The sequence below is a fragment of the Delphinus delphis genome, chromosome 4, assembly GCF_949987515.2.
Source record: "Delphinus delphis chromosome 4, mDelDel1.2, whole genome shotgun sequence".
Classification (NCBI taxonomy): Eukaryota; Metazoa; Chordata; class Mammalia; order Artiodactyla; family Delphinidae; genus Delphinus; species Delphinus delphis.
Window position 1 is genome coordinate 3,760,195 of NC_082686.1, and position 111,918 is coordinate 3,872,112.

Consider the following 111,918-nt stretch of genomic DNA (forward strand, 5'->3'; position numbering starts at 1 on the left):
TCTCTGTTTCCCCCAGTCCTGTCGAAGTCCTGCAATCAATTCCCACTAGGCTTCAAAGTCTGATTCTCTAGGAATTCCTCCTCCCGTTGCTGGCCCCCCCAGGTTCACAAGCCTGATGTGGGGCTCAGAATCTTCACTCCAGTGAGTGGACTTCTGTGGTATAAGTGTTCACCAGTCTGTGAGTCACCCACCCAGCAGTTATGGGTTTTGATTTTACTGTGATTGTGCCCCTCCTACTGTCTCATTGTGGCTTCTCCTTTGTCTTTGGATGTGGGGTATCTTTTTCGGTGAGTTCCAGTGTCCTCCTGTCGATGATTGTCCAGCAGCTAGTTGTGATTCTGGTGTTCTCACAAGAGGGAGTGAGAGCACGTCCTTCTACTCCACCATCTTGGTTCCTCTTCTCTTTGTTACCAATTTTATGCAATCTGATTATGACACACCATGGTGTACTTTTATCGTGTGTGTGTGTGTGTGTGTGTGTGTGTGTGTGTGTGTGTGTGTGTATGCCCATGCACACTTGGGCTCGTTTAATTTCTTAGGTGTTTGAGTTTATAGTTCTTATCAGATTTGGAAAATTTTCAGCCGTTAGTTCTTTAAATATTTTTTCCTTTCCTGCCCTCTCTCCTCTCTCCTTCCACAGCTCCAATTACACATTTATTAGACCACCTGAAATTGTTCCAGAGTTCACTGTTGCTTTATTAAAATTTTCCTTTTTGTTCTTTCTGTTTCATTTTGGATGGTTTCTATTGCTGTGCTTCTAGTTTACTAATCTTTTTTTTCTGCAATGTCTAATCTGCCATTAACCATCTGGTGTAGTTTTCATCTCTAGAAATTTGATTTGGATCTTACATTTATCTTGTACGTCTCTACTTAACATGTTCAATCTTTCCTCCAGCTTCTTGAACATATGGAATACAGTTATAACAACTTTTTAATGTCCTTGTGTACTAATTCTATCATCTGTTCCATTTCTGGTTTGGTTTCAATTTACTTCTTTTTCTTCTCATTCTGGTAACAGTTTTCTGCCTCTTGGCATATCTGTTAATTTTTTGTTGGATGGAAGACATTGTGAATTTTACCTTGTTGGGTGCTGGGTATTTTTGTATTCCTATAAATATGCTAGAACTTTGTTTGGGGGACATAATTAGCTTACTTGGAAACAGCTCTATCCATTTAGGTTTTGTTTTTAAACCATGTTAGGTGGGATCCAAGTGGCATTTAATCTAGGGCTAATTTTGCTCCACTGCTGAGGCAGATACACCCCTTCTACCCAATGTCCCATGAATTATTTAAAGCAGCATGAGTTCTGGGATTGTCCCCTCTAATATGTTTGGGTGGCTCTTTTCTGGCGCCAGAAGTTTCCTCACGTGTGTTGATCTGTATGCACTGAAGAGTCAAGTGGCCTCTCTGGGCAGCCTTCTCCTCTCTGGTCGTCTCCCCTTGAGCCCCAGCCACCATGTCTTCCCTGGACTCGTGGCCCCAGCTCCTCAGTCAGAGAGACGCTGCTTTGCCTCATGTTTTTCTCATCCCTCAGTGGTCACTGTTCTTCGTTGCCTGATGATCAATGTTTGGAAAATCGTTCTTTCATATGTTTTGTCTGGAATTCAGTTGTTTCAAACAGGATGGTAAATGCAGTCCTGTTACTCCATCTTGCTCAGAAGGGGAACTGAGACTAGTTATTTTATTATTAATAGCTTAGCTAACATGTCCTAAAGTGTCTAGCACTGTGTGTCTGAGAAATTCTTCCAAATTCTAAGCAGCTCATAAATGAAATTTTCTCCAACTTGACCGAAAAATCACATATACATCTCACTAAATCCAAACTAAACTTGTCCCCTCCTCAGCTGACCTTTCAGTCAGGTCTCAAAAAGCCTATGTTCACCTCAACACCAACTATCGCAAAAGAAATGATGGCGGAGGGGTTGTCAGGATGGAAACAGACAGACCTCTCTCTTGTGATCAGTATGTGCCTGGTCGCACTTTTATACAATTTGCCACAGTAAGATAGTTTACGAGGTGGCCTGCACAAGTGAGGGGCCCTGGAGCCAAGCTTCATTAGCCGCACAGTAAATCTGCCTCTGTTTTGTTCATTTATAGTGAAAAACCTAGGTCACAACCCATTATGTGAATTTCCTAACCTGGTAATGGGTCACAACCCACAGTTAGACGCTTTGTCCTGCCCAGGTCAGCAGATAACTGGGTGGCAAGGTGTCCTCTATAGGAGGAGGCCAGGGGACCTGGAACTTGCTGGCTGAGGGAAGAGCCGTCCCTTTTAATCCTCAGTGTTTTTGGTGGCAGAGGTGATAAGTAATTAAAATGGCAAGCACGCCAGACCTATTCTTCTCCCTCATGTGATAAACACATCCGGATGACACCTTAATTTGTTCCCCTCGAAACAGAAATTTGGCGTGTAAGGAAGCAGAGATTTGGTTCTAATGGTCTCAGTGATGAAAAGTAGGTGTTCACAGGCATTCAAGTTGGGTCTCCAAGTTCAGTTCAAAGAGCTTATCAAGAAACCATTTCTGGGACCTCCCTTCCGGTCCAGTGGTTAAATCACACGCTTCCACTGCAGGGGGCGCAGGTTCGATCCCTGGTTGGGGAATGGAGAACTAAGATCCCACATGCCACGTGGTGTGCCCACCCCCCTCAAAAAAAGAACCTGTTTCTGTTCACAAAATCAAAGACCAAAGATGGATTACTGAATAGTTTGTAACATTTGATGTTATTTTTGTCTGTTTTTTAGCAACGTAAAAGAACTTAAAGTACAAAATAGCCTTGAATAGCCCTCTCATTTAAAATAAAATCATTTTCATCAAGCGCTGTTGGGTCTCTAAGAAGAGTTGGGCTCTGTTTCTAGCCACCTACACACCCATAGAATGTTAGAAACACCCAGGGAACTTTTCCTGATTTGTTGCACTGAATAGTTGGAAATGGCTGTAGCTAGCCACTAAGGAAAGGTTTGCACAATTCACGAGCCGAAGCTCTTTCCCTGCAAACTTACTTTGATTGGTCCAAAGAGTTACAGTTGAAAGAGTTACCAGAGCTCTGGAACAGTCTTACAATGTATACAACTTGGAAATTTTTTTTTGAAATAACCATATTTCCAGTGTCAATACTAGGAATATAGTCTGTTCCCAATAAGTGATTTTTTTAATACATTGAAGACAGGGACACATTATAACTTTTGTTGACCCTAGACACTTCAGGAGAACCTTTCTTCCATAGAAACATATAGATTAAAAATTATATTTTATATTTGAAATATAATATCATTTTCATTAAAAAAGAAAAATATAACTGGCTGAAGTGAGTTAAAACATTTTCTTCAGCGCTAAAACCTCATTTTTTTCCTTCTGCTCTTCAAAGAAATTAAAAAATTTTTGTGGTCCCCATAAAAACACTTTTGTGGTTCCCTAAAAGTACCATGGACTCTAAACCCTGTGCCTAGTGGATAAATCAACCCTGATTACAGGAAGAGCAAGGCCAGCAACCATGCAGGCTGCCGAGAGGCCGGATTCCCCAGATGGAGACGGAACTTGGGCTTCCAGACTTTCTGTTAGAGAAGTTATGACGCAGTGGGTGATCACCTCCCAACTTTATGTTTACTTTTTAGACTGATACCTGAGATCAGGAATTCTTACTGGGTTTTTTTTTTTTAATTCTTTTAAAAAATAATTCTGAAACACTTTTATTTCTGATGCGTGATGAATTGGATGCTCTGAGATTTCCTGCCGGGAAGCACTTGGATTCTTGATAGTACGCACTTTCTGATGAATTACCAGACCCGTAAGAAATAGGGGGATTTTCCAAGCCCCCTCTCCAGCTCACCCCCAAGAAGGAAAAAATCTCGTGAGCTGGAGAGAGCTGGCTTGCCTGAGGGTGGGCGCCCCTGGCATCACTCTCGGGGATGCTGAGCCTTGGGCAGTGACAAGGTGGGGGAGCTGGGACTGTGGGGCGGGGCAGCCGGGCTGTGCAGAAAAGTGTGACCGCAGCCAGCCTGCCCTCCTTAGGAAGTGTGCAAGGGCCAGAGCGTCTCCCTGTGCCTCAGCTGTTTATACAAACAATACGGTTTATGCTGAATACCTGGTGTCCTTCGGAGAGTCTGGAATTTTGGTATGCCAGGAGGAAGGTGCCACATGACCAGCTCCCAGTAGAACAACTGGCACCAAGCCACTAATGAGCACCCCTGGTAGGTGTGACGTGTGCTGTGCTGTCACGCTCAGGGCTGAAGGAACATGGCTCCACCAGGAAGCTTGCTCCTGCTTCCGCTGGGTCTCACCTCATGCACGTTTCCCCTCTGCTGCATTTGCTGTGTATCCTTTCACTGCAGTGTACCATGTCCATGCATCCTGTGAGTCCTAGCAAACCACCCAACCTGGGGGTGGTCTTGGGGACCCCAATACGCAGTTTCAAATCCATGTCACCCAAGGCTCACAATTGAATCAGACAATAGTCCCCTCTGTTTGAAAGCACCCCAAATATAGTTGCTCATGATTCCAGCAGATCAAGCCAAGGGCTCACAGTGAAGACGTGAGGAGGCAGGCTCCCTGGCTGAGATTTGGCAGTGACAACCAGCAACAGAATTAGATCACCGGAAGCTGCCAGTGTTACACTGTCATAGGGCAGGTACGCAATAGATACTTATGAAACATTTTAAAGTAATAAAGTGAAATAATAAAGATGACAAATAACTGGACAGTATAGGGACTGATCAGGTATATTTGAGAAAGAAACAAATGGCACGTCTAGAGAAAAAATAATAATTTGAAATTAAAAAAAAAAAAACACCTCAATGAATGGTGCTGTGGACTGAATATTTGTGTCCCCGATGCCTTACATAAGAATGTGTAATGATGTTTGGAGGTGGCGCCCCTAGAAGGTGACTAGGTCACGAGGGTGGAGCCCTCATGAATGGGATTAGTGCCCTTATAAAAGAGGCCCCAGAGAGCTCTCTCAGCCCTTCTGCCGGGTGAGGACACAGTGAGAAGACGCCATCTGTGGACCAGGAAAAGAGCCCTCACCAGGCACCGAGTCTGCTGGTGCCTTGATCTTGGACTTGCAGCCTAAATAAATTTCTGTTGTTTATCAGCCACCCAGTCTGTGGTTTTCTGTTATAGCAGATCAAATGGACTAAGGCAACTGGGTCAAAGAACAGATTTCATATGGCCAAAGAGAATTAATGAACTAGCAGATACATCAGAAGAAAATTACACAGAATCTACAGAATGGCCGTCATCAAAATGTCTACAAATTATAAGTGCTGGAGAGAGTGTGGAGAAAAGGAAACCCTCCTACACTGTTGGTGGGAATGTAAATTGGTGCAGCCACTTTGGAAAACAGTATGGAAGTTCCTTAAAAACCTAAAAATAGAATTACCATATGACCCAGGAATCCCACTCCTGGGCATATATCTGGAAAAAATGAAAACTCTAATTCAAAAAATACATACATCCCAGTGTTCAGAGCAGCACTATTTACAATAGCCAAGATGTGGAAGCACCTAAATGTCCATCGACAGATGAAAGAAGATGTCATATATGTATATGTGTATATATATAATGGAATATTACTCACCCATAAAAAAGAATGAAATAACGCCATTTGCTGCAACATGGATGGACCTAGAGATTATCATACTAAGTGAAGTAAGTCAGACAGACAAAGGCAAATATCATATGATATCACTTATGTGTGGAATCTAAAATATGACACAAATGAACTTATCTACAAAACAGAAATAGACTCACAGACATAGAGAACAAACTTATGGTTACCAAAGGGGAAAAGGGTGGGGGGATAAATTAGGAGTTTGGGAGTAACAGATACACACTACTATATATTTATAAAATAGATAACCAGCGAGGACCTACTGTGTAGCACAGGGAACTATATTTGATATCTTATAATAACCTAAAGTGGAAATAATCTGAAAAAAAATATATATGTATGTATATATATGTGTGTATGTGTTTGTATAACTGAATCACTTTGCTCTACAACTGAAAAGTTGTAAATCAACTATACTTCAATTAAAAAAAAAAAAACTAACAAAAGTTACACAGAATCAGCACAAAGAGACAAAAAGTTTGAAAATATGGAGGAAAACTTCAAAGTTATAGAGGATTTCCACTCTGGTCAAGATGGAATAATAGGGACTGGATTTGCCTCCCCACCTAAAACAACTAAAACACTGGATAAAATATAGCTACAGCCCTCAAGGCATTGGATTCCCAGCAACAGACAACTCTTAAATATTTTAATGGTACTAAAACGTTATATATTTAATGCTATTTAACATTAATACTTTATAATAATGATATTTAATGTTAATGAGAGCATTGCCATGCATAGTAATTTCTCTTGATCAAGTGACAATTTTAGATAATTTTTATATTATTAAAGTATTTGATGTTTAATGTTATTTAATACCTAAAATAATATTTAATATTAATTTTAAATTATTTTAGATCATCACTTGGTCTAGATAGATTGTCAGACATAGCATTTACTGAATTAAAAATGAGATAAGTAAAGAAGTAGATTTTGAAAATACTATTGATGAGGTTTTTTTCCATTAAAACCAGGAAAGGAAACGTATAAATTCTGTTTATGGTGTTAGTAAAATACTTAAAATAATGTCATGCATTTCAGTATACGTACTTTCCATTCTTCAATATTTTTCAATTATCTTAATTTTCTGGAAAAAAACCAAGCCATTAAAAAAAAGTAAGACCTTTGATTTGCATTTCTCTAATGATTAGTGATGTTTCATGTGTTTGTTGGCAATCTGTATATCTTTGGAGAAATGTCTGTTTAGGTCTTCTGCCCATTTGTGGATTGGGTTGTTTGTTTTCTTGATATTGAGCTGCATGAGCTGCTTGTAAATCTTGGAGATTAATCCTTTGTCAGTTGCTTCGTTTGCAAATATTTTCTCCCATTCTGAGGGTTGTCTTTTGGTCTTGTTTATGGTTTCCTTTGCTGTGCAAAAGATTTGTTTCCTTAGGTCCCATTTGTTTATTTTTGTTTTTATTTCCATTTCTCTAGGAGGTGGGTCAAAAAGGATCTTGCTGAAAATCTACAAACAGTAAATGCTGGAGAGGGTGTGGAGAAAAGGGAACCCTCTTGCACTGTTGGTGGGAATGTAAATTGATACAGCCACTATGGAGAACAGTATGGAGGTCCTTAAAAAACTAAAAATAGAGCTACCATATGACCCAGCAATCCCACTACTGGGCATATACCCTGAGAAAACCATAATTCAAAAAGACACATGCACCCCAATGTTCATTGCAGCTCTATTTACAATAGCCAGGACATGGAAGCAACCTAAGTGTCCATCGACAGATGAATGGATAAAGAAGATGTGGCACATATATACAATGGAATATTACTCAGCCATAAAAAGAAACGAAATTGAGTTATTTGTAGTGAGGTGGATGGACCTAGAGTCTGTCATACAGAGTGAAGTAAGTCAGAAAGGGAAAGACAAATACTGTATGCTAACACATATATATGGAATCTAAAAAAAAAAATGGTTCTGAAGAACTTAGGGTCAGGACAGGAATAAAGACACAGAAGTAGAGAATGGACTTGAGGACACCGGGAGGGGGAAGGGTAACCTGGGACGAAGTGAGAGAGAGGCATGGACATATATACACTACCAAATATAAAATACATAGCTAGTGGGAAGCAGCTGCATGGCACAGGGAGATCAGCTCGGTGCTTTGTGACCACCTAGAGGGTTGGGAGAGGGAGGGTGGGAGGGAGACGCAAGAGGGAGGAGATATGGGGATATATGTTTACGTATAGCTGATTCACTCTGTTATACAGCAAAAACTAACAAACCATTGTAAAGCAATTATACTCCAATGAAGATGTTAAAAAAAAAGAAAAAGTAAGACCATGTATGGTGCACATTTTTTTCTTTTGCCTGTGGTCCAATATGGCTCAGGTCAGCGATGGCCTTTGTTTAAATTGTCGATATTCTGTTCATCATGGACTTTTTGCATGAATTTTGATTTTTTTCTAAATATTGTATTAAAACTGTGTTTATACTTGATTACTAAGTGTTTGGCATCCTCTTAAATTTTGCACCCAGACAAGTGCCTTCCTCACCTTACCCTCGCCCTGGCGCTGGGACCCAACCTCCATCCTGAGCCGTCCACCAGCCAGGAGCAGGGAAAGTGGGCAGAGATGGCGCTGCAGCCTTTTGCCCCGGCCAGACGCTTGAAACCTTTTGGTTGAGGGTACAAGCTCACATCGTTCTTCGTCAGAGCTCTTGACTTAAAGAAAATGAGGTTGGACTTGAAAATGTATCACAGCTCCTGCTGTCCTGCAGGAACACAGAGGCTTCTGGAAATGGTCGTTTGTTATCCTTGGGCAGCTGGATGCAAGACTAGAAGAAAGGGCTGCTGCCAGCGCCGCTCAGTGGGCTCCGAAGGTGGAGCGGATGGGAATGGGGTGGGGACGGCGTGCCAGGAGGGGACGAAGCGTCGGGCAGGCCAGCGGCTCTGACCTAGCTCTACGTTAAAATCAGCACGGGAACTGTTAAGAAATAGGTGCACACTCACAATAGTACAAACGGGAAGCGACCTGTCGTCCCCCGAGGGTAGCCTGATGTGTCCGTATCATGGACTTGTACACTGCGGTGTGGAAGGGGCAGCTCAGCCCCACTGTGTGGAAGGGGAAGCGCAGCAGCTTCTAGAAGAACCCAAGCCGCCGACCCTGGACGGTCAGCCGTCATCACCTGGTTATCTCTGGAGGAGGCGATGGGGTGTGACTGAGAGGGAGTCCATCTCTGGGCCCCAGGTGCTGGTCCTGTTTAGATTCCTGATCTGGGTTGCGTGGGGGCCGCCCACTGGTGACAGCTCGTGGAGCTGAACACAAGATGCGTACACCTTTTCGGGTACATTATACTGCAGCAAACGTTCACAACGTAACTATACAGTACACAGTGCTGGCCCACAGCAGGCCAGTCAGAGTTTGGGGGCCGAGCCCCAGGTCTGAGGCAGCTGTGCCAGCTCTCCGGGCGCCCCGATAGGTTCTGACGTGGGAACCGAGCTCAGTGCCTCTCAGACGTCAGAGTGGATCAACTCGCCTGGCATCTCATTAACTGCAGCCCCTGTCTCCCAGGCCCAGGCGGGCCCAGGACTCTGCATTCCTGATTGCGTTTGAACGAGCCCAGTGGCACCGATGCTGCTGACACAGCACCACGTGGGGGCAGCCAGGCAGTGACCGTTCACTGTCTGTGCCCGGGGCGCCTGGGGACCTGCATTTTCAACAAGCACGTGGTTCTTAGGCAGGTTTGAAAGACACCGATCAAGTTCCCGACTGCTTCATCAGGTGGTGGAATTTCCTTAGAATTCACTTTTTCTTCAAATGAGAAAGTTGGCTAAAGGGGTTTTAGAAGCTACCTTTAAATTTTTATTTATTTATTATTTTTGGCGTGTTGGGTCTTCGTTTCTGTGCGAGGGCTTTCTCTAGTTGCGGCGAGCGGGGGCCACTCTTCATCGCGGTGTGTGGGCCTCTCACTGTCACGGCCTCTCTTGTTGCGGAGCACAGGCTCCAGACGCGCAGGCTCAGTAGTTGTGGCTCACGGGCCCAGCCACTCCACGGCATGTGTGATCTTCCCAGACCAGGGCTCGAACCCATGTCCCCTGCATTGGCAGGCAGATTCTCAACCACTGCACCACCAGGGAAGCCCAGAAGCTACTTTTTTTTTTTTGCGGTACGCGGGCCTCTCACTGTTGTGGCGTCTCTCGTTGTGGAGCACAGGCTCTGGACGCGCAGTCTCAGCGGCCATGACTCACAGGCCCAGCTGCTCCGCGGCATGTGGGATCTTCCCGGACCGGGGCATGAACCCGTGTCCCCTGCATCGGCAGGTGGACTCTCAACCACTGCGCCGCCAGGGAAGCCCCAGAAGCTACTTTTAAAAATGATTTTTAAAGGAGGAGAAACCAGCCAAGGGCAGGAGGCACATTCCAAGCGGGGAGGCAGCTTGCAGTGGGCTGTCGGCACTGCGCAGGTGGGGACGGAAAACAGGGACCGTAGGGACACCCCTTCATCTCAAGGGAGGTTCCACAGAGCTCCCACGATGACGGCACCCTGGCCGGCCAGCTAGAAGCAGAGCTGGGCCCTCCTGGGCGTCCCTGAGCGAGGCTGGCAGCCTGGGAGAGCGCCCGCCCCTCCACTCTAGGGACCCCGTTCTGTTCTGATCTGCTTCTCATCCCTCACCATCGACAGCGGTCCCCAGACTAAACGCATTCAGCCAGACTGGGTTGCAGCCGGAGCAGGAGACGATTCGGGTCAGGTCCTCAGGCCCAGGCGGGCCAACACAAAGATGCCGCCGAGCTGGCAGATGTGACAACAGGATCCCCGTCCTTGGAGCTGGGCGAGCAGAGACAGGTGTGTAGGGGGAGATCTCCCAACCCCAGGTGTCCTTCCTGTGAGCCCCGGCCTGCTGCGGCCCTTGGGCCCGCTGCCCCAGAGGAAGCAGGTCTGTCCCAGCCCCGCCTGTGCTCGGCCGCCTGGACCTACCTGATCTGGGGGCTCGGCTAAGAGACCCCGGGCCAAGTGGTCCACTTGGCTCACCGGCACTAACGATGCCAGTCTGCCCCCTTGTTTACTGGTTACTTCACTCCCAGCTTATTCAGAACCGCAGTGAAGAAGGGGGGTGCTAATGTAGGGAGGGGGCCCCACTCAGAGATTCTAATATAAGGTGCAATGAAAGGGGAAGCGGAAACGTCCTGATTGTCCGCAAGGTGGCTACCAGAAAGTTCGATCTGGCACTGACCGCTGACAGCACGTCAGACGGATCGTTACGCAGATGGTTTGCAAGGATTTAGAAAACAGCAGAGACTCAAAGCAGCCCGGGTCACCACCATCCACTCCCACTGCATGTGTCTGGTTTCCAAGTTCTCGAGCCATCACTACAGACATCTAAGATGTAGCGTCCGCCACATGGGGCCCACCATCCTCCAACATGCTCTCAGCCCTGCGGCTCGATGAAGGATCTCACCCCCCGCCGCGGAGGAGGCCCGGCGGTCGCCTTGTCCCCGCCTCCGCCCCCGCCTACCCAGATTCCTCACCAAGTGCCCCTGACCTCTCGCCCACCTCCTCATCTCTGCCCGCAGAGCCCCACAGGACGCGGTGCCCACCCGGCCAGGAGTGTCTGCTTCAAAGTGTCCTGCGACGGGACTTCTCAAATTTTAATGTGCATTGAAATTCTCCGGGCTCTTCTTAAAGTGCAGGCTTGGCTTCCACAGGGCCTGAGAGTCTGCATTTCCTACAGGCTCCGAGGTGATGCTGCAGCTGCTGGTCCCAGGCCGCTCTCTGCCTAGCGAGGCTCTGGGTGACATACTGTACAAACTCTTCCTTGCTCAGCCCTTGGCCAGTTCCCCGTCCCTTTAGGGCTAAGAGCCGACTCTCAGCAGGGCCACTGCCGGCCAGGCCCTGCCTGCATCTCCAGACCCCTCTCTGTCGGGTCCCACCACGCCTGTTAAACGTGGGCTGCAGGAGCAAGAAGCCCAGCGCCTGCTCTCAATTCCTGGCCTTTGAACTCCCCGCTGTGCCCACCCCTCTCTGTGCCCGCCCCTCTCTGTGCCCGCCCCTCTCTGTGCCCGGCCTTCCCGCCCCACTTCCTCTTCAGGCCTGTTGACTTCTGCTGACACTCAAGACCCTGTTCAGACTTTCCCGGACGCACAGCCACCCCTAACAGTCGGGCTGTCCTTCCTCTGTGGCCCCCATGCACGCTGTTCCGTAACTAATGGTTCGGGGGTAACTTTGTCCATCCCTCTGGACCGGGAGCCCTTGTGCAGCTTCTTCAGGTCTCCCCAAGGGACAGGAGCCTGCCCCCTGGCGTTTCACTTTTGGAAGCTATTCTAGGGAACAGGTGGAGGCTGGGAAGAAGGCCCCCCCCCTGCCCCGCCGCCCAGAAGGTACGGTATCAAGCCAGTTACGCTGTAGGCCCAGGGGCCCCTCCTGCTGGGACGCCTCTGAGGACAGGCGGACGGGGCCTCTGCAAAGGAAGACACGAAGAGGGGAGTGCTTACCCTGCATCTCCTGTCACCACCGGTCAGGGCTGGCCCGGAGCATATCGATGTTCTGTCGTCTCAAGATTTACATGCGTTCAGAATAGTTGTGCCATCCGCAGGAGGTAACAGAGGGTGACTGTGCCCACCGGGAACAGTGGGCGCCGGGCAGGGCTGAGGCGAGAGGGAGGAGGGTGGGTGGGTGAGGCCCAAAGCACCCGACACTGGGCGGGATTGCAGCTCCCCTCGGGCGCAGCTCAGTGCGCGGACCGCTGCACCAGGCTCGGGACCAGCTGCCGGCTGTGAGCGCAAGGATGCTGGATGGATTGGACGGATGATGGATGGACAGATGGATGAGAACAAATGGCTTCGTCTTCTTTGTGGATCCGGTTGTCAGGTTGACAACCAGGAACTAATCAAGACCGCTCCTGACGGGCTTGCAGGGAGGATGGAGGAGTGGATCCGAGGGTAGAGCCCACACCCACCGCCATCCAGAGAACCAGCCTCAAGGCAGAGGCTGGGAACCAACCCGTTCCTGGGGATTCTCCATCTTTCTCGGGCCTCAGCCAGTGCTGGCCCCCATTTCTCTGTCCAAAGACATTGAAGTCAGACTGACGTTGATCAAATTCGCAGATAAAATAAAAGCTGGAAGAATACCAAGTAGATCACGGGCAAGGCCAAAATGAAAAAGAAAAACAAACAACTTCGTGGGAGCAGGAAAAAAACAAGGGCTCTGCAGAGCCACTTCATGCGCTGGAAGAATAAAAGCTGAAGGTCCGTCATTCACGTTAACTCAGGGAGATTCTTCTCATGGGGGGCTGAAACGAGGTACTTTTTTTTCTCACCATTTAACTTAAAACAAGACGGAGCTTCAGAATCCCAGAGGAAAGGCTGCTCGAGGTATAGGTAAGCGCCTGATTCTCTGTGAGTCGTCTTTCCAATCCTGGATGTCGAGATGAGCCCCAGCGCCCTGCAGGTCTCGCTGCATCCCTGGTGACTTTCATGGACCAGGGCCTGATGGACCAAGTTCTGTGTGACATTTGCTACCAATATTTTGCTGTGACAGTTCAAGGCCCTGACTTGTGTTGTCACACAGACAAAAGCCCATCTGTCCTCAAAGAGGGGGCCCGCGGGGGCGCTCTCAAGTGCATCTCTAATCTGGTCCACAATTATTTACAGCAAGTCCCCTACATACAAATCGTCAAGTTGCGAACTTTCAAAGATGTGAACGTGCGTTCGCGTGTCCCATCACCTAAGTTCGTTCACGTGTCCGGCGTACATTGTCACATGCGTGCATCCTCGAGTGGCTGTGCTTTCGTGTACTATACTGCACGGCACTCTTGCTGTGCAGCACAAGGAGCTCACTAATGAAGACCTGATGGAGTTGGAGGCCCAGAGAAAGGACGAAGACAGACAAGAGGAAGAAGAAGTAACGGAAGAACCGAAGAGATTCACAACGCAGGACATGGCAGGGGTTTTTCTTTATGTGAGGAGGCGCTGTTAGTTTCTGAGGCAAAGGACCCAAACCTATAACAGTACATGAAGGTTGCAGCAGCCGTTCAGAATGCAATCCAGTGCTACCGTGTCACTTATGATGAGAAAAAAAGAGCTACTACCCAGACATCACTGGATTGTTCTTTCAAGAGGGTAGATAGAATTGAATCCAGCAAGGAACCAGAACCTGTGCCGTCAGCGTCAGGTGTGAGTGAAATTGCAGCTTGCCGTCCATCTTCTATTGCTGACGATCCTTCAGCTCTGCCATCTCCCACCTCCTCTCCCTCCTCCAGTCAGTAACTCTTCTTGCCTGTTCCCTCGATGCCAGCCCCTGTGTGCCAGCTGCTGTACGGTACTACTGTACTTTTCAAGGGACTGTACTGTAAGATTGAAAATGTTTTCTTTATTTTCTTGTGTTTGTTTTTACATATTATTTGTGTGAAAAGTATCATAAACCTATTACATTAAAGTACTATATAGCTGATTGTGTTAATTGAGTACCTAGGCTAACTTTGTTGGACTTAATGAACAAATTGGACTTACGAACACACTCTTGGAACTGAACTCATTCGTATGTAGGGGACTGGCTGTATAGGCCTGTAATGGGGGCCCAGGCCCCCGTGATGGGTGATTGACAGCTCAGACACAAATGCTGCCTGGTGTGGCTCTCCCGCCACAGGAAAGACACCCGCACAAATTACAAGCGCGGAAAGGATTTCGAAGGGGACGGGCAGGGGACCGTGGAGTGAGCCCGACCAAAGGGCCAAAGGATCTCCCCAGGGGACCCAGCTAGGCCGGCGTGCCAGAAGGAGGCCTCTTGAGGGACCGATTTAGAAACCGTAATGTTGCCGGGAGAAGAGGGTGGGGAAGAGCATCTCAGGCCTGAGGATACCAACCCTGCGCGCACAGCAGGAAGAGAAAGCGGGAGGGGGTGCGGAGAGCATGGCGGGCTGCTGGCAGCACCACCCGGAGGAAACGGCCTGCTTTTCCAAAACAAATACACGAACCCTCATCTGCAAGGAGGAGCCGTGTTCCCAGGGGTCGTGGGTGAGCCGTGGGCCACGAGGGGGAGGCCGTGTGAGGCATGGGACCAGGTCTCCAGGCCTCCACAAAGGCACCTGTTGACACCCAGTGCACCTGACGTCCACGAGTGCCTAGAAGCTGAGGCGCCCAGCAGTGTCCCCGGGAGAAAGCCAGCAAGCCGTCCAGCCCCACCCTGTTTGTCTCGCAGCTTCACCTGTGGAACCCACCCAGCTCTCTCCCCTCGTACCCAGCGTGAAACAGTGCATAGCTTTTCTTTCCTTAAGATGAGAACACTCTCCCTGCCCCGAGGCTGCTAACAGACTGTGCAGCCTTAGTTTCTGAGAGTCTCTACCACCCAGGCCAGCGTGGCTGCCTTTGTGAGGCCCTGAGCCCCGTGCAGCCCAGGGAGACAGGGAGCGGGGGCTGCTGCCGGCCCACATGGACATTCTGTGTGTGTTAGAAAAAGATGCCCCTTCCTCCAGGCAGGCTGCCCGGCAGCCCCAGGCGCCTCTCCACCCGATGTCCTTGTGCAGTGAGCAGCCTGAGCAACTGAATAGGAAGTCAGGGGTAGTCATAGAAATCCACTAAGGGGTCTCAGCCTCCACGGCTGCTGCCAGGGTATCCTCTGTGCAGTGCAAAAAGGCACGAAGGGGGTGTCCAGTGGAGTGGACCTTGTGGCCCCTGGGGTACCCAGAACCCCCGGGAGTGAGAAAAAGGGCAGTTCCTACGAAGTGTGTGTCAGTCTGCGACAAATACCCAGACACAGCGGAGAAGCCACAGGCTGGCGCCTTCACTTAAAGTTTCCAGGCTTTATGGATGTAAAATAAATTTAGTGTGGAGATCTTTGATTTTTAAATGTTTATGGTCCGTGCTACATCAAGATGAATAACCTCAAACTTCCCCTGTTGAGGAGCCAGGATGACGGCACGACCCTCGATTTTGAGGCCAAAATCACACGTATCTTAAGCAGAAGCTTTCGAATCAGGGAAAGCATTGAAACACCCCAACTCAGGACTTGGGGCTGTAAACAGCTCAGTAAGGCTGCCGTGCACTTGAGTCCCTGTTCAGGAAGCCCCAAGAACGCTCGTAAGGAGAGGACAGGGACACGGAGTCACCTGTAGTGACCGGAAGCAACAAGTGACAACACTCGACCTGTCACCATCCACCTCTGGGGAGCAAATCCTGGGTGCCCGTGGGCACTGGTGGGTATTCAGACTCTGGGATTTGGGCTTTGGTTCCGTTGGAACGTTCCGGCACCTGCTCTTCACCCGAGGCCCTGCAGGAGACAGAGGACTCTCCTCCACCCACCCCTGCGGTGCCCTGCGCCCAGCGCGCCCTCCCCGAAGGAGACACAGGCGCCGTCCCTGTCCTGCACCAACAGGGTAACTTTATATTCTGGGCCAACGACCCCAATTTCCCTTGAAAGCTTGCTTGTTGATTTTTATCGCTTGCATTCATTCATTCACTCATTCATTCATTCATTTGTGAATGAAAACTATTGCCATATCAGTAAATAAAGATGTTGCAGCCACCGAGCCATCACATTACAGCCGCCCAGATGGGGAGCCCTGAGGGAACTCGGGATGGAGACAGGATGCCCGCCACCAAATTATCAGACGCTGCAGCCACTGCCCCCATCCCGGATGGTGCCCCCTGAGGAAACTCAGGATGAGAAAGCACAGAGTACTGGCCCCAGGGAGCTGAGGTGCACATCAAAGGAATGATTTCAGTGAGCCCAGACTCTTGCATCTTCCCATACAGAGAAAAGCACTAAATTCCTTAACTTGAGATGTCTGGTTTTCTTTCATTAACAGTAAACTTTTGATGTTCCGACTACCTGGTCTTTGCTGCAAAAACTCCTCTATATCGTGGCTCCCCCCTTGCCTCTTCAGAGTGGTCCCTCAGCGCCATGTGAGATGCTGTGTCCCGGGCTTAAGTCCTCTGTTTTCCCCACCGAATAAAACATAACTCTCAACTTGCAGGTCATGCATTTTTTTCAGTCGACACATTCAGTCATACAGCAAGCATCCCTTGAGCCTGCGCCCTCTGACCTGTGTCGTATTCCGTGCTGGGCTACGACGCTGCAGAGGACAGGAATTCTGTGTCCTTCCCAAGGGAAGGAGACACAGAAAATGAGATGTGCCCTTCTGCACATCACAAGAGAGGTGCTGAGAGGGCTGGACGGAGCCAGCAGTGAGGCTCTGGGAGCTGGGCTGCTGCCAGCACTGTGGTTTATATGCCTGTGTTAGCTTGTCCAGTCCTCTTGGAGATAAGAATAATAACCCCTTTGTACAGATGAGGAAACTGAGGCACGGAGAGATGAAATTACTTGCCTAAAATCACAGGGGCCCAAATTTGAACCCAGTTGGTCTGACCTGGAACGTGAGGTCTTAACCGCCATGTGACAGTTCCTGTTACGGGGCGACTTTGACCTGATCGTGGAAGAAGGAGAGATGATTGCAGGCGGAGAGGGGACGGGGGGAGCTGCAGGCAGAGAACGGCCTTGGTTATGCAGACCATCGGACGGGTCTAGGGTCTGTGGAGGCCTCGCAGGAGGCTGGACATGGCTGGGGAGGGCCCAGAGTGATCATGAGAAAGGGACAATTTGGCATTGCTTCCAGGCTGAGGGGAAGCGGCTCTGCCTGCCCGTCAGCATCACAGAAAGACAACCCTGGCCGCCGTGGGAAGGACCAAGCCCAAGAACGGGAGCAGAGCCTCTGGTCCCTGAAAGCGACCCAGCCCAGCCCTGGAGAACTCGGCTGGAGCAGGACCTGTGCACACCTGGGTTCAGGTGTAGACGGCAGCCCTAAATCCAACTTAACTTTGGGGCTCGAGCTACAAACCTCTAATCCAAATCAAGAGATGTTTCCAGAATACCTGCAGATTCCTGCAGAGAGAATTCAGAGGACCCTGGTCTCAGTCCTAAAAGAACTCGAAGTCTAGTAGGGCCACACGTGCACACACATGCGTGCGCACACACACACAGATACTTCTGTGAAGATCCCCATGACAGTCCAGCACGGTAGAGGAGGTGTGACAGTGGAGGGCATGCAGGCTCGGGTCCCAGGCAGGACACACCACGTGGGAGGGACGCCGTGCGGGGAGCACAGGCCGAGGGCTATAACCTGGAGGAGGACCGGTCGGGGGAATCGGCAGTGGAGGGGGACTGAGCATGTGCCTGGAGGGAACACGGTGCCCTCAGTGCAGAAGTAATCCTGGGGGCACTGGGAAGTCATGGACAATGGCTGACTCTCTGTACAGCACTGTACAGGAGCTCTACCCCTGCTGGGGTCTCCAGGCCCCCCAGCGGCCCGGTGAGCCAGGCATCCACGTGTCCGCTTTGCGAGGGAAGGTGAGCTCAAGGAAGGTCAGGAAAAGTGTCAAGTCACCCAGCCTGGAAGGCGCATGAGGTGGGGAGCAGGTAGCTACAGCAGGCGGTCAGATGGTAGGAGCAGGGTGGCATGGAGGAGAAAGCGACACAGCCGCGGGCGGACCGGCTAGAGAGCCCTGAAGACGGGTTCCAGGAGGAGGGAAGCAAGAAGCTGCATTTAGACCGAAAACGATGGGATTTTGGTTCTGACCCACCGGATGGGATGGGATCAGGGTTGGAGAAGCAAGGCTGGTAAGGATGATTCTGGTGTATTTGTGAGAGAAAATGATGCCACTGGAGCACAGATAGAGAAGTCGGAGGGTGGGAATATTTCTGTCGTTGCATAAACATTTTTTTTTTTTTTTTTTTTTGTGATACGCTGGCCTCTCACTGCTGTGGCCTCTCCCGTTGCGGAGCACAGGCTCCGGACGCGCAGGCTCAGCGGCCATGGCTCACGGGCCCAGCCGCTCCGCGGTATGTGGGATCTTCCCGGACCGGGGCACGAACCCGCGTCCACTGCATCGGCAGGCGGACTCTCAACCACTGCGCCACCAGGGAAGCCCTGCATAAACATTTTAAATCGTGTTTGTATGTTACCTCCCCAACAAAGTAAGTGCTCGGTAAGCATGAGTTGCCTGAATGAATGAGCGACTCTTCCCTTTGCGCTTTCTTCGATCGTGTTTAACAAAGAGAACCATCACTGACCGTGGGTAGGTTACTATGTTCTCCTTTTAATTCATTCACTATGATTTTTCTTTACTAAAGGTAAAGTTCCCATAACATCAAAGTCACCAGTTTACAGTGGACAATTTGGTGGCGTTTAACACCTTCACAATGTTATGCGACCATCACCCTAATTTCAGGACGTCTTCACCATTCCAGGAGGGAACCCATAACCATTAGGAGTCAGCCTGCGTTCCTCCCCACGCCCAGCCCCTGGCATCCACTGAAATCTGTTTTCCGTCTCTATGCATTTGCCTGTTCTGGACATTTCATATCAAGGCAGTCACACTCTATGTGGCCTTTCGTGTCTGGCTTCCTCCACTTCGCATCACGAGTTAAGGTTCATCCACGTGGTAGCATGTGTCACTACTTCAGTCCTTTTCGTGGCTGAATGCTATTCCGTGGTATGGGTAGACCCCTTTGTTGATCCGTTCATCTATCAATGGACATTTGAGTCTCCCCTGTCGTTTCAGCTGATTGGAGTCCTTGCCTTCTTGTGGCTGGTCCCAGAGCTACAGGAAGGAGAGGTTCCCTCCAGGCTCACCTGGCATCATCTCTCCCACCTGCTCCCTCTTTCCTTGGCCTTCTCGGGACAGAGCTCATTAAAAACGATGGGTGGACCAGCTCTGCCACTTGGCCTCATGCACGAGGACAATTCCGTTAATGGCCTCCTTGGTTGTCCCCCTGGTCCAGGACTCTCACTTACCACATTCAGAGATGACCGGTCTAGCTCTCCCCAGCAAAAAAGGATGTTCTTTTTGTCACCACCTCTAACCAGAATCTTTCAATCTCATAAACCCAGCGTCAGGAAGCATCTCCCACGGTGTACTACTCCCTACCTCGTCCCGGGAGGGAGGGGAAACTTCGGTGAGGAGACAGCATCTGGGTCACTCTCATCCATCATTTCTGGACCTCAGAGCAGGACACAGAGCAGGACAGTTCCCCATCGGTCTGCCCCTCAGAGGGGCACATTTCCACACTAGACCTGCCACTGGCAGCGACAGAACTTCACATAGACCACATCTCTTTTCTGTTCTTTCAAGTTTGCATAACTTCTTAGATCAACTTTACAAATAAAAAGGCAAAATACTCCCCGGGCGAGGTGGATACTGCATTTGAACAGCGATGCATAAACAACTCCGCCATCTGGAGCCCGCCCGGTGAAGCCTGTGCACTTTTGCACTTGAGAGCAGCTTTGATGATATTTTTTGAATGAATATGCGGGCCTTTATCATTGGAGCAAATAACGTCAACCAGCCCTTTACAACAGCTCGGACTAAAGACCGAGGGGTCCCGAGGGTGCACATCCGGGGGAGGCCGGTGTGTAGGGGTCCCAAGGGTGCATCCGGGGGGGCCGATGTGTGAGGTTCGCTGCTCCTGGTCACGTCTCTTCCCCAAGGCTGTTCTCAGTGAGCAGGGGGCAGTGTGGGAGCAGCAGGGCCCTGGACACACCCACGACTGCTCAGCTGTGTCCGTAGTAAAGGCAGGGCCCTCTGGACTGGAGGCCCCTACCCCAAAATGCGGGTACTCGTGTGTACCTCATAGCATTGTGAGGGCTAAAATCAAAACGCGTCTTCTTCCTTCTTCATGGTCTCGATTCCCTTTAAGGAGCCTCCAGTCATTTTTACCCTGGATTAGTCTATGCTCCATCGTATTGGCTAAGATTCTGGGTGGTTTCAGCTGACAACTTTCTCAGAGATTCTGTTCACTATGAATCTATGTTCCGTGAAGCAGTGTAGCCGAGGGTCTTCGGGATAATGATGAATGACGTCACCGTGTGAGAGGTCTCTGCAACTGCCCTGGGCGTCACAGGTGACAACCCTCTTATAGAAATGTCTGCATGGATTTGTGAGATCACGCACTTAATATAAATGTAGACTAGCTTCCTTGTCATCATCCTTTCCCCCCAGAACATTCTTTTTCTGCTTCTCCTTCAAAGGGGGGAGGGGCCTCATTTCTACCTACTCTTATTCACCTGCTCCCCTGTGGCCTTAAACCCCCAGCTCCTTGGTGACAAAGACCTCAGAGCCTGCGCTGCCCTGTCCCGGTGCCTGCACGGGAAGTCACCCTGGGCTTCTTCCTATTCCTCTGGGGAAGCCTCGGACTCTGGCTGTTTTCCGGTCAAGCTGGGCCGTGCGTTTGAAAGGCAGCAGGTGTCACTCCCCGCGGCATTCTTCCACGTGTGGAGGCAGGACGGTTCTCCGTGTATTTTTCCCCCCATCGTACTGGACACAGAAGCATGGCGTTAAAACGATATATGTATGAAGATGGCCGACAGGCACATGAAAAGATGCTCAACATTGCTCATTATTAGAGAAATGCAAATCAAAACTATAATAAGGTATCACCTCACGCCGGTCAGAATGGCCATCATCAAAAGTCTACAAACAATAAATGCTGGAGAGGGTGTGGAGAAAAGGGAACCCTCCTGCACTGTTGGTGGGAATGTAAATTGAGACAGACAGTATGGAGAACAGTATGGAAGTTCCTTAAAAAACTAAAAATAGAGTCACCCTATGATCCAACCATCCCACTCCTGGCCATATATCTGGAAATGATAACTCTAATTTGAAAAGAGATGGGCACCCCAATGTTCATAGCAACACTACTTACAATAGCCAAGACGTGGAAGCAACCTATATGCCCATTGACAGAGGACTGGATAAAGATGTGATATATATAGATATAGATATAGATATATGTAAAATGGAATATTAGCCATAAAAAAAGAATGAAATAATGCCATTTGCAGCAACATGGATGGACCTAGAGATGATCATACTAAGCGAAATAAGTCAGGGAAAGACAAATATCATATATCACTTATATGTGGAATCTAAAAAAAAGATACAAATGAACTCATTTGCAAAACAGATACAGACTCACAGACATAGAAAACAAACTTATGGTCACCAAAGGGGAAAGGGGGGAGGCGTACAGTAGGAGTTTGGGATTAACAGATACACACTACAGTACTATATATAAAACAGATAAACAACAAGGATCTACTGTATGGCACAGGGAACTATATTCAATATCTTGTAATAATCCGTAATGAAAAAGAATCCGAAAGAAAATATATATATATATATATATACACATATATATAACTGAATCACTTGCTGTACACCTGAAACACTGTAAGTCAACAATACTTCAATAAAGAAGAAATATTAAAAAACAGTATATGTATGAATAATCAGGAGTTGCAGTGCCGCCAACACCCTCGAGGCAGATTATTGTGTGTTTGCACAAACAGAAAGGGTGGGGCTGAGGCGGGACTGTTTCTCCTGCTGGGACCCATCAGCTGCCTTCTTCCCGTCACCTGGGGAAGAGCCTGAAGGGTAAGGGTTCAGTTGCTTCCCTCCATAGAGTTCCTGCTTCATCCTTGTGACCCCCGCCCCCCCCCACCTTAACTCAAGGAGAGTCAAGCCGATTGGAGTGGACGTGGAGGGAAGCTGGAATCGCAGGGTTGTCTCCCTCCCCACCCCAGCTCTGCTGGCTGCCCGGTCCCTGGGCTCAGTGGGGCCCCCGGAGAGGCAGCTGGCAGAGCTTCTGGAAGGTGACTCTGCAGGAAATGATGCAACAGGAGATGCATGTGACGATCTCAGGTGTTCACAGGTACAGTTAGTTACACCTTCCACCCCGAGTGGCAAGGGAAGATGACGACTCCATCAGAATCGGTGAAAAATGAGACATTGCAATAAATCTGTGTGAAGAATCGCTCTTTAATTGCACAGGGATGGCCCACAGCTGTAGCGGGAAGGACCACACAGAGAACACCTGGATTCCAGGTCTAGCTTTGCTCAAGCCAAGCGGTCCTTGCTGAGTTACTTGCTATAGGAATCATCGCAGAGAGCTAGGCAAACAGAAGGCATTTGTGTTTTCCTCTTTTACTCCCTAGATCAATTGTTTCCAGACTCCAGTATTTTCCAGACCAGCAAAATTGTTCACTTTGTCTTATTGGACTGCTCGGTGAGCCGCTGGAATAGATAATAATCATTTGTAATTAGAACATCAATTCTTTGTAGGTAAGTAGGTGTCTTTGGGTTGTTTTAAAAAGCCGTTTAATAGTGGTTTCCTTTAACTCCTAAAGAGACTAAATATTCCTCCTGTTATTTTCTTGCCTGTATCCTTGTGCCAGTAAGGCTTTTTCAAAAAAATACATAGCACAAAGGAAAATTTGGGGCCAGAATGAAGGCAAAATATTAATTATAGGCACGTGCCTTGATGGGGGATGGGAGAAGCTTTCCGAGGTCTCGCATGGGCTGGCTGAGCCCCGGCCCTCCCTCCAGCTTGCTGGGCTTGGGAGCAGCCATGAGAGCGCCCTCGCGCGGCTGCACCATCCCGTACATCAAGTCCGCGTTTTTCTGAAGTCAGCGCCCGGAATGCCAGGTCAGGGGGACTTAGAAGCAGATCCCAAGGGTTCTGAGAAGGACGGAGCAGTGCCCCCTTGGTGCCCAGGAGCCTGTACCCAGCAAGAAGACCGCACGGTGGCCGCCTCCAGTTGGAGTCTCAGATGCATCCACGGCAAAGTCCCAGCGAGGTTGGGGGAGGGGGCGATGCCTGTCTTCAGGGAGTTCGTCTCTCTCTTCCTTGGCACGCCCTCCCGCCAGGCCGCCCCCCCCAACCCCCCAAGAGCTTGACCTCTACACTGCGGATACATCTGACTCTCCGACAGCGTGACTTCAGACTTCAGTGGACAGGTGCAGGGCAGCATTCTTTCGAGTCATGGAAAACATACCCTGTAGGTGACTGCCTCCTCCGAAGGACTTTTTCAGTGTATAAAAAAATACGAGGTCAAATATTTTCATTCACAATGTAGGTCCCCGCCTCGGGTGCAAGCAAACTTGCCAGATCCCCTTGCCGTTGGGTAGTTACACAGGAGGCTTAACTGAGCCACCTGGCTGCCATGGAGCTGCCATCTGCATCACATTCCTCCATCCACCCGGTGTGGACACAGAGTCACCCGGACTGCGTCATCAGGGTGGCCCAGGGCAGGCTCTAGGCTGCCAGGCCCTGCCTCTGCCCCCGCCCCCCAGGCCGCCCCGCCTGAATCACCGATGACTCAGGCTCCTCAGTGGCCATCACCAGGGGGAGTGAGGGCACATCCTGTGACTGCTCGCCTCTGGGTGGGAGGTGGACAGCCTGGCAGGCCCTGCGGGGGCTGGGGGCAGGGGCTCGGGCCCTCCTTGATGGGCAGCGCAGGATGGCTGGCTGACTTCCCTGCCATCTTCCCCAGAAAGGGCTTGGGACACAGCAGAAGCGCCACAAGTCCCTCTTGTATGAATGACCCCTGAATGAACTTCCTTCCCCTCTGGGTTTGAAAGAATCCGTGTCTCCCGGACTTCAAAACACAAAAGGCAATTCATCTTCTTTAGACAGATCTTCGCCGGAGCACATGAGAAATGGGACGCCTTCATGTCCAGCTTTTAACATGTTTCTGTTTTTAGCAGAATTTGTTTGCTTTATAATAGTTGATGGAAAGAACACGGGCTTTGGGGTCAACAGCACCTGGGGGCCGCCTCTGGCGCTGCCATTTTCTCGCTGTGTGGCCCTGAGCAAGTGACTCAGCCTCTCTGAACTCAGCTTCCTCACCTTTAACACGGGATGATGCCATCCTTCACATGGCCATGAAAATTAAGCGAGCCCCTCAAGTGGAGCGGCTCCCCAGTGTGCCTGCTGTGAGTGCCTGCAGCCACCCAGCCACACCAGCTGCATGTGGGGAGACCCACTCCCAGGCGCAGTTATGACCTCGCAGAGGGGGCATGCAGGACAGACCATATCTCCATCTCACGCAGCCGGGGCGACTTGCGTGTGGTCTGAACTTCAGACTCAGAAAACTTTCTCACAGCCGTCGTGATGCTGTGATTTGGGGTTAAGACAGTTATGCAGAGGTGCTGCCTTTCTCCCAGGGAAAGCATCACAAAACCTTGAAAATAACCAGCAAGAGGATCCAAGGCCTCTAATGCCTGGAGCAGGCTCCCTGCATTCCCCCCCCCCACCACCGCCCTGTCCACCCACCCCCCCCCCCCCCCCGACCCTTAGGCACAACAGGAAATGGCCCCCAGCCCCCGAGCCTCCGACTGTGGAAATGACTAAGTCCTGCCAATGCAGCCTAGGAGATTGGGTCAAATGTCCCCACGGACCCCACTGCTGAGGGCGTGGGCGCAGATCCAAATCTCAAAAGCGTTTTGCTAAGAAGGAATTCTCGGAATGTCTTCCATCAAGCACTGCCAGAGGAAGCTGCGTGTTTGTCTTCCCAGGTCACCCATCACAGCCCCGCTGGGGCCCAGGCTCCGGTCCATCGGTCCATTGGGGCAGTGCGGGCACAAGGTGATGGTTCAGGCAATCATCTTCCTCACAGTCACGCAGATGGCTGCAGCGTGAGGGAGAAGCATCTCTACCACGTCAGAGACAAACTAGATCTGCCCTTTTCCTCTTCTCGAAATGTAAGATTGGAACTGGAAACTCAATGACACTGTTGGTAAGTGTTTAAGTATCTATCCCAATTTTTTGTTAAGTATTTTTAAAAGCCCATATGAATATCTGGTTCAATGATAATGGATATTTTCTAGTATTGACAAGTATAACTTTGTTTGTAGTTATGAAACATATATGACACTAGACATATTTATTAATTTAAAAAAATGTAACATCATCATAGAACCTCCTGGGCTTGGTAGAGGGAAACATTAAAATACTTCCACAGAATATTACTCAGCCATAAAAAGGAAAGAAATTGTGCCAGTGGCAGAGACGTAGATAGACCTAGAGACTGTCATACAGAGTGAAGTAAGTCAGAAAGAGAAAAACAAATATCGTATATTAAATGCCTATATGTGGAATCTAGAAAAATGGTACAGGTGAGCCTGTCGGCAAAGCAGAAATAGAGACACAGATGTAGAGAACAAACGTGTGGATACCAAGGGGGAAGGGGGTGGGTGGGAGGAATTGGGAGATGGGGATTGACACCATGTATAAAACAGATAACTAGTGAGAACCTACTGTATAGCACAGGGAACTCTACTCAGTGCTCTGAGGTGACCTAAATGGGAAGGAAATCCAAAAAAGAGGGGATATGTGTATACGTATAGATGACTCACTTTGCTGTACAGCAGAAACTAACACCATATTGTAAAGCAACTGAACTCCAATAAAAAAAATAATAATAATAAAAAAGAAGAAGATTAAAAAAAAATCTTTCCACGGAAGACACAGAGATGAACCACCAAAGGGAACAAGGAGCCTTTACTCCTGTTTCGTGTGTGCAGGCTCACAACCAGTTACTGTGGAACATTCCAGAGCGGAATTTGGAAACATAGTTTCTGCTGTCTCCTCATGCAGTAATGGGACCCACCTGGTCTCAGGTTCAGAGTCATGCCTTCCAGAGAATTCCAGGCAGGTGGCTGCCTCTGGGCGATCCAGTAGGTTGATGTGAAGATGGTTTCCCTTGGGCCACAGTATGAGTGACTGGCACCCGTGGGCCCCTCCCCTGCACCCAGACCCTAGACCCCAGCCCCACCTGCTCACAGAAGCTCAGTGCGAGTGCTTGGAGGATTCAAAGCATGGTAGTTTCCTCTGAGGACTGGTTAAAAGCAGCAGACCGCCGGTGTAGAGTGTGATGGACCCCAATCCATTGGAAGGTCTGGTGGGTGACAGCGAGTGTCCTTCCTGGGCAGAGCTGCAGTCTGGCTCCTGGGGTTGAAGGGACACGGGGTGGAGGAGAGGGCAACATACTAGGAGCAGGGACTGTCACCATGTGTGACAGTGGTGAAATGCTACTCTTCCTGGAGACTGAGCTGTCCAGTATCCACTCCAGGCAGTGGATGAATGGGATTGGGCACCGGAGCAGAAGTAAAGGGAGTCTGTTCTCTTCCGTAGGTTTACAAGGTGTTTTAGTTCCTTCCTATTGCACGTTTTGGCCAACTGCATTTTCCTGTAAGCCCATGACGTTCCTCATTTCCCCTCACTTGGCTTCTACACAGAAGTAGTTCAATATTTATATGTTTACCTTCCCTTTGGAAAAACTTACAGCAGTGTGACAAATTCTAAACCCTGGGTGGTTGTTAGTTTACAGTGTGTGACAAAGCCCCTAAATGTGCCAGTGGGGTGAGCATGCGTCGGAGACACCGCCGCAGAGGAATGAAACTGGTTCCACCAGTCACACGGGCTGGGGACGGCTGTCTCCTACCTGCCACACAGCCATGCTAGGCATCGCACATGCGCACACCTGCACTCACCGTCGAACAGGGAGACGAGGAGCCCTGGGTATCCGGTTATCCAGGTTATTCTGGCAACGGGGCCAGCATGACTTGGATTATTCAACTGCATAGATCTGGCTACAGGTCAGAAAATATTAAGATGTTTCTTCCAAATAAGAAGAGATTTCTGAGAAAAGCAGAGCAACTCCTCCCAAATCCTTTACAGCCTGGGGGCTGAAGGACGACTTACAGTTTAAAGGATAGATAACTCGCAGGAAGTTGATAGGATCATTCTATTTCCACTTTCTAATATCAGACCTGCCTAGTAAGGGCTGGTTCTCCCCGGCCCCAGCTCGCCTGGGCAACCTGATGAATTCCCCTCCCTGCCAGCCCTGGTCCTGTTCCCCACTAGGGCTGTCAGTCCACCTACCTCCCAATCCCTTCCTCCTTCTCAAAGAAAATCGGGCCCTCGGGTGTCAACTCCTTCACCCTCTACTGCTGTAGACTCGCCCACCCCATAAACAAGGTCCTGCTGTAGAGCACAGGGAACTATAGTCAACCTCCTGGGATAAAACGTAATGGGGAAGAATGTGAAAAAGAATGTATATACGTATAACAGAATCACCCTGTTGTACAGCAGAAATTAACACAACATTGTAAATCAACTATGCTTCAATAAAATAAATTAAAAAAAAAAACAAACCCTCACTCACCTTCATCTCCTGGCCTCCAGTCTCTAAGCTAGAAATACCCTCTCCTGTGAGGGCCCACACTCTAGGGCTTAGGGTACTGAGCTACATGCAGGCCTCAGGGACTTTGCACACACACACTTCTTCAAATGCCATTACATCCAACCTCCCCCTTTCCAGCCCGGCACCTCACCCTCCTCTTCAGTACTTGGTATCCAGGGCAGATTCGTCACAGCATCTGTGGTTCTCTTTGTTCTACTGCTCCCAGGGTTTTCACGAAATAGCTGTCAATAAATGCCATTAGCCTCTGAACCAGATCCAGACCCTAACCTCCATCGGCCCGACTAGTCCGTCTCCTTAGCAATCTCCCCTCTGAGCCAGGTTGGAAGGCTTCTCTTTACCCACTGCCGTGGCAGAGGGAGGGGCTGGGGAGGAGCCAGTGAGGACCCTCTGCTGCAGTGTCGGGGCCAGAATCCTCACTGATGTTACCAACCAGACAGGCAGACCCTGGCTAGGTAAGAGAAGGCTAAGTGCTCAGGTCTAACCAACCCAATTCAAGGTCAAATCCCTTTCATACAGCCGCAGAACTACAAGCAAATTACTATTTTATGATTCAGGCTTTGCATTAGGCCTTGGAGAATCTCAGGCTAGTGTTTTGAGGCGTTGCCTAATGACAGGGGCTGACTGCAAGGTGAGGGGCGCAGGGAGCGCGCCACACACATGCGCACACACAAACTTCTTAATGGGCATTTTCCTGAGACCCTCCCAGGAGTGATCATGGCAGCTCTTAAAGCGAGGTTCCAGACTTAGGGTGCGAGTGGTGGATTTCTAGGGGCTTTCCAAGTATGTTAAAACCGGACAACTGTCTTTTGCTGGTGGGCAGATGGCGATCCTAGAAATCACCCTTTCACACGCACAGGCGCGCGCACACACATGCACGCACACGCGTGCACACACGCGCACACAGGCTCACGGAAGCCCCGCCAGCCCGCCCCACTGTAGCCCTGGGGTTGGGCTGACTAATTGGAAAGTCCCGCGCTTTCGCGTCTCCACGCCGGAGACAGGTCCGCGCAGGAGGATGCAGCGCCGGGCGCACACGCGGCCACCGCGCAGCCATGGTCCGGGCGAAGGCGCCGGAGGTGGCAGGCGGCGCGCGCACACGGCCGGCGGGGGCCGAGGCCGCAGCGGGGGCGGGGTCGGCAGGGGAGCTGGGCGCTGGGCCTTTCAAGGGGCGGGCGGGGCGGGCTGCGGGAAGCCGGGAGCCGGGAGCGGCGGGGACGACCCGGGCTCAGGGAAGGCCCAGGCCCCGCCCCGCCCCCGCCCCACCCCGCAGGCCGCGCCCCTTCCCCCGCCCCGCGGCCCCGCCCCTCCTCCGGCCGCCGCTGGGCCGCGGGCGGGACGCCTGGGGCGGCGCGCTGGAGGAAAGGCGCCCGGCCACGGCCCCGGGAACTACCAGACGCCCGAGTCGGGAACGCGGGACGCCGCGTCCCCATTTGCTAGGGGAGGCGCAGTCCCGGGCCGTGGCCGTCGTGAGGCGGCTGGGCTTTTCCTCCCGCTCACCCTGCCCGCCGGCCTCTCGGCGCCCGGGGCCCGCGTCGCCAGCCGCCTGGATCCGCCCGCCGCGCCCCCTCCCCGCCCCCCGCGAGCCCCGGCCGGCCGCGAGCTGATGTCCTGAGCTCGCCGCCCGCGGGCTGTGCGCCCGGCCAGGGGCTGCCTGGGAAGTTGGGGCGAGGCGCGCCGGGTATGCGCCATCACCATGTCCCGCCTGGACTCGTGGCTCGGTGAGGTCCAGTGGCTGGGCTTGGTGGCGCTCTTCGTCGTGGCCTTGGGCACTGTGGGCCTGTACCTGGCGCAGTGGGCGCTGGCCAGGGCGCGACCCCGCTCCCCGAGGCGGGCGGCGGAGCCCGGCGAGGGCCAGCGCCCCGAGCCGGATGCGCTGCTCGCCTGGATCGTGACGCTGAGCATCTGGAGGAAGCAGTGGCAGGCCGCCTGGGTGGCCGCCCTGAACGATGAGGCCAAACGGAGAGCGGTGAGTTTCCGTGAGGGCCGGTCATGCTGCGGGGTCGGGCGCGGTGATCTCGGGGCGCGGGTTCAGAGCAGAGCTCTCCTTCCCTGGAGGCTCGCCACAGCCCTTGACTGATTCGAGGGGCAGAGCATCCTTGAAAGTTAGGAGAAAGACCCTGAAGACTGGAGGACCCTTGATGGGGAATCAAGACAAAATGATTCGATTTTATTAACCAGACGTGAGGTGTGCCAGGCCCTAGGCTCCACTGGAGGGACAGACTGGCTGTTGGAGAGACTTTTCGGGGTGCCCCTTCCCCTTCAGGCTCATACTTGCCTTTCCTGGCGTCCCAGGTGGATTCCCGTATTCAGGTGGACACCGAACTGCGTTTGCACCTGAATAACTGTGAACCAAATATGCTTCCACGTACAGAGCTGAATTTCGCCCAGCGTGTTATTTCCAGAAGGTTTGCATTCCTTGGCATTTAAAATTAGTGACCGTTGAGGGCTAGCCACTCGCCAGACATGTACTGGGGGCTTCAGGTACGTCTGTCATCTCTGAATCCTCGCAATTCCTGCAACAGAGGCGTTGTCAACATTTTACAGGTGGGGAAACTGAGGCCTGGAAAGGTTAAGTGATCCGCCCAAGGTCACACAGCCTGTGGGTGGCAGAGCTGGGATTTGAACCCACCTATCTCCTACCTCAAAGCTCAGGGGCTTATGACGGAGCTCTGCTACCTCATGCTCCTGTGGTTATGTTTCTTGTCTGGTTAATGACTGGGTGACTTATTTTTGCTTCTAAGACATCTTGGTTTAATGACAAGCTCCTGGCGTCTGCTATTTCTAGGTGTTCCATAGGAGGAATGGGGGCCTGGGGGGTTTGGGGTACCTCCCAGTCTTCGCCTGTCCTGATGGCTCCCAGGTGTACCGCATTCCGCCACCTGCTTGGGAACTCAGTGGAGAAGCCTGTGGTGCTTCGCTTTGGAAATAGTGAATGCTGTGTGTCTGGACCATCAACCTTCAAAATATTCCACGGTGGGCCCTCTGTGTGGTCTTTGCGCATGGCCTTGACTGACTCACATAGCCACGGGTTTAAAAAACAAAATAGCTTTGAGTGTGAATGAGCATAAATCCAACAAAAGACCGTGTTCTGAACCCTGGGGAAAAAAAAAATAACCGTAACCTTTGGATGAAAAAAGCCTTCAAGGTCATTTGACTGCCGTCTGCCTCGGTGCCTGGAGTCCGTGCCGTGGCCGCCAGAACCGGACAGCTCTTCGGGGGGGCCACCCCACCTCTTGTGGGAGCCCCTAAAGCCACGTGACCTCACCTATGTGAGCAAACACAGCTTTGTTTCCCCACGAAGCTGCTGTCATTGATCCCTGGTTGACCTGGTGTCCAGGGCCTGCGTTCCGGGGCTGAGTGCACTGCAGGCTGGAGTTGTGAGCGGGTGAAAGCCTTGTCCCAGCTGGATGAGACAGGGCGCGTGACATGGGCCACTGATTCTGCTTCTCAGCCTTTCGTGAGCTGTAACATGCGTGTTGGTGTGGGGCGAATGATCTGTAGGGTCCTGGTCGTCCCCCTGGGACTCCTGAGAGGGTCAGGCAGAGGCACGAGCCTCCCTCCTGTAAGTCTGGGACAGTCCTGCTTAAACCATTCTGCCGTGTTCGTGACATTTCCTGATTGGCTTAGAAACTATGATTGCCTTCGATATAATGCTTCCAGATTACCCTCTTGCCTGGAGCCCTCAGAGAGAAAGGAGGATATCCCTGCTCTGGAATTTTTCTGCAGCCGGTCGGGTAAGGCTGAGAACTGAAGCAAATACCTGAAGGTTTCGGAGGCAAACCTGTCTCCCTACTCACTTGAATCCGTGTGGGAGGAGAGAGGGCCCTTGGCTCAGGGGGCGGGGAGAGATCTGGCTCCTTTGCACCTTCTCCGTTCTCTGCTATTCGCCATGCACTGCAGAGTCTTCGACACCAGTTTTTCCAGAGCTCCTGCCCGGAAGGGGCAATAATGTACTGGGTTTAAGCTCAAGGCAGCCCTGAGTCTCCTCTGACAGTAGACTGGGTCTGACTGTGGTGTCAGGTGCGTGTGTGTGTGTGTGTGTGTGTGTGTGTATGTGCGCGCGCGTGTGTGTGCATGTGTGTGCGTGTGTGCGTGCGTGTGTACGTGTGTGTGCGTGTGTGTGATGGGGGGAGGGAATTGCTGGCGTCACTTTGCTCTCCCTGGTGCCTGGAAATGTTGCTCGATTTGAATTCAGATGGAACGTTCTGCAGGCTGATAGGATCTGGGTAACTCCTGCCCTGGCCTTGGCATACCTCTCCCCTGTCCTGGGCCATCCCGACCGCGACACTCATGACAGCGTGGGTGAGCAGTCCCTGGTGTTCCGTTAGCGGCTGTCCTGACCTGGCAGCCAGCCCTGCGGAGTCTCCCTCTGCCCTGCCTCCAACACGATTTCCACTAATCCCCGATTAGGGTTGACCCTCCAAGCCCGCACTCAGCCCGGCGAGCCACAGCTTAGCGTCCCCCTTCTGCCCCGACCCTGTCCTGTTATCTGTCTGCCCTGGCCCGGGAGGAGACCACTTCTCTGCCTATCGCGCTGGGGGATTGGCGGTAACTCAGGCATGTCCAGCGTCTTCCGTGCGAGGTGGGATTCTCTCCTGAATGGAGCGACTCCTCCCATTCTGTTTTACTCCAGCTTGTGTTTTAGGACTGCAAGGAACCCTAAACCCTTCTCGCAGCACCTCTTGCTTCTCCGAAAGGCGAGACTGAGGCCCACGGGCTAGAGAGACTTGCCAGGGTTGACCTAGACCCTGGGCTGGGGGGTTTTCCTGGTCCATCCACATCTGCAGTCATGGTCCCCTGTGGGCAGCAGACTTGACTTTGAGACCCAAATGTTTCCTTTAGTTGCGGTCCAGCAAGAAAGGATAAAAGGGTGCGATTGTTTAATGCATCATCCCTAACAAAGGGGCTCCTATCTCCTAGGAGCTGAGGGTGGGTCAGTAGCTTGTGGAGTCTCCTTTGGCCCCGGATGACCAGGGACTGTGGCACTGCAGGTTCCCTGTGTCAGAGGGCCCCTGGGATTGTAACCCTCACTCTGAGTAATTAGAATGGTGAATTGGAGAGACAGGTGAGGAGACCGCGGCTGCTCTGCCAGCTGGTCGGGCTGATGCCAGGTGTTTGGGGAACACTGGCGAATTGCCTAGAGAGCTTTGAAAAAATACACATGCCTGCTCCCTCCCCCGCTTCAGACTCAGGAAGTTGTTGGGGGCGCAGGGAGCTTCCTATATTGTTCACAAGTTCCCCGAGCTAGCCCCTCACTAGTGAGAAGCTGCTGGGTACACACAGTGTCCGTAAGCCAGCCAGCAGTCAGTCAGTCAGGTCCCCCTCACCCCACGTCTCTCCACTCTGCCATCGCAAACACCTAATTCCAGCTGATCTGATGGCGGTTCGGTCCCAGAGAACAGAAAGTTCCCGGAACTGGCTCAGTCACCAGACTGGGAACTAATGCTGTATTATTTAAAGGCAACAGCTGAGGTTTTCCCTTTGGTTCCCCTGCATTTATTTACATGAACATTTACAAAGTGGTTTGGGGCGACAGTCACCCCAGCAGTGGTCCACATCTGGTGGCTCCAGTGTTGCCGTTTCCACAGCAGGTCACCAGCTATGGAAGCCAGTGTGCCCATGGTCCCCTGCCCCCTCCGGGTGGGCTGGACAGCGCCTTCCTCCCAAGGCTGCGGCTGTTGGGACCACGTGCGGGGAACAGCATTCTGAGAGTGAGGGCCACGTTCTGGACTTGTCCAGCAGGCCCAGGCCCCGGGTGGGGAGGGTTAACAGAGTTGTTTGTCTCTTTAGTCTTTTGCCCCAGGATTTTTTTCAGAGGAATGTTTTAAATGCAAATGACCGAGACTGTAGGACAATTTGTGGTCTTTGTGGGAAGAAAAAAAAAAAATGTCCTGTGAACTTAGAACATGTTATTAATAGCTCTGACTCGTATAGGAGGTGTGGCAACTTGAAAAGTAAACAAAGTGACAAGACTTGGGAGTTTCCTTATTCTATAATGAGCTCCCTTCCTGCGCTGCTCCCAAAAATTCAAGCTCCTTGACCACCCACGGTGGCCACAGTCTAAGTCAGCTGGTAAGAGTGGGAAGGCACTCTCTGCCTGACCCCCAAACCGGTCTCCTTTCCATTGCTCAAACATTCAGTGTTCTCTCCTCTGTGGTATCTTCCCACAAGGCATTTCTTGTGTCTCCAACATTATTTAACCTTTCTCCTTATTGAACTCCTGTCAGTATTTCAGGTCTCAGCACAGGGGTCGCTGACCTTCTGCTGCCCCACCCTCTCCCCAGCAGGACCCTGTGGTCACTGGTGCCCTCATCAGCTCCCGGGATTGTGAGGGAGGCCAGAGCCCTGTCCGTCCAGGCACAGCGCACCCGGTGCCCAGCGCACGGCTGGCTTGGGCCAGGTGGCGATTGGAGCATGAATAACAGGCCCTGTTAGAAACTTGTCGCTGGAAGGGGACAAACGGTGGAGATGCGCATCACCCCGTCTGGACACAGGCCTCCCCTGCTTGGGAGCTGGCCAGGCCTGGGCCGAACAAGCTGTTTAATGTGCTTTGTTTTTCACTTCTAAAGAATCAACATTAAAGGAGGCTCACTGATGACTTTGCAAACTGTCAATAGAAACGAGGAGTAGATGCCAGTTCAGGTTGTTCTTTGCATTCACCCATTCTCTCAGCAAGACGGGAATTCAGGGGAAGGAAGAGTGGGTGTAGTGTTAGTGTCAACTAAAACGCAGCATCCACTCCTGTCAGCCCCTTGTGGGTTGCTGAGGAGGGAAGGGACCTCTTGAGCCACTCGGAAGAGCTGTGTGGCCACTGCTTAGGCTGGAAGGCAGCTCTGGGGCTGTGTGACCTTGGGCAAGCCCTGACCTCTCTGTGCTTCATCCGTGGAAGAGGATAAGTTTGGGTTCAGTCTGGAAAGCAGCATCCACTCCAGATGCGACGAGATCTGTGCGAGGCCTTTAGTCAATAGAGTCAACAAAGATGGGCTGCTTTCTTGTAACATCTTCCTTAAAAAAAAAAAAGCTTTAAATTTTTTACTGCTTTTAGATTTAGAGAGAAGTTTCAAAAATAATTCAGTTTCCATACTTTCCTCAGCCAGCCTTGCATAACCATAGCACAAGAGCAGAACCAAGAAATTAACATTGGTACAATGTCACTATAATATAGTATAATGATACTAACACTGTAAAAATATGAGAAATTAACATTGGTATAATGTTACTATGTTTCATAGTACAATCATATTATCATTGTAGCCTATAAGAAATTAATATTGGCACAATGTTACTATATTTTATAATGAAATGATATTAACATTGTAACAGTACAAGAAATTAACAGAAGTTTTTAACTAAACTGAAGACCCTACTTTTTTTTCTTTTTTAACATCTTTGTTGGAATATAATTGCTTTACAATGTTGTGTTAGTTTCTGCTGTATAACAGAGTGAATCAGCTATATGTACACATATATCCCCATATCCCCTCCCTCTTGCGTCTCCCTCCCACCCTCTCTATCCCACCCCTCTAGGTGGTCACAAAGCACCGAGCTGATATCCCTGTGCGATGCAGCTGCTTCCCAATAGCTATGTATTTTACATTTGGTAATGTATATATGTCCCTGCCACTCTCTCACTTCGTCCCAGCTTACCCTTCCCCCTCCCCATGTCCTCAAGTCCATTCTCTACTTCTGTGTCTTTATTCCTGTCCTGCCCCTAGGTTCATCAGAACCATGTTTTTTTTTTTTTTTTAGATTCCATATATTTGTGTTAGCATATGGTATTTGCTTTTCTCTTTCTGACTTACTTCACTCTGTTTGACACACTCTAGGTCCATCCACCTCACTACAAATAACTCAATTTCCTTTCTTTTTATGGCTGAGTAACATTCCATTGTATATATGTGCCACATCTTCTTTCTCCATTCGTCTGTCGACGGACACTTAGGTTGCTTCCATGTCCTGGCCATTGTAAATAGTGCTGCAATGAACATTGTGGTACATGACTCTTTTTGAATTATGGTTTTCTCTGGGTGTAGGCCGAGTAGTGGGATTGCTGGGTCATATGGTAGTTCTATTTTTAGTTTTTTAAGGACCTTCATACTGTTCTCCATAGTGGCTGTATCAATTTACATTCCCACCAACAGTGCAAGAGGGTTCCCCTTTCTCCACACCCTCTCCAGCATTTATTGTTTCTAGATTTTTTGATGATGGCCATTCTGACAGGTGTGGGATGATATCTCATTGTAGTTTTGATTTGCATTTCTCTAATGATTAGTGATGTTTCATGTGTTTGTTGGCAGTCTGTATATCTTCTTTGGAGAAATGTCTGTTCAGGTCTTCTGCCCATTTTTGGATTGGGTTGTCTGTTTTCTTGATATTGAGCTGCATGAGCTGCTTGTAAATTTTGGAGATTAATCCTTTGTCAGTTGTTTGGTTGGAAATATTTTCTCCCATTCTGAGGGTTGTCTTTTCATCTTGTTTATGGTTTCCTTTGCTCTGCAAAAGCTTTTAAGTTTCATTAGGTCCCATTTGTTTATTTTTGTTTTTATTTCCATTTCTCTAGGAGGTGGGTCAAAAAGGATCTTGCTGTGATTTATGTCAAAGATTGTTCTTCCTATGTTTTCCTCTAAGAGTTGTATAGTGTCTGGCCTTACATTTAGGTCTTTAGTCCATTTTGAGTTTATTTATGTGTATGGTGTTAGGCAGTGTTCTAATTTCATTCTTTTACATGTAGCTGTCCAGTTTTCCCAGCACCACTTATTGATGAGGCTGTGTTTTCTCCATTGTATATTTTTGCCTCCTTTATCAAAAATAAGGTGACCATAGGGCTTCCCTGGTGGCGCAGTGGTTGAGAGTCCACCTGCCAATGCAGGGGGCATGGGTTCGTGCCCCGGTCCGGGAAGATCCCACATGCCGTGGAGTGGCTGGGCCCGTGAGCCATGGCCGCTGAGCCTGTGCGTCCGGAGCCTGTGCTCTGCAACGGGAGAGGCCACAACAATGAGAGGCCCGCGTACTGCAAAAAAAAAAAAAAAAGGTGACCATATGTGCGTGGGTTTATCTCTGGGCTTTCTATCCTGTTCCATTGATCTATATTTCTGTTTTTGTGCTAGTACCATACTATCTTGATTACTGTAGCTTTGTAGTATGATCTGAAGTCAGGGAGCCGGATTCCTCCAGCTCCGTTTTTCTTTCTCAAGATTGCTTTGGCTATTCGGGGTCTTTTATGTTTCCATACAAATTGTGACATTTTTTGTTCTAGTTCTGTGAAAAATGCCATTGGTAGTTTGATAGGGATTGCAATGATACTACCCAAAGATTGCTTTGGGTAGTATAGTCATTTTCACAATGTTGATTCTTCCAATCCAAGGACATGGTATATCTCTCCATCTGTTTGTATCATTTTTAATTTCTTTCATCAGTGTCTTATAGTTTTCTGCATACAGGTCTTTTGTCTCTTTAGGTAGGTTTATTCCTAGGTATTTTATTCTTTTTGTTGCAGTGGTAAATGGGAGTGTTTCCTTAATTTCTCTTTGAGATTTTTCATTATTAGCATATAAGAATGCAAGAGATTTCTGTGCATTAATTTTGTATCCTGCTACTTTACCAAATTCTTTGATTAGCACTAGTAGTTTTCTGGTAGCATCTTTAGGATTCTCTATGTATAGTATCATGTCATCTGCAAACAGTGACAGCTTTACTCCTTCTTTTCTGATTTGGATTCCTTTTATTTCTCTTTCTTCTCTGATTGCTGTGGCTAAAACTTCCAAAACTGTGTTGAATAATAGTGGTGAGAGTGGGCATCCTTGTCTTGTTCCTGATTTTAGGGGGAATGATTTCTGTTTTTTACCATTGAGAATGATGTTGGCTGTGGGTTTGTCATATATGGCCTTTATTATGTTGAGGTAAGTTCCCTCTATGCCTACCCTCTGGAGAGTTTTTATCATAAATGGGTGTTGAATTTTGTCAAAAGCTTTTTCTGCATCTATTAAGATTATCATATGGTTTTTATCCTTCAGTTTGTTCATATGGTTTATCACATTGATTGATTTGCATATATTGAAGAATCCTTGCATTCCTGGAATAACCCCCACTTGATCATAATGTATGATCCTTTTAATGTGCTGTTGGGTTCTGTTTGCTAGTATTTTGTTGAGGATTTTTGCATCTACGTTCATCAGTGATATTGGCCTGTAGTTTTCTTTCTTTGTGACATCTTTGTCTGGTTTTGGTATCAGGGTGATGGTGGCCTTGTAGAATGAGTTTGGGAATGTTCCTCCCTCTGCTATATTTTGGAAGAGGTTGAGAAGGATAGGTGTTAGCTCTTCTCTAAAGGTTTGATAGAATTCACCTGTGAAGCCATCTGGTGCTGGGCTTTTGTTTGTTGGAAGATTTTCAATCACAGTTTCAATTTCAGTGCTTGTGATTAGTCTGTTTATATTTTCTGTTTCTTCCTGGTTCAGTCGTGGAAGGTTGTGCTTTTCTAAGAATTTGTCCATTTCTTCCAGGTTGTCCATTTTATTGGCATAGAGTTGCTTGTAGTAATCTCTCATGATCCTTTGTATTTCTGCAGTGTCAGTTGTTGCTTCTCCTTTTTCTTGTCTAATTCTGTTGACTTGAGTCTTCTCCCTTTTTTTCTTATTGAGTCTGGCTAGTGGTTTATCAATTTTGTTTATCTTCTCAAAGAACCAGCTTTTAGTTTTATTGGTCTCTGCTGTCGTTTCCTTCATTTCTTTTTCATTTATTTCTCATCTGATCTTTATGATTTCTTTCCTTCTGGTAACTTTTGGGCTTTTTTGTTCTTCTTCCTCTAATTGCTTTAGGTGTAAGGTTAGGTTGTTTATTTGAGGTGTTTCTTGTTTTTTTGAGGTAGGATTGTATTGCTTTAAACTTCCCTCTTAGAACTGCTTTTGCTGCATCCCATAGATTTTGGGTTGTCGTGTTTTCATTGTCATTTGTTTCTAGGTATTTTTTGATTTCTTCTTTGGTTTCTTCAGTGATCTCTTGGTTATTTAGTAACATATTGTTTATCCTCCATGTGTTTGTATTTTTTACACTTTTTTTCCCTGTAATTGATATCTAGTCTCATAGCATTGTGATCAGAAAAGATACTTGATACAATTTCAATTTTCTTAAATTTACCAAGGCTTGGTTTGTGACCCAAGATATAATCTATCCTGGAAAATGTTCCATGGGCACTTGAGAAGAAAATGTATCCTGTTGTTTTTTGGATGGAATGTCCTATAAATATCAATTAAGTCCATCTTGTCTAATGGGTCATTTAAAGCTTGAATTCCCTTGTTTATTTTCTGTTTGGATGATCTGTCCATTGGTGAAAGTGAGGTGTTAAAGTCCCCTACAATTATTGTGTTACTGTCGATTTCCGCTTTTATGGCTGTTAGCATTTGCCTTATGTATTGAGGTGCTCCTGTGTTGGGTGCATAAATATTTACAATTGTTATATCTTCTTCTTAGATCGATCCCTTGATCATTATGTAGTGTCCTTCTTTGTCTCTTGTAATAGTCTTTATTTTAAAGTCTATTTTGTCTGATATGAGAATTGCTACTCCAGCTTTCTTGTGATTTCCATTTGCATGGAATATCTTTTCCCATCCCTTCACTTGCAGTCTGTATGTGTCCCTAGGTCTGAAGAGGGTCTCTTGTAGACAGCATATATACGGGTCTTGTTTTTGTATCCATTCAGCCAGTCTGTGTCTTTTGGTTGGAGCATTTAATCCATTTACATTTAAGGTAGTTATCAATATGTATGTCCCTATTACCATTTTCTCAATTGTTTTGGGGTTGTTTTTGTAGATCTTTTCCTTCTCCTGTGTTTCCTGCCTAGAGAAGTTCCTTTAGCGTTTGTTGTAAAGCTGGTTTGGTGGTGCTGAATTCTCTTAACTTTTGCTTGTCTGTAAAGATTCAAATTTCTCTGTCGAATCTGAAAGAGATTCTTGCTGGGTAGAGAAATCTTGGTTGGAGGTTTTTCCCTTTCATCACTTTAAATATGTCCTGCCACTCCCTTCTGGCTTGCAGAGTTTCTGCTGAAAGATCAGCTGTTAACCTTATGGGGATTCCCTTGTATGTTATTTGTTGCTTTTCCCCTGCTGCTTTTAATATTTTTTCTTTGTATTTAATTTTTGATAGTTTCATTAGTATGTGTCTTGGTTGTTTCTCGTTGGATTTATCCTGTATGGTACTCCCTGTGCTTCCTGGACTGGATTGACTATTTCCTTTCCCATGTTAAGGAAGTTTTCAACTATAATCTCTTCAAATATTTTCTCAGACATTTCTTTTTGTTGTCTTCTTCTGGGACACCTGTAATTCAAATGTTGGTGTGATTAATATTGTCCCAGAGGTCTCTGAGACTGTCCTCAATTCTTTTCATTCTTTTTTCTTTATTCTGCTCTGGGGTAGTTATTTCCACTGTTTTATCTTCCAGGTCACTTATCCATTCTTCTGCATCAGTTGTTCTGCTATTGATTCCTTCCAGAGAATTTTTAATTTCATTTATTGTGCTGTTCATCATTATTTGTTAGCTTTTTAGTTCTTCGAGGTCCTTGTTAAACGTTTCTTGTATTTTCTCCAATCTGTTTCCAAGATTTTGGATTATCTTTACTGTCATTACTCTGAATTCTTTTTCAGGTAGACTGCCTATTTCCTCTTCATTTGTTTGGTCTGGTGGGTTTTTACCTTGCTCCTTCATCTGCTGTGTGTTTCTCTGTCTTCTTATTTTGCTTAATTTACTGTGTTTGGGGTCTCCTTTTCTCAGGCTGCAGGTTTGTAGTTCCCATTGTTTATTGGTGGGTAAGGTTGGTTCAGTGGCTTGTGTAGGCTTCCTGGTGGAGGGGACTGGTGCCTGTGTTCTGGTGGATGAGTCTGGATCTTGTCTTTCTGGTGGGCAGGGCTGCGGCCGGTGGTGTGTTTTGGGGTGTCTGTGAACTTAGTATGATTTTAGGCAGCCTCTCTGCTATTGGGTGGGGTTGTGTTCCTGTCTTGCTGGTTGTTTGGCATGGGGCGTCCAGCACTGGAGTTTGCTGGCCGTTGGGTGGAGCTGGGTCTTAGTGTTGAGATGGAGATCTCTGGAGAGCTCTTGCTGATTGATATGACATGGGGCTGGGAGGTCTCTGGTGGTCCAATGTCCTGAACTCGGCTCTCCCACCTCAGAGTCTCAGGCCTGACACCGGACCGGAGCACCAGACCCTGTCAGCCACATGGCTCAGAAGAAAAGAGAGAAAAAAAGAAAGAAAAATAATAATAAAATAAAATAATTAAAATTTAAAAATTATTAAAATAAAAAAATTATAAAGTAATTTAAAAAAAAGAAGACAGTAACGAAACCAATAAACAAATCTGCCAATGATAACAAGAGCTAAAAACTATACTAAGATAAACATAAAAATCAGAAACAAGTCGGTCGCAGACAGCAAACCCCAAGTCTACAGTTGCTCCCAAAGTCCACTGCCTCAATTTTGGGTTGATTTGTTGTCTAGTCAGGTATTCCACAGATGGAGGTACCTCAGGTCACTTGTGGGGATTTAATCCGCGGCTCCTGAGGCTGCACAGAGATTTGCCTCCTGTTCTTTGTTTGCACAGCTCCCGGGGCTCAGCTTTGGATTTGGCCCCGCCTCTGCGTGTAGGTTGACCTCAGGCATCTGTTCCCACCCAGACAGGACAGGGTTCAAGCAGTGGCAGATTAGGGGACTCTGGCTCACTCAGGCCGGGGGCGGCGGGGCAGGGGGGTGGGTGGCGGGGAGGGAGGGGTACGGTAGTTATAATTGGAATGCGGGGCAAGCCTGCAACAGCAGAGGCCGTGGTGACTTTGCAACCGCCTGAATTTCACCGGCTTTCCGCCAGTATTCTTTTATTGTTCCAGGGTCCCGTTCAGGTCCTACATGGATTGAGTTGCTGCTTTGCGTTTGTCTCCTGCAGGCTGTAACAGTTTCCCAGTGTTCCCTTGTTTCTTTGTGACCTTGACAACTCTGAGGACTCTTGATTGTTATCTTGCCAAATATCCCTCAGTTTGGTGTTTTCACACAAGTGGACTGCAGTTATACAAACCACGGAAGCGATGCGCGCCTTTCAGCGTACTGCGTCACGGGGTGCGTGATGTCAGTGTGGCGTACCACTGGGGAGAAGCAGTGGCCTTCATTCGTTGGTTAAGGTGATTTCCGCCTGTTTCTCTTCTTACATCTTAGGTCTCCTCTTATCCTTTCCTGCTATAGTTACCACATAACTTGGGGAGATACTTTGAGGTTGTACAAATCCTGTCACCCCTCATGCTTTCACTCACTGATGTTGGCATCCATCCGTGTATCTAGTCTGCAGCCCTTGGCTTCCGTGGAGTTTGCCTAATGATGATTTTCTGTTTCCCTCTCTCCTTCTGCATTTATTCATTGGAATCCTACTGCAGGAAAGAGCTGCCACTTCTCCTCCATCTATATATGTAATTGATTATTTACATCAGCATGGACTCACGGGTATTTATTTTATTCCATGGATTATAATTCAGTACCATCACTATTTATTTTGTTGCTTAAACTGTCCTTGTTTTGGCCATTAGAAGCTCTTTTGTGTTCTTCCATCTATATATATATATATACACACACACATAGCTTTTTTCTTTTCTTAGCCTCTCATTTCTTGACGGTTCCACAGGGTGTCTGCTCTGAGCTCGTCTTGTATTTTCCTCTTCTCTGGCCCTGGATTCAGCCACTTTTCTAAGCAGCTCTGATTCCTTTTCCTGGAGAAGTGTTTAGAAAACAAGATCTGGGCATGAGGTGTGCTCATTACCGCTGGGGTCTCATTGCTTCTAGACCCTCTTAGTGGACAGACCTAGGAAATGTATATGTGGACGCTAACACATTCATGTGCACACAGCTCTCTGTCTGCATCTTCAAAACCACGACTATACCTATATCCTAGATTCCAGGTCAACGGCACAGAGTTCATTTTCATCTTCCCCTTTCCTTATCTCGAACTTCTTCCTCCAGAAGTGAGGTATCTGGGACTTACTCTCTGTAGCATACTTATTTGGCCAATTCTAGTTTACACATAACTTACTTTCTGAATTGCTGACCTGTACCCCCATGAGAAACACATTTACTGACTAGATTCTAGCATTTATGTGCAGCCAGGATACTGTTTTCTTCAGTTTCTCAGGTTAGATCTGTTCCCCACCCCTTTGCGTGGTCGTGTTCTTTACTTGTAGTGGAGTGAGGTTTGCCTTCTATCTGGGTTTCCTCCCATATCCAGATTTTTCAAAAATCCATCTTTCGCCAGTGATTTGGGATGCCACCTTTGTCACATACCGTGTCCACACGTGTTGGGGTCTATTCTGGACATCCTGTTCCAGCCCTACTAGTCGTCTGTGTGTTCACGCTTTGAATCACAGAGGTTCTAGAGTGCGTCTTAACGTCAAGGAGAGCTAGTCTCTTGTTTTTGCTTTCTCAGTGTTTTCCTGGCAATTCCTGCCTGTTGCTTTTCCTGTGGATGTAAAATCTTGCTCTAGTCTGAGTGGGGTTGAGTCCGGAACAGGGCTGCCTTCCCAAGGACAGGGTGCAGAGATGTGGGAGTTTGTGGTTATGCCGCATGCACGCCAGGCTTCCTGAAACTCAAGGATCAAGCAGAAAGGGAAGGGGAACCTCTGGGTCCTTATTTTAATTTCATAATGTATTTCCTTCGTGAGACTGCCCCTTGACATTAACTTCCCTAGCAAAATATTTCCAGGGTTTTCATTCAGAAGCTGTCATACCTAAGAGGGCATAGATGGCATCTCCTGACGGGCAGGGGCAGGAGGTGGCATCGGGGCTGCTTAAGGCAACGCGGTGTCTTCAGGCTGGTGCAGAAGGTGCGTCGTCTCACACGCAGTCCCGGCGGCTGTAGCGACTCCCGCAAGGGGTCAGCTCCCTGCCTGGTGCCAGGCTCTGTGCTGGGCGCTGCGCTTTCAGCCACGCAGCTTGGCACACAGGGCGATGTCATCCCCAAGCCCCTGGCCAGCAGGTCACACCAAAACAAGCTCCAGCCGTGGAGAATGTCAGCAGAGCAGCCCCCAAAGCACGACTTTATCACGCTTGAGAAGACTTAATAGATTTAATTCTTCCCTGATGATTTTTAGGGGGTGAGATCAGTGTTGCTAAGACAGGGTGAGGTTAGAAGCATGTCAGTGACAATGTTCTGTGCCCTGTAGGTTTACCCTGGATCACTGGGAATTCTTAAGACACAGCCCCGTGATGACTTCATTCTTGTTCCTCTGCACTGCACTTGCCAGCAGAGCTTTGGTGCCTTTTTGTACCATTTTAATTCCCTACCCTTGATCTGACCTTGTAGTTGGAACCAGCACGTCACAGCTGAGAGTCTCAGAAATCGATGAGATACGGAGGGAAGTTGTGGGTCTGAATCTCTTTTTTAACCAGTCGATCGGAGCTCACTTGACGATGATGTACTTTCTGGAACATGTCAGGAAAAGAGTTTAAGAAGAGTTTCGTTCCGGGGTCGTATTGTAGGCGTAAGTGTTCAGCTTCTCAAGAGAACTTATTTTTAAAAGGCCAAGACTTGCTTGGCAATCCAAGCCTGGTTTGTTCTTTTATAAAACATCAATCTTGTTGCCTTGTGGTCATATTCATTACTTGCACGTCTTGCACTTGGAGATTTTAATTGCAAGAACCAAAATGGACATAGGGCGACAAGCCACAGAGGACTTTTCTGGAAGCTTACGGGGATGCACAGAGCCGAGGGTGGGGTTGAACCAGGAGACCCTGGAGGGCAGGAGCCTGGCAGCTCTGGAGGAACCCGATCCTTGGGCATGGCCACCGGCCCAAGTTCATTTCCAGCCAAGGAATCCCAAACTCCAGGGAGAAGCAGCCACAGCCTCCCACTGCGCTCCCCCCACCCCGGGTTCCCCCTCACGTGCTGTTTGGGCAGTGGGAGAGGAGAAGGGGGCCGCCCTCAGTAGAGTGCCAGCGCCCACGTGGAACAGGGAGAGGTGATTCTCTAAAACCGGAGAGAGTGCTTTCCCAGAAGAAGGGCAGCACAGCCCTTGAACCTGCTGTGCCTGGCCAGGTGCTGTGCTTGTACTCCAGACCCACCGTCCACCCCAGGAGCCTGGGCTTCTCCCCTTACACCATAAACACGAACTCTCAAAATATCCTTTGCCGACTTTATTGCAACATCTTTGGGTTCGTCCCTGCGCTCCTTACTGATTTCGGCCCGTTGCTGCTACTTAGAGGCATGGATTGAACCAAAGGAAGTCAGACCACATGTTCTGAGGTCTGCCGAGCTTTGCGGCAAGTACGTCATTGCCTTTAGAAAGTAGCCACCCTGCCTGGCACTGCACCCATCTCCTCACTGTGCTTTTCTGTTCCAGGGCCCGCCACTCCTCTGCTTCCAGGAGGACCCGCTGCAGCAGCCCCTGGAGCTGGCCATGGGACAAGTGTCCAGCGTGACCCAGTCAGCCCAGGAGAAGGTGAGCCGGGCACCGTCACCTGCCTTGGGCCTTTCCTCACCGAGGAAGCGAATTTAAAGTGGGGTTGGAGGGCTTCCCTGGTGGTGCAGTGGTTGAGGGTCCGCCTGCCGATGCAGGGGACGTGGGTTCGAGCCCCGGTCCGGGAAGATCCCACATGCCGCGGAGTGGCTGGGCCCGTGAGCCATGGCCGCTGAGCCTGCGTGTCCGGAGCCTGTGCTCTGCAACGGGAGAGGCCACAGCAGTGAGAGGCCCGCGTACCGCAAAAAGATAAATAAATAAAAATAAAGTGGGGTTGGATAACTGAGTCACGTTGCTGTGCAGCAGAGATTGACACAGCATTGTAAATCAGCTAGACTTCAACTTAAAAAAGAAAAAAAGCTGGCGTGGGGGAATTTATTCTGTCTTAGAATTATTGAAAACGCCAGACACCTTACATCAAAAAAATAAATCTGACCCATCAACTGGATGACTAGATAAATAAAATACGGCCTCTCCACGTGATGGAGTGTTATTTGGCCTCCTAAAGGAACGCAGCTCTGACACGTGTTCCCACATGGAGGAGCCTCGAAGACACTCCACTAAGTGAGAGAAGCCAGACATGAAAGGACACATAAGATTCCACTTATATGAAATATTCAGAATAGATAAATCAGTAGAGACAGAAAGTAGATTAGTGGTGTCCAGGGGCTGGGGCCGGGTAATGCTTGTGGGGACGTGAACATTGACTGCTCAGGTGAACGGGGACAGGGTTTTGGGGGTGACGAAAATGTTCTAAACTGGTGATATTTGTACAATGCTGTGAAATATGTTTAAAAACCATTTAATTGTATAGTTTAAATGGGTGAATTATCTCTCTCTCTCTCTATATATATATAGTTATATAAATAATATGTGAATAATTTCCATAACACGATATATAGATTTGAGTCATTTAGATATTATATAGAGTTTATTTTATAGCTGCTAAGAGCTCACATGCTGAAGTTACTTATTAGACTGGTCAAATACCATAAATAATTGTAAGTTCTTTTTTTTTTTTTTAACAAAAGGTATCTGTAGAAGTGCTGAGAAACTCTTAGGTACAAGGCTTACCCTTGTATCTCTGTATATTTTATTATCAAATTAAATGCATATCATTTAGCAGACAGCAAGGAGGGGACACCTGGGTGGCCCCCGGGCCCAGAAGGAGCTCCCATCCAGCCCCCTGGAACCCCACCTCTTGTGTATGTCCCCCCTGGCTCAGCTACAGCGTTGTTGGGGCATTTCAAACGTGTATTGTTCTGTGCACACAATTTCAGAACTTTCTCCTTATAGAACGTGACAGTTGGGAGGTTCATCCAGGTTGATTTGTGTCGCTCTAGTTCATTAGCTGGAACTACAGTTCAGGATTCTGGGTGGACCAGGGCTGCTTTTTCCACCTTCCACTGATGGATAATTAGGTAGTTTTCTCTTTTTCTCAAGTACAGCAGAGCTGCCGTGGACTGTCTCCTGAGGCCTCAGGCACAAGAACGGGAGTATCTCCAGGGCGGGAGTGGCATTCCTAGGTTGTAGGTACGCAGGCTTCAGCTCCACCATGGATTCCAGAATTGGTCGCCCAGGGGCTGGCCCAGCTACCTCTGCCGAGGCAGCGCAGGGAAGCTCTCTTTCCCCACCCTTGGCCGATACGGGGTCACAGAGCTCCATACCCCCTGCAACAAGCGTGGAGAAGTCTCTGGAAGATATTGGGAGGAAACTGGTGGCCACAAGGCAGGATGCTGACACCGGCACGGCCCGTAACAGCTGGAAGGGGCCTTGCGAGCAGATGCTCCAGTGCCTAAGTTTCAAAGGCTGGGGGACTGAGGGAAAGATTGCTGCTGGCCTCACCTACCCAAGGCCCCTGCTTGGGAAGTGCCCCTGTGCAGTGAGTGCCCTGTTATTACAAATAGACCCCAGGTCCCTTTGTGGTGCACAGTTTCTGTTTGCTGATTTCTGACACTGTCAGCGTTAAGAGAGGGACAGATCTCAGGGGCTGGCCTGGAGGTGCCAGGAGGGAGCAGAGATTGGAAATGGCAATAGACTATTTTTAAAGGTCTTGATATATAGTGCCGGAAAAGCATCCTTTGGAAAGTGGACAGTTAAACTGTGTTTGTTTTAATACCATTACAGAAATTGCACATACCCGTCAAAAAGTTAAAAACAATATATAGAAGTGCGTAAGCTTTGTTTTAAGTCTGCCCCCTTCCTCTCTGCTCTCAGCCTTCCTTCCTCTGCTCCCCCCGGATAGGACCATGGACGGCTGTCCACGCTATCTTCTAGGAAGCTTTTTACCCAGTAAACTACTGGGAAAGTGCACACGATCTTGTGTTCTTTTACAAGTTTCTTCGTAGTTCTTGACTCCTGTGTTTTTTTGACCAGGGACCGATTTTGTGGAAGACAACTTTTCCACGGATGGGGGTGGGAAGCAGTGGAGGGGAGATGGTTCAGGCAGGAATGTGAGCGATGGGGAATGGCAGATGAAGCTTCGCTCGCTCGCCCACCACTCATCTCCTGCTGTGGGTTCCTGTTAGGCCACAGACCGGCCCCGGGGTTGGGGACCCCTGCGTTAAGCGAAGGACAGGCGTTGTGCCAGGAGCTCGTGCTCTAGGGCTGCCTGTCGGGCAGGACACTGATGACGGTGTCTTCCTCCTTTTAGGATCTAAACACCCGCCATGGGTTCCAAACTTAGGTTGAATCCTGTGCCAGCAACGTCACGTGCTCTCTCTGCTCTGTGTGATTCTTGAGAAGGGAAGAACCGTAGCAGAGTCTGAGGACTCCGAAGGTGTCCAAGGAATGCAGACAGGAGATTCAATGACATCCCCCTCCCCTTTCCACGCTCCCTCCGGAGTGTCAGGGTCTGTGTTTCTCACCCCTCTGACTCAGTCCTGACAAGGGACGTGTGGATGACGTTTGAGGTAACGAAAGGGATGACTCTGGGGTCTGGTGTCTAGTCACGTCTTCGATCAAGTCGATGAGGATGGGCTTCTGGTCTCCCTCTGTGAGCATCTTCCCAGCTTGGGTTTGGTCTTGAGTCTCCCGGCACGACCCTCGCAGAACAGAACTGGGTCTCCCCTGCCTTCCAGTTGCCATATGCTCAGACTTTTTCCTGCAGCCCCCGAAGACCCCCGTGTGCCAGAGCAGCTCCCTTTGCAAGTACCTGGCTCCTCGGCAAGCCCCCCGCCCCCCGTCCTGCACAGAGAGTGGGGTCTTGCATAGCTTAGAGCATCTGAGTCACCCTGCAGGACCCGTGGGAGACGCACAGTCCACACCCTGCAGCTGTGGCTGAACTGGGGGCTTCTGAGCAGTTTACTCATGACTCTTCTGACACCAACTGTGTGCGATTTTTCTTGCACGCAACGAGCAGTCCTCCAGTTCTCAGGACGCCAACAGGGTGTCCTACAATTCAACTCGATTCTGGCACTAAGTACCCACACAGCACAGACCCTACAGGTTAAGGGCTCAGCCCAGGACTGCCCCTCCCTTGAGACGCCAACCCCAAGTCTGGGCCTCCTGTACCCACCAACTGGCTATAAAGCGGCAGGTTCCCACAACCCCTTCCAAATGCTTGATCGTTTGCTAGAACAGCTCACAGAACTCGGGAAAGCACTTTACTTACTATTATCAGTGTCTATTAAAGGACGTGGCTCAGGAACGGCCAAATGGCAGGTACCTGGGACAGGGAAGGGAGAAGGGGTGGGGAGCTTCCACACTCTCCACGTGTGCCGCCCTCCCAGGACCAGAAGCTCTCCGAACCCCATTGTTTAGGGGTTTTCTGGAGGTTCCATTACGGAGGCATGGCTGATTAAATCACAGGCATGGGTGTGTCCCCTCTCTAGTTGCCATCCCCTCCCCTGAAGTCCAGGTGGCAAAGCTGCTACCCTCTAACCACGCATTGGTCTTTCTGGCCCCCAGTCTCCATCCTGATGTTATCTAGCTCCCCCCCACCCCGCCCCGCAACCACCAGTCATCTCCTTAGTATACAAAAGACATTCGAGATTCCTCGGGCTTTAGGAGCTGTGTGCCAGGAACTGAGGACAAAGACGAGATATTTATCCCAAGAGGCAAGCCGTGCCGGGGCAGGGGCATTTTTCCGAAGGAGTTCTCCCCGTGCAGGGCAGGACGCCCGTGCTCGTGTGGACGGGCATCCTTTCAGGTGGCGACTGGAGGCACCCCTGGGTCTCCAGGGCTCATGGTCTGCAGACACACGCTCAGCTTAGCCGGGTGGCAGACCCAGCAAGGGCTCGGTACCAAGAGGCATTCTCGGTGGGACACTTCTTGCGGAGGAGAGCATTGCCCTTCACCTTCTCTCCGGGGCTCTCTGTGTCCTCCCTTCCAGTCTCAACACGCCCCCAGTCCATTTCTCTCTCCCAGACTGTAATTGCGCTCTTACACGAGAGTGTAAGCTATGTTCTCTTTCCTCATGTCCTAGGAGAGGTTTGCTCCAGAACGTTTGACCCAGAAGGAGCAGACTCAATTTTTCAAGTGGCCTGAGAGCAGCTCTTCCTTCTTGGGTGCAGCCGTAACCCCTCTAGGGCAAATGCATGGGCTCGGAAGCTTTGTGAAGGCGTGAGGTCTACAAGGGCAGCGTGGGAGCTCTCCAAACGTGAATCAGGGTTAGGAGTGTTGTGCTGGGACAGGCACTCGCTGCAAAGGCCACACATGTACTTAGCAAGCGTGGCGAGTGTCCCTGTGAACAGGATGTATATGTGGACGGCTTGCCAGGCAAAGCAGGGGTCGCCTGCTGCTGGGGGACGGCAGTGACGCTGGCCTTCTCGGTGTGAGGCCCTCACTGAGCCACAGGCTTTGTGTCTGTAGAGGATGAATCCCTCCCTGGCCCCGGCCTGTGCAGCACCTGCAGGGCCCCTGCCACGTGGTAGCTCTGATGCCGTCGGGCAATAAGGGCCGTGTCCGTCCTAATTAGTGCCCACAGCTCTTCTCTGCCCAAGGAAGCATTGTGCCCATTGTACGGAGGAGGAAACTGAGGCCAAGAGAGGCTGGGGCACTCGGGCAAGGGAACTAAGAGCTGCTGAATAACAGAGGCTGGAACTGAACCCGAGTCGGCCTCCAGAAACCAGCCCCAGCCGCCATACACCATGAACAGCCCTGTTCCTATTATTCTTTACATGTTTATCATTATCATTTCACTTAAGCTCCCACCCACCCCCACCAGGAAAGAGACGGCGAAAATGGGAAAAAAGGAACTGAAAGGCACTAACCAACCCTTGCTTCCGTAAAACCATAGCAACAAACAGACCTCGGGCAACTGCATGGAATTTCCCCTGGAATCTCATTCCACAGTGTCTGTCGGGGAACCCCACAGCCGCCACTGGGATGAATCGTATATTGTGAGCACATGGGTTTTTTCTACCTAAGGCTGTTACACATTCATATACTAAAATATACCCTGGGAGCTTCTGGGCACCCCTGTGCTCTTTCCAGACCTTGGTGGACCCCTTACTTTGCAAGGGTAGAGCACGCAAAGTTGTAGTTGCAAATAGGAAATTTGGTTGACTCTTGTTTGACTTTGCATGTCTTGAAATTCCAGGTACCCCATTAGCCTGGTATTTATGCCAAAATACTAACCGGTTGTGAAATTGTTTTGAAGCCAGGTCTTTCCAAGGGCAGGTGCAAAATTTCTCATTGGAGGCCCCGCCCTTTGAGATGTGAATGGGAGCAGTGTCTCTGGGAGGGCCACCTGTTTGTTTGGATAAAGGCATGTGGAATTCTGGGCTGAGTCAGCCCTCAGGTACTTGGCCTGGTGAAGACCAGGTAAAAGGACCCTCGGGTAAGCTGGGCTTTTGTTTGTGAGTTGGAACACATCAAGCAGCAGCGGCATTACGTGGAGGTGTGACCAAGTGCCTTCCTTTTTTTTTTTTAACATCTTTATTGGGGTATAATTGCTTTACAATGGTGTGTTAGTTTCTGCTTTATAACAAAGTGAATCAGTCATACATAAACATATGTTCCCATATGTCTTCCCTGTTGCGTCTCCCTCCCTCCCACCCTCCCCATCCCACCCCTCCAGGCTGTCACAAATCACCGAGCCAATATGTGGTTTAATGGGAGCATTCCTTGGCCTAAGAATCCAAGAATGTGCTGTTCTCCTCCGTGGACTCTATGCATTAAAAGACATATACGGGACACTTCCTTTAAAAGGAAGGCACTTGCCCCCGTTGTGGCACATATATACAACGGGGGCAAGTGCCTTCCTTTTAAAGGAAGTGTCCCGTATATGTCTTTTAATGCATAGAGTCCACGGAGGAGAACAGCACATTCTTGGATTCTTAGGCCAAGGAATGCTCCCATTAAACCACATGATGTAGTAACAGTACCTTCTGGTCGCGTACTATTACAGAAAAGCCTCGTTGTTCTGTTTAAAGTATCCCAACAAGAGAAGGGATGGAGGGTGTAGTTGGGGGTGGGGTATCAGAGCCCGTGTGGTCCAAGGCACACCCCTCGAGGGGACGAAATAGAGCATCTACCCAGCATTCCTTGGGGTTGGCTGCCATCTTGTTTCCAGCATTTTTCACCTGGGTCCACTGGGAGAGTCCTTCTAGAAATACACCTTCACTCAGGTATTGTGAACAAGCGGGCAAGTAGGGTTAACTTTATAGATGTTCTGAGAATAGTCAGCTCTGACGCAGTTTACTTTTTAAATTGAGTCTGTTCCAGAGTAGAAGTAATATTTTCTATCAGGCTCGTGCCATCATAAAGAATACTTACAGGGCCAAGACTGGGTTGCAGAGTTGGGCAAGAAATCTGACTGGGAACTCTGAAGGGTTAGCGAAGGGTCTTTACTTCCATTTTTATTTTGGAGTTCTTTCCCACACGATGTCATAGAGCGTGATTGAAGTGAAATATATTGGGTGACATAAACCTTTTAGGTCCTTTTTCTCAGCTGTATTCCTGATTCTTTTGGAGACAAAAGTAATTAAACTATTTCCAGTTCTCTAGAGTGTTCTCAGAGGAGGAGCTGAGGCAATCGTACAAGAGGCTTAATTGAAAAGGAAAGTGGAAAAGTGTGGTGACATTGACAGATATCGGAGGACTTTCTTGTTGGCGGGCAATAGCAAAACCTGGGACTACCTAGGCCTGGAATTCTTTAGGCCCCTGTCTAAACAAAGGAATATAGTTTGAAGATAAGACCGATTTGCATAGGTATGTGACTGAGTTTAAGGTCTGGAGGCTAGAGAGAAAAAAAAACCTTGACTGATGGCCTCCCTGCCGTTATAACGAAACGTGCCCACTTTCACCGGCTGCCTCCCCTCTTGACCCTTGGGGGTATACCAGGGACCCTGACCCTTCACCTGTCAGTGCAGCTGCTCCTTGGGCTAAAGACTTGCACCTTTGAAACCCTCCCCATGTGGAGCCCACCCCCCATGAAAGGCTCTTGTATGTAGAGAGGAGGGAGGAAGGGGATTTATCTGAATACACGGTTCAGCCTTCTGTTGTGTGATTTTTTTTTTTTTTTTTTTTTTGCGGTACGCGGGCCTCTCACTGTTGTGGCCCCTCCCGTTGCAGAGCACAGGCTCCGGATGCGCAGGCCCAGCGGTCATGGCTCACGGGCCCAGCCGCTCCGCGGCATGTGGGATCTTCCCGGACTGGGGCACGAACCCGCGTCCCCTGCATCGGCAGGCAGACTCTCAACCACTGCGCCGCCAGGGAAGCCCCTGTTGTGTGACTTTTGAAATGGTTTGTGTAATCGAGGATCTCTTTGCTTGCTTTGGGAAAAGAATCTCAAGGATAAAGCAGGTGGATTTGTGGCTGGCTGCTCTCAAGGGAACTCGCTTCTGTGTGTCCAGATCTTGGCTTTGTGGAGTCCTGCTTCAGGGCCTCCACCATGGAAGCTAGATATTGCTTCAGTTTAACTTGAAAAATCCAGTACCGATATCAGACTGCTTCGGGGGGAGGCCCACACAGGAAAGGTTTGACAGCCATATTTAAACAGCCCTGTATCGTTGGGTTGCTCCAAGGAGCTGACCTGTAAACTTCAGAAGGGAGCCCATGAACACGACTGTGTTGGGGCAGGGAGACTCCAGGGTCAAGACCAGGGTCTCTACCCGCTCGTCCATATGTAGGTAGACGTCAACCCTGGACGCTCTGGCACTAGCCGGCAGGGTCTGCTTGACCTGGCGTCAGGTGACTCTGCCTTCTGCTGTTCCAAGAGGGGACCCCTTGGGGGTGCAGACGGCCTCGCCGCTGTTTGCCTGGGTGAGAGAATTTAATCCCCGTTGTGGATGACACCTTAATGCACTAAAAGAAGATTACTTATTTTTAAAGCCTGCTTTCCATTTTGTTCTCATCCATTTGGCAAATGGGACATTATTACTCTCAGAGAGGCAGGGGCAGAGCCTGGCCCTGGACACGGATTTGGCCTAATGGTCATATCCCTCCAGCTGGACCCCTAGGAACACTGGTGGCATTTTGTTTGGCCGTATCAAAACTGATCAGGTTGTTGATGTGATTAGTTTTTCCAGCTGAATATACTAAAGAGAGGCCAAGCAATGGTCGGTTTATATGACAGGTATTATTTAGAGGGTCAGAAAGCCATAGGGCCAGGGAAGACCCTCCAGGGGGGTCTCTGTGAAAGGGCGTTCAGACCCTTCGATGTCCCATTTTTAGTGACTCCACTTACTTTCCTGATGTGACTTGAATGGTAATTGTGACCTTTGGAGGCTTGCATTCTAGAAGTTTTAAAGTCTTTTAAAATCTTTGTTGGACTATTTGTTTATTTGCTTTTAACCAGGTGCTTGGGCTATCTGTGTATCGGGAATGGAGCAGTGGGGTAGCTTTTTGTAGAACTGGGTACAAACGGAAACCAAACTCTTTCTTGAGTCAGGGCGCTAAGGAAGCTGTCAGTGTTCTCGGTAACATTCTAATTCGCTTAGTGTAGACGTTTCCAAAGAAGAAGTCAACCAGTCCCTGTCTGGTTTTTAATTTTAAGCAGTGAGACAAAGAACAGAGAGTCGTGTCACTTGTGTGTATAACTCATCCGGCAACAAAATCCATTCCTTCTGGGACTTCCCTGGCGGTCCGGTGGTTAAGACTCCACGCTCCCAATACAGGGGGCTCAGGTTCTATCTCTGGTCGGGGAACTAAGATCCCGCATGCCACGTGGCTCGGCCAAAAACAAGTTCCTTCTAAAAGGGTTGTTTATAGAGCATTTATTTTTAAAACGAATACATGACATTTCTTATACAAACATTTTTTTGTGCCACCCTCCGATGAGCTCTGGAGATGCAATAACATGATGAAGATGTAGAAATAACCCACATAAATCAGTCCTCTGAGAGGGACTTGACAAGAACGGATGAAAATAAGGGTGGTGCGGTTTTCTGCCAGTATTTGGAAAAGGCAAGATTTCCTTTTTCTAACCCTGCTCTGTCAAGAGCATTTATAGTGGACACTGGAAATGGGCCCCTGCAGGCGGCCTGGTATGGTACAGCTCAGGTTCTTGTTGGAGGGGCGGGTGGGCCCCGAGCGGAGTGGGTTAGCCAGGGATCAGCAGGGGGACATGTTTTTAGTCTGAACTTTGTGAAATAGCAGTTATCCTGACAAAGTAAATGTTTTGACAGTCTTCCTACTTGGTATTTTAGGTTCTAAATCCACCAGAGAATTAAAAGAATTTTTCCTTCCTTCCCAAGTGACACCATCCAATATGGGGTCAGCAGTTCCCTGGGGAACGTGGAATCCATCCCGCCGTACCCTCAGCCTCTGCCAACCCGGCTTTGGCCGGACGCACGGGCCGCCTACTGGACCCCCTCCACCCTCTCCCACTGCCCTTGCTCCCTCTGCCTTTGCACACCTGGCACCTGGCCTTCTGGTCCTCCCACGCTGGGCTTGCTTGGCATCTTTGCCAGGAGGGTGGCCGACCCCTCGTTCTGGAAGGTCTGCTCCAGTAGGGGGACTCTGTGACAGAAACGCGGTACTTCTCTGTGCGGTAGCAGCGTTCACACTCATCCCTCTAAAATGCTTTGAGATTTATGTCAGGAATATGGTCAGGTTTATTCCTGATGTAATTATTTTGTCTCATAGGTCTTTAAATGAGCTCATTTTACAACTTTTTTTTTTTTTTTTTTTTGCGGTACGCGGTCCTCTCACTGCTGTGGCCTCTCCCGTTGCGGAGCACAGGCTCCGGACGCGCAGGCTCAGCGGCCATGGCTCACGGGCCCAGCCGCTCCGCGGCATGTGGGATCTTCCCAGACCGGGGCACGAACCCGTGTCCCGTGCATCGGCAGGCGGACTCTCAACCACTGCGCCACCAGGGAAGCCCTGAGCTCATTTTATAATTCTATTTTTGTTAAGGCTATATCATTTTGTAACTGTTTAATATTTCATTCGTTCTTTGAATTATCCCTGCATCTTTGAAAACCACAATAGGTTAAAATTTATTAACATAGAAACAATTTCTTGCGTTCTGGGTACGTTTTTAATTTTTTCCTTGTAACATCCATAAGAAGTTTTCTTTTTAAGGCCCATTTTTAGTGAGAGACGGTGGCTAATGGCGTTCACTCCATGTGAATGTGGAACTGTCTGGGCAAGTTAAAATCGGCTGCGTGGAGAAATAGAGCGAAGCCATGTTTAAAGAAAAAGATCTTTATGAGTGGAAAGATCCTAACTAGCTTTGGGCAAGCCAGAGTTAGCTTCCAGGAATCCACCAGGAAGAAGAGATCTGAAATACTGTTTCTAGTTTTCAAATGACTGCATAGTAGAAAAGGTGTGAATCTGGGTATTCATCCATTTTTGAAACTCTGAATTCTTGTCCTTGCTGGTTTATAGAGTCCAGATTATTTTGTACAGTGAAATGAAGATGGGTGAGGTGCAAGCTCTCCTCTCTCTTGCGTAAAGTTCCGTTGTTTTATGGCCCCTTCTCTAGGTGGTGTTTTGTCATGTCGTGGGCGAGACCATCCAGTTCCTGGTCAGCGTGGGGCTACCCTCGTCCGAGGACACGGGGCGCCCGCTCTACAGTGTGCGGCTCTCCCCGCTTCATCTACAGGTAAAGTTGGGGAGACTGAGCGAGTCCTAGGAAAACAGTTCTCATAAACCTGCAGGGTGAGAGGGTGCAATCAGACGTGCATGCTCCTGTTTTCATTAATTACTGTTCATTTCATAAGTTTCGAACTGTCACCTTCCATATTGTCTCTGTAGGAAATAAAGTGTGTGTGAAATAGGTGTATGTATACACACACACACACATATATACACACATAGATATATACAGACACACATATATACACGCACACATATGTACACGTATGTATAACGAATTCAGAGTCTCCCAACCATCCAGTACGGGAGATATGGTATTTTTCAAGGCACTGAAGCATATCAAGGGTGTGTCGACTGTTAGATTAAGGAAAATGTCATCTGAGAGAAGGCAGGTGGTTCTATTTCAGGATCAAGTACTAGACCTCAGAAGTCTCCTGCAGCTTGGAAAACAGCTTGGGGCTGGACTTGGCATTCCTCCTTTTAGTGTTCGAAAAAGTCAGCTTTAAAAGACCCTTATTATTTTTATATGTTAAAGGATGAGTACTACCATTGTTTTTTGGATAATAGACATTATTATAATAATTGTATTAGACTTACATAATTATAACTTTTATGATTGATACATTTATATATTGTATCTGTAACATTAATAATTATACATAAAGCAATTATAAATAGAGACATATGTAATAATTATAATAGACCTATTAGTGAAACTTACGGATGCCTAAACCATCAGATAGCTGTGCATGTCGCACACACAGGAGCAGGAGTTCACGGAAGCTCTTGTGTAGCCGGTGTGTAAAAATTGTGAATTTCTGAGTCTGCGTCGGGGGTCTCTGCTGATGCAGGCCGTTCCCTCTCCTCTGTCCTTGTGCTTGACTGCTAATTTGGGGGACAAGCGCAAATCATTCAGGGTTCTCAACCACAGGGGAAGATTATATTCCATTTGCTTTGCTTAAAAGACATGGTTTGAAACAACCAGAGCAAGCACAAAAATTTCTAGCTCCCTAAATGGCTTTTCTCTGAAACCCAGCCTCCCCAGCCCTACCCTGGTAACATGCCCTTTCCGAGAGTCGAAGAGGTTAAGTTGACCTCGTGGACTTGTCAGATGTTAAAGCCCTGCTGCTCCCCCCACTTAGTTTTTTGGACAATGTGATCAGAAGATTATTTTAAAGTCTGGGACACACGTACCCAGCATGACACACGTTTCAGGATGGGGTGAGTCCAGCAAGGACCACAAACATTCACTGAGGAAACATAGTTTCTGAGATACTGTTTATGTGCCCTCTTCGGCAGCTCAGATACAGGTAACACAATTGTATCTTTGATCTCTTACCATAGTTTAAAAGCAGCCTGTGGATTACCTCTCAGAGCAGGGGCAGCTGCTAGAGGTTGGTGAATTATTAATGCTCATGGCAGGAGGCATCCCGTCCTCCGCTGTTCTTCAGATAAAAGATGCATAGAGACGAGCGGCTAACCCCTCTCCCCGACCTGGTGGGAGCGACTCGGGGACTGTGGCAATGAAATTAAAGTGCACTTTTTTTTTTTTTTTTTTTTTGCGGTACACGGGCCTCTCACTGTTGTGGCCTCTCCCGTTGGGGAGCGCAGGCTCAGCGGCCATGGCTCACGGGCCCAGCCGCTCCGCGGCATGTGGGATCTTCCCGGACCGGGGCACGAACCCGTGTCCCCTGCATCGGCAGGCGGACTCCCAACCACTGCGCCACCAGGGAAGCCCTAAAGTGCACTTTTGCGAGAGTCACCCAGAATTATAGGGCAAGGGAAGCATCATTTCTCTTACCTCATGCTAGTTGCTAGTGTGAGGGAGAGTTCTGAGTACTACGAAAACAAGTCTAAAGCCATTCTCTCCTTCCCTTTCCCTGGGTGGTGGGGCAGAGGCGTGGAGGTGGGAAGGGTCAAATTTTGGCTTTCGAATGAGTCTCCAGCTGAAGGAGGAGGATGGCGTATCAGTTTGCTCTAGCTGCTCAAACAAGTCACCATAATCTTAGCTGAAAACAGCACACGTTTATCATGTCACCATTCTGGAGGTCTGATGTCCAACACAGGCTAAAATCCTGGTGTTGGTGGGCTGCCTTCCTTTCTGGAAGCTCTTGGGGGAGAATCTGTCTCCTTGCTCACCCGTCATCAGCAGGATTCCGCTGCTTATGGTTGCAGGACTGCGGGTCGAATTCCTTGCTGGCTGTCAGCTAAGGGCAAGGTCCCAGGTTCGAGAGGCAACCTCATTCCTGGGTTCCTGGCATCCTTCTCTGTCTTCCAGTCACGTCTCCCTGGCATGCTCGTGTGTCTTCCTCTTCCACTTTTAAGGGCCCCTATGCTTCCCCAGGGATCACTGGGTTAATGCAGGGTTGTCACCACACCCCAAGGTCCTTACCCTAATCACACCTGTAGAGTCCCTTTTGCCATGTGAGGTAATATATCCACATGGGATTGGGGTGAGGACATCTTTGGGGGGGCAGGCGTTATTCTCCCACGACAGATGGGTAGGGCCGGAAGGGGCATCGGGAGAGATCAGAGTCCAAGTGGAGGTTGTGTAGTGGCCCCGGCAAGAGAGGATAAGAATGCTGACGGCTCAGTACACAAGCCTCGGGGGCTGTGTCAGCATGTGGGGCTGGACAAGGCGTCCTGCTCCCTTCTCTTTGTCCCCCCGGCTCCATTATGCCTTGGTGGTGCTCGCAGAAGAGAGCTGCAAGGCAGAGGGCTGGTCATCGAGAGGCTGCAGGGTTTCCATGGCACCTGGCCTTTAGCCCCGACCCTGACGTTCCTCTCCAAGTGACAGGCTGGGGCAGAGGAAGGCGCCGGGGAGGGCGGGGTGGGCTACACAACAGGGAAAGGGAGGTCAGGGGATTTGGGACCCTCCTTTCCATTTTGAAAGCACACCGTCTGCCAAGGAGGTGATAAATAACAGTCTAAGAAAACAAATGAACACACAGACACATTTTGAGGCTCCAGTGAAGAGAGCAGTCCTCCAATAATCTTTTTTTTTCTTCTTTAATAGCTGGAGCTCCACATGAAGGAGAAGAGAGAAGACATTCAGGTCAAGTGGTCCTTCATCAGCGCGCCAGAGATGGCCATTACGGTCCAGCCCAAAGCGCCGGGGGAGGTCAGTCCGTGAGTGTTTGTGATTCCTGCCTCGTGTACGCGCAAACATCGCACGTTATGACCACCTGCCCTGGGAGACGGGGCCTCTGATTAATGCGTGTCTGATGTGTGATCCCGGGGAATGCACAGGGCAGTGATGGGGCAGCGTTGGTGGGCGGGGTGGAGGGTAGGGGAGGTGGGGAGGGCCTTCCGTGGATTTAATGCCAGCTCTCACCTGGGCTGCACCTGCGATCACCTGGCAGCTTTTAAAAATCCTGAAGCCTGCCCTGTCCCCCAGGCTTTTAAAAATCCTGAAGCCTGCCCTGTCCCCCAGGCTTTTAAAAATCCTGAAGCCTGCCCTGTCCCCCAGGCTTTTAAAAATCCTGAAGCCTGCCGTGTCCCCCAGGCAGGGTTAATTGGACCGGGGATTTTTAAAGCACTTGTGTGCAGTGGTTGAAAACCGTGACAGTGATGGAACCTAGGTTTCCTCACCGCTCTATCGCACCTGACCCTCAGATGCTTCCTTCACTGTGAGGGCGCTCGACTCACCTACAGCTCAGCCTGAGTCCAAAGCCTGGCTTCCAAGGCCACCACCTCCTTTCTCCCCACAGCTTTTGCATAGCTGTGTCTCAAGTCTGAAGGTGATCTCCCCGCTTCCTGTGGTCCTGGGGGTGTGAGGAAGTGAATTTGGGAGAAGGAGGGGCCTGCCGAGTCACATGGGTGCTGTCACTTTCAGTTGCTGGAAAGATCGTGGAAAATTTAATAATTTGTCCATAAATAGTATAACTGTTTGAGCCTTGATGTAGGTGTAGGCAGTTTGTTTTTAAGACTAAGAAGTTTGACTTGTAATTCTTTTCCCTTGCATACGTCAGAAGTGGAATTGTTGGCCTGACCGTTTAGTTGTACAAAGTTCGCGTGTTAAGTGTTTCCCTAGTCACTGCTTTATTTTCTCTTTCTCCTTCCCGCCCACGTTTGCATCTGCTTTCCCCCACCTGGCACTGCTTTTTCAGGCCTACAGTGCACAGAGAACGGTTCTGTGAACGGCTCCCCTGCCACCTCTGACATCAGACTTCCTAAGTTCAAGATTGCTCTGCTGGTCTTCATAGCAGAGTGTATCCCGCCGAGGGGGCACTGAGTTCTGTGTTCAAAAACTACTCACGTTAAGTGTTTTCCTCTGTGTGGTTATGTTACCAACCGGATGTGAGTTCATGTGAGCAGATGTCAGCATTTGCTTCTGTTAGTACCGTTTCAGGTTTTGTCCCCCATCGTTGTTGATTTACATAGTTTTTGAACGTGCAGAATATTAACATAGTTCAAAAGTCAAAATTACATGAACTGTTGTTCATGAACTCCACCCCATCCATGCCCTGCTCTCTGCTCGCTTGTTTCTTTCGTTTTCGTTTACCCATCCTAGGTTTCTTTTTGCAAAACGGACCTTATTCCCCCATTCTCACCCACTCAGTGGCATGCTGTGTGCACTCTTCACACCTTGCTCCCCACAAGGCCCTGTACGTTTCTCTGCCAACCATGGGCTCCCCATATTAATGAGAAGCGTGACTTTCCCAATGAAGTAATCCTGTGGGATTAAACAGCCCCTTGGAGCTGGGTCCTGTGGGCTTAGTAACCCCTTGGAGCTGGGTCCTGTGGACTTAGTAACCCCTTGGACCCCTGGTGGTTGAGATGGCATGGGGGCAGGGGGACAGCTATAAAGGAAGGTCGCCAAGTCAGCTGCTCTGTGGATCTAAAATGTGATGGTCTCTGAGCACCCCAGAACCCATCTTTCCCCCTTGGTTTCCTCCTCTGTCAAGTGAGGAGAAATGTGCGGGTTAAAAAAGATAGAAATAGATAAACCAAGTGCAGTACATCCATAAATGGACTATTATTCAGTCGTTAAAAAGATTGGAGTACTAATATGTGCTAGATTAGGAATGAACCTTGAAAACATTGTGCTCAGTAACAGAAGCCAGACATAAATGACCATGTCACATGATCCCATTTCTATGAAATACCCAGAATACACAAATCCATGAAGACGCAAAGCAGATTAGTGGCTGTCAGGGGCTGTCGTGGGGAGGATTGGGGAGTGACTGCTAATGAGTAAAGGGTTTACTTTGGAGGTGATGGAAATATTTTGGAACTAGATAGAGGTGATAGTTTTACAACACCGTGTATGTACGTACTAAACACCACTGAAATGCATACCTTAAAATGGTTACATTTATGTTATGTGAATTCACCTCAGTTTAAAAATAAGGGTATCAAGAACCTATTGCAATAAGAGAAAGATGATGGCGGAGCGGTTCTCAGTGCAGACCCTGGGGCCTTCGTGCCTGGGCTTAACTCTCAGCTCTGCCACTTATGAGCTGCGAGACCCCACACACGCTAATTAATTTCTCTGTGCCTCAGTTTCCTCATCTGTAAAATGGGGACGATGATTTTCAACGTGGTTGTGGGGATTAAACTAGTTAATATGTGTAAGTGTGTAGCATCGGGCCTGACACATCCTAAGAGTGACGTAAGTGTGAGCCATTTTGATTATTAGTAGTTTAGAGATCCTGGCAGAGAGTAGATTTTCAGTAAATGGCAGATTTGGCCTAAGTTTGCTGTAACAAGGCCTGGCCAGCTGGTTGTCCTTGGGACACCACAGACCAATTTCTGAAATCACTTCCAGCCCCGCAAGTTGGAAGATTTTTCAATAGGTCTGTGGTCCTGGTGGAAATCAAGTCCTGCCAGCGTCCATCCCCCTGCGCAGGGGGCGCTGGAGCCCCACAGTGGGGACATTTACGCCAGAAGTGACGAGGGACACAGAGGGCCCTGGAGCCGTCAATGGCAGAGCCAGAATCGTGGCCAGGGTGGCCGAGCACCGGCACCCACCACACTGCCGCCGCTCTCCTGAAACCACGGAACGATGGCGTGGATGGCAGCAGGGCTGGCAGGGCTCGACATTTTCTTTTAGCAGGTGTCCAGCCAGATCCAGTTTTTAAGCGTTCAAAACAAAAGCTATTATATTTAAATAAGGCTTTTAACTGAGATTTTAAAAAATAGATCCTCCTTGCTTAAAAATTGAGAGATAAGATATGCAGAAAAGTGCATATATTGTAAGTGCGCAGCTGATTGAAGCTTCCACACACTGACCATTCATGAGTGCCCAGCGCCCAGCACCACAAACAGAGCAGGGTCAGCTCCCCAGAAAACCCCCTCTGCCCGCTTCCACTCACTACCTGCAGCCCCTACAAAGGGTAACCATGCTCCTGACTTCTAACAGGTATGACTTATCTATGCTTGCAGCTAATAATTACCTCAAACCCAGCAGCGTGAAACAACACACATTTACCTCATAGTATCTGTCAGTCAGTCCAGGCTTAACTGGGTCCCCTGCTCGGGGTCTCATGGGCTGTCATCATGGTCTGGGCTGACTGTCCTTCCTAGAGCTCGGGATCCTCTTCCAGTCTCCTATGGTTGTTGGCAAAACTCGGTTCCTTGTGGTTGTAGGACTGAGGTCCTCAGTTCCTTGATGGCTGTGGGCTGGGGCTGCTCTCAGCTCCTTGAAGCCCTGCAGTTCTGTGCCATGTGGCTGCCCTCACACGTGGAAGCTGACTTCTTCAAGGTTAGGAGGAGAATCTCTTGCTCTGGTTTGCTAAGAGGGAGCTGTATATAACATAACCTTTGGCCATCACATCCCTTTGCCGTATTCCATTGGCTGGAAGCAAGTCACGGGCGCCACCTGCCCTCCAGGCGAGGGGATGATGCAGAACATGACTCGTTGAGGGTCATCTTAGGATTCTGCCCACAAACAGCATTAGCTTAGTTTTGCTTGTTTTGGTACTTTAAATAAAGGAGTCATGCAGTACTGTGTATGTGTTTTTCCGTGTTTGGTTTCTTTCACTTAACATTATGTCTGTGAGATTCATCTGTGTCTTTGTGTGTGCCTGTAACATTGTTTGTGCTCATCGCCCTGTGGTATTCCATTGTGTGACTGCACAGAACTTGTGTATCTGTTCAGGTATTGATGGATACTTAGGTAGTTTCCAGTTTGGGGTCATTATGCATAGTGGTGCTCTGAACATTCTAGGACACATGAGCGCGTTTCTGTTGGGTATTAATTATTGTAGCCTTATAGAGCTTGACACCTGGTGATGCAAGTCATCCTGCTGTGTTATTCTTCTACAAGCTTGTCTTCATTTTTATTGAGCCTTTCCATTTACTTGAATACCATTTATTTTTTTTTCTTCTTATTTATTTTGATGTGGGCCATTTTTAAAGTCTTTATTGAATTTGTTACATGATTGCTTCTGCTTTTACGTTTTGGTGTTTTGTTTTGGTTTTTTTTTGGCCACAAAGCATGTGGGATCTTAGCTCCCCAACCAGGGATTGAACCCGCAACCCCTGCATTGGAAGGTGACGTTGTAACCAGCGGACCACCAGGGAAGTCCCTTGACTACCTTTTAATAAAAAATTAAAAAAAAAATCAAACATCAGGCAAGAAAGAAAAAACATGTGCCTGTATGTTTACAGGAAAGGACTGAAAAGATATACACAGAAATGTTAACACATGTCTATGTTGCACATGTCTTATCTTTAACTTTTAAAAACAAGGAGGATGGGGCTTCCCTGGTGGCCCAGTGGTTGAGAGTCCGCCTGCCGATGCGGGGGACACGGGTTCGTGCCCCGGTCCGGGAAGATCCCACGTGCCGCGGAGCGGCTGGGCCCGTGAGCCATGGCCGCTGAGCCTGCATGTGGGAGAGGCCACAGCAGTGAGAGGCCCGCGTACCGCAAAAAAACCAAAAACAAACAAAAAAAACACAAGGAGGATGAATGACTTCTGAGATCAGCAAAGATAAGAGTGAGTGAGTGTCTCACTGTCCTAGTCTGATCTCCTGGAGCCCTGGTGACCCCCAAGTCTGTTTGGTCCCAGGGACATCTGGAGAGCCATGCATTTGCTTGCCCACTTGTACATGTGCCCGGTTACGAGATGGCTTGGTGACTCCCTCCTCTTTCGGCAGGACCAGGCAGTTGGGGCAGATGCAGTCTCTGAAAGTCTCAAGGATATTGTGAAGCACCTGGTTAGCTCTGCGTCCCCATCAGCGGTTCTGAGCACAAAGCCTATGGATGTGAGGGGAGTTCAGGTAAACCAGTTCACCGGGTTGTGGGTGCTTCATGACTCCCTGAAGGACCGTGGTCCACCCGCCTGGAGAATTTGTGTGCATTTCCCACGCTCGCCCCCCATCCCTGCACCTTGCCTCTGCCCCCCCCCCCCCCCCCCCCCGCGGTAGAGCGAGATTGCACGGTTGCTTGCTGGTGGGTGATGACCACGGTCTGGGGCAAAGCTCTGAGTTCAGGGCACAGGGTTCTGAAGCCCCATGGGAGGAAAGGAAGAGGAGTCTGGCCCGCTCAGCAGCGTCCAAGCCGAAGTAGCCCAGATCCTCTCCTTTTAGGAACCAGAACTTGACTTTTTGCTGTGCCCCCAGAGACTGTTGTCTGGGATCGCACCCTTCCAGAACTAAGGTACCTGGGAACTGCCCCGAGGCAGGCAGAGTGAGCGCACTGGACCCACAGACTTTTAGCCCAGGACGGGGACAGCCTCCGTCCACACTGCCTCTCAGGGGTCTGTCGCCCTCAGGCAGTGTGGACACATGAGGCCATCTCCTCTGTGGGGTCCTTTCCCCGCTGGCGACCCCCCTCCCCATGCTGGGGCCCTCCCCACCGCCCAATTAGGTGCCAATTCTCTGGCTAAATTCACGTCCAGGGCATTCGCCCAGGACAGCCTCCCTGGGCTTGGTCCCGCACATCTCTTTTGGCGACACATCTAAAAACCTTGGCTTGAGGTCAACTAATTCTCCTAGTCATGAGCAGATCTTTTCGTGATGACTATGCAAAACACACTTACAGTCCCTAAAGTTATTTTTCCTATGTCTTTCCAGTATTTTTATGTGGCATGTGGAATAGCCACTGTTATTATATAGTGGGGGGTGAAGTCAGTGTGAAAGGGTAACTTCTTGTTTTTTTAAGTCTATTGAATTTATTACAGTATAGCTTCTGTTTTTTATGTTTTGGGTTTTTGGCCACGAGGCATGTAGGATCTTAGCTCCCTGACCAGGGATCGAACCCTCACCCTCTGCCTTGGAAGGCGAAGCCTTAACCACTGGAGAGCCAGGGAAGTCCCTCAAGTATAACTTTTCATATGATTTTTTGCTGCAGGCTCTCGGTCTCTGGTTCCTGTTAGGGCATCACCACTGTGAGAGTGTAGAGCCTGGAGACAAAATCTCTTTGATCCGCTGCACAGATATCAGGGGATCGCAGTGCTTTGTGGTTCGCTCTGGGTTGAAGGTTATCAGAACAGGAGAAACCTGATGCGGCAGAGGAGCAGCTGAGTAAGCAGCCGAGCAGAGGGAGGGGCTCGTGGGTGTGCGCGCAGGGTTCCCAGGGCTGTGCCGCCAGGTGGGGCTCGGCCCAGAGACGGGGGGTCAGGCCAGGCTTCCCAGAGGCGAGAGCACAGAGGCTTGGCTGTTCTCTCTTTCAGTAATTCTATCCTGGTGGCTTAGTTCAGATCAGAGCTGCCTGTTTTGAATATGACTATACATTTTTAATGTCAACGTTTGAGAAACTTCACAAAATAGTAGTGCATTTTTAGAATACACTGATTCAGAAAATAAAGGGACCGGGACTACCATAAATTCAATAATGCTTTTAAATAAATTTGTAGACTGTATGTATCAAAATAACACGCATATTATATTAGGGTTCTCTAGAGAAACAGAACCAATGGATGTGTGTGTGTGTGTGTGTGTGTGTGTGTGTGTGTGTGTAATAGCCCCCATAACTGCATGGCCAACTATATATTTATGTATAAAATATATATATTTAGACATATAAGGAGGCTTATTCTAGGGAGTTGGCTCATGCTAGAGGCTGACAAGCCCCAAGAGTTGCAGGAGAAGCCAGCAGGCTGGGACCCAGGAGAGCTGATGTTTCCACTCAAGTCCAAAGACAGGGAAAAATGGATATCCCAGCTCTGAGGCAGTCGGGCGTGAGGAATTCCCTCTTATCTGAGGCAGAGGCAGCCCTTTGTTCTATCCAGGCCTTCACCTGATTGGACGAGGCCCACCGCAGTGGGGAAGGCAATCTGCTTTCCACGGTCTGTTGATCCAAATGTAAATCTCAGGCAGAACCTCCTCGCAGACACACCCAGAATCACGCCTGACCACGCGCTGGGCACCCCACGGTCCAGTCACGTCAACACATAAGATTGGCCATCACGCATACGCAGTTGAGAAAACCTTGCCTCTCCACTCCAGACATGTGGGCTGCTCTGTCCCCAGTGCACAGGGACCTGGGTCTTGAGGACTTCTGTGATTACTTCTTGGCCTCCCAGCACCTGCAGCTCACAGTGGGCAAGGCCCTGCCCTGGCTCAGAGTCATGTCTTCTAGGTGGTGACCTGAAGAACACTACAGTTGCTTGAGATGTTAGTAAGCATCCCCCGCCCCCAAAAGCACTCTGAGGTCAGATCAGCTCTTAGGATCCCTCCCTGGGAGGCGCTCGCTGTGCAGAGGCCTGTGATGTCTCTGAGAAGCTTTCCCAGGATTCCCAAATGTTTGTACCTAAGGAGACCCTTGTAACTAACACTCGTAGCCATGAGTGGGAGGTGGAAGCTAGCTTGAGAAAGGCTGGTCTGAAGGTGACGTCCCACAAGCTTGGGGAGCTCTCTGTTGGAAACACCTTGATGCCCATTTGAGGATATGGGGATGAAGCAGGCTCAAGGGGTACCTGCCTCTGCTTTGTCCCTAGCGTGGCACCTGGATGACACTTAGATCCTCCCCACGTGGATGGCAGGTCTGCCAGGAGGTGGGAAGTAGCCAGTGTCCTGGCTGGTGTCGCACTTAGTGCTAGTGGGCAGTGGGCCCCTGCATCCCAGGGAGGGCGCCCCACTCTGTCTCAAGCTCCTGCCCTGGGTCACGCGTGGCCCCATCTCCACCCACAGTGAGGTTCAGGGGAGTCCTCTCTGGGCGAATGCTTAACTCCCTCGCTCGCTTTCTGTGGGATGTACAAGGCTTCCGAGGAGGGGAAGCAGCTGTGGGTGACTGGTACCCTCCCTCCCCAGTTGTTACAGAGCAGGCCTGGGAGCCAGGCTCCCTCTGGAGGTTTTCTTGAAGATTCCTTCCGTGTAGCAGGTGTCCAGCGGCCACTGCCTCTTTGCCACGGCTCACCGTTCTTTGTCTTCCTTTTGGCAGCATCTGCAGCGCACTTCATCTACTCAGGAATCCTGCCCCCCCAAACCTCCAAGGGCTCATGAGCTCAAGCTATTGGTGAAGAATATTCGAGCCTCGCTGCTGAGCCATCCTGGTGCTTCAGGTGGGTGGTGGCGCGGCAGGGGCGCCCAGGTGAGGGCGGGGCACCCGGCTGGCTGTGGATGTGACCGTCTGTGGTGTGAGCAGAGGGGAGGAGGTGCCTTGTGGGTTGTCCGTGGCCTTTGCTTCCTCCTGTGGAAGGGGGGTGCCACATGGGGGGATTATGGGTGTCCGGAAGGCTTTGGGCCCACCGGGAGCCCTGTGTTGCCCAGAGAGGCTCCTATGGAGACAAGACAGAAACGTTGCAGAATGGGTGATTCCTTTTCGGTGATTCTGAGTCAGTGCTGAGACCCCGGATGCCTAGTAGCCTGGGACCGGACACATCTTTCCACTGTGGTGTGGTTTTTGCTAAGAGTAGCGATGAGTTCTTTGTATTGTCTGAGAACATCGGGGTTACTTATATTTATTTGTGGGGAGTTTCCTCCTGTTCCAGAAGTGCAGGTAGGACACACTGAACTATCTAGAAACTCTGTGAATGAAGCTGGGTATGGGTGGTGTTTTGGTAACTCACACCTCGCCCCCTGAGGCCACACCGCTTAGCAGCCGGGAGGGGCTCCCGGGACCCAGTCGGCCAAGGTCGGGGTCCCAATTTCTAACCTCTGCCAGCAGGTCCCCATCTGAGTCAGAATCTCTCCTTGAAAGTGACTGTGGTGATTAGTAAGATAATGTGTGTAGAACACCGAACACCACCTGGTACACGGTACCAGGTGGTGTTCCCACCAGGGAAGCCCTACCGTTGATTATTGATTACACAGTATATTCACGGCTTTCTGCCATGGGGCAAGCATTGCCTCGAAGCAGACACAACTGTTCACTAGTGAAATGTCCTGTTATCTGGATCAAATACCTCCAAAAGTTTTGACTGAGCTGGGTTAGGTATAAAAACCTACCTCTGGGCTTCCCTGGTGGCGCAGTGGTTGAGAGTCCGCCTGCCGATGCAGGGGACATGGGTTCGTGCCCCGGTCCGGGAAGATCCCATGTGCCGCGGAGCAGCTGGGCCGGTGAGCCGTGGCCGCTGAGGCTGCGCGTCCGGAGCCTGTTGCTCCGCAACGGAAGAGGCCACAACAGTGAGAGGCCCGCGTACCACAAAAAAAACAAAAGCAAAAATAACAAACCTACATCTTTGTAAGAGGGAAATGGGTTCTCTGGGAGGTATCCCCAGATTTAGCAGTTACCCCAGATGCCCTTCCTTTTCCAAGCTGTTAGTTTTGTCCAAAGTGAGGCCCACATCTCTGCTGGAGTAATGTTGCCCCCAGGGAGGGCCCTCACCAGAGAGCTGTGCCCACAGTCAGAACCGAGGGGGGAGCAGGGGCACTTAGGGCAGCCCGGGGCTGTGGACATCCAGTGAGTATCCCCAGATGAGGTGCTTTGAGAGTTTGTAAATGGCAAATGAAAGGAACACTGGACCCTCTGAGCCACAGGTCCAGTGAGCCAAGACCAGACATTTAACTCGGCCTTTCTTTTAGATGCAAAATGTCTTAATGCAACTAGAAAACAAAAATAAAAGCCAATATGGTGCCCCTCTGTTTGATTACAGGCAACATTAACCCAGTATGTGTAGTTCAGCTGAATGATCCCATCCAGAAGTTCTCCAGCACCCTCTCGAGAAACACTACCACCCTCACCTGGGAAGAAGAATTCACCTTGTGCGTAAGGGGCCCGGGTTTCCATGGCCACACCTACTCAAGACTGCCAAATTCTAAAACCGTTCTGCAGCACTGTTCATACAAAAGAAGGGAGGAAGGGAGGGAGGGAGGGAGGAAAAAAGAAAATATAAAAAATTAAAAAGAAGTACATTAAGCATCTGAGGAAGCTGTAAGTCAGACACGGATTTCTTTTGAAGGCAGCTCTTAGTATCGATTCACTCCGCACCTACGTACCCACGCCCTGCTGTGACGAGAGATCTGTCGTTGGGCCTTCCACTTGCTTTAGAAACACACACCTTCCAGAGCAGAATGGAAGGAAACTTCCAACTGATACCAAAATCTGACAAAGAGAATGGAAAAAAAGGAAAATTGTAGACCACTTACAAATTATGATGTAGGAATTCTGACTAATGTATTATCAAATAGAATCCAGTAGCACATTAAAAATAATACACCAAGACCGACTGAGTTCATACCAGAAATGCAAGGATGGTTTAATGTGACGAGATCTATTAATGAAATCCACTGTGTCACTAAATCAAGGGAGAAAACAAACTTATTATTTCTCTGTATGCCCAAAAGATATTCAGTGACATTTAATAACCATTTCTAATTTTTAAAACTTAATTAGAACAAGATTTATGGTCACTTTTTTCATATGATTAAAAACAAAAAATCACTGTAAGTGATAAGTAGTAGGAACAGTCCCACTAAAGTCAAGAGAAGGATACCAACTGTTTTGTTCTAGAAGTACTAGTTAATGCAATTAGATAAGAAAAAGAAATAGTACACAAGTAAGAGGCAAAACTAATCATTACTTGGAGATAATATTATTGCATCTTTAGACTACTGCAGAAAATCAATTGAAGCTATTAGAAATGATGAATATAGGGTAGAAATAATAATATTATAAAAACTAATGTAAATAATATTTCAGTAAAGTAGCTGAGTACAAAAATACAGAAATCAATCCCTTTCTGGTGCGTAAACCATAATTAGAAAAAGTAATGGAAGAAGGTGTCCCATGTATAATATAAAGAGCCTTTATAAATTATTAATGAAAATATGAGCACTCTCTTAGAAAACTGGGCAAAACTTCTGTACTAGAAAAGCAAAAGTAAGAGCCGTAGATAGCCAGAAACATCTGAAGAGATGTTCAATCTCAGTAATAGCTAAAGTAATGCAAACTTAAACAAAAGAGATCGTTTTTCGCCTTATAGGTTGGTAAAGAAAAAGTGAGAAAAGCCAGTGGAAACACTGTATGTATTAGAATAATCATTCTGGAGGCCATCAATATGTATAAAAAAAGAAAATCTCTTACATGCACGTACCTTTTGATTGACAGTTGCTCTTTTCCTAAGGAAATAATCACACAGTGTGTGCAAAGATATATGTATGAGGATATTTATCTCAGCTTGTTTATAATTACAAAATATTGGAAACAACCCATTATTAAGGGTTGGTTATTAAGGAACTGGCTGAATAAAATCTCTTAAGGCCAGAGCGTGGAATACTAGACACCCATGAAAAAGGATGTTGCTCTGTAGTTATTGACATGGAAAGATGTCCATGATATCATAAGTGAAAAAAATAGGTTACAAAGGAGGAGAGAGGTATGTTATGTTCTATATTTGTTTTCAGACAATTATATGGCTATATCTTTCAATACAGTACCTACTAGCCACATGTAGCTCTTTAAATTTCAATTAATTAAAAGCAAACAAAATTAAACCCAGTTCCTCAGTTTGCACTGGCCTCATTTCAAGTTCTGAATAGCTGTATGTGGCTAGTGGCCACCGAATTTGATAGCAGCTCTACAGAACCTTTCCACCATCATTCAGAAAGTCCCATTGGATTACCCTAGGAGACCAGTCACCAAATATTAACAGTAACTATTTCTGGATGGTGAAGTTGCAGATAATCTTTGTATTTTGGTTATATATCTCTTTGTTTCTTAAATATTGATGGTGATTTGCATTCCTATCATCAGGAAAAAAAAATACTATTTCAAGAAAACAGTAAAGCATTTTTAAGGATTCATGGCCCTTCTTCCTTTCCACAGTGAGCTGAATGCCAAGTCGAGGGAGTTGCACCTGCAGATTTCAGAGGATGGGCGATCCTCAGAAGGTGGGTGGTCAGCAGGCAGACGGAGACCCTGCTCTCTGGGAGGGTCATCCAGCGGCCCTGACCAGGGCCTTGGGGTGGGGAGGGTGGGAGACCCAGCACAGCCTCGGCCCCTCCCCCTAAGCCACTCCAGGTCTTCCTAAGGGAATGTTTGGTCGGAAGTCCATTCTGTTATTAGCAAGGTCAAACGTTTTGGGAAAGAGTATATTCAACTGGTTCTTTTCTTTTTCTTTTTTTTTTTAAACGAATATCAAAAATCTTTTATTCAGCAGTTCTTGGCTTAGAGAAGTTCTCAACCCTCTTAGCCTTAATAGACCTTTTACTTCTTTTTTTTTTTTTTTTTCCCGGTACGCGGGCCTCTCACTGCTGTGGCCTCTCCCGTTGTGGAGCATAGGCTCCGGACGCGCAGGCTCGGCGGCCATGGCTCACGGGCCCAGCCGCTCCGCGGCATGTGGGATCCTCCCGGACCGGGGCATGAACCCGCGTCCCCTGCGTCGGCAGGCGGACTCTCAACCACTGCGCCACCAGGGAAGCCCCCTTTTACTTTTTTTTTTTCCTTCAGTTTTTAATTGTGTTGATACATATAACTTAAAAGTTACCATCTTAGCAACTTCTGAGTGTAGAATTCAGTGGTATTAAGTGAATTCTCCTGGTTGTGCAACCATCACCGCCGTGCATCTCCAGAATTCACCTTACAAAACCCAAACTCTGTCCCCATCAGACACTCGCTCCCCAGGCCCCTCCCCCAGCCCCTGGCCCCCACCCTTCTGCGCTCTGTCTCCATGAATTACAGCTGACTCTTCCTTGTAGAATAAGCCATAGCAGCTTAACTTGGACACATGCTTTAGATACAAGTCAGCAACAAATAGAGGTAAAAATCACGAGTGAGCATGGACCTGGTGTGTATGTGTGTAAATCAGTAGTTTCAGTATTTATTAGGTTTTTAGGAATCCCTATGAACGTACCAGAATTGGGAAAGGTGACCCTTCCCTGGCTTATTCTGCTGTGAAACCTAGCCATCTGGTTACCTCCTAAAGTTACAAAGGCATAGGAAAAACAATTCAAGCTCCTGGGTAGTGGCAAGGATTTTTGAGGCAGTTTCCCTGGTTCTGTAGTCTAGAGATAACTCAGATGCCCCTGAGATAAGAACTGACATTCCAAGAGAGGGCGTGTGGTCTGAACATGGGGCGGAACCACTGTTTTCCTAATCCATTCCTGGGGCACCACCCCTGTTGGCTCCATTGGAATTTCATTCCAGTCCAGCCTGATGGGATCTATGAAATTTCAAACTTAAAAAGAAAACACAAAACCCAGAACAAACAACAACCATATAACCTTTCCTCAGGCTCATATATTTTTAACATTTTGCCCCATTTCCTTTATTATTTGTACTCACAATTGCTGGTTGCTCTCACTTTGCTCTCTCTGTCTGTCTACACACACACACACACACACACACACACACACACACACGCGCACACACACACACACACACACACACACACACCGAGGGTAAATGTGTGAACCACGTGAGTGTAAGTTTCGGGCATCCTGGCCCTTTACCCTCAATTCTTTAGTGCGTATTTCCTAAGAGTAGGGATATTATTTGTCCACAGCAAGTTATCAGCTTCCTGAGTTACACTGGTCCACTTCTTTACTGCCCAGATTCCAGTTTCCGTCAGCCAAGCCCCTGAGGTCCTTCCTGGCAGTATTTCCCCGTCCTGTGTAGGATCAGATACTGCCTCTTGATGGTCACATCTGTAGCCTCCCTTGGTCTGGAACAGTTCCACAGCCTTCCTTTGTATTTTATGACCTTGACTTTTCTAAAACTTTCTGAAACGGGAGCCTCTCCCAGTGAGCGGGGCGTGTGTCCAGAGTTGGTTCTGGTTGCAGCCGCTCGTGGGCATCCTGTTCCTGTGGAACCCCATGGAGACACCCCCGATGTTCCCTGTTTGTCCCCTGTCTCTTTAGCTCTGTTGGCGATGACGACCGTCCCCTTGGATTTGTTCAAGAAGCAGCCTTCTGGGCCACAGAGCTTTACGCTGACCAGCGGGTCCTCCTCAGGCAGCTCAGCATTGGGTTCGGTCACTGCAGAGGTATGACGTCATTCTCTACGCTGCCCAGGCCCAGCTCAACCCACTCGAGAAAAGGGACCTCTTCATTTATGTCTGTCAGGGTCTTGCTCTCGCTTCAGCGTAAAGCAAGAAGCTTGTCCGAGACCTGATGTTTCCTCCCAGGCGTTTCTAGACATGAATGGGCTGCTTCCTGCCCAGGGTTGCGTTGCACTGTCTACCTGACGTAACTTTCCGTGATGCCCTTTCACGCAGGCCTAGCCCAGAAAGGGCTCTTTTATTTCGTTTGGTTCTCCAGCTTTTGTTCCCATCATTGTGTGCTGAGTGGCTGGGTTTGAGCCCGGGTCTCATCATCCTGTGTCAGTTCCGGGGAAATCGGTTAATTATAAGTTACTTATGATACTAAGCGACAGCTAAAGACATCAGAGGTTATCGCAAAGGCAGGCAGCGCACCGTGGCGGGGTGTCCGTCTGCGCTGACTACGAAGCATGTAACCAGCCCTCTCTGCAGTTTTCTTACATAGAACCCGGTGAGGCGAAATCCTGGCAACTGCCTCCATCTGTTCCTGCTGCAAAGATAGAAAAAGACCGCACGGTGATGCCGTGCGGGACCGTGGTCACTACTGTCACTGCCGTGAAAACCAAGCCTCGCTTCGATGCAGGGAGGGCGTCCCCGCTGAGCTCCGGTGAGTTTCCTCCCTGCAGAAACTCTGAAGTCACGCCTCCCCTGTAAATGTCTTGCCTCTATAAACTGCAGAGCGCTGTAGGCTGCAGGATTATCTGTAAGAAAATGTCCTGGTACGGGAAGAAAGGGAATTGGCAAGGCTTCTGCATAGCTTTTTTTTTTTCAGACAATTATCTTTCTATCTTGTCAGACACATGACAAGCCAAAGCAAGGTTCAAACCTGTAGTGAATTCTGAAGGTAAAATCTAGGTACTAGATGAAATATCCCGTTCCATTAAGTACTCCACGAGGTTTACGTGGGGACAGCACACTATCTTGAAACATTAGATGTGAGCGGCCAGCATAGAGTTTCTTATAGTAAAAGCCATTCATTCGAAGGCTTGACGTGCAGTCATTTTACATCTAGTCGAATTCTGTACCTGTCCCCATGGCCACCGCCCTGGAGACAACTTCTGTATAAGTGTATGATTTATTATTTTTTTTAATTTATAATGTGTTCCTGCCTGTACAAGAGTATTATCATCCCAGAATAAATCACCTGGCACTGTTCTTGAATGCAAAACAGAAAGTGAGATTCCAATTTAATCAAAAGGTTTCTGAAATTTTATTTAAACCTGGGCTTCCAATGCCCCTTTTGGGCATTCCTCCCCTCCCCAAAAAAAGAATCAGAGAGGTTGTTAAAAATATCTTAGGGTTTGCCTCTTACCTTTTCCAACTGCATGAAGTAGAGTTGAAGTGAGGTGTGATTTCACTTCCCGGTAACTGTAAGAGTCAGACAGCTTTCGGAGGGCTGTTGTAATCAGGATGTCTCCCGGGCAGAATCTCCCCTGAGGACACCTGTGAAGGTGAAGGTCATCGAGAAGGACATCTCCATCCAGGCCATCTCCTGCCACGGCGCCCCCGTCAGCAAGATGTTCTCTTCCTCAGATACAGGTAACGCAAGGCCACTCGAGATGGTCCCCGCTCAGCTCCTTCAGGCTCTGCCCTCGAGCCCCGCATCTGGTGAGAAGGACGCTTTTCCTTTGTAGAGTTTGGGGAGAGGTGTTTTAATAAAGTAAGTGAGGAACTATCTAGAAGGAGAGAAGGGAAATGGAAGTCGACGGAAGACCAGGTGTGGCATGGGCATCCCTGCCTTACGTTTTAGGGAACACTTGAACAAAGTAAGCGCAAAAAGCCAGCTGTGCCTCACTGTGTAAAATTTCTGAATGTTATTTTTTCTCTTATTCAACGTACTAGTTCCACGGATGTCATAAAATAAGCAGGACTCGGGGCCCATAATCATAAAGGCAACTTTGTTTTGTCCCCCACTGTCCCCTGAAACCTGTTTAATAAGGTTAGTCTCCCCTGGAACTCTGAATGCAGATATCCCACTTTTATGGTCGCCTGTGTCACTGTCTCTTGGAATCAGAGCATCATCTAAATTGGGGGGTTAAATTTTCTCCCTTCGCTCACGTGTGACCTGCAGTCTGAGAAGGGCTGGGTGGGCAGCTTCTCCCCACCGCCGTCCACTGAGTCCTGTTTCTGACCCTGCCAACGTCAAGGACAGGACAGGGAGGGATAGGCAGTGGGCAGGCAGCTCTCACGTGATGCCTGCTGTCTTGGGATGGCCGTGTGTTCTCCGAACCTGGCGGAAGTGGAAAACTGCCTCTTTCCCTGGGGGAGCTTCCCTGGTTGTTTGGAAGCTGCAGGGCCCCCCCCAGCTGCAAAATCCTAGACAGAAGCAGTGCCCCTCATTGGCCGCTCCTGGGGGCCCTGTCTCAGCTCTGCTTTGTACCACGGGGGCACCTTCCCCGCGGGCTGACATCCCTGCTGTGGCTGCCCCTCTGGTCTGTGGGTGCTGGCAGCCCGCACCGTGCAGCCAGGAGCCCTGCAAGCTTCCTCAGGCACAGCTGGCACCTGGACGGGCTCGCCGACGAGGGACAGAAGCTCTGGGCTCCCCCCCCGACAGGTGACCCACGGCCTGGGACTCACAGCGCAGCCCTCTCCCCAGGCGTCCTCACCACATCCCGCTCTTCCCCCCCAGGTTGGCGGCCACAGAGTTCTCAGCCGCTTGGTCCCTCGCCACTGCCTTGGGAAATGTAGCATCTGTGTTTTTAGAGAGATTTTAATAGTATCTTACATCCAGTGATTCCTAAAGGATTTCTTCCATTTTATCACTTCCAACAGGCCTAGTTTCTTGAAACCAAATCCACCTCTACTTCCAAGAAAGATGCTGGGCTGGCCTTCTCTTAAGGGCCTTTCTAAACCCTCCTAGCATTGACCTAGACATTTTCTAGGAAGTTCTAAGTTGAGAAATCTTTTTCTGTAAAAAACATTCTCAGGAATTAAAATTCCTTTACTACTTTGAGTTGATATCATAAATTTTTTTGTTGTTTAACTGAAAGTTATCATAAAGTTTTATGTGTATATGTTGACCAAAAAAAGTTGATCTTCCTTTTGTGGGATATCAATGTATGTTTTAAGTCATTAAAATACACACACACACACACACACACACACACACACACACACACACAAAATGTAGCATCTGTTGTCAGCGGGTCGAGGCCAGACTGAGAAAAAGTTCCTGGTAACATCCTGCCCCTTAATCCCATTGTCCTTTCCATCTTCCTGCTGCAGCAGACACCTTAGTGTGAGTTCCAGCAGCAGCTCTGCGTGGGAGAGACCTGGCGGGGCATCTCAGCTCCGCCGCCCACCTGGCTGTCTCCTACCTGCCCCATTTCTCAAATGGAAACTGAAAGGCACCTCCCTCAGAGGGCTTGCGGTTAATTACCTGAAATGATGTGCACGGAGCTCCTTGCAGGGCACAGGTCCGTGTAAGCCCTCCCCGGATGTTGGCCCGGGTGTGGAATTAACCCTGGGAAGAAGCAGCTTCTGTGAACCAGCCCTCGGTCACCCTGAACACTAGTTTTTGTGTTCAACCACTCCTGGGAGGGCCAGGGAGTAGCTGCGTTGCCTTTCAAAGTTCACAGTCTCCCCAAAGCTCAGAGGTTTCTGTTTTTCACCTCAATCGAGGCATATTTACATTCATTAAAGTGCGTGATTTGAAGCGTACACCTCGGTGAGTGTGTGTAACCACAGAGCATCAGCTCCAGACCCAGGGGCGTCACCTGTCCTGCTCATGAAGTTTCCCCAGAACCCAGCCGTGGACACTTTGACATCCGGCCTCTGCTTCCTAGCTTCCAAGTCAGCTTGCAGTACTTGTGACGGGCCGGCTGCCCACGAAGTCACTGTCTGGCCCTTTACAGAAAATATTTGCCAACCCCTGCTTAAAGACCAAATCTGTCGCTGCAGAAGTTCCTGCCAAAGCTTCAGATTTCGTTAACGTGCTTCACGCCCGCTTTTCCTCCGGCAGAGCTACTGGTGCTGAGCGGTGCCGACCCGGTGGCCGAAGTCGCCATCCGACAGCTCAGCGAGTCCTCGAAGCTGAAGCTCAAATCCCCGCGGAAGAAGAGCACGATCGTCATATCTGGGGTCTCCAAGGTGAGCCTCCGCCACTCGCCCCGCGTCAGCCCGTCCCCAGCCCGTGATCAGCTCCGGCGAGCTCCACCCCCAAATGTCAGCTTACATTCCCTCACCCACGAGGGGTCATTCGTGACGCAGCTTATCCTGCTGAGGAAGGAAACTTGAAAGTTTCTGACCGGGGATGCTTTGGTTGTCGAGAGGTTGGTCAATCATGTGAAGAAAACTTATTGAAAGAGAAAAGACCAGCGTGATGTCAACTCCCCTTTGGGGCAGAACCTCCACCCTCGTGGCTGCCCCATCCTGGGGAGCTTTCACTTCACACATTACACGTTTCCAAACCGTTTCCATTCTGCAGTGAATGTGTATGCCTTTCGCGATCAGAGAAACGAAGCTTGTTTTAAAACTTATCCTGAGCCCCATTGCTTCCTTCTCCTGCTCTGTGACCTTTGTCCAGAGCAGCTGGCGGGTGCGAGGCGTCCCTGGCGGACGCCGGGCAGGCAAGGGCCCACATTACAGTCCCTTACCCTTTTTAACGTTTCAGAACAAGCAAGGAGAATGTGAGCAATGGAGGGGTCGGTGGGACATTGGGTAGCTGGGAGAGGATGAGGAAGATGAATTTTTGGACACGGAGGGTGGGTTGATACTTTGAGGGCATGAGAGGGTGGGGCGGGAGGGCATGATGACAGTTGACCCCTTGGCTACTGGGCGAGGAGCCAGAACAGGTCCTGGGAGGCGCCAGAGGTGAGTCACCAATGTGGCCTTAGTGTCCAGGGGCCGGGTGAGTCTCTGGGCTTACCTGCGTGCGCTTCCAGAGGCAGCCAGCAGGGGGCGATGGCGTCCCTGGAAGCGCCTGGATGGCGCTTTTCTTTAGGATGAATAAACAAATGAGTGAAATAAGGGCAAGGCTCGTGACCGTCTCCTCCTCTGTGCCTTCTCTGAGATTTTATTCTAGATCATTGAGTCCATCCAACCGACTGCAGTTAATATCTTTGCTGATGACAAAATTCTCCCAAACTGAGTCAGTGGGCACTTCTGACTTGGCTCAGAAAAGGGCAGTTGTCACCTATCACTTAGCAGACTCTCCTGTGCAACTGCCACGCAGATCAGGAACAGCAGACCGGCCCCCAGGTACCCACCCCCCCCCCACCGCCATGTCCCTGCAGCCACTTTCCTGCCCTCCAGCGAACCACTTTCCCACCCCCAAGCACCTACATCTCCTTTACGTATAAATATAACTCTTAGGATACAAAGTGCATAGCGGTCAGTTCCTCCTTGCAGGAAACACAAAAGTGCTGTAGGAACAAAGGTTAAAGATAAATCGAATCTGGCACCCCGGAGCTCACATCCTCTGTCACCCTGTCTGCCAGCCCATACGTAGGAAGGATGCTCTTCCCCCAGACCCCCCCAGCCTGCGACCTCGGGCCGACCCTCTGCCACAGGAGACCTTCGTCCACTGCGTTTCAGCCCATGCTTCCCTTACCTGCCTCCTTGGAGGGCCGGGGTGCCTTCTGACTCTGAAACCGCCAGCCAGGATGTTTGGACAGGGCTGCTGAGGCTTCTCCTCGCCCGCTGCTTCTTCCAAGTATCCTTGGCATCTTCCTCACCCTGACTTTGTCTCTCACCCCCCGGGTAGACCTCACTATCTCAGGACAACGACGCCTCCCTGATGCTGGACTACGCAGCCTCCATGGACAGCACCTGCCAGAAGGGTGCCCCGGACCAGCCAGGGGCGGCCGTGGCCCCTGCCCCACCCGAGGAGGGGAAGGAGACCCCCGCAGGGGCCCGGCTGGCCCTGGAGCCCCAGGAGACTGAGCTGGATTCCTGGGACTTGGAAGAGGAGCCACCGGCCGGGGCCGGCGCGTGGGGTGGCCCGGCCCCGCGGGACCCCGCTGGGGATGAGCTGTCGGAGCACTCCCTGAGTGTGTCTGAGCTGGAGCCGGGCACTTCCCAGAAGCGTAAAGGTACCAGCCCCTCCCGTGCCCGCCCTGCCCACCCCTCCTCACTCCCCACCGCTCCCCCCCGCCCCACGGCTTTGCTCTCCTACTAGTTCCAAGCTAAGCAAGTTCTCACCCGCTGCTTTCCTTCCCTTCTCCTCTACAAGGGCACCCCACGCTCAGCACCCCTACACCTGCAGAAACACCTGCGCTGAACATCCGAGCCCATTTAGAGCCCGTGGGCAGGGGCAGGGGGTGCGGGCTGCATTCAGAATCCTTCCCAGTGTGAGCGGCCGGGTCGTCTCGCTTCATTTGTGGAGGCAACTCGTGTTCATGGCTAGAAGCGCCCCTTCCTCTGTCTGGGCACTCCTCCCCGCAGGAGTAGAAGTATCCAGAGCATTGAGAGGGGTCACCAAGAGCCAGGTACCACGATTGAGCCAAAGAGGCCAGCCGGGCAGAGACTGGGCTTCCCTCAGCTGCGGAGATGGGCACCCCTCCCCTTGTGTGCCTCTCAGACTCCCCCCGCCCAGCGGAAAGCAAACCAGACTTCCCCACTCGACCCTGACAGGGTCCACGGGGAGAGGAGCTCCCTAGAAAATTAGCCATTAACTTAGTATGTGTGCAGTGGTGAGCGAATCACTGCATTGGAATAAGCGACCGTTTCCCGTTAGCGCTAATCAGTGCTGTAAATCTGTAAGCGTCTTCAACGCCTGCAGTTTCCCCAGACGGCGCTTTGGCACGATGGTGACCTGAAGATACTTGCCGAGGGAATGTAGTCCAGAGGCTCGGGCCAGTTCTGGATATGAGGCTTCAAGACTCACTGAGTCTCAGCTCCCTCCTCTGTAAATGGGGATGTGCCCACCACGTGCGCCCACCTCCCCGAGAACCCCACCGGCCAGGCGGTAATAGGAGAGCCCCGTGCGGAGGACAGGCCGGGAGAGCCCAGGCAGGGGCCGGAGCCCAACCAGCCGTCCTGGGTGCAGCTCTGCACCAGGTCCCGGCTCCCCCGCGAGTGTGGACATTAGGAGTCTCGGCCACTCGGGTCGGGAGCCTTGGGGAGCTGCTCTGTTCTTGGTGCCACGGACCAGGGGTTCCTACGTGGGGTGATCGTGCCCCCTCCCCGGGGGGCACCGGCCATGGCTGGAGACCGTTTCAGTTGGCACAGCTGGGGGCAGAGGGTGCTGGGGGTTCAGGTGGTGGAGGCCAGGGGTGGCGCTCAGCACCCCACCACAGCATCCCGTGGCCCCAGCGTCCCCAGGGCCGAGCCGAGAGCCCCGCCGGGGAAGGTCGGCAGCCTGCCTGGCCCTCCTCTTTCCCGTTCGCTTCTTGGGCTCCCCCATGACCCACCCCTCGCCGGAGCAGAGCGGGACAGGCGGGGTGGAGGCCAAGGAAGAGGCGGAGAGAGAGGAAGAAGCAGGTTCCTGGGTGTGATTTCCAGACCCTGCGATGGAGATCGGGCTCTATCTGCCTGCCTCCCGGGCTTGGCCCCTCATCCCGAGGACCCTGTCGGGGGGCCGGGAGCAGCACGGCAGTGAGCACCGCCCTCTGTGGTGGCTCCCTGGCTTCTGTTCTGGAAAAGGTGGCCCGGCCGCTGGTACACAGCCCGGCACGTGCCCCCTGCCTGGGCTTTGTCTTAGGGCCAGAGCAGCCCAAGGGGGCTCCCCTGGACCTGAGGAAGGCAGGTGGGCGCTGGGCAGGGTGGAGTGCAGGTGGGGTGCCCTGTCTGTGACCTGATGGACCAGCAGGCCACCTCCTCTTCTCACAGAACCCGCCCCCCCTCCCGCCCGCCGTCCGTTCATTCTGGAAGGCCGAGCCTCACCACCCCGGGCCCGTTCGGAGACCGCTGCTCCTTCATCCCATCCCTCCTGCCCTGCCTCCCTCCCTCCCCCTGCTGTCCCTTCCGGGGAGCTCTTTCCCTTGGGTTTCCGTCCTTGCTGTGTCCTGGCCACCCCGCTCCTCTCCCGTCACCGGCCAGGTGGATGACACCCTCACTCTTGGGGACCTGGTGCCGGCAGGTGTGCCTTTTGCTCCACCCTGAGACCTGGCAGCTGGGGCCGGGCACGGACGCTGAGCCAGCGGTCATGCACCTCACTCTTAGCGCTGCACAGACCCGGGAGCTTTTAAAGGGACACACTGGGCAGCGTTTTAAAAATTGCTTTTCATTCCATTGTTTCCTGAGAAATTTGCACTCGGCATCTCTACGAGATACTGTCAGAACCTTAGATGATTACGCTTTATGGGTACCAAATAGTTTTCCTTTTCCACCAGAATTTCTTCCAAACTGGTGATCTAGGGGGCAGCTCTGTGGAGTTTTCTCTCCTTTGTAAACTGAAGCCTATTTTTCAGTTCAAGAACCACCTGCATCCCCTGTCATAGGAAGGAGTTGGCTCTAGCTTTCCAAGACTGCCTATTTAGCATTCCCCTGGAACCCTGCTGATTGGAAATGTACGTGTGGTCATGATGCAGCCGGGACAGGAAATGCATTCCTCAAATTTGGTTTCATTTTTAGCTTAGCAAAGCATTGATGTGCTGGTACAAATACGTGAATGTACTTAATACAACCGAACTCTACACTTAGAACCGGCTACGATGGTGCATTTTATGTTATGTGTATTTTACCACAAGTAAGAACAGAAGCATTGGTGGAGACTCTGAAAAATATTAAAAAGGAAAAAACAAACCTCTCCAAGCAAACTGCGCAGTAACGTCCCATGTTGTGTATAACGCAAAGGCTTCAAACTCTTACGTCTCTCGTTCTGATTTTGCTGTTGCAAACTTTTCTTTTCACCTCTTCCTTCTCTCCATCCCTGCTCATGCCCTTTAACTTAAGAGGATCGCTATGCCAACCAGAATTAATTGCCTACACAGTAAGTTATTTTTGTTTTATACATATATATTTTTAATTAAGTATAGCCTTGCTATGAGAAGAGCACATATCGTAACTAAGCCGGAAGTTCACCCCTCCCCCCTTCCTTTTCCCTCCCATCGCTTTCCACTTGGACCGTCCCCGGGTGCCAGTTTTCCCATCTTCCTCCTTCAAAGTGCCCTGGTCTGGTAGTAGAGGGTCATCATCTCAGGGGAAGGCATCCCTGTGTTAGCTGACGTGACAAAACCACCTCGCCAAGAAATTCAGACAGACCGACTCCCTTAATCGTCCTTGGTGCTAAAAAGTCGTCACTTCTGTAACTGGGCCTTCCGTGGTTCCCCTTGTAATCTAAAGCTGTTCTTTGGGCAGCAAACTATAATTTATAAGGTTGCTTTTGGTCACTGTTTTCCTACCTATAAGATGTTAAGATGCATTCTTCAATGAGCAATTTACGTCTGTTGAACTGAGACGAGTGGGAATAAATTTGGGAATGTTTGCAACATTAAAGCTATAATTTAGAATAATTCTTTTTAATTCCTTCATATATCTGTTTATACCTTAGCCTTATGATGTCTTTGTATTAACCTTTAGTCTTATGATTGTTTTTAGAACCCGGGAAAGATTTGTTTTCTTCCCTGTCCCATCTAAGATTTTGGTTCTTTGCCTGAAATTTCACATAACCTGTTTCCAGATCTTACCTTCAGGCATCTTTAAGATTGGGAGTGAGGCCTGCGTCTTGCTTCTTGTTGTGCGGATAAGGTAGCCCAGAGTGAAGGAGGTGGGCTTATTAAACCCAAACGGCCCCAGCGGCCTTGCCCCATTGATGTGAATTTCCCTTTCAGCAAAGGGTGACAGATTCTGTGGGCCCAGAGTCAACTGTGACATACCAAACTGGAGTTCTTCTCTCGGCCAGGGTTCTCCAGGGAAGCAGAACCAATAGGTTCTGTATTTCAAGGAACCGGTTCGTGTTGATGAGTCTGAAATCTGCAGGGCAGGCAGGAGCTGGCGCCGCAGTCTTGGGGCAGAATCTCTGCCCCGGGAACCTTCCTTTTTGTTCTCAGGCATTCAGTGATTGGATGAAGCCCACCCACCTCACTCCGGGTTATCTCCTAGAGCTCAGGCACTGAGGGAGATCTGGACCACATCGACCAGGAGCCTTGCCCTGTGGCACTCAGCTCAGTACTGGGATGGAGTCACTGGGCGTTCTGGGACAAACTGGCACAGAAAACCGAGCTCCGATGTCCATTGGTCACAGCGGCGCCTTACGGCGCCACCTGCCAGCAGCCGAGGGGGCCCTGGCCCGTCTGAGCTACGACCTCACGCCCACCTGTGGTGCGGCCACATCAGCGTCCGCTGAGCCCACCTGTGGCCACGTCCTTCCGGCGTTACTTACCCCAAAGGTCGTGTGCTTTACTGGCCAAGTTTAAACGGACGATAACATTTTTATTTAGTCATGAAAATGGAATAACCTCTGTTTGTACTGGTTATATTTCATGTTTGCCGAGTTAGTCTGTGCACCCTGGAGATGGGCTCACGTTGCTAGAATGTTCTGTCCTACCCAGGCCGCCAGCATGCCTCTCGGGAGATTTACATCATTCTGGAAAGCCTGTCAGAGTCGTTCCCAGAGAGCAGGGCTGTGCTCTGCGATCCCTCTGGGAGCGGCATCCGTCTCGCCCTCCAGAGGCTTCGCCAGCGGCCACCCGCAGACGGGCGCTCCAGACGCCTACTGGCCACTTCCAGCTCAGATGCCATCCTTAGCAGCACAGGAGAGCCAGGCTCGAGAGCACGGCTTTGTAGGGCGAGCACGTCACCCCTCCGAGTCTCTGCTTCCCTATTTGTAAGCAAGAGATAAGAGCACCCTCAGGTGGCTGGGAGATGTAACCGGGGCCCCACCCTCACATGACTGTCCTCTGTCCAAGAAGCCGACGCCCCCACAGAAGCCATGACAAGTGGTGTCAAGTTAGGGGAAACGCGGACCTGGTGAGCCGTGCACGTGACCACAGGACGAAGCACACCAGGATACACATGACAGCATCCGGTTCAGGCGGTGACGCTGAACAGGCAAAGTTAACAGCACAGCACACCTGCTCCAGAGGGTGGGCGTAAGGACCAAGAACAGAAACACCGCGTGGCAGGCCTGTCGGGGCAGCACAGGTCCGCAGCCGACATGGCGCTGGCTGGGGCGGGGACGCTGTTGAAACAAAGCACAGCCAGCAGGGCCGTTTAAACAGTTATGGCCAACACATCTCTACCAGCTCTGCTCCCAGGACGCAAGTCCTTGCTGTTTTATGTTAATGTGACGAGAATTTGAAGTTTAGGCGTTTCAGGTGCAATGTCATCTAAACGAGAGAAAGCGACCGCTCAGAAGTGTGCAGACTCCCTTTTTAAGGAGTTTTGAGCACAGCTGCCCCTTGCCTGTTCCTGTGTTCTGGTTTCTCGCTCAATCCAGGGTGCAAAGCCAGACCTTCAGAACCGGGTGCTGTGCCCTGCAGGCTAGGCTGCCATGTCCCCATCCCCCGTCCCGCATGGCCCTGAGATATTAAAACGTGAAGGGGCATCAGGAAACTATGTAGAAGAAAGTGAACGCCCTGCTTACCTTCTGCCCTCTGGTCTGGTCCCCGGTGCTGACGTCTGTGTCCTTAGTCTGTGTCCAAGTACTGATGGCGGTTTGACCAGACCTTGGTGGATGGTTTCCAGCCCCAGCTGCATGTTAGAAAGACCTGGGATTTTTTAAAAGATGCTGATGTCCAGATGTCTCCCAAGAACCCCTCACATCAGATTCCCCAGGGCTGGGACCTGGACGTCTGGAGTTTTTCCAGGTTGCTGGCCGACTCCAGCGTGTCTTGGGGCTGAGAATACGGCTGTAGCATCTGCCCTCTGCCCTGATCTAACACGGGGCGTCCAGGGTCCGAGGATAAACAGGAGGATGTGGCCGCTGCTTCAGGACGCTCATCTTAAGTCACATCCTCCCCTGCCCTTTCTTGTCTGTGTTAGATTCCTGGGGCTGCTGTAACAAAGTACCGCAGATGGGGTGGTTTAAACAACAGAGATTTCTTCTCTCTGAGCTCTGGAGGCTGGAAGTCCACGATAAAGGTGTGGCAGGGCTGGTTCCTCCTGAGGCTACGAGGGAGAATCTGTCCCAGGCTCTCCCCCAGCTTCTGAGGGTTTGTTAACCATCGTTGTCACTCTGACGCTTGCAGGCGCATCACCTTGAGCTCTGCCCTCATCGTCACGTGGCGTCTCCCTGTGTGTCTCTGTCCAAATTTCCCGTCTCTATAAGGACAGTAGTCATACTGGGTTAGCACCTGTCCTAATGACCTCACTGTAACTTCATTGCCTCTTTAGTGACCGTATCTCCAAACAAGGTCACGTTCTGAGGTGCTGGGGTTCAGACCCCAACATAAGAATTCTGGAGGGACACGATCCAGCCCATGACACCACCCCCGCTCACACCTCAGACCTTGGCTCCAGACCCCAGACTGAATTTCAGCACAGGGACGTGTATGACATGGGCTTTGCAGATGGAGCCTTCCAGGGGAGATCCTCTTTCTGCCGGGCTTCCACATCCCTAGATCTGCAGCTGGTCTGTTCCCCTCTCCACACTTCCATCCCCTGCCCCCTGCCCCGGGGAGATGGGGGTGGGGTGTGGCATTAGGGTCCAGGTTAACGGAGTAGGTCCATCAGACCTTCCTTCCTCTCCTCTGTTCCAATGTGACAGCCCCCCATTCACGTGCTATTTGGGGGCTCCAAGCTTAACCCAAAGCAGGTACCTAGAGGTCAGAAATACCTCCTAGGTCCCCCCCGCCCCCAATCTGAGGTAACCTGGTCAGGCTGGGAGGCCCCGGGACTTGCAATATGCTGGGTAACTGACCGGTGGGCATCACTGCATCTGCCCCCGGGACTGGCCAGAGTCCAGAGTCAAGCCCTGTCGGTGGTGGTGACCCCTGCCGTAACACACCCTACCCGGTGGTTTTCTGAGATACGCTGCATCCTACAGGGATTGGAACGGCTCCCGGAACAGACCTTTCTGGCCCAAGGAGAAGCCCGTTGAGCCTAAAGCCACTGACACTTGTATACTCACCCTTCTGCTTCATCCCTTTGCAGCCTTCCTCAGCCCCCCGTACACCGCCTCCAGCTTTAGACCATGGTAGAAAATGTCCGAGTGAGTCTTCGCAATAGGTTGATTGGACCCAAAGAGCAAATGAGAAACAAATCTCTTGGACAGCTTTGACCAAGTTAAACTCGGCGCATTCCTGGAGCTTTGAGCTGTGTTCTGCTGCTTAACCCAGGCAGAGCAAGTAGGACACGATCCTTTTTTTTTCCTTCATTGTTAATTGGAAAATTTCTTTTTTAAAATGTTTTTTAAGGAAGTACAGTTGCTTTGCAATGTTGTGTTAGTTTCTACTGTACAGCAAAGTGAACCAGCTCTACATATATATATATATATATATATATATATATATATATATATATATATATATCTCCCCTGGGACATGCATCCTTAAGTTCAGGTCCAGTAAATGGCCTCTTAAAGTCACGGGTGTGCTGGTTTTCCCGAGGTAAGTGCTGATTATGCAAGGGTCTGTGCATAAGGCTGAGTCAGATTCCACAACTGTCCATACATTTCACGTAGAAAAGCAAGTGATGCCTTCCAGCCTCCCGTCTGGATAAACCAGGATGGTGTCTGCGTATGTCATAGGTGTTGAAGTATTCTTTGTATCTGTCGTGAAAAGAATGGATTTTGCCAAATTAGCTGTAAAGCTCCTGATTGAGATGGTCAGGCCATTCTTTCAAAGTCACTAACACCTACATGCACGCGGTCATGGGTTTCCCAGCCTGGCTGGAAGGGCCCCCTGATCCCCCTGAGCCTTGTTCATAGGATGTGAAACTAGTTTGTGAAAATGGAAGCAGGTTAGTGGGCTCTGGCCATCGATATGTTAGCTGGCATTTAACCTTTAAGGAACCATTGCCGTGGAAATCATTGCCGCTGCTAATTTTTTTTCTATTTCATATTGCACCACTTGACGTCATATACAGATAGGTCGAAGCAAACAAAATTGAGGGGTTTAGGTCTAAAGTGGTCAAGTAACAGACATCTCATGTGACTTAGCCTGATACACACGTGCTGGATCTGAAGTTGTAAAAGATCTTCCTCCCCAAAAGAATAAATGTTACTTAAATTTCCTAAGAGAGTGAATACCATTGTTCTCAGAGTCCTTAATTTGCTTTTAATAGCATGAGCGTCCTTTCTGGGGCACAAAGCACTCTGCCGTTTATACCCCTCCTCGTGATGGGGAGTCTCTGAAAGTCAGGGATCTAGATGCCTGCCTGGGAATGGACTCCAAGTGACCTACCTGCTCACTGCGCCTTGGAAGCACCTGTGCTGTGCTCAGGCCAGACCCAGCTGCCTTTCTTGTGCCAACAGGGAGGCGCGCTGCAGTCACAGGCTGCCTTCTATTAGAGTCGCTGGAGGGAGCCGCCTGCCTTCCTTTCCTCCTGGACGCATTGCCCACCGGGCTTTTCACCCGCAGCCCCGCTGACCCCGTGCCTTGCTCTTGCAGGAGGGATTTTAAGGAAGGGCGCGAAGCTGTTCTTCCGCCGGCGGCACCAGCAGAAAGACCCCGGCCTGAGCCAGTCCCACAACGACCTGGTGTTCCTGCAGCAGCCGGCGGGGCTGCGGAGGAAGGGGTCGACGCTTGCCCGGTTCCTGAACAAGAAGCTGCTCTCCAGACACCGGGGCCAGAGCACTGCAAACGGCGCCCCCCTGGACCCCTGCCCGTAGGCCGGCGCGCGCCTCCTTCCCCGCGATGCTGCAGACGTGGACCCTCCGTAGCCACCCACCAGGACACAGCCAGAGGGCCCGTGAGTTGTGGACGGCCTCCCTGTCCCCAGTCTAGCTGGGGTTTTTTCCAACAATTTCATCTTTTAAAGGGGAAAAAAAACCCAACAGGAAACATTCTGAGTCTCCAGCCAGGAGGTTTCCCCCGGAGAGAACCTACAAAGCCCAGTTTGCCACCGGAAGCCACGAGACCGGACGGCTCTGCAGCGTGGGCGGTGCTCACGTCTAAGAGTTGAAGTTAAATGGGAGAAGGCTATTTACCACTGTGTGAACTATGGAACTTACCATAAGGGGCTGTGGACGGGCAGGGAGGGGGACAAGCTTTGCCCTCCATGCTCTAACTTTGGTCCATGCCTGGACCACATCACAAAGAGGAGGCCGCCTCTGTGCTGTCACTGTGAACGGAATGGATGGGTCACCTCTCCTAATTGGCTGCTCAGAATAAAAAGTGCAGGCGGCCCTGAGTACTGAGGGGTGGGACACAGGCAAGAGAAATTACCATGGGAATGGAAACACTGACAAACATAGGAAGACATTTGCCTTTGATATTAGCCATATAACTTGAAAAATTATGTAAATACTAAATATATCCTATGCATATTATGCTGAACACTTTTCTAAGTTTGCTTTGAGCCTATCTACGAGTGGGAGATATATAAATCCTTATGTGGTTTTTATATTTTTCTCTATAGCATCAGAGTTGTAATAATACGAACAGAGCAGCCAACACAGGGAATGTTTCTCTCCCGTCCAGCCTCCTTGTTCACAGAAGCGCCAAAAGATGAAGTTAGGAGCAATAGGCCACAGCTAGAGGGACACGGGCATCACACACATATGGTTTTTCTGCAGTCCGAGGTTGGTTTGCCAAATATTGCCCATAGCCGAAACAAAGTACTTTTAGGGCAAAAGAGGAAATTATTTTATGTCTCAGATGTGAGTCTTAGGAATGGAAGTTTAATAACAAATGAGCCAAACGTGCGTCACGCTTCTTCTGTGAGCTCTTCAGAATTCTACTGTGTTTAGCAACTCTTGGGATGCCCTTGTTTTGATTTCCAGTGGAAAAAAACAGTCAGTTCAGCACACGATGTTAATATCCCTACGTGTCTTCCAAACCACTTTCCTCATCTGTACCCTGTTACCCTGGGGTTCATTCACAATTTTCACATCGTCCACTCCTTCTCAATGAAACACTTTTAGGAGACATGCTTATTAAAAAGCACTTGTTGGGCTTCCCTGGTGGCGCAGTGGTTGAGAGTCCGCCTGCCGATGCAGGGGACGCGGGTTCGTGTCCCAGTCCGGGAAGATCCCACATGCCGCGGAATGGCTGGGCCCGTGAGCCATGGCCGCTGAGCCTGCGCGTCCGGAGCCTGTGCTCTGCAACGGGAGAGGCCACAGCAGTGAGAGGCCCGCGTACCGGGGGAAAAAAAAAAAAAAAAAAAAAAAAAAAAGCACTTGTTATCAGGGTGAAAGGTTTTGAGTAAGATTCATTTTCCTCCAATAAGATTTAAAGGCTACAATGAAAACTTGGCTCCTGTCACAGATGTGAAATTGGGTGAGTTCCTTCCTATAGCTGCTTTTGTGAATCCTTAAACATATATTTCAGGAGTAAGAGAGCCATGGATGAGCAAAACCTTTATAAAAATCAAAATTATAGAATTTTTTCCTTTCCTTTTTTTTGAGGGAGAGATTAGAAAACTACATTAAGAATTTTGTAAAATGCACATTTAAAATTCTTAGGTATCCCAAGAATTATCGAGTAACTGTAAAATGACTTTTTCAGCATAGTTTGCTTTCAAAGATTATACTCCAATTATAATCGCTGTAAGTTAGCACCTGGTATTCCAAAATATAGTATATTCATACCAAGTTAGTCCCCATAGGCTAGTAATCGCTACTAGTCTTTTGGAACCGATGGTCTCATTAATGTTCTCTTCTACTTGAAAGATTACTGTTCTCTCTCATGTGGTCGACAGAACCTGTGACATTCCAGAATTAATTCTAAGAGGATATTGTGTGTCGAATTTCAGGCACTGATCAGAAGTAGTTAGTACAATTTGTTTTTGATTTGGAAATTCAGATGGACTTGATTTATTCAAGCGTGAAGGTGTCAAGAGTTTTAGATTCAAGTTTCTCGCTCTGAAAAGAAGTCTTAGCTGTTCCCATTCCTGAATGACCCCATGAGCATTCTGTTCTCTGCTTCATCCCTTTATCCGGGGCTCTGCTCTCTCAGCTTCCTCGTGACTTGAAACCTCTTCAGGGTCCTGGGCATGTGTCAGGTGGGCTGCGTCCACCCCGTGTGTGAGAAGCGCGTGGATTAACACGAGGGGGACAGTGTTGCTGGGAGATGCGTATTTCTTGGTGTCTGTTGGATGTACATCAAGAACCCTGTACATTTGAGTCAATCCCAGAGCTTACCCTCCAGACACACACACACACAGTCACCATCAAATGGCTTTTTCTGAAGTTACGGAGGACACTAACGTAGCAGGGAATAGGATGAGAGAAAAGAAGCGTAGGGTCAGGGTCGCACCATGAGAACAGGGGCTGTATCGTGAATGTTTCCTTTCCAAGCTGTTTATCCAGATCTGGTTTTTAATGATGTAGGATATTTATGTCAAAGTAAATGTCATAACATCAATCTAGATTATACACCAAATGCAAAACGTACTCATTTGTAAGCCACCTTATTCCCTTACCTTTTCCACATGCTGGAGTGTTCTGAGGGCTTTTGGTTTGGTTTCTGTTTTGTCTCGATGAAATCTTAGCAGAGTGGTGTTCTGAAAGCAGTTTCTCGCGAGCACTCATGTTAATGTGCGTCTGTATGTCCGGAACCAGCTGGTCATGTTGGTTTTAATGAGCTGTCAACAATTTTCCTGGATTTGTTTAAGGACGAGCCTGTGTTCTTCGCGGAGGAATGAAATGGACCTTTAGGGGTACGTGTATGTTTTCATGTAGCGTCAACAGAAGTACCCATCTCATCGTTCCAGTTGAAAACCTGCCGTGAGGAAGAAGGTTTAGACCGAGCACTTTATTTAAATCAGGTCTCAAGTTTAAGTTCACAAGCGGGCCTGGATTCCTAGAGAGGGCTACCTGGCCCGCCGCTGCCGACCCGTCACAAGCTGGGTGCCTGTCCAGGTGTTTGACTGTTTCGCTGGCCACACCTATAGAAGAATAGTGCAGATTTTCTTCTCGAACAGAAAGGGAAAGATTCATTTACGCTGCTGCCACTCAATTCAAGTGTTTTCTGAGTAACCATCTCGGCTCTCTTGAAACCTGACAGTGTAAGTGGGTGGATGTTCGAAGTCAGAACATTTAACTCCATCAGATGAAAAACAGATCTCAGCGCCGGCCTAGACCTGACGCTAGACCCTGCCTCTGCTGCCCCAAACCTGCGAAGGCGTGATGACCAAAGCAGGCGTCACAGGGACGCCAGCACTGCTAGTCCTGCGAAGCAAACTCAGGTTACACCTCTCTGGTTCCTTTTTTGGGGGGGACATTCCTACTTTCTGGATGAGGACGCATTTGAAATACAACAAACTGCCCCATTCACCCAGCTGCCAACTGGTCAGTGACGTGCCGTTTATAATTTAGGCTTGTAGGGTTTTTTCCCCCCCCCCGATATCGTATCAAAGCTACATTTTTTTTTTTTTAAAGAAGAAAATAAGAGGTTTTCCAGGTATGTGGAGAGGTTTGGCTTGATGACCAAGTGTGGCGATGACTGTACCCGACGATGATTGTATCCCTGGGAAGCGCTTTAAAAACAGACTGCGGTCCTGCGCCAGCCCTGTGCAGTGGGGTTCATGCGGGGAAGGTGTGGCTGGAACACGAACGGTCTTTGAAGGAAATAAACGTGCCCACGCAACACTAAACATTGAGTCGTTTCTGCCGAGTCCTGCGCTGTCCCCAGAGTCCAGCGGCTTCTCTGAGGCGCCGGAATCCTGGTCTTTCCTTTGTCAGGCGCCACCCTGGTCAGCTGGCTAAACCAGGAGCTGTCCTCCTAACATTCTCCTCAGGTGATTTGTAAGTCACTTAGCACCTGCTTTAGGCCTGGGGCGAAAATCATTTACTAGACCGTCCATGTCTCCCGTGAACTTTGGGGTTCTGGTGAATTGTAGGTGCTGCCAGTCAGGGTTGCTTGGTTTGGGTCCCCCAGTGGCCACGTGACCCTGTATGATCCCCAGGGACCTTATGAGGAGTGCTGTCCCCTCGGGGCGTGAAGCCTTTATCCATCCATCGCCCTCGTTGTCATCGCCCCATCCCAGCAGTCGCCCGAGGGTGGGTGCACAGTGGACACCTGCACGGGGTCAGAGGGGCATAGGCCAGGTGGGGCTCTGTGGTGGCTGGCATCCAGGCTGGCCTGGGCTCCTCCACGGTTACTGGGTGGGGACGGGTCGGCCGGGAGGGGCACACAGACAGCATCCTGCACCAGCCCTGCAGGCCTCACGTCTCTCCTGGTCATCAGCTTCCCTGTTTCAGCAGTTTCATCCCACTGATCTGTCCAAGCACCTGGCACTTAGAAAACTGGTACCCACCCCAGCCCCTCGCCCATCCCCCCACCCCTCCTCTCCGCTGTCCTGACCCTGCCTGTCCTTTCGGGTGTGGAGTGGTCACTTGAGGGCCGAGACTGACGCACAGCTCTGCATTTCAGAGGAAGAGTCTGCCCACGCAAAGCCCCAGTGTTAGCGGGGCTCAGACCCTGGATTCTCTGCTCTGGACGTGGCAGGTGGCGATGGTGCTGCGACTGGTTTGGGATTAAGGTATCCTGGGGCCTGGGACTGAACTGCTGCTTCCCGTGTGGCCGGTGGTCCACTCTGCACTGACACTCTAGGAATCTGGAGGGACTTGCTGGATGGCCAGCTTTCCCAGCCTGATCTCCTGCGGTCACCTGCAGGTGCACACTGTTCTTGCCAATCCCCTCTGTACAGCCCAAACGTATCCACTTCAACCACCTTTGGGCATTCTGGAATGCACACCCCTCGGCCCCAGGATGCACTTCTCCCTGTTCTTATGATCTAACCAAACACAAGCCCTGCTTTCTGCATGAAGTGCTCGGCACCTCGGATGCCCCAGGGCACTTCCGTTGGCATCCTTCAGTCCCTGTCACTTCCACCTCACTCTCTCCTAGACTTGCACCCCAGCAAGAATGTAGGTGCCCGTATCCCCTGGGTCTAGGATGGTGCCCACTTAGAGCAACGATGGACATCAGCAGACAGCTTTATATAAGCTCAAATAGGAAGTCTGCTTCCTCCCATCCTACCCCACTCACCAGGGCCCAGGGTCAGGGGACAGAGCCAGACATGGAGGGGTGGCACGTGACAAAAAACGTGCTGCTCTTCATCTCGGTCACTTCCTACAATTATAGGGTGCTGTAAGTATATGTCAATAAATCGTTTATTAAAAGAAAATGCAGCTCGCTCACCACAGAGGGCTGGCCACCAGGACGAAGGACCTTGCACGGTGCCCGCCCTCAAGAGAACGCTGCCAAGGCCAGACCCCCTGAAGCACCAACTTTCACCATTGTCCACTGCTCACCTCGGCTCTGTAACCATGACTGTCCATAATGCAAATCGCCAAGCTGCATGTGCCAGGCACTCAAAACTATTCATTATTGGGGCTTCCCTGGTGGCGCAGTGGTTGAGGGTCCGCCTGCCGATGCAGGGGACACGGGCTTGTGCCCCGGTCTGGGAAGATCCCACATGCCGTGGAGCGGCTGGGCCCGTGAGCCATGGCCGCTGAGCCTGCGCGTCCGGAGCCTGTGCTCCGCAACGGGAGAGGCCACAGCAGTGAGAGGCCTGCGTACTGCAAAAAACAAAACAAACAAAAAACAAAAAAACTATTCATTATATTGATGTCATCAATATTTATAAAGTTGGATGCTTGCCTAGGTGCCTTGGGTTACTTGGTATTTTAGAGAAATACCAGGAGAGAAAGACTCGAGATCACAGTGATTATAGCCAGTACTAACTGAGCACTTACTATGTGCCAGGAATTTTGCAAAGTGTTTAACAGATACTGACTCCTTATACTCTTTGAAGCAACCCCATGAGTTATGATCTATCTCTGCTTTACAGATTAGGAAACTGAGGTACAGGGAGGTTAGGTGACTTGCCCAAGATCACACAGCTGATTAGTGGCAGAACCAGAATTTGAAGCCAGGTTGTCCAGCTGGAGACTCCATGTTCGTGACCACAAGTCTCTACTGCCTTGTGTCAACTGGAGAGACCAAGGACTTGTGGCCTTATGCAGTCTCTCCTGAACTTTAGTGCTCCCTGTTGTGGGTGAGGATGATGGAAAGTGAGATGCACTGCTTTGCACACAGTACGAATGAGATTATTTGCTGATTACTTCTCTCTTTATCTGGATGGGAAGAATTAGCCAGAATGAAAGTAGAAGCTAAAGGTGGTGTAAAGAAGTGAGCTTAGGATATGTACATCCATAATGTCCCCTAGCAAAGGAGTTTTATATCTAAATTAACAAAAAACCAGAGCTGATGAGACAAGTTAGTTGGAAAGTACACGTCAGGCAAGCCAATGTCAGGACTGAGAGCATGACACCCAATCTGGGGCCACGAGGTAAACTGATGACATCTTAACGTCACAGCTAGTCTCTGTTCAGGAAGGAAAATCCACTGACAATAAGGGAGGCTCTTCCCTATTTATGTTTTTTTTAAATTCTCCCAATTTATTTTTAAAAATTCCAAACCTACAGAATGACCTGCATACCCTTCACCTAGATTCTCCAGTTTTGCGGCATTTGCTCTATCCAGCATCTATCGGTCAATCGATCAATTATTGTTTGAGGACATCATGTTTCACCCTAAATTCTTCAGAAGACTTTTTCTAAGAACACAGGCATCTTCATGTCATAGTTCAATGCAATGATCACATCTGGGAAATTTAACATTAATGTTAAAAAATTTCAATTTAACATCAATGCAATACTATTATCTAGTATCACAGTCTATATTCACATTTCCCCGACTGCCTCCATGACATCCTTTATAGGTGGTTTTCCTTTTTTTCTGCCTGGAATTCAGTGAAGTCCTGTTGCATTAGTTGTTAACAATGAGAATTTGACACTTTCAGGAACAAACCTTTTTTTTTTTTTTTTAACTTTAGAATTTTGGCTACAAATCTGCCTTAAAAGGAATTATTTCCAGCCCTCACAGGCAGAATATAATGAACAGGCTGAGATTTCTTTTGAAGATGCAATGACCTTGGGGAATGTGGACCCAGCCCTGGGCTGCATGTGTTGCTATGAGAAATGGCTTTAGGGGGGTTGAGGTCTTGTCTGCTCTTCCACTCTGGCTCTGACCTGACACTTTTTTCTATAAACGACCTGCTTTTGTGCCTATATGACAGTAGGTACTTAGTGTGCAGAGACCAGAGAACCAGCCATCTGGGATGAGAATTGTGAGTGATGTCACCAGAGGGGTGGGCGTGTAGGTGGCGGGAGCACATTAGCTGTCGTGGTCAGTTTGGGGCTCTTGGGAGTTGGGGCACATTTGGGCAAAGACCTGAATGACGGGGAGATGGTGGTGGAGAACCTGGGAGCGTGTTCCAAGATAGTGGGAATGAGTGCAGATCTTGGGAATGTGTTGCAGGAACAGAAGCCTGGCGGCGGGCTGGGATTTCACCGCTGGAGGCGGAGTGGGGGCCACTAGCAGGGTGGAGGTGAGGGGACACAGGTGAGGTGATCTAGGTGTAGGAGGCTGTGGTGCAGACCTACCGTGAATGCCACTGGGAAGCCACTGCAGAACATCAAACATGGGGGGCGGCGAAATGAGCCCCGGCAGCACTGCACACTCTGCAGGCTCCCTCCCCACTCCCTGAGGATGTGCCCTGCTGATGGGTACTTCCCTGGCGGTCCAGTGGTTAGGACCCCGCGCTTTCACTGCCGAGGGCGCAGGTTCAATCCCTGGTCAGGGAACTAAGGTCCCACAAGCCAAAAAGATCAACCTCAAACACATACCAATACAAGTGAGTCTGGCTGAAGGATAAATTCCTGCAGGCGGGACTGCTGGGCTAAAGGCTACGTGCATCTAGAATTTCTGTGGATATCAACAAATGGCCTGGATGGAGGCTGTACCCGTTAAACCTCCCACCCGGAAAGGATGAGAACATTTGTTTTTCCACAGTCTCTCCAAAATCATGCTATTCAACTTCGAAAATTCTTTGCTAATGTAATTGATAAAAATGATCTCACTGTGATTTTGCTTTACATACATGGCTGCAACAATACAGTTGACTAGCACCTCCTATGCTTATAGGAGCCATTGCATTTTCTGTGCGCTGTCCATAGACTGTTCATTTTTCTCTTGGGTTCTTTATCGTTTTCTTAATGGTTCTTAAGAGCTTTACATATATGAGGGGAACGAGCCCTTTCTAATATCAATTTCAAATCATTTCCCTCAGTTCGGCCCCTCTCTTTGACTTTGTTAACGAAGGCTTTTTGCCAGGCATAAATGAACAAGACAGCTTACATCTCTGAATATGAGAGGCCGGGACTAGATAAGCCATCCCTTTGGTCCCTTCTATTTCTAATACTTTGTGACTGGTGGGGGTCAGGAGGCCACACCAGCCACCAAGCTTGGGGTGGAGGGAGGGGCAGAAACACTCAGTGCCAGGGAGCTCTCTGGCCTCAATTTCGCAGCCTGGGTCTGTGTGCAAACTTTGCACAGAGCAGTGTGGGGTAGTGGTTACGGCGGGGACTTCGGGGACTCACTGGGCCTGGATTGAAATGCTCCGCTCTCCGCTCACCAGCGAGCTGCTCTGATTCATGAAATTGGGGGGCAGAGCAAGGGCTTCCAAGCGTTCACTGTGTGGACAGAAAGATGACCAAGAATGGCAGCAGTCCATGGGCTAGATTCAGAAATCATTATGCTTGGGCAACAAATCTTAGAACTGTTTTAAAGAAAAGTTCGACCCCCGCTCGCACCTAACCCTCCCAGCCCCCTCCAGGGAATTCAGGCTCGACGGAGCCATCAGAAGAAAGGTACTGGGTGTGGGTAGGGGCCCTGCGCGAGCTGCCAGCGCAAAGTTGCCGGGGGTGGCGGGACCCGGCTGCGCCACCGGGTAAGGGGCCGCGCGTGGCCGCACGACGCTCCCTCCAGTCTCGGGGAGAGGGCAGCCGGAACCCGCCCCGCTTCTACTTGCCGATCCGGATCCACGCCACTCGCTCACCGCGCGCCCCGTCCACGCCTCGCCGCTGCCCTGTGCACGCCGCCCAAGCCCCGCCACAGTCCTGTCTACACCGCTCCGGCTCCCCCTCGTCCACGCGGTCCGCAACCCCGCTGCCGCGACCACCGCAGCCGCTGCCGCTCCACTGGTTTGTGCCACCTTCTCCTCCGTCCACACGACCCGCGCCCTGCTGCTCGCTGGTCCATGCAGCCCGCTCCACCGTTCCCCGTCCACACTGCCCGCCTCCGCGCCCAGGCCGTCCGCTCCGCGTTCACGCCGCCCGCTTCCCGTCCACACCGCCCGCTCCTCCGCCTCCCCGTCCACGCCGCCCACTCCCAGGCTCTCCCGTCCACACTGCCCGCTCGCCTGCTCCGCGACCACACCGCCCACCCCTGGTCCAGGCCGCCAGCTCCCCAGCTCTCCCGTCCAGGCCGTCCGCTCCCACGCTCTCGCGTCCACGCCGCCCGCGCCCCGGGAGAACTACAACTCCCACAATGCCCCGCCACCGCCCCCCGGCTTCCGGTGCTGCGTAGTTTCCGGAGCGGATCGCAACCCGGAGTCCGGATCCGATCCCGCTCTGCACATTCCAAAGGCAGGTAAAGCCCGGGCCCCGCGCCCTCCGCCCGCCCCCGCACGCGCCGCCCCGGCCCGGCCCGGCCCGCCGCCCCCGCGCGCCCCCGCCTGGCCCGCCGCCCCCGGCCCCGCCCGGCCCGCCGCCCGCCCCGGTCCAGCCGCCATGCCGCCTGTTCTTTGTTACATTCGCCGGCTGCGGGCACCGTGGGCGATCGGAGTCAAAACCCGGCTGGATTTCCCGGAGCCGCTCCGGGATCGCCCTGCGCGCCGCCAGCCCGCCCGCCGCCGGCCCCGCCGCGGGCCCCGCCGCCCGCTCCCCCAGGCCCGCCCGCTCGGGGCGCGGGGCCGGGGCCGCGCTCGCCCGTGGGCGCGGCGCTGGGGGTCCTCCGCCCCCGGCCCCCGGCCCGCGGTCCCGCCCCCGGGCGCCCTCGTCGCCGACGGTTCCTCGTGATGTCACTCTCCCCCGTCCTGGGCCCAGCCCCCGGGGGCGAATGGGGAGGGTCCCTGGACCCCCCGCTCCTGCGGTTAGCAAGGCAGACCCCAGGATTCGGGCGACGGGGCTGCCCAGCCTCCCCCCGCCGCCGCCCCGCCCCGAGCACCCTGCATCCTGTTTGTGTAAACCCTTGGGTGGCAGAGGCAAGGTAGTGAAATCCGTGGACAGGTGACATGTGCCCGCCCTCGGGGTGGGTGGCTGTGCTGGAAAACGGCGCGCTGGCCCCGCCCTGGCGCGGACAGGTGGACCAGCCGGCCATGTGGCCTCTGGCGAGGGGACGGGTATTCGCGATGAAGGTCAGCTTTGAGAAGACAAGTGAAAACGCATTATGGAAATATCCACCGTGCTGATAGCTATAGTTGTTATGTGTTAATCTCTATTAAGGTAGTAGATGAGATTTCCTTTTTTTCCTCAAAAGCTCAGAAATTGCCATCCTGCCCCACCAAGGGTAGATTAAAATGGTAGAAACAAGTGTGTGATCAGAGACACGTGGGCCCGTGTACATATTTAAGCGGCCAACCCACAAAAACCACGTTTGCTTAAGCCACTCATAGAATCTGGACTCACCAGATAAATTTGGAGAAACCCAGCTTGGTTCCTGGACGTATTTTTAAGGACGAAAAGTAAATGAGCAAGTGGTTTTATGACAGATCTTCAAAGGCAACAGTGAGGACTCTCCCTGGAGAGTGTAATGATGTAGACACTTTGTTTTTATAAGTTAGCCTCCCCCGCCACCCAGTACACACAAAACACCACCGTATTTTGTTTCAAACCTGGACATTTTCATGTTTTCCACATTTTCATGACTCCACTCTGCTTCTCTGGATTTCCTTGACATCACTGCCTTATGGTGAATGGTTAAGAAATAGGACTATAGTTTGAATTCTGAAAGGGAAAGATAGTAAGATTTATCCTGTATAAAGTTTTTTTCTCCTATATCTTTGATTCATATTTTTGCAAAACTGCCAACAAAGAATACAATATGTTCGATTTTGCAAGCAGAAGGAATAGTTATTTTTTCCAGAAGACGAATAAATAAATTTAAAGATCACCCCCAATTACAAGGCTAATAGCTTTTCTGAGAACAATTATATTTGAGAAAGAACTCCATTAGCTTGGGATATACCTCTCATGTATCATTCTTTTGATATCGTTGTCTGTGTAGAAGGCCAGGGGAAGAACACTTCTCCCATTTTGCAGATTTAAGGGAGACTGAAGGCAGCTGTTTCTTGCACGTGTGATTTGAGAGGCTGAGATTGCGGGCAAGGACTCAAATGCTTTCTCAGCCTCCTTTCCACAGTTGTGACGTATGACAATATCTGTCTTTCATCTCACATGGTTCACGCGTGCACATGTTCATTGGCCGTCCACCCAGCAGCTTTCACGTGCCGGGCACTGCAGAGGGTGAGAGAGAAGGCCCTGCCTGGTAGCCCGAATGCTCTGGAGGGAGGGAGGTGGGCAGTGGTTAGAGCATGTAGAAGAAGGCAGGAAGGGTGACAGGTGGAGGTGGGAGATGGGCAGGGGTAGGCACACTTGGGCAGTGGGGACCAGGAAGGTCTGTCTGAGAAGGTGACATTCCAGTGGAAACCAGTGCTGCGAGGCCCTCAGTGGAGATCTGGGGTGAGGCAAGTGCAAAGGCCCTGGGGTGGCAGCAAGCTCTGTGTGGCTGAGGTGGGGTAGCACAGGAGGGTGGCACAGGCCGTACTCTGCTCAGAGTTTACCCTGAGAGCCAAGCGGACACCACTGGGGTTTGGGGCAGGGGTCCAAAGGATCTGTGTCTTTTTAGAGAGGACCCCGTGGCTGCCCAACAAGGTTCCCCTAGAAACAGGGTGGGGGCAGAGGGGAAATGAGGTGACAGGACAAAGCGTATTTCTAGAGCGAGGCAGGCCTTGCTGCTGGTTTGGGTGGGGAATGTGCAGGGGGTGACAGGAGGGGCCATTCACTGAGGTGCAGGTGACAGGTGTGCAGGTTGAGGGGTGGTCAGGGAATCAGGACCTGGTAGACCAGCAGCATCTTCAAACTGCCCCTCGGGTGGGAGAAACCCTTGCCCAGGGCCCATGGTCCTGGTCATCACCTTCCTTAAGTGCTCCCTTACTAAGGAAGGGTCCCTCCCACTGTCCAGAAGATGGCGACCCCCCAGCCCCAGTCTTGGTGTGGGCCGTGGTCAGCTCACAAGTACGTGGCTCTCACGGTGCGTGGGAGACCTCGGCAGGAGGTCGTTGCTAAGTGGCGACTATAACGAAGTTCTTCTGTCCCAGCTACTTGTCTGTGGGAGCAGGGTTTCCTGCACTCACATCTGTAAGAACGAAGGGTAGGAACAGAGTTGAAGCGAATTCCATGATACGTGACTGGATTGGCGGGAAAGTCCTATTTATCTCATTAAACCCAGCTTCTGTGCTAGGTGACTGTTGACCAGTGTGGGCAGTATTTCCCTTTTGATCAGTGGTGTCCCAGTTACTGGAACGATAGCGTAGTCCAGGAGAAATTAGCACAAACTCACGGTCATAGGAAATCAAGACTAATTTGATCTGTATGCGTAAACGGCGATCGATAGTCATTTCAAGCACAAACATAACACGTTGGGTTTAACATCTGTGGTGATGGAAACAGACGATGGTGCAGACAGAAGCGCCGTGAGCCTCCTGACAGATGAAGAGCTTGTCCACATGCCTTGTGACCGGACGGCAGTGGGTGTCACGCTGTGGTGTTTCGATTCCAATAGATGCCTTTAGAAGAGCCCCATAGCAGTTTTATTTTAAGAAGTTAATATTCATAATATGCTGGAGATTACGTCCCTTGCAGCTGTTTAAAGTAAGGCTGAGCAGCTTACACTGTCAGCTGAAGGGCAGGAAATGGCATTTTGTAAAACACTTTTGTGGGACTGTCGGCAAAGAGGTCGGTCACGGAACCATGTGTCAGGTGGGCTCAGGGGCCTGGGTGGACTCGGGCATGGGAGGTGATGGCGGGTAAATGCCGGATCCGGATGGAGAAAGGACCGAAGGGCCGGACTGGGCTGCCCCACCGTGGCGGCTTGAGATGGGAGCACAGAGGGGCCTCGGGAGGAGCAGGGGTTGGGATGGAAAGACCAGGAGACCTCGCCGGAAAGGGTTTCCAGGGGGAGGGGGTGAATGCTGCCTAGGGGATGAAGGGGAGGCAGTCCACAGTGGAGGGCTTTGGTGGAGCCAGGAGGGCAGTTCTTCCCATTCAAGAGAGAAGCCGCCAGAGTCCTTCCCAGGACTTTTGCAATGAAAGGAGACAGAAGTGCGGCATTAGAGCCACAGGTAAAACTTCTTTGTTTTCACGAGTGAGCTCTGTTGAAGGCTGGTGTGCATAACCCAGGGGCGTAACTCTGCAGCAGAGACAGGTGTGTAATAAGGGAGGTGCAGGTGGGGCGGGGCCTCCCGGGGAGACGCGGCTGCAGTGTGCCTGTGTGGTGAGTGACAGGTGTGGCCAAGAGGGCTTTGGAGAGGAGGGGCCATTTGGATTAGGTTTTAAAGGTTAGGTAGGAGTTTGGCAGGTGGAGGGAGCTCCTGGAGGAGGAAACAAGAGGAAGGGGTCGTGGAAGCTGGGAGGCTGGTCATGGATGGTTTGGGGTGGTGAGGAACCTGTCGCTGTCACGGGGCAGGGGACAGCTCAGGGTCACAGTGGGGGCCCAGTTGAAGCCTCTCATCCTAATAGCATCTGAGGAAGCCCAACTCTGGATGCTCCCCTGGAGTCTCCCAGAGCCTGTGGGGTCATGTTTCCGCAGACTTACAGCAAATTGAAGCATGGGCTTCCCAGACATGACGGCTTTCTTTACCTGAGAGCTGCTGGGTGTTAGGGCTCCGTTTGACTTGTTTTCAATGTTCAGCACCATCTGCTTCTCCAGCTTAAGCGCTGAAATATCGCAGGTACCATCAGAAAACCCTCGGTAAATGGCCTTCCACCATCATGAGGCCAGAGGCAGATGTTCTCATTCGAGTGTCCCTAGATCGTGATTCGTGTGTAGGGCCTGCAGGGGGTGATGTGCCGGAACTGTCACTCCCTGCTCGCTGTCGGGGGGAAGGGACCCTACCTGCTGGACAGAGAGTCTGTCTTGGGGAAGGAGGGTTTCCAGTGCTTCGTAACTCAAGGCCTTTGGCCTTGTAACCTTAAAAATATATATGCTAATTAGTTATAGTAAGTTTGCCTTTTATTGTGACCAAAAACATAAGTGCAATTTGGTCATATTAGTCGAGAGGTTTACAAAGTCTGTTCTGACCAAGCCGCTGCAATTCTGTTCATTGATCCATTGCTTCCATGCCACCTGCCCCCTCCGCCCCATCCCTCTGGGCCCCTTTGTCCCGCACATCTGACTTCTCTGGACTTTGTTCTCTGTGGTTTCTCTTTACACTGTGCTCTCGCCCTTACGCTGAGAACGTGTGAGGATCTTTTCACCACCAAAGGTCCCAGGGTGCCTAGTTTTAAAATATCTTGTCTGTCTCTCAAGGCCTATTAAGTAAGAATCAGGCCTCACGTTCCCCTCTTTTTTTTTTTTTTTGTTAAGCAAAAGATGATTGCCCGTTGGAGCTCTCATCAGCCTGAGAAGGCCAATTAGCTCAGTTTCCATTTCTGAGACGGCAGAATGCAAACCTCTCTTGCCCCCTTTGCTCAGAAATCCCTCCTGAAGAACCAGATGTGAGAGTCAGAAAAACAGATGTCATCTTGGACGAAACTAAGAGGTTCAGAAAGAGGAAGAAATTATAAAAGAAATAACACAAGAAAATCTGAGGACTGCAGGACAGGAGAGCCGGGTTGAAAGGGCCACAGCCCGAGCTCGACACCAAGGCAGACTGAGCCTTCAGGGTCCTGGAGCTAAAACAGTCTAAGAGATCTGGGGGGAGGGAGTCACATACAGAGGGTTTGCCTCCTGGAAAGTCATTAGACGCCTCAGCTGGAGCATTGGAAGCTGAGGACGATGGAGTCTCACTTTCAACCTTCCTCAGGAAAACCACCGTGTACCGGGCAAAGCAGCTGGCCCGTGAGATTGGAGCAAAGACATTCGCAGACAGGCAAGTCCTCTCAAGAGATTTACCTCCCAGGCACCATTCTAAGGAAACTACTGGAAAATGTGCTCCCCAGATCAAAGGAATAGACCAAGAAAACGGAAGCAACGAGGGCTCAGGGAACAAGAGCTCCACACCCAAGAGGACAAACGAATCCCAGGTGACAGTGGAAGGAAGGCCCACGCAGCCAGTGTCAGACCTGAAGGGCAGTGGGACAGGAAGGGGCCAACTAGAAAATGAGCAAAAGACGCGAAGAGACATTTACCGAAGAGGATTTACGAGTGGCAAATAAGCACAGGAAAAGGTGTGCAGTGTCATTAGCCATGAGGGAAATGCGAACTAAAGCCACAATGAGGTGCCACTGCACACGTGTGAGAACGGCTAAAATAAAACACAGTGACACCAAACGCTGCCAGGGACGCCAAGAAACTGGATCTTTCAGACGTTGGCGGTGGGGCAGTTTCTTTAAAAACTAAACATCCACCTCACGTAGGACCCAGTCATTACACTCTTGGGCGTTTATCCCAGAGAAATGTCAACTTACGTCCAAACATACCCGTGCACAATTGTTCATGGCAGCTTTATTTGTAATAGCCAAAAGTGGGGACAAAACCAAGGCTCCTTCAGTAAGCGAGTGGTTAAGCGCACATCATGGAGCGAGAGGCAGTAAAAGGGCTGAACTACTGAGACATGTGACAACCCGGGGACATTATGCTGAGGGAAGAAGAAGAGCCAGTCTCACAGGGCCACATACCGTGTGCTTCCGTTTATATGACACTTGTTTTGTTTTGTTTTTTTAACATCTTTATTGGGGTATAATTGCTTTACAGTGGTGTGTTAGTTTCTGCTTTATAACAAAGTGAATCAGTTATACACATACATGTGTTCCCATATCTCTTCCCTCTTGCGTCTCCCTCCCTCCCTATATGACACTCTTGAAATGATAAAATTTGTAGAGTTGGAGAACAGATTAGTGGTTGCCAGGGGTTAGGGATGGTCAGGGGACAGGGTGTGACTATAGAGGGGCACATGAGGGAAGTCTTTTCGGTGATAGAACATTCCTGAATCTGGATTGTGGAGGTCGTCCCATGAGCCTTCACCTGTGACGAGAAGACACTGAATTACCTGCACACGCACAGTGCCAAGGTCAATATCCTGGTTTTGAGAGTGTGCTGTAGTTACGCTCTCAAACTATGTATGTGATATACATAGTTATGTAAGATATAACCCTTGGAGAAAACTGAGTGAAGGGTTCAGGGGACCTTCCTGTGCTATTTTTGAAACTTCCTGTAATTATTGCAAAACTCAAGATCTAGGAAGTATTCCATGTGTGGCTTACCTTATATTTCTGTTGAGACCACTGCTTTGGTCACTGACAAGGAGGGACTGCTAAGTCATCTGGGCCAAGAGCAAACTTGCAGGCCCTCAGCCTCCATCACCTCTGTCCTTTATCCGTCCCCTTCCATCACATAGACAGGCCAGGGACGGCCTGGGAAGGCCCAGCCAGATTAACAAACAAGCGATAACCTTCGTTTCATACTTATATCAACAACCTTCTTGAAAGCGCCTTTTTCTTTGAGTTATTTTAAGCTACGTGTCTTTTAAAATTGTGAAGTTTTCACTTTCCAGTGTTTCAAAACTGATTGTTTTTTCTAACCCCCAGCTTCTGCAGATCACACTTAAAAATAATCCTTATCGGGACTTCCCTGGTGGTCCAGTGGTTAAGACTCCTTGCTTCCACTGCAGGGGGCACTGCAGGGTTCAATCCCTGGTTGGGGAACTAAGATCCCACGTGCCACGCGGCAAGGCGGAAAAAAAAAATTCCTTTTCACCTTGCATGCACCAGGACAGCGACTGTCAAAAAACCCAGAAAATAACAAGCGTTGGCGAAGGCGTGGAGGGAATGGAAGATGGTGCAGCTGCCATGAAAAGCAGTATGGTGGTTCCTCAAAACTTAAATGTAGAATCACTGTATGATCCAGTAAGTCCACTTCTGCGTATGGACCCAAAAGAGTCGAAGGCAGAGACCCGAAGAGGTATTTGCCCCTTGTTCATAGCGGCTTCATGCACAGTAGTTAAAACATGGAAATGACCCAAGTGTCTATCGACAGGTGAATAACGATGGGGTATTATTCAGCCTTTAATAGGAGGGCCATTCTGACACACAGTCCAACGTAGATGAACCTTGAGGACGTGATGCTGAGTGAGACAAGCCTGTCTCGGAAGGAGGAACACTGTCCGACCACCTACAGGAGGTACTTTGAGGACTTGGAATCTGAGCGATGGTTGTGGTAAAGAGTGTTCTGTCCCACGTTTGGTGTATGGTTCCCCTTCCAGGACCTGTTTCCCGGGGAATCTGGATCGAGCTGGTCTGTGCTGGGACGTGGGGGAGGCTCGTCTTACCCTCTCTTTCCTCTCCAGGTGGTGTTTGACCAGCGGCAGGCTGGGGAACACTCCCAGCGGCAGGCGATCTGTAAACTGCACTGTGTTTTTATAGAAAATTTGTGTGAAACTGACAACAGACCAATGAGGTTCCCGGGCCGTCTGAGCTGAGGGTGGCGGCAGGGTGTCTGCCTGTATCCAAGTTCTGGGTGGTGGATGTTCGCAGCCGTAGGAGGCCCCTGACCACCTGCCTGAGAGCCAGACTCGGCCTCCCGTGGCCCTCGGAGCACTAGGCAGGGAAGCTGGGAGTGGCCCGGAGTTCGTTTTTGGCGCGTTGAGGTGCCGCCGGCTTCCAGGCGGAGGTGCGGCCGGGGAGCTGGGTGTACGTGTGGGACCCCAGTAGGGTCACCAGTGTCCATGTGGTATTAGCAGCAGCCACAGAAGCAGGTGTGACTGCCTGGGAAGAGGGTCCAGCACGAGGAGGGATGAGAAGGGGCCAGTGCTGAGCCCATGGGAGCTAAGACAGCGACCAGGTGGCAGAGGAGGATACCCCAGGGGCCGGAGCACCGCGGGAGAGCAGCTCGGGGCGGTTGGCTGGGAGAGGAGTGGCTGTGGAGGAGAGGAGAGCAGTCAGCCACATCCGGTGTGACCCAGAGGTCAAGTGAGGTGAAGAAAAAGCTGTTTAGTGGACTTGGCATGCGTCCAAGGCCAGCTCTGGGGGCAGGATGCAGAGTCAGCGGAAGAGGAGGACCTGGGAAGAGTGTGTCGGCACCATTTACAAATAGCTTTAGTATGAACACACAAAACAGTGGACCCGCAGGCAACGGCCGACCGCGCGAGGCCATCACCAGCTCAGCTGCTGTCGCCCAGGTCTGACTGCCCCCTCCACCCCGTCCAGGACTCCCCACCGGTAGGACCTCGAGGCAAACCCTGGTCACATCATTGCGTTTGTAAATATTTCAGTCTGTGTCTCTACAGGAGAAGGACTCTAAAAATAACCACAATACTGTTACCCACCTAAAACATTTAACACTGGTTCCTTAACATGGTCAAAATCTGGTCAGATATCCAGCCGGTGTTCAGATATGCAGTGGTCCGATAAAAGTCATGTGTGCTTTATTCCACCAGGATCCAGACCATTCCCATGCGTTGTGCTGGAAGTTGCTTTTGAACTCCAGTGATTTGATTTTACTGATTTTGATGAGACCACTGTAGGTTCCCTGGTGGTAATAAGAAGGAACACAGAGAGATCCGTGTATGCTTCATCCAGTTTCCCCCAGTGGTACCATCTTGCACAACTCCAGTACCGGGTGGCAGCAGGGATGGTCACCTTGACGCAGTCCAGATACAGAATGTTCCAGCCCCACAAGGAGCCCCCTGGTGCCCCCTTATAGCCTCCCCCTCTTTCCTCCCACCCCTCTCCCTCCTTTACCCCCACCAACCAGTGCTCTAGTCCCCTCCTCAATAATTTTGTCATTTCAAGAATGTTATGTGAATGGGGTCATACGGCACGTAACCTCTGAGGACTGGCGTTTTTCACCCAGCAGCACTCTGGGGATTCAAGATCGGTTGTGTGTGTGTCAGTAGTTTCGTGTTTTTAGTTGCTGATTAGTATTCCAGGCTGTGGATGGACCACAGATTAGATTGTTTAACCAGTCACCCAGTGAGGGACTCTGGGTTGTTTCCAGTTTAGGCTTTTAGGAATAAAGCTACCCTCAGTAGTCATGTACAGGTTTTTTGTGGATGTAAGTTTCCATTTCTCTGGGATAGCCACCCACCAGTGCCATTGCTGGGTCATAGGCCATGTTGGTTTTATCAGAAAGCGTCAAATGGATTTCTACTCCCACCAGCGAACACAGATGCCCCAGTCCCCTCATCCCCACCGGCATCCCGCCGTTCTGAAAGGTGTGGAGTGGTGTCCTTGCGGTTTCTACTTGCGTTTCCATGGCAGCTAATGACATTGGACATCTTTTCATGTGCTTATTTGCTATTCCAGTGTTTTTGTTGATGAAATGTCTATTCATGTCTTTTGTCCATTTTCTAATTGGCTTGTTTGCATTTTTACTATTGGGTTTTGAGAGTTCTTTGCATATTCTGCATATGGTTACGTGGTTTGCAAAAATGTCTCCTGGTCTTTACATTGTCTGTTCATCCTCTTAACAACATCTTCTGTAGAGCAAAAATGTTAAATTTCGGTAAAGTCCCATTTATCAATTTTCCTTTAGTAAACTATGATTTTGGTGACAAGTCTAAAAACTGGCTAGTTCTAGATCTCAAAGATTTTCTCCTGTTTTTCTAAAAAAAATTACTGTTTTATGTTTTAAGTCTCTGATCCATTATGAATTAATCTTTGTGTGAGATGTGAGGTCACAGTTTTTTTTTTTTTTCTGCCTCTGCTTGTCCAGTTGCCCCAGCACCGTTTGTTGAAAAGACCATCCTTCCTCCACTGAGCTGCTTTTCCCCTTTGTCCAAAATCAGTCGAGCATATTTCTGTGAGTCTGTTCTCCATTTCCATTGATCTGTGTGTCTATCCCTCTACCAATACCAAAGTCCTTATTACTGTCCTTTATAATTAAGCTTGAACCAGGTAAACTGATTTCTCTCACTTTAGTCTTCTTTTTCAGAATTGTTTTTAACAGTTGTAATCATGGGGGCTGCCGAGTAAACCTCAGGTGTCACAGAGAGCATCTGCCCCAGATCTCCCCTTGCTCCCCATTTCCCACCAAGTTACACACAGATACTCCTGGTCTAAGCCTAACTGACCCTCGTGACAAATCTCGTTTCCTGACATGATTGCTGTGGTCCCCCAGGGCTTTTTGCAGTAGTAATCATGTAAGTGTTAAAAAGATTGAAGGTTAAGCAGCAGTTCTCAGACTTGAGCCGCATCAGGATAACCTGGAGGTTTGCAAATACACAGAGTGCAGGGCCCCAGCCCAGCAGGTCTGGGGAGGGGCCCAAGAATTCACATTTCTGAGAAATTCCCAGGTGCTGCTGGTGCTACTGTTTGATGGTCCAGGGACCACACTGAGAACCACTGATATAAGTAAGTTTCCCCAGGATCGGTGGTTAAAATGGCCGAATATCACACTTTGAATATTTTTCTGTCATTTTCCCTACAACAGTACTATTTACAGTCCCTTGGTCTGAGATTTCTTACATGCTGCAGAAGTCTGGAGACTGGACTTCCCTTCTGCAAAGGAGCATTCTGCACACCAGAGGGATTTTGCCAGCACAGCACAGACTTCAGGAGGCTCCTTTATAAAAGTTATTTATGACAAACCCACAACCAACATAATACTCAACAGTGAAAAGCTGAAAGACTTCCTGCTAAAATCTGCAACAAGACAAGGGTGCCCACTCTCACCACTTCTGTTCAACATAGTATTGGAAGCCCTAGCCATAGCACTCAGACAAGAAAAAGAAATAAAAGATATCCATACTGGAAGGGAAGAGGTAAAGTTGTCATTATATGCAAATGACATGATGCTATATAGAAGACCCTGAAGGTACCACACAAAAACTACTAGAACTGATAAACGAATTCAGCAGAGTAGCAGGATACAAGATTGACAAACAGAAATCTGTTGCATTTCTTCACACTAACAGTGAGATATTAGAAAGGGAAAGTAAACAATGAACAATCTCTTTTAAAATCGCATTCCCCCCCCAAAAAAAATACGTAGGAATAAACCTGATCAGGGAGGTGGAAGACTTATATGCTGAGAACTATAAAACATTGATAAAGGAAATAAAAGATTATTTAAAGAAATGGAAAGATATCCCATGCTCTTGGATTAGAAGAATTAATATTGTTAAAATGGCCATTCTACCCAAAGCAATCTACAGATTAATTGTCCCTACCAAATTATCTGTGACATTTTTCACAGAACTAGAACAAATAATCCTAAAATTTATATGGAACCATAAAAGATGCAGAATTACCAAAGCAATCCGGAGGAAAAAGAACAAAGCTGGGGGCATAACTCTCAGACTTCAGATAATACTACAAAGCTACAGTAATCAAAACATCATGGTATTGGCACAAAAACAGACATATGGATCAATGGAACAGAATAGAGAGCCCAGAAATAAACCCATACACCTATAGTCAATTAATCTCAACAAAAGAGGCAAGAATATACAATGGAGAAAAGACAGTGTCTTCAGCTGGTGATGTTGGGAAAGTTGGGCAGCTACATGTAAATCAGTGAAGTTAGAACATACCCTCACACCATTCACAAAAATAAACTCATAATGGCTTAAAGACTTAAATATAAGACATGACACCATAAAACTCCTAGAAGAGAACATAGGCAAAACATTCTCTGACAGAAACCATAGCAGTGTTTTCTTAGTCTCCCAAGGCAGTAGAAATAAAAGCAAAAATAAACAGATGGGACCAATCAAACTCATAAGCTTTTGCACAGCAAAGGAAACCATAAACACAACGAAAAGACAACCTATGAAGTGGGAGAAAATATTTGCAAACGATGCGACTTGATTTCCAAAATACACAAACAGTTCATACAAGTCAGTAACAAAAAGCAAACAAACCAATCCAAAAATGGGCAGAAGACTTAAATAGACATTTCTCCAAAGAAGGCATACGGATGGCCAACAGGCACATGAAAGGATGCTCAACATCGCTAATTATTAGAGAAATGCAAATCAAAACTACAATGAGGTACCACCTCACACCAGTCAGAATGGCCATGATTAAAAAGTCTACAAATAACAGATGCTGGAGAGGGTGTGGAGAAAAGGGAACCCTCTTGCACTGTTGGTGGGAATGTAAATTGGTACAGCCACTATGGAGAACAGTATGGAGGTTCCTTAAAAAACTAAAAATAGAGCTACCATATGACCCAGCAATCCCGCCCCTGGACATATATCCGGAGAAAACTCTAATTTGAAAAGATACATGCACCCCAGTGTCCACAGCAGCACTATTTACAGTAGCCAAGACATGGAAGCCTTGAGAGGCCAGACCAGAGGCAGGCACAGGGGAGGCGGCCACACTGGGCCACGGGGAAGGCCAGAACGGTTCCCTTTGTCCGCACCCTCTGATGCTGCCACCTTTGTAAGCAGTTTGAGGGCTCCCTTAAGAGCCCACTGTTCTTGTAGAACTTCCTTGACTGTGAGCTGGTGTTGGTGGGTAGAGTGGGTTCCTGCTGATGGGCGGACGGCTCTCAAGCTCCTGGGGGCACCTCAGCAGCTCATGAAAGCGGGTTTTCACGTGTTTCCTCTGCCTCTTTGTCCCTCTTCTCCTTTTGCTCCGTGACCAGCCGTTGCCCCTGTTCCAGACTGGCCCCTGACCCCACCTGTGGAGCCCATCAACCAGGAAACACCAAGTTAAACGTGCTGAGGCCACATGAGGCATCTTGTAATGTAAAGGGGTGCCCCCAGGAACAGAGAAAACTGTGCTGTGTTTGGGGAAAAAATATCCCCTGGTTGTCGATCCTTGGCATTTTAGGGACAAATTGGAAACGCCATCTCTCTGCCTTGTTTCCTTATAACTAATTCACTCTTCTGTGGTGGACCTTTCAACTAATCATGTGTTCAGCAAATCAGTTTTCATTTGGACTTTGCATTTGTCTGCTATTCATTCTTCGCAAGCTCCCGGGGTGGAAATGGGACAGAGGGCGTGTGGAATCGGCATTCGTGGAGCGCCGGCCTGTGTACTTCCCCAGAAAGGTACCTAGTGATACACTCGGGCTTGGCTAGGAGTGGGATGCAGGAAGGATGTGTTGAGTTAGCTTAATTGGGGATGGAGGGGTGGGAGGGAAGAGGAACGATTATTGAGTGGCACATACGGGGTGTGTCTCACTTTATGCTCCCCCCAAAACTACATGAGGTGGGCATTTTCATTTCCATTTTATAGATCAGGAATCTGAGGCCCCATCTGAACATGTCCAGATCGCCCACGAATATGCAGGGGGCCTGAGCACAGCTGCCCGCTGTGGAGGTGAACCTCAAGGTTGAATGGGAGATAGAAGTGACCAGTTGTGATAAAGGTTTTGTGGAGAGCAGGCGGGCTCTCCTCCATGATGTCAGGCGGTGCTTAGTCCCCCCAAGAGAAATTTGGTGTCACGCACAGGTTAGCAGGTGGAAGAAAATGGAGGTCACGTGTGATGT

The 111,918-nt window shown here is 49.9% G+C and overlaps 1 protein-coding gene and 2 long non-coding RNA genes across 4 annotated transcripts; 1 reads left to right on the top strand and 2 right to left on the bottom strand.

The window, feature by feature from the left end:
- Positions 1-28,911: 28,911 nt before the first annotated feature.
- Positions 28,912-88,201, top strand: C2CD2 (C2 calcium dependent domain containing 2). Its single transcript, XM_060010281.1, has 14 exons — positions 28,912-29,561; positions 44,955-45,053; positions 55,945-56,064; positions 59,074-59,178; positions 64,160-64,282; positions 67,386-67,506; positions 69,040-69,148; positions 71,211-71,275; positions 73,244-73,368; positions 73,855-74,029; positions 74,848-74,961; positions 77,384-77,511; positions 79,127-79,454; positions 87,855-88,201. The coding sequence occupies exons 1-14, from the start codon at positions 29,289-29,291 to the stop codon at positions 88,073-88,075; spliced, it is 2,106 nt and encodes a 701-aa protein (XP_059866264.1). The 5' UTR covers positions 28,912-29,288; the 3' UTR covers positions 88,076-88,201.
- Positions 82,620-87,773, bottom strand: LOC132424539 (uncharacterized). Of its 2 annotated transcripts, none has more exons than XR_009519214.1 (4): positions 87,648-87,773; positions 86,375-87,013; positions 84,890-85,566; positions 82,620-84,124 (listed from the first exon to the last, which is right to left on the bottom strand). It is a non-coding gene; the product is annotated as an uncharacterized lncRNA (long non-coding RNA). The 2 variants fall into 2 exon arrangements; XR_011246438.1 differs by having other exon boundaries at positions 82,620-84,484.
- Positions 88,202-95,723: 7,522 nt separating the features above from the next.
- LOC132423935 (uncharacterized) lies at positions 95,724-97,775 on the bottom strand. Its single transcript, XR_009519140.1, has 3 exons — positions 97,702-97,775; positions 96,857-96,949; positions 95,724-96,061 (listed from the first exon to the last, which is right to left on the bottom strand). It is a non-coding gene; the product is annotated as an uncharacterized lncRNA (long non-coding RNA).
- Between the last annotated feature and the right edge of the window lie 14,143 nt (positions 97,776-111,918).

What these genes read in the sequence shown, in the direction of transcription:
- C2CD2 (XM_060010281.1), top strand. Translation starts at nt 29,289, where the DNA reads ATGTCCCGCCTGGACTCGTGGCTCGGTGAGGTCCAGTGGCTGGGCTTG. An exon ending in ATGAGGCCAAACGGAGAGCG is followed by an intron (nt 29,562 to 44,954) that starts GTGAGTTTCCGT and finishes TTTCTGTTCCAG; the next exon opens with GGCCCGCCACTCCTCTGCTT. An exon ending in GGCGTCCCCGCTGAGCTCCG is followed by an intron (nt 74,030 to 74,847) that starts GTGAGTTTCCTC and finishes TCTCCCGGGCAG; the next exon opens with AATCTCCCCTGAGGACACCT.